Source organism: Pteronotus mesoamericanus, unplaced genomic scaffold (genome assembly GCF_021234165.1).
Source record: "Pteronotus mesoamericanus isolate MK-2021 breed Mesoamerican mustached bat unplaced genomic scaffold, CSHL_Meso_final contig_20, whole genome shotgun sequence".
NCBI lineage: Eukaryota > Metazoa > Chordata > Mammalia > Chiroptera > Mormoopidae > Pteronotus > Pteronotus mesoamericanus.
In genome coordinates this window covers 75,689,054-75,833,232 of record NW_026555085.1, presented here as the reverse complement: position 1 = coordinate 75,833,232, position 144,179 = coordinate 75,689,054, and the positions used below count along the sequence as shown (strand labels likewise).

At 39.8% G+C, this 144,179-nt stretch overlaps 2 protein-coding genes across 7 annotated transcripts; one reads left to right on the top strand and one right to left on the bottom strand.

Moving 5' to 3' along the window:
* Positions 1–43,104: 43,104 nt before the first annotated feature.
* HDDC2 (HD domain containing 2) lies at positions 43,105–61,241 on the top strand. The gene is made up of 6 exons (XM_054569920.1): positions 43,105–43,237; positions 44,452–44,573; positions 46,217–46,319; positions 51,713–51,781; positions 57,220–57,358; positions 59,619–61,241. Exons 1-6 carry the CDS (start codon positions 43,154–43,156, stop codon positions 59,714–59,716), a joined length of 615 nt encoding a protein of 204 aa, XP_054425895.1. The 5' UTR covers positions 43,105–43,153; the 3' UTR covers positions 59,717–61,241.
* A 4,407-nt stretch (positions 61,242–65,648) lies between these two features.
* TPD52L1 (TPD52 like 1) lies at positions 65,649–143,551 on the bottom strand. 6 transcript variants are annotated; one of them, XM_054569915.1, is made up of 8 exons: positions 143,299–143,551; positions 97,402–97,517; positions 89,197–89,345; positions 77,777–77,878; positions 72,705–72,743; positions 69,447–69,507; positions 68,824–68,904; positions 66,191–66,243 (listed from the first exon to the last, which is right to left on the bottom strand). In XM_054569915.1, the coding sequence occupies exons 1-7, from the start codon at positions 143,315–143,317 to the stop codon at positions 68,860–68,862; spliced, it is 531 nt and encodes a 176-aa protein (XP_054425890.1). In that variant the 5' UTR covers positions 143,318–143,551; the 3' UTR covers positions 66,191–66,243; positions 68,824–68,859. The 6 variants fall into 6 exon arrangements, with proteins under 6 accessions (XP_054425888.1, XP_054425894.1, XP_054425889.1 ...); XM_054569913.1 differs by lacking the exon at positions 68,824–68,904 and having other exon boundaries at positions 65,649–66,243; XM_054569919.1 differs by lacking the exons at positions 68,824–68,904; positions 143,299–143,551 and adding an exon at positions 117,842–117,879 and having other exon boundaries at positions 65,649–66,243.
* Positions 143,552–144,179: the final 628 nt, after the last annotated feature.

The following is a 144,179-nucleotide window of genomic DNA, read 5'->3' as shown; positions in this document are numbered from 1 at the left end:
CATAGGTTGACATACCTGAGTACTGGAGAGTTTGAGCTTTTGGTTCTCTAATTCACTTACTCCACAGGGGAAATGGGGGGCAGCAGTCTAGGTCTGGGTAAAGCACAATGGCCAGATGAACAATAACCTGTTTGATGTCCTTGGTTTAATGGGTTTGTCTGGAGTCATGGAGAAAAGGAAAGAGTGAAAGTTTAGCAGACTAAACCATGTTATTGTTATTCAGCAGCCAGTTTTTGAGGGGTAAGTGATTGGATTAAATCTGTACTAAATTATTCAAAAGAGTTATTGGAGTAAAAGCCAGTTATTTCAGTCTAAGTAGTTATCCTCTTTTAAATAATTTTTAAATTAGATTTTTTGCAAGCTGATAATTCTAAGATGAAATTGAAATTTGGTCACCACAGGAGCATGTCACTAGGGTCCAGGGAGCGTATTAGTTCCAAGTATGAGAACTAAAATAATTTCTAAAGAACTAAATATTTTGAAGAAGCATTGTGAATCTAGCAGGCATGGACCACAACCAGTAGAGATGCAGTCTGGGTGGTAACTCATTCTTTAGTGTCTTAGAAAGGCATGCAATTGATTTATCCCTAGCAGCGTTCAAAATATTCAGTGGCCATAATCTTAAAATATGTTTTAAAATAATTTGAATACCTGAATGTATGTGAAAGAGTCCAGACCCGTGTATTTGCATTGGAAAGTTTGATAAGCGACATTTTTCCCATATAGACATGCAATTGATTTAACTATAAGCTTGACCCATGGAATTCCCTTGTCAACTGACAGCCATGAGAAAACCCACTCTTGCTCTGGACTGCTCCTCCTGAAAATAGAGCAGGCGCTTCTTGCCCTTTCTCACAGTCCCTTCAGCTGCAGGGAAACAAGAATGCTCTTTGTCAAGGCATACCCAGGAGGAGCATGTTGGAGCTCAATTTTCTCATGGTGGATTCAAATAAGAAGGAATGAGGATGATTCAATTTGAAATATAGCCAAGTGTTTCTAGCATTATCCTAGAAATTGCTGTGGCATATTTCTGAAGCAAATAACATGGTAAGGAATCAAATACAGAGAAAGTCAGCTGAATGTCCACTATCCTAAAAGATGGTCCTTTATAAAGCTTGCCATCATAAAGCTCAGCATAGCTGAATCAAAGCAAAACACAAACAGAAATGGCTCCCAGTCATGTCTGTAACCTCAATGTATCTCAACATATAAAGTAGCCATTTATCAGTAGTTTGGGGCTCAACTTCCTTACAGGCAAAATGAATGAATCATGAGCCCAAAAAGTCTGAGCTAGAGAAAGGGAACCCAGTTCATCATCCACACAGACTAAGCCTGCAGGGCCCTGCACTGGAATCTGTAAAGTCAGGGTGCTGATTGCCCTGAAATCATCTCATCCAGGAGACTCAGTGGGAGGTGGTACTTCCTCAGAGTGGCCTACCAATTTATTGCTGCTCTTGGCTTGATCCAATGTGTTACTGTAGTTGGGGAGAGCACATAACTGGCACTCGGTTAAGATAAAATATTGAAGGGTATATGAAGTTTTTTCTTTCAATTAGTTTTTAATTAACTGTTCATTAGTAAATTAACTGGATAAAATCTTTTTTAGTTTTCACTATGCATTTGGATAATCAAGTCATATGCTCAACAATTAAGGTCTCTATAGCCATTATTGATTCATTGCTAATTACTGAAAACTATTCTTAAATGAACACATGAAGTGTTTTAAATTTTGCCCAATGTGATTTCCATACTATGCACATGCCAAAAAGATTAAAAGAACAACCTCTGTAGTCATACTGCCAAGAACTGAATCTTAAAGCTGCCATCTACTAGTTGTGTAATCAGGGAATGTTACTTTGCCTTATTGTACTTGCTTCTTCATATGTAATAAATGGGGATGAATATAATAGTACCTATCAACAAATAGCAGCTACTCAAACTTGATTATGTATAATAGAAAGCATCAAACGTGCACAATGAAGTCAATTGCTATACAGTGGAAAGAATTCCAACATTACAATTAAGGTCTGTGTGTGATGAGCCTTGGGCTCTGAAATCAGTCTAATTCAATCTTGTATAACCATATAGCTTTCCAGGTAAAATGTCTTTAAGTGGATTGCATGTAATTGTCTGGTAAGCCATTAACCTGCTGCAATGACATTATAGATGTGATTATAAAATGGCAAGATGGACTAAAAATATAAACTGCTATGCCAAAATTTACACATCCAAAGGACTGTTGGACCATCAAAGCTGTTCCCTTGGAAGATGTTTCTATTCATTTATTCTAATGCTACTATGACTGCTGAAAATGTTCTTGGTTCTTTAGTTTGGGGAAGACCCTGAAAAATAGTATATAAGTTGCAGGCAAAAATTAATTAAGTCCACTTTAGTTTCCTATCACATCTGATACATTGTGACTATTCCCTTAAAAAGAATTTTTTTAGCTTAGAAAGAATTAACACTAATAAAAGTTCAAAGAATGAAGAACTGGCCCTGAAAGGAATGAATAAATGTATTCCTAATTTATCCATAAATATTTATTTCAGTGCCCTACTAAAGATCCTTTTATAATATCAATCCCACTGCCTTAATTGAAATATTTTCTCAAGTAATTATTTTGATAAGAATGTGTATAAATTCCAGCATGTATTTAATTAAAGCTACTCATATTAGTTTATAGACAAACAGGAAAGGATTGGCAAAAATGCCAGCGCTAAGAATGACACAAGAAAATCATGGTAAACACACTACTTTTTAAATTGAGGTGAAGTTTTAGATGTTAGTGAAGTGGACATTATTTAAAGTGGAACCTAATCAACAAAACAAACAAATGAGCAAAATAGAGCCACAGACATGGAAATAAAGAACAAACTGACAGTGACCAGAGGGGAGGAGGGAGGGACATAATGCAGGGGGTGGGCTGTGGAGGAGAAGATGGGGAAGGGGCAAGTTAAGGAACACGAATAGAGGACTCGTGGGCATGGACAATGGGGTGGGGATTGACTGTGGGGGGCGGGGCAGAGGAGCACAACAGGGTATAAAGTTGAGACAACTGTAATTGAAAAATAAAAAATAATAAAAAGTAAAAAAATAAAAATTAAAAAATTAAAAAATAAAAATAAAATTGCAGTTACTTACCTTTTAAAAATTATTGTCACTTAGTGTTATTTTTAAGATCCCTGTCCCATTAGTTTTCTAGGGTTGCCATAAAAATATACCACAAACTGATTTAAAACTACAGCAATGTATTGTCTCACAGTTACAGAGGCTAGAAGTTCAAAATCAAGGTCTTAGTTAGAGCCATGCTCTCTCTGAAAGCTCTAAGGAAGAATCCTTCTTTGCCTCTTCCTACCTTTGAGTGGTTTCCAGCAATCTTTAGCATTTGTTACTTGTAGATACATTGCTCTAACATCTGCTTCCTTTGTCACATGGCATTTTCTCTGTATATCTGTGCCCAGTTTTCCATCTTTTTTTAATAAGACCACCAGTCATACTCAACCACCATACTCTAATATGACCTTATCTTAACTTCATCACATTTGCAAAGACTTTGTTTCCAAACAAGGTCACATTGCCAGAGGTTAGGACTTCAACATTATTTTGGGAAAATACAGTTTGACTCTTAACACCATATGTGTCAATTTTGCTAGGCAATGGTCTCTGGTTATTTAAACGCTAATATAGGCATACCTCAATATTGTGGGTTCAGTTCCACACCACTGCAATAAAGTGAGTCATAACCTTTTTGTTGATGGAGTGTCTTGCCTTCAATTTGTAAAAAGATGCAAATCTATGAAGCATGATAAAGCCAAGTGCAATAAGACAAGGTGTGTCTGTATAGATGTTGCTCTGAAGGTATTTTGCAGGTGTGAATGAAGTTTATAGTCAGTTTTCTTTATGTAAAGAAGATTATCCTAGATAATCTGAGTGGTCCTGATTCAATCAACTGAAGGAACTTAGTTGCAGAGTTTTGGTTCCCTAAGGGAAAATATTCTATTGGATTGGCCAAAACATTAATTTGGTTTTGTCCATAAGATGGTTCTGGTAGTGCTTAGTTGTCTTTACTTCATTTGAAACAATTTTGTTGGATTGTATTGTGACAGCTGTCATATGAGCATGGATTTTAAAAACATCAAAATTGGTGAATTTTTGTGTATCCATTTTTATATTGAAGATGGAAGAAAATATGGAACATTTTGTCATATTGTGCTTTATTATTTCAAGAAAGTTAAAAATGCAACTGAAACAGACAAAAAGATTTGTGCAGTGTATAGAGAAGGTGCTATGATTGACTGAGCAAGTCAAATGTGGTTTGCAAAGTTTCATGCTAGAAGTTCCTCACTGGATGATGCGCCATGGCCGGGTAGACCAGTTGAATGGATAGTGATCAAATCAAGACCTTAACTGAGGACAATCAACATTATATCACTCAGGAGATAACCAACATACTCAAAACATCCAAATCAGTAAAGTTATTGGTGAAGATGAAAAAATGTGTCTTTTATGGAAAAAGCTAAACAGACTTTTCGGCCAACCCAATTCCTAGAGACTTCAGTGTCAGCTCCTGCTGAAGGGTCTGCAGCCTGCCCTTCCTGATGGCGACCCTACAGAATTTTCTGACTTTCCCAGCCAGTCCTCACAATCACGTAAGCCAATTTCTTGCAATAAACCTCTTAACATATATAAATGCAAATTACTGATTCTTTCTCTGTTGGAACCCTAACGGCTCCAATACCTAAAGCAGTACTTATTTGTTTTATCATTTATGGAGCACCTGCACCACTATTTGCACTGCACTGTGGGAGTTAAGTGTGTGGGCTCTGGAGTTAGGCTGCTGGGCTCCACGCCTGGCTTCACGCGCTGCTGCTCTGTCACCTTTAGGGAAGTAGCGTGACTTCCCCAGCCTCGGTTTCCTTATCTGTGTAAGAATGAATAATAATAATAGTATCACTTTATAGAAATATCTTTATTTTGAAGTAATTTCTTCACAGGAATTAAAGTATATTTCAGGATAAAACGAAGATGGGGAAACGAGTCACATATTTACTGAGAAAAATCACCTTTAAAACAATGATGGAAAAATAAAATATTCTCACATTATGGATTTAATTAAGTATGATGATTTCTTGGTAGATGTTACTGAAGTGTCTTAAGGAAGGGGCTATTAATTAAGCCCAACACTTGTTAACAGTAATAATACTTATCACCACTGGTATGCTGGAGCTAACTTGTGCTGGCTCAAGAAAGCCAATTGTGATCATCTCTTCTCAATTCCATATTCACTTTCAAGAACCTTGGTAGCTTGAATCCATCACCACAAAAGCCTGCAAATACTACAATTCAAGGTTTTGTTGTTATTGTTGTTGTTGTTGTTGTTGTTGTTTTTCAAAGCTGGATTACCAGCAGTACACCGCTTATACTAGTGCCTGATACAAATTAGCCATCAGCAATAGCAGTTATTACAAGAGGTAAAGTACAATAGGAAAAAAAGGGGGGTACTGCTAACCTGTACAGTCCTTTTGCACAAAACAAAAAAAAAAGGCACCCCTTCTTCAAGACACTTCAGTGACATCTACTAAGAAATCATCATACTTAATTAAATCCATAATGTGGGAATATTTTATTTTTCTATCATTGTTTTAAAGGTGATTTTTCTCAGTAAATATGTGACTGGTTTCCCCATCTTCATTTTATCCTGAAATATACTTTAATTCCTATGAAGAAATTGCTTGAAAATAAAGATATTTTTTAAATTAAAGAAGTAAAATATTTGTTACTCCAGGACATTATGCCAAGTGCATCAGAAAGAGAACTAACAGTCACTGGAAACAGTAACGCTGAAGGGAAGAGATAAGGACTCTTATTTTTAGAATACTTTGGCTAAAGTTGGACAATACACAGGAGGACAAAACAAAACAAAACACGACAATAAGGACTCCAACATAAAGGGCTCCTGGACGGTTGCAAGAACTACTGCTCTCTTGCCAGTGACCAAATTTGCACGAAGATTTGCCCTCCAACCGGAGCGGAGCTCCAGCTGTCCCGCCTGCAAGTTTCCCTAGGCCCGCAGAGGCCATCCTTGCCAGGCACGGTGATCACACACTCCCTGGTACATTCCCGGTGCCTCCGCAGAGTCTGCGGCTTCCCAAGTCTTGAAGATGTGAAATGAAACCCCAAGGGCAGCATTACAAGGGCCAGCCGTTATGGCGAAGCATCCTGGATTCTCATGAGAAACTCTCTGGATCTAGTTCATGTACGTCACATGAGTGTGCAAACAGGAGGCCACAGAGTTTAAAAATACAGTGTCTGCTGGAGATTTCCCTGGCCATATTTAGTTCACAGAGCTCACGGTGGAAGGAAAAAACTGGAAAGAGACAAAAGGAGTTGGGGGAGTGAAAGAAGGCAAGGGCCCGCTCTCGCAGCCAGAGTGCAATACTGCGCCGCCTTCCTTCTCCCTACTCCCCGCCCCCACCCTCACCCACACCCCCCAAGGCTCGCTTAGCGCTTGTTTTCTCTCCAAGGAAGCTGCAGCCTGAGGTACTCCTCCGCCATCCCTGGACATCTGCTTGGCTTGTCTATTTTCTGCTACAGGCAGAGGACAGGAAGGAAGAGTTTGTTTCCTGTAAATAGAGGGAGAGAAAATTACAGCTATGATTGTTTTGACAACGGAAGCCCTCCCTGAAACTTGTAACACGGTTCATTCCTGACAGGCATCGGGTCTGAGTTGCCCAGCTCTCGGCAGAAATTCCTCCCGAGGGGTCCCCGGGGAAAGCTGAAAGACCTGATGGCTTTGCATTAGATGTCTAATGGCATAAAGATGTAATTCTGGGCAATCTTGATATTGGGCTGTGCAAATGGAATGCAGCCTGTGTTTTGATGAGTGTTTTGTTGCAAGCCTCTGCTACCTCAGATGAGCATGCTGGAGCTTGACCTTAAGCGCACGGGCACACACTCCAGTTTATGTGCAAACACATGCCCCCAAATTTGAAAATGCCTTGATAAGTCGAATTATTTTCATTTATTTTTATACTATCTCCTCTTGTCCCCTGCCCTTCCAAACTTCGTTTATTTTGAAGATTCCTTTGTTTTTAAAACTATATAAAGATACATACGTACTCATATTCAAAGAAAGGCTATAAAATTACTAACTATATACTGGGTATCCTATCTCCTACTTTCAACATTTGATGATGTGTCCACCTGTTTGGGGAAAATATATTTGACCATGGTCCCATGACCCTCAGACATAAATTTGTTATTTTTAGAAGTTTTAAATTTATCTTTTGCCTGATTGGTGTTTGATATCTAAAAAGAAAGGAAGAAGGAACTGACCAGGACTATTGGGTTAAGAGCCAGAGGAGTATCTACTACTATGTCCACTTACAATGAGAATGAGAAGTATTATCCAAAGGAGTGATCATCTCCTATTGGTAGGAGAAATAAACAAATTTGATAATTGAAGTAGGGTCCTTTTTTTATATCAAATATATTAAAGAAGGGTTGTTTCGATTTCTTTGTTGAACTTGCCATAGTAATAGAACACCCTAAGCTGAATTAAGGTAATGGGATCATTTTTACTCTTCTCTATTTTGTCACTATGCCCTTCGGTTGTCCCCTTTCGCTGGCTTCTTCTTTTACCATCCTTTGCTAGTCACTTGTCCTCAAATCCACCTCCACATGATGCCCCAGAGCTCAATCCCGGTCCTTCTTCATGTCCCATTGAGGACCATGGCTTTAATAATACTGACATGCTGATAGTGTTCCAGGTATCATCTGTCCCCTGAATTTCAGATTTATAAAAGCCATAACCTACCTGGCAGATTCCCTGGGCCATCTAATACACATCCCAAACTTTGTATACCAAAAGCAGAACTCGTTTCCTCAGCCCCAGACCTCCTCCTCAGCATCTGTATCTCAGTTGTCGCTACCACATTCACCTACTTGCTGTACCAGGAAATCATCCCTGAGTCTTCTTTCTCCTGTATCGCTTATATCCAATATGCCAGCAAATTCTCTTATTTTTTCCACTTCCAACTAGCATCCTCTATTTGTCTATCTTTCTCCAATCCCATGACTCCTAGTCTAGTCCAAACCACCATTCTCTTTTGCCTGGACCACTGCAGTAGCCCCCTCTGAGAGCTCCACTGAGATACTTGCAGACCTAAAACCCTTCTACACACAGCAGCCACAGTGATGTTTGTTTTTGTAAATGTCAATAGAAGCATATCATTTTATCGCTTAAAGCCACTGAGTATTTTCCTACTTTTGAGTATGTCCCACTCAAGAATAAAACCCAAGTACCTTACCCTGACTTGCACAATCCTGCCCTCAGTGATCTTTTCTGCACAATCTAATCCTCTTCCCTCTGACACTACGCCTTCCTTCTCTTCTCTAACTCTTTCCCTCCCCCACTAGAACTTCTGGTGGGAATGTTCTTCCCATAGAATGTCATACCTTTGACTTCTTGTTGACACACAGGTCTATCAGGCTTAGATGTCATATTCTCAGAGAGGCCTAATATCTCCCTCAGTCCTATTTCTATCATTGAACTTATCACTCCCTGGTGGTTTCTAGCTCATTTATTTGTGTATCATCTCTTCTTCCAACTGTATCATAAGCTTATGTGAGCTGAGACCTTGTCTTCCTGTCTAGTGATATAGCCTAAGTACCTAGAAGAGTGCCTGGCATGAAGTGACATTGATAACTGTTGAATGATCTGTTCTAGGATATCAGGAAAGATTTTCCAGAAGATGTGTTTTGTGAGCAGAATCCTAAATGATGAGTGGTAATTAACTGGCAGAATGAAGGAGAAGAGGAGAGAAGTTGGGAGAAGCACAGCACATTTGTTACACCATAAGAAAGGGCCCTGTTTAGAGAACAAAGCAAAGGGGAAAGTGGTATATGAGACTTAGAGAAGTATGCAGGACTCCTAGACCACACTGGGGGTTCCAGGCTTTACTCTGAAGGTTTGGGGAAACCATTGCACAGTTAAGCAGGCAGATAATGTCTTAAGATTTGCCTTCTACAAACATCCTTTTGGCTGCAGTGCAAAGAAGAGGCTGAGTGTGGGCAGTGTGCCTACTATCCTTCCTGAGATGAGGAGGTTGCTGCTTCATCCGGAGGAAAGATCATGGCAGCCTGGACTAAACTCGTGGGAGAGATGGAGAAATTGGGACAGACTCCAAAGTATCTAGGAGGTAAAATAAATAGGAATGTTAAATTCAATAAAGGTGGAGTGATGGAGGATAAGGAGAGATGGAGATATTAAGCTTGAAGTTCAGATTTTTGAATTGCAGGTATACAAGGATGAATGGTGGCATTAAAGGGAACATAGAAGAGAATTAGAATAAAAAATATCAAAGGCTTGGTTTTTTGTATGTTATGTCTGCCAGCCTTTAAGATATCCAAGTGGAGATGTGGAAGAACATAGCTGGATTCAAAAATAGAGAGCTCAGAGAAAAAGTATGGCGGGCAGGGGATATAAACTGGGGAACAGGGTTTACAGCCTATGAACACTTTGAGGACATGGATCACTTTATATCCTTTATCCTTGCCATAGAGTCTAACACAAATAAAAACTACCATGACCATTGCAAGGAGTAAATATGGTTTGAAGACAAATTTTACAGATTATTTTAAAGAAGCAAAATAAGTGTTTATTTTGAAAGTTTTAAAAGACATAGTTTAAAAACAGTTAATGACAAGGAAATCCTATGTTGTAAGTTTGCTATAAACAGTCACTTCTTTTTCTACCAAAATTTCAAATTGGTTAAAAATTGCCATGTCAACAACACCCCAAATGATTATTTTCTTTATGGGCAAGTTTACTGGAGTTCCAAAACTAAGTTAGTAATAGACAAATATATTCTAAATAAAGATTTGTACTATATTTCTATCACAGCAGTTATCCAAGTTGAAAAATCATAATGAAAGGGCTACCTTTTTCCTTATTTCCAAAGCAGTGTACAGAGTAGTAGGTGCCCACCTTGCAAATTTGACCGACCTCTCCTTTTATTCAAAACACAACAGCTTGACATAAATTGACTGGAGTAGGAGTGCATGAGCTTATTGGATTCAAACTTGAATTGTTTTGAGACATAACATGAGTGTGAAAATGTGCTCGATACACCAAGAAATATGGTTAAATGTGAGGGTGTCCATTTTATAGCAGTGAACAATTTCCGCTTCCTAGGATTGACATAACAAAATACCACCAACTGAAAGCTTAAAACAACAGATATTTACTGTCTCACAGTTCCTGAGGCCAAAAGTCTGAAATCAAGGTGTTTGCAGAGCCACACTCTTTCAAAACCCCTAAGGGGAGGCTCCTTTCTTGCCTCTTCCAGCCCCAGGCATTGCTTGGTTTGTGGCAGCACCACTCCGATCTCTGCCTCTGACATCACAGGGCATCTTCCACCTGCATCTGTTTGTCTCTGTGTCTTCATGTGAAATTTTCCTCCCTGTGTCTGTTTTCTCTTCCTAAGGATACCAGTCATATTGGATTAGGGCCCATTCAAATTAAGCATGATCTCATCCTAACTTATTATACCTGCAAAGACCCTATATCCAAACAAGTTCACATTCACAAGTGTTGGGAGTTAAAACTTTCACGTCTTTTTTGGAGGGAACACAATTCAACTTATAGCATGAACTATGGGAGCTAATGGAAATGCATGTCTGAATGTGTAAGAGAAGGCTCAGTATATGAGAGTGTGTGTTTGTGTGAGTGCATGCTCACATAGTAAAAAACTATAACCAAGTAACCCGTTCATTCATTGAGGTCTGTTCTGCTTCCTGGTTCCTGCCTTTAGGTTGCTTGCATAGTTTTTATGCTGTCCCTTGACTCCACTCACAATGAGTAATGGATCATTTCCAGGCCTTACTCCCTCCCCTAATGAATACCAACACTAATTAACTGTCAGTAACATGTAGCTGCTCTTGGCTGTGTGCATCTCTCACTGAGGTCATAACGGCTGTTGGTAAAGAAATTTATTACTCTATAAGGCACACTCTGGGACTCAGTGTGAAGACCATATATGCAAGTGCCAAACCAGTATAAGGCAGGTTTTTCTTGGTAAGGTAATATGTTCCATAGCTCCTGGGCCTTGGCATGATGACGCACCAAAGGCACAATGGTTCCACTGGAGTGCTGTAAAGATTTCCAACCACAGTACCATCTGCTGGGAGGGACAGAGGACTACTGTTTGAACAAGGGCTATTGCTTATATCCTGAAATCAGAAAAACTAACAGAATCCCCTAAATTATCAGAACACAATGTATTATTAGTATTATTACCCCTAGAATTGTTCTGGGAGTGACGAAATTACATCTCAGGAAGAAACAACACCATACAAGCAATATCAAGGATTTCTGATTAGGAGAGTGGCAGACACCCAAGCCCTTGTGTGCCCTGCAATGAAGTCACTTGGACAGCCTGCTCTAGGACCCAATACTGTACTCCCAATGAACTCTACTAAATTAGCTTTACCCGAGGAAGCCGTCTTGTTTCTCTAGAGGATCAAAGTAGCTGGACCCAGTCCCAATGTTCTGTAGATAACCAGGTCACAGGATACGTTTGTACACTGTTCTACTCCTAGTACACCATGCTGCGGATTCCTCTGCATTTCCCAGTTTATATCCATAGAGGGAACTTGGGTTCACATGCTTCCTTCTATTATCTGAACTAATCTGGTGACCTAAGATCATTTATGTTCCCTCCACTCTGGTTACAATGCGTCTGGAACTCTGTAACATTTTTTTGTCATGTATGGGGCTGCTGTTCCTAACAAAGTTCTTTCATCCTTCCTATAATAACCTTTGTAGTAGTAACAGCACCTCCTTGTAACACTTAAAATGCTTGTCTCACAAGGGCAGCATGACAAGGGAAAGTATGTCAAAATGATTTTTTAGATGACATCTGAATGGCGAAAAAAATCACAAGACTATCTAGCCAAAGTAATAAATAACAATGATGGTGGAAAAGAGGTATTAATATAACAAATAAAGGGTGGAAGAGAATAGCGTAAGTTAGAATGAATTTTATCAGTTCAATAGTGGGTGTTATTGGTGCCATGCTTGGGTTCATTCTCCTTTTACCGTTGTTCAGTTTGCAAACACTAAGATCACTCTCTATATACAGCTGTATAATATACAAATATGTCCTAAATATGACTAAGTTTTTGAGACTGGCTTTTCTTAAATGCCAGAACTTAAGCATTCAAAATATTATTTTCCTTAATTCTGGAAGTATGTGTTTATTCCAATGCTACTGGATTTATCTAAAAACCTATGGAATTTCTTTTTAAAAAACACCTTCACATTTAGTTTGTGAAAACTAAAAACAAAAAGCATATTCATCACTTTGTGTTTACATCCTAAATTTGTCATCAAACTGTTTAATTATCTTGAATATTCATCATATTCAGAGTTAATTTTAAGTATCATTGTCTTTAAGCCAGCCTCTTTGAATGAACATTTACTATCACATTTTAACTTTATAGATATTCTTAATAATTAAAGTAATATGTGCCAGGTGGGTACTTGAAATTCCATGGGCATCATTTTGTAAAGTATATGATGTCTAACTACTATGCTGTACACTGGAACTAATACAGGATAATATTGAATGTCAACTGTTATTGAAAATAAAATTTAAAAAACAGCAAAATAGTAATATATGCTTATCATAACAAATCAAAGTCTGTAAGAAAAAAAATCTCCATCCTCTTCTTTCCTTCTAATCTTATCCTCATAAACAGCCATGTGTACTAACCTGGAAGAATGCTCAAGATATAGTTTAAATAAAAAATAATAATATGATCCCATTGCTACTTTTAATTTTGCCTATAAACATATAGATCTATAGCATGGTGTGCCAAAGTTTATTCAAACAGTGCCCTAGAGATGGAAAGTCAAGATATTTGCAGTTTGCTGCCACTACAAGCAACGCTCCAGGAGACTTCCTTAATCATGAGCCTTTATGCACAGGCACATTTATATCTGCAGAAGACATTTCTTATGGTGGAATTTCTGGGTCAAAATGTATATATCACGTTTTTCATTATTTCTGCGGTGAGGAAAAATGCATAGAATTTCATTACTAAAACCCAGTTAATAGAAAAATTAAAAACCTAATCTGTGTTTCTTGTGCCAATGATCAGAGAAAACTAGACACATTATTGTTTAATGTTTGGTGAGAATATGTTCATATTGCACCACAAATCCATTGCAATATGGGCAGCTATACTTGTAAAGGCTGTCAAGTTAAATTACTTCTCACCACGTTTCAAAATGAAAATGACTTTGAAAAAAATACTATAGCTACACTATCAGATATAACCAAACGAAAATACCCAGGAGATAAGATGTGAATCTGATCACCCTATTTTATGACCACAGGGTATATAATAATTCAAGTCTAACATATTATTAAACATTGTAAACTCTGCCTGAAAAAGCAATAACTTCATCCATTTGTGACATTCTCTAGAGTCACTCAATAAATACCCATCATAACAATGTCCGTGTTTCATCGTTGAGTCATATTTGTAGCACTTTCACCTCCCTAATGTCATCACAGTGACTTGCCAGTACACAAGATGCACACTGATGAAAAATGCTGCTTGCCAATTTGCAAAAAATACCTTGGATGAAGACTACCAGATAATGTGTCCACCAATAGTCATTAATGTTTTCTTTCATCTGTATGTTCATCTGTATGAATAGTGTCTTCCACTATTCGAGACAAAGGGAATACTATTCATACTTTATAAAATAATAAGGAGAACCAAGTTCATTTCTGAAGAAAAGTTCTAGTTTGTCCCTAAAAATGGAAATTTTATTTCATTTGATAAACATTTATTGGCCAGGAAAAGTCATAGACATAAGAGACACAGAAATAGACAAACTGGTCACAGGCCCTAAAGAAGCAAGAGGCAAACCAGTAGCCACATTTACAGCACAGTGTAAAAGAAGCTTTGGTGGAGACAAATACAAGTTGCACTGAAAACTCATACATGGGTCACATACAGTACTACTTAAGATTGTCTAAAATATTTGTAGAGTCACCACATGTGGCAGGGAAGCACATAGAGCTGAATATTTAGTGTGCTAAGTAGTACTGAAAGCTCAGTGATTAAGTCAAGAAAATTGGGACTAAATGATATAATATCAAGTTAAAAATCTACAAGGTTATATTTAAGCTCTTCATTTTGAAAAACCTAAAGACATTCACATATATTTATACTGGAACGTTATAATGATGCTCATGTTGGGGATAGAAACAAACACAAATTTCCTAGTTTGTGAAATCAACTTACCAAATAAAATTCTTCTTTGATCCCCAGTGTACCCACATCCATGTAATAATACACCATTATATCATGAGGTTTGACTGTGTTGCTATAATCTTAATAAACAAAAGTCATTGAAAACAACAATATTATCTTTGATTTAGGATTTTTTTTTTTAATGTGGTACATTTTTTTTCCAGAGGTACATTTTTATGTGACACAGCAATTACAGTTTAATTCAGCATCAAAGATGAGCGATAAAGTAAAAGAATCCCAGGGAATTTATAAAATAAAAAAACAGGGAACTTTATAAAAATTGATGATGTGTTAGCTTTAAGAACATCTATATAATCCACTTAAAAGGAAATAGTAAATGATGTGGTGTAAAGAAGCACTTCATAAAATATTTCCACCAATGTTTACTTTTAATCTAAAAACATAATAGTCTATAAAAATCACAATTTTAACCCTTGAACTTTCTTTTTAAAAAAAATCTGGTTTTCTCAGCTCTACTCCCCACGGTGTTAGGGGTATTTGCTGATTTTGCATTTGTTTTTATAACATGAAGAGTTCTTAAGTAGTTTGCTTAATGAAAAATTGTGTACCTTTACTCAACATTTTCTTGCAAAGGAATAAAAAATAAAGTCTTACTTTTTTTTCTTAAGGCCATTTTGTGAGAATTTCAGTGTATTACCACTTAGCACTCATCTACATACCAGTAAATAACAGTTCCTTCCTTCTCTCCTTCCTCCTTCCCTGCCTTTTCTTCTTTACTCCCTTCCTTCCTCCCTCCCTCCCTCCCTTCTTTCCTTCCTTCCATCTTATGTCTCTCTCTTCCTTCAATGATATGACCAAAAATAATTATATGTTTATCATGGTGCTATCTATACATATTTCAAAAGTAGATTTAACAATTACTTCACAACTATTCCATTAAAGTGTTTCATAAAACACTGTGGTATTAGATTGCAAGTATACATGGTTAAGTTTAGAAAATCGAACACCTTTGATTCAGAAGTATTTAATAACTTCATCAGTAGAATGAGTGATTGAATATAAGCCTGGTTATCAATATCCAGGGGCCAAAACTGTTTTCCTCTGTCTTTGAGGATATGTTTTGAACTCTAAGTGATCATCATAAAGTGAAAATGTGGTCAGATGGAAAGTAAACAGAATTAATGAGAAAAAATTGCATGCTAATGTAGAAATAGAAAAATACACTATACAAATTAAAGTATTGAGGATGACTTTTTATGTAAAGGAATGACAGAAAAATATCACCCAGGCTTGGACACAAAGTGAATATAAAATGATGGTTACGGCATTCTAGAATAATGATTTTTCAGGGCAAGCAGAATAGGCTGTAAGAACCCAAAGGTTAATTCTTCTTTGACACTCACACTCAGTATTGCCAAAGTGTATTACTCAGCAAGGATACACACATTGAAAGAACCATTGAAACTTATAGAGAAGTCACAAATATGTTTGCATTTGTCATATTATGATTATTAAGTCTCTTGGAAAAGACTGCCAAGGGGTCCCAATTTGTATTCACAGCATGGCCCCAAACCACCTTTTTCCACTTCCATTGAGAATGGGCTCAAGGAACAAAGAAGTGGGGGGAAGCAAAGGGATGAAGGAAACAGACGAGAAATGAAAGTTGCCTCTCTGGTTTGAGACGATGTCAGATTCTCATCCTTCTAAAATGTTGGCAGTGCAGTCCTTCCTAGAAATAGAGAGGAACAAAAACCAAAACACTGATTTTAAACAACCTAATTAAGCAAGCAAGCAGCTTCTCAGTAACTGCAAAAGTATTATTCCATTATTTCTCTTTCGACTAGAATGTATCAGTATATATGAACTAATTACATGTAATATAGAGGCTTATAAAGTTTATGAAGGAGAACTTTGTCTTATGTATTCACATAAATACATAATCTGCCTTATAATACATAATCTGTTTCATAATCTGCCTTACATCAGAAAGGATTTTAAATAGCTTACAAGGATTCTGGGAAGATGGCAGCGATAGAAGCACATTATTTAAATGGTCTTGAATCATTTCTTAAAGAACAGGCAGAACAACTATGACATCCAATCCCCAAACCCATAGGCAACATGTACAGCAAACTAGGTGACAAGGTATTCCCTGTAAAGCCCAAAATATGAGGACTCAGAGGGCCTGCAATCACAAGTCTCGTGTGCAATTCTCCTTAGCACAGGAGGAAGCGGGGAGAAGTCAGCAGGGCATCTGGCAGCCCTGACAAATAGGAGAACCCCAACACGGTCTTAACAGAGGTCCCACAGCCACCTGAGAGAGTGGCTGAGGTTAGAGGGTTGTACCAAAGGCCCTCTCCAGGATAGAGCCCCACAATGACAAGAAATGGCTGGGCTAGAATGCAGGTTGGGCAAGCAGAGCAGCACAAAGGACAAAACAAAGTCCAGAGAAGCGTGATGAAAATAAGAGAAGAGGGAGTGCAAGAGTCACCAAAGTAGAAAAGATATCCAAAATTACCACTGCCACCCCCAAAATACTGGCAAACTCATTTCCCTTAAAAATTATCATGAGAAAAAAATATCAGCGTTGAATCCTATACAAAGTTAATAAAATGAGAGAGAGACGGAAAGACAGGAAAGCAAAATAACATCCTTACAAACAATAAAAATATGTCGAGACACAAAAAAGATTAAAAGTATAATCTAATATTCAGAAGCAACCTAAATGAAGTTGAAAACAATAGAACATATAAAGAATAAAAAATTAGAATTAGGAAAAACTAAAAAAAATGAGGTGATTGAAGAAAAGAAAAATTTGAAAAGAAGGGTGACAGCACCTATATAAGAATTAGAAAAGATGATATAATTTTAAGACTAAATAGAAGGAATGCAAGAGCAAGTAAAAGCAACAGGTAATATCTTTCAAGAATTAGATGACTCAACAAACTAGAAATAGAAGGGAATTTCCTCTATCTGATGAAAGGCATCTATGAAAAACTCACAACTAACATCACACTTAATGTTGAAAGACTGAAAGTTTTTCCCCTACAATGAGAAACAAGAGAAGCATATCTGCTTTCACTGCGTCTACTCAACATTGTACTGGAAGGTCTAACCATGGCAATTAGGCAAGAAAATGAACTGAAAGGCATCTAGGCTGTAAGTGAAGTAAAACTATCTCCACTTGCAAAGGACACGATCTTGCATACAGAAAGAAAACCCTGAGGAACCAATTTAAAAAGCATTAGCATTAATAAACAAGTACAGCAAAGTTGTATAATACAAATCAACACATAAAAATCAGTTTTATATCTATACATGTGCAATATATAGTGTAAGTGGAAATGAGATTAAGAAAACTCCATTTATAATAACATTAAAACATTATATTTAGGAATAAATTTAACAAAAGTAGTTCAAATTGTATACTATGAAAACTGCAAAACACTGATAAAAGCAATTAAAGAATATGTAAATCAAAATCCCAGCTGGCTTCTTTGCAAAAACGGACAAGCTGATTCTAACATCCATTTGGCAACTCAAGTAACTCAGAATCGGGTGGGGGAATACCTTGAAAAAGAATAAAGATGTAAGTCACACTTCCTGATTTCAAAACTTAACAGAAAGTGATAGTAATCATGACAGCATAATAATGGCATAAGAGTATCTAGAAAGTCATAATATAAATCAATAGAATAGAATAAAGAGTCCAGTAATAAACCCTTTCACTCACAGTTAATTAATTTTCAAAAAGTTACCAAGACAATTCAATGGGGGAAAGAACAGGCTTTCAACAAGTGATTCTGGGACAGCTAGATAACCAGATATCCACATTGCAAAAGAATGCAGCTGGGCCTTTTTCTCACCCAATAGACAAAAGTTAACTCAAAATTGATCAAAGAACCTTTTATAAGAGCTAAAAGTATAAAATTCTTAGAAGAAAACATAAGCATAAATGTTGAAGACCTTGGATTAGGCAATGGTTTCTTAGATATGACGCCAAAGGCACAAGCATCAAAATAAATAGATAAATTGGACTTCATTAAAACTAAAACTTTTTGTGTTTCAAATGATTCTATCAAAAAATTGAAAAGACAGCCCACAAATAAAATAAAATATTTGTGAATCACAGATCTCATAAGAAACTTGTACCCGGAATATATATAAAGAATTTCCCCAAATCAATACAGAAAGACAACCCAATCAAAAATGGGCAAAAGATCTGAATAAACATTTTTCCAAAGAAGATATACAAATGGCCAATAAACACAAGAAAAGTTACACAATATCAGTAGCCACCAGGGAAATAAAAGTCAAAACCTCAAAAGCATACCACTTCACTAAGACTGAGATCATCAAAAAGACAGATAATAACAAGTGGTAGTGAGGATGTGGAGAAACTGGAACCACATACAGTGTTGGTAGGAATGTAAAATGTTGCAGCCACTTTTGAATACAGTTAGATGGTTTCTCAAAAGGTTTTATTGATTTATCATGTGACCCAGCAATTCTATTCCTAGGCATGCATGCCAGAATAACAAAAATATACATCTACTGAAACTGCTATACAAATATTTATAGGAACATTATGCATAATAGACAAAAATGAAGTCAACTCAAATGTCAATCAATTGATGAATAAATGGATTAACAAAATGTGATATGTCCATGCAGTGGAATATTACTCAGCAACAAAAACAAATGGAGTGCTGATAGACATCAAAACATGAATGAACCTTGCAAAAATTATGCTGTGTGAAAGAAACCAAAGTCAAAAGACCACATATTTTATGATTCCATTGTTATAAAATGTCCATAATAAGCAAATCTGTAGAAACAGAGAGTAGATAGTAGTTGCCTAAGGATTGGGGGGCATAGGAAAAATGGGAAGTGATGTTTAATCAGATGACTTGGGATGATGAAATGTTTTAAAATTGATTGTGATGGTGATCACATGACTCTGTAAATATATTACAAACCTTGAATTATACACTTTCAATACATAAATTTTATGGTAAATGAATTATATTTCAATAAAGCTGGTATAAAATATATTCTTAAAAGAACTGGATTTTTAAAAGGAATTTTTGAAATTTAAAATGAAATGAAGGGATAAAGGAAAACTCAAAAGGCCCTGGCTGGTATGGCTCAGTGGATTGAGTGCCTGCCTGCGAACCACAGGGTCACCGGTTCAATTCCCAGTCAGGGCACATGCCTGAGTTGCAGACCAGGTCCCAAGTAGGGGACACTTGAGAGGCAACTACACATTGATGTTTCTCTCCCTCCTTTTCTCTCTCCTTATTCCTCTCTCTAAAAATAAATAAATAAAGTTGTTTTTTTTAAAGGTTCAAAAAGGATAGAAATGAAAGACAAGCAGGTAGGAGCCTAAAAAAGAAAAAGAAATCAAAGTAATGGCACAAGACAAATGCTAAAATTTGTAATTCAAGAAAACTTTCCTGAGAAAAAGAAATTTGAAACTATATATTGAATCACCAGCATTGATAATTACTATTGATTTAAAGAAAAATGTCTGAATCCAGGTTATCTATGGAAATAGAAGGGTAACAGTAGATGATATTTTAGAAGGAACACACAAGGGCCTCCTTGAAGGTTAATAATATTCTATTTCCAAAGTTTGGTCATGGAAATACAGATCTTTGTATTGTTGTTCATCCTTATACCCCACAAATATGATAGAAGCATTCTATTGTGTGTTCAATGTTTACTAAAAGCAATTAAGTTGAACAGTACCGTAAGGCAGCATCTAAAAAGTGCCTAATAAAGAACCTAGACAAAGTGGGGAAGAATTACTCTGTGATGAGGGTGTAATAAGGTGTTAAGTTGAGTAACATAGTAATACCTAACAAGTGTTGAGCTCTTATATACGTCAGGCACTATCTAAAGTACTTTATATTCATTAGTTAATGTGACCCTCTGGTCAACCCTTTGAGGTGGGAACTACTATCAATATGTTTCCCCATTTGATAGATGAAAAACTCAAGGTACAAGTAACTTATCTAAGGTTTGCACAGTGAGTTGGTGACAGAGCTGGAATTTTAATCCAGGCAGCCTGGCTCTAGAGTCCATGCCCTTAGTTAATAACGCTTCACCCTCTGTGGATTTGCTTAGGCAGGGTGGTGGTGGTGGTGGCGACGTAAGAAAGGTGAGAGTCAGGCCAGCTTTTCACAAGGACAATAGGGCGAAGGTCAGCCAACCTTTGGGATTAGTTGGAAGGCTGACTTGGGACCCGATTCAGAAATGCCTTGAATGCCATGCAGAAAGTGCTGGTCTTTTCCCTTTAATCAGTGGTAGGTATTGAACATTTCTGAGCAAGCAAGTAATAAGCAGAAAGTCATGTTTATAAAATGATAATAATAAACTGGGCTGGAAAATTGGGTAAAGAACTAAATGAAGGTAGAAGATCAATTTGGAGACTTTCAGGGGAATTCAATGAATTTAAAAGAGAGGACTTTGAATCAGGAGCCAGAAACTTCAGACACTTTTTTAAAAAATTACATTTATTAAGGTGACATTGATTAACAAGATTATACCGGTTTTAAGTATGCATTTCTGTCATACATGATCTGTATATTGCATTGTGATCAAATACTACTTTCGTTCACAATGTGGAGCATTTCCCAGGGGAGTTTGTGTGCAGAGGATTGGGCCCAGCAAAAGCATGTCCTTTAATATGTTGGAGTCTTGACTCCTAGTGCATGAGATCTGCTGCCTGAAGACAGATGGATTGGGTGGAGTCAGGACTAGAGTTTAACCAAAAAGTGCCAAGAAAGCTCCAAACTCTTCACCCTTCATAGCTGACCATTCTCACGGCGAGGCAAGAGCCGTGTGAGAAGGGCAGCTCAGAGAGGAGAGAGCACGCAGCTTTGAAAGCAGAAGACCCTGAAACAGTATCTCTAGAAATGGCTTTAACATATGCTTTCCTGCTACAATCCCATCCCTGGGGACCCGGTCACACCACTCCTCATGGACAGGAAGTGGGGAGAGAAGGGCTCCCAGCCGCACCTGCAGGCAGGCAGCGCTACCGCGAAGGGCAGAGCAGAGGTGATCCCAGCACACGTGGTGGTGAATGCGGGAGCAGAAGGAAGGCCTGGCATGAGATCCCGGTGACTGCTTAGGAGGTGAAGGAGAGAAACCCTCAAAAACGAGAGGTTTTGAGCCAAGATAATGAGAATAATGAGAATAATGGCACTGAGAAAACTATGGGAACTAAAAAGGAATGCTTGCCCTGTGTAGACTAATATTCCCTCCTCTTTTTAGACATCACAGTCTAGCAAAGCTCGCAAAACTTAAATGAAATTTCAAATTCCTGCAGCACTACCTTGAAAGCTTGAGTGAAGGCAATTAACTCAATATGGAACTTTCCCTACAAGTTCATGTTTCTTTCCCTTAGATTCTTTTGAAGGGAATGTACATATAACCTACTCCTATTCCTTTTTAGAAGGTATAACAAGAAATGATATGGGTTTCTTAATAAAAATAATAGTTTCTATTTCCTTAGTACTTATTTTGTCCCAAGCATTATGTTAAGCACTTCATACACTGTAAAGCAATAAATGCTCACAATAGCACAATGAAGACTATTATTGTCCTCCTTTGCTAATGATGAAATTTAGACACTGAGGAGTTAAAAGGTTAAAACTTATCCCAGGATACAGAGCTAGTAAAAGGCCAATCCGCGCTTCAAACATAGGTCTCCCTTTCACATGTCTTATCCATGGTTATTAATGCTGTTCCTACTGCCTTTGATTTCATTTTCCCAATATCTATCATTCTCCTGCTTTTACTCACAAGTTTGGCCAAGACGGTCACTACAAAATTAGCGGGTATCCTGTCAAGTAGATCTTAACCCTTGTTGCTTAACTGAATTGCTAATCAATCAGTTTAGTCAGTGTTATTAAGTCCTTTTTTCTTAAATCATGATGTCAATTAAACACCTATCATGTGCCAAGTACATTGCTCTGCTGAAGAAACTAAAAACTGGGACTTTGTTGGAGGGACAGGGTTATAAGGAGACTAAATGGTAATGGGAAAAAAATACAAGATTAAATTAAAACAAACAAACAAACAAACAACAAGGACTTTCTTTCCATGTCCATAGTTTTTCATCTGTGGAGAAGCACACCTTGAGAAATAGAGTATAACATTCCAAAATCATACAAGAACATCATTGTACACAATGCCAATTAGACCCTTATTGTAGCAAAAAAATCTATTCTGTAGTTACCATTTTGAGTCCAGATTAGAGATAAAGCTATGAAGAGTATCCAAAATGATAGCAATAACTGGGGTGATAATCTAATGTAAATTCTTTCCACTGCAAAAGATAAATAATTGATTTTTTTTCAGAATTGATCAGATAAAACAACTATATTTCATTGACTCATTCAGCTATTACCTTTCCCAAATAGTTATCTGGGCCTGAACTACTGGTATCATTGCTTCAATTATCTGCTTTGCTTTAGCAATAGAAAATTAGAACGAGGAAAACATTTCAGACTAAGTCTAAGACCTGGGTTACTTCAGGTCTTAGAACATGGAAAGAAATGTAGCAGGTCCTTGAATAATGGTTATTTTGTTCAACATCATTGTTACAATGTTGACAAGAAAAAAAAATTGATTCCTGGCTGGGGCCACTGTCCATATGGAGTTGGCACGTTCTCTCCACGTCTATGCTGGTTTTTTCCCAAGACATTTGGTTTCTCCCACATCCCAAAGACGTGTACATGAGACGAGTTAGTATGTCTCCGTTGTCCCAATCTGAGTGAGTGTGGGTGTTTGTGTGAGCACGCCCGGCAGTGGAAGGGCCTTCTGTTCAGTTTGGTTCCCACCTTGCCCGGGGAGAGGCAGGGACGGGTTCCAGTCAAAAGTGACCCTGAACTAGAATAAGAAGATTGGAAAATAGTGTTCTTACTTGTTTCTATTAACTTTTCTTAAATGTATATATAGCTCACATTTATTCCAATGTTTAATATTAGAAGTGTCTTGGATCTTGATTCAGAAGCTTGTTGATGTTTTTGTGACCAGAAATAAGCTCTAGGAACTTAACTCTTGTTTGTGTCAATTAGCCTATGGTAAAATGGGTTTTGTTTTAAGTCATTTCACATGAAGTGGCAGTTTCCAAGAACCCGTCTGCATCATTAAGTGAGGATTACCTAAAATTCAGTAAGTCCTCATGTGGAGCAGAGGTGGGTGACCACTCTGTTCCAGTCACAGGGAGCTTGGCGCAGAAAGGCAGCTGGGTCCCGGCATGCAGCGGGGTCCTGGCACGCAGCGGGGTCCCGGCTACAGCGGCTGCATAAATCCAGGCTCGAGGAGTGAACTCCTGATTCACAGTACCCAGGTCCCTTTCCAACAAATGCAATGCAAGAAAGGGTAACACTTGGTGAAGGTTGCCTCTTGTATAAAGTCTTTAAAACCCCAGGATTTAGAACAGTTTAGATTTAGAGATAACATTTCTTGGAATATTTCTCAAAGGGGGGCCCACTGTGTTCTCGGCCATGCTTTGGCCCAAAGCTGCTAGTCCCTCATGAAAATTGGCCACTATTATCTAGCCACTATTTTTTTTGCCACTATTATTCCATGCTCTGTGATCTCAAGAAGGGATTTTAGACCTAAGCACTGCTAAGCTCAAAGGAAGAGAGAGAAAAAGGAGAGTGAGTTCTTAAAATCCTCAATATTTTTCTTTCCAGCTTTATCAGCTTTATCTTACAATACACATCTTTTGTATCACATCTTACAATCATATCTTTTACTTATTTGGGATGAATGTAGAATACCATCTCATGAATGCTCAGGCCTCTAACATTAAAAAATTCAAAGTGATGAGGTAAATAACTTACTTAAGGGTGTAGTGACTTAGAAGTAAGCTCAATAGTTCACATCTGCTTAGTCTCCACTAAAATAATGTTTAAAAGATTGTCTCACATTACATCATCAAGAGAATGTATCTTGTGATAATGCCCACTTAATAGGGAATCCATCATTATTCAGATGTATCATTGAATTAAATTTACATCTCACTGTAATAAATTCCATTGCAGCCCTTAAATTACACACAGAGAAATTCACTATGAATTGAAATACAACCATTTTTTGCATGCATGGTAGAACACAGAAGCATTTTGTTTCACAAGTATAACATGATGGTTTTTATGGGGGAAGTGAAGAATAATTTATCTAGTGGGGGAGGAATATAATTAGTTTGAATACAGAGTATTGAAGGACAATAGCCAAGTTACTGGAAAAAAAAAGATTCCATTTTGAATACCAAAAATTAAAATAGTGTCCCCCAGTAAAAGTTCAAATTCTCATGGTTTTCTCTCTCTCTCTTTCTCTCTCTCAAAGCAGAAAATATGTGATGAGATACTGAAGGAATATATTCAAAAATAACATTTATCAAGCATCCACTGCATGCTGTATACACTGTGTTAAACATGTCGATCTTGACGATGCTTCTATATCAGTCTGTACAGCCAGACTCTCGCCACACCCATCAAAATGCCTTCCCAGACCCCCTCTTAGGCCTATACGTGATCCCCAGTGCTGGCATTTTCAGAAAAACAGTCCTGCGAAGGGGCCTGAGCAGATTGGAAATAGGTTTAGGACACTGAGCGGGAAAAGCAAGGGCCCCTGGTCCCTGGATGATGGGTGCAGGGGCCACAGGCTCCACGAATCGTGCCCCTTGACCCCGCATTCTCCTCAGTGCTAGGCCCGGGGGCCCCGACAGAGACTTCTAACAAGTGGAGCCAAGGCAGGTCCCCACGCACCTCTCCACCTCCTGCCTTTGTCTAAGGCGAGTGCCATCAACCTGGGTTAACTCAGCTTATGGTCTTAACTAAACAAAACAGCTTCATAGAACACCACAGGCATTGGAAAATCGCTAGCTGAATGAGTGATTGCATGGGAGACGGGGTCTGCCCTCTTAGGGTTTTATAGAAAGAGAATTGCATATTATCTATGGAACAAAATTCAAAAAATGCTGGGCTTAAGGAGCATCAGAGCTCTGAGCATCACCAATTTTCATAGCTGCGGCACTTGGTTTGACTTTCCAGGAGGAGCACTTGGGGGCTTAGCTGTCAGTAAAGGCCGTTGCTTCCCAGTGCGCAGGACCCAACGTCCTGGATTCTCCGCCACAGTTCAGGACGCGGCACTGCACACGCGACAATCCATTTCAAACAAGCCAGAGGGAGTACTTGGGTAACAGGAGAGCAATAGTCCCAGGTTATGCCCCTTAGCCCGTTGTATACTTTTAGGGGCGGATCAAGAAGAAAATAAACTGAAAGTCTAGTAAGCATCAAAATTTGTCCCTGCAGCACCTTTTGGTAACGAGTTAAGGGGTTCATCCATTTGTATTGTCCTTAAGTAACCTTTAGAGAAAGGGAGGTGGAAATTTAGAGTCTTTTTACAACAGAAGAAAAGTTTTTTTTAAATAAATTTTTTCTCTTCTGATTACAAAAAAATTGTGAATGCTCTTGGGGAATAATTTTGAAAATTCCCAGTTTCCCAATTTTGAAAATTGGGAAATGTATACTGAAAAATCAACCATATCCCACCTATCAAGACAAGGGCAATTAGTATTGTACTGCACTTTTGCAGGCTAAAATCATTACCAGTTGCTGAATTGTACCTCTTCTTTTCACCTAACACTTAAATAAGCATTCTCTCAATTTATTAAGAGTCTTTGGATACATTCATCAATTTTAATAGCTACATGGTATCCCATCATGTAGATTTACTTTGGGTTAAAAATTTATTTACCAATTAATTCTATTGTTCTCATTTGACGGGGGATGGCTTTGTTTTTTTCCTATTGTTTGTTTTTGCTTTTATATTTGCCTTGATGCATAATATTGCGTTTATTTTCTTATTTTGCTTTAATATTAAAATATTAGAATACATGCACACATAAAATATATTTTAAAAAGTAGGGCTCTGACTGGTATGGCTTGGTTGGGCATTGTCCAGCAGACTAAAAGGTCGCCAGTGGATTCCAATTGGGGCACATGCCTGGTATGAGAGGCAAGCAATCAATTTTTCTCCCTCATATCACTGTTTTTTTCCCTCTCTTTCTCTCTCCCTAAAAAAAATTTTAAAGTAAAATAAAATAAAAAGATGTAGGATAACTGGGTCAAAGGGGAAAACTGTAACTAAGGTTCTAAATCACTTTCTAAAACTGGATCTTGTTTGAAAGCCATATTCTTAGTCCACCACCATGGAGCACTACCGTGTATTTGAGAATTTGGTATCTGATATGTAAATATGGCATCTCATTATTGTTATTTATACTTATAAAGAAAGCAACTTTGAATAAATGGAATTATGCCACATTTCTCATTCTAATATAATAAAAGATCATTTTATCTGATTGTTAAGTCTTTGAGTTACTTGTTCTTAAACATTTTCTTTTACTTATTGCTATTTTCAGAATCAGAGCTGGAAATGTCCTTTGCTTGGTCCACAGAAAGGACAGACTTTTGGTTGCATATTCAAAATTTAAAATGGACTCAAAATGATTTCATTTTATACCTGCAAACCCTATTTTTATACCCTAAATTCAAATTCTTAAGAACCACAGTGGCTTCCAGTACTAGCTGGAATTATTGCCCCTTCCCTTAGAAGCTTATCTCAATTCATCCTTTTACATTTTTGACATTTCATTTTTATTACACTTTCTATTCTCTAAAGCACTGCATGCCATATGCTTGTTTTTCAAAACTCAAATCTAATATTTTGGCAGACCTCAATGAGGATGTTGCATTACCATTCAAGCTTGTACTTAAAAACAAACAAACAAAAAAAGAAAAAGAAAACAGGTATGAGGATTACCAGCGTAAAGGGAGACTCACTTGCTAGAACAACATCCACACACCAACTTCAGCAGGATGTGGGATTTTTGCCACTGACTTTTTTCCATTCATGGTCTCACTTGTGAACAGTAGAAGCAAAAGGAGCTGGTTGGTGGTCTGTGCCCGTCCAGTCAATGCTGGGAAACTGTCAGGATTATAATACCCTTTTGTTGGTTGGCTTGGCAGCGATGCCAAGAGCTGAATGGGCCACAGAGACTGAACTAGTTATGACGACTGCTGGGTCCTCTTGAACCACCAGAAGCTGTAGCTTGGCTCCCCCACCCGCCCCCCAATGCCCAGCCACCCTGGGATGAGAGCACGGAGGTGGAGATGCTCAGATTCCTCCCACCAACGTGCTGCAGTCAGTTGGCTAATGGAAAATGTTGACTTTCTGATGATCGATCTAATTCAGTAGGAATACGAATCTCACTTGAAACTTGCAAAAATAAAGCAGATAAACAAGAGAGAAAGTCAATCATGAAGGTGCTGCGGTGTAACGATGTGCTAATCTCTCTACTGAAATTACATGGCCGTTGTTGGGGGTGAGAGTAAAGAATTAAAAAATAGACTCAGAACAAAACAGAAAAAGAGGCTCCTCTATGATGACATCCATAGGGAAAATCTGATCTGAGCAATTTGGGTCAAAATGATTTTTTTATATTTGTTTTTGAGCACATCAAATCTGCCAGAACTCCAATTTTCAGATTTAGATGCAGCCCCCAATAACAGAGAGAAGGAAACTGAAGATTATGAAGCAAGTAGGATAAAAGATTACTAAACAAACATTGTGTTGTTTTCTAACAGCTTTCTTCTAACCCAGACTCCTGGTTTTATTTAAGAAGCCCATTGCCTTTGAAAACACACAGGGTCCTTTCAATAGCAAAAGATCAAATGATGTTAATCAGGCAGTGGGGTCTAATCCTTTAATGCAGCTGTCTCTTTACATCATAAACATTGCAGCTATATAAACTGGAGCGATTTTTATCTCAGCTTGTCTTTTCTTCTTCCTCTCTCTCTTTTCACCCTTCCACCCCTTTTAAAATTAACTTTTGCTAGTCAGTGCAGAATATGCCTTCTTATACCTCCTTTCTAATCCCTATCAAGAAACAATCTGTTGTGCCTTAGAAGGAAGACAAGAAAATGGGGCAGTAAGTACAGCCACCTCTCCCTCCCCTTGTCCATACTCCTCACACTTGGGGTTGATCATCGATGACTATGTCCTGGTGGAAAGATCACATCCACACGGCACGGCATGTAGCTCAGACTTCTCCCTGCTCCTCCTCAGCTACTGCTTTACGCGGATGGAATCAGTTCCACTTCCACAGACAGATATGCACTTACAGCTGCTATCAACAGGTTTTTGTGTTTTCTTTTTTTGAGCCAATCTTTTCTTCAAAAATGAAGTAACCATAATTTGAATTCTGAATTTAGGCATGTTTAGCCTAAAGAACAAATGACTGAGGTGGCTAAAGGATATATGACAGTTGTCATTAGATATTTGACCTATCATCCTGCTGAAGTCAGATTGAACTTACCTAAAAACATAGAACCATTAGAGCAGTGATTTCTAAAAGGGGGTGTGGTGGTAGGTAGCATCACTTGGTAATCTCAGGGGACAACCCCTTTCTCGCTGAGATGTTAATGTGCCTACAACAGAGTGCCACTGCTATCCAAGGGAAGGCGGCGGGGCGGGGGGGTATTTCTTAATCATGTTAGAATGGAAAAATTGAGAAGTCTATCAAATTGTACTATAGATTCCACAAGATCAACTGAGCACATATAACTTCCCAACTTTTTTATTCCTAAGGCCTAACAGGGCCTGACATGTGGCAGATGCTCAAAAATCCTTCTTTATGTATTGTTTTATTGATAAATTACAGGGAAAAAAACTTCAGGGAAGCAAATTTCATTTTAAAATAAGTAGAATGATCTAATGAGAAATACTGTCCAAGGTGGGCTGCCATGAGAAACAGTGAGCTCTCCATCCTTGGAGGAGTTCAAGCATCAGCCAGGGTCCTTCTATAAATGCTGGAGACTGCACCAGATCTATGAGGTTATCAGAGTGGCAGCCAGTTCCTTGGCTCAAAGCCCAAGGAAAAATTCCAACATTTTCTACTTCATGACCATGAAGGGATTCATTACTTGAAGGGTGTAAAAAGATGCATCTTATAATATCATCAGTTTAAAACTTGCTTTCTGGAAGTCGTGTTTTAAATTTGAACCACAGTTTATTAAATCTCAAGTTTTTTATTTCTATATATAGTACTTTGATTTTTTTTATTAAGAATAATATTTGTATCTTTGAAAATCTCCAACATCATGCTCTTCTCCTCTATCTGAATGCTGATATGTATTAGCTCAGAGCTGTGGCTTCTGGGTCCTGAAAGTCAATTTGTTTCACCTGCAAGACCAAAGTCTATGCCTACCTCTTTGTCACATTAATTTGGTGCCCAAAGAGTGGTCCATAGAGAATTCCAACATTTCTGGAAACACTGGAAATCTCTTTAGGATATTCTCCTCCTGCTCGTTTTTCCCCTTCCCCTTTTTCCTTCTCCTTTTCTTCCTCCTCCTTCTTTTAATTCTGAATGAAGTTTCTTATCCAAGGGAATGTGTACTCCAGAATCACTTCTTTGATACCCATTCATTCCACATTCATTTATACCAAACATGTGTGGCCCACGAAAGGAAGTAATAAAGTGGTAAGCCTCAGGCCCAACTAGCACGTTTGCTGTGATGATCTTTTGGCAAAGAGCGCCACCTCTCATCAGTAAACCAACCCGGTCTCTCCGCGGGCTGAGTCGGCAAGAGGAAGGGTGAATTACCCATCACTGGCATTTTTAATTTGCATAGCAATTACTTCTTCACCAGCAGGGGCAAGGTACCTAAGACTGTACATCATGCTTTTAGTGGAAGCACACAGAGGTGGGTGACTCTGGGTTCTGAAAACAAAACCCAAGTTTTCTATGTCAATATTTTTTTCACTAAGAACTTAATTTTAAAAGAGAGCAATAGAAAATTCTTAATCTTCTTCTCAGTCTGGAGCATTCTTAAAATTCTTGAATCTTCTACTGAAGAAAACATGTCTCCAAATTCATTCAGATTAAGCATTATTCTACAGCACTTTAGGGATCTTGCAGGTCTTCCGGGCTCCTCCTGTTACAGGTGAGGAGCCTGTGGTCCAGGGCGGTGCAGTGATGTCATATCCCTCCCCCTGCCCCCGTCCCGTCCTCCCTTCACTGACTCCACACCCACTGACTACTACCCTCCAGCCCTGTCCTTTGGACACTCTCCCCTGCCTTTTGCAGCATGGAGGATACTGGAAAGGTCTGGACTGTAAGAAAACCCATTGTGATATCTTAGGCTGTTATCTGAATAGAGCTTTTAGCTTTACATTTTTATTATGCTCTGTTTGTACTGATAAAACATAAATATCTCCATTCATAACATACAACAAAAAACACAGATGTTGATTCTAAATGGAGCCATAGAATTCACTGCATGTGTCTAAAATCACTCCTATAAATTTTTTTGAAAAAGTATTTTATATGAGCATTCGTCTTCTCTTGTAGGGAGTTTTAAGTGATTTAAAATGTATACCTGTAAGTATTGTTTGATGATCATACAGTTTTTCCTAAATAGCATGCTTGGTTTTTAACAGAAACTTTGGGAGATAATGTATACTGAGTGTCAAGGGAGGAAATTTTACCTTAAAATATATTATTTACTATAAAGGAGTGTTTTTATTGCAGGAGAAAGCCAAGGGGCTAAAAATGAGAACTTTGGATTCAAGTACAGTCTGCCCCTTAGTAGCTCTCTGACTTAACCAAAGTCACCAAACTCTCCTGGTGAGGAGTGTGTGTGAGAGAGACCAGGGCTGAGGGTGAGGGAGAGAGTAGTAAGAAACATGTAAACTTGCCTTTCTCATGGGATTGTTGCTAGTATCAAATCCAACAATATACCTGTAAGTTCTTTGAAACTTATAATCAAATTTAAGTTAGTACTACAATGGGCAGAGCATTTCCTCACTGACATGTAGCATGTTAAATGGACACAGTATGTTTAAAGGTTAAAAGCTGGGCTCTTTGATCTGCCAACTTGGATGAAATCCCAGCTTCACCACTTACTAGCTGTGTGTTCTCTGGAGAGTTATTGAACCTGCCTAAGCTCGGCATCCTGAGGGGATACCAATTTAGTACACATCTTATTGGGTTGTGTTACGATTAAGTACAGTAATAAATGCAAGGCACCCATTGGGACGCCCAGCCCACAGCCCACAGCACGTGCACGCACGCGCGCACACACACACACACACACTAGTTTGTCTTAGTATTATGAGATTGCTGCTGTTCATATGGTTCTGTGGGGTAAATAACCTGGAAGAGTTGGGCTTCTTAGCCCTTAAAATATTTTAATTGGCTTACCTAGTAAAAAGTTGTAGCTGAGATGTCACTTCAAAGGACATAGAACAAATTCAAGTGTCATAGAACAAAATCATTGACAGTAAGAATTCATGAGTTTGAGGGTAAACCCAAGAATATCTGGTTTTTATTCTACCCTCCTTACTCTCGTCTTCAGAACTAGAACCATACTTCTTACAGAAGAATTCTGCTCCAAGAGAAAACTGACTACTTAGTGTTCCCAATGATCTCAAAACTTTTATAAATTTTACGGACTTCTAAATAAGTCAGATATTCAAGGGCTGTCCAGAAAAAGTGCAGACATTGTTAATATAATGAGAATGGTTTGCATGACATCGATGTAACCCTGGCAACCAAGGAGAGTGGACTGGAATGTGTAACAATGACTTCATGTGCCAGTAGGTGGGGGTAGTAGACGCCATTGAGTGACCATGTGTACTGTGTGGCTGTCACATTCAAATGACTGAGTGAGTAGAGCAGTGAATCTGCATCAGATTTTGCACTGAGCTTGAACATTCCTCCACGGAAACTGTTCAGATGATTCAGAAGGCTGCAGCTATGGGCAGCTGGTGATTGGCAGCCTCATTACGACAATGCACTTACTCATGTCTCACATTGTACAGAGATTTTTGGTGAAACATCAAATCACCCAGGTGACTCAGCCCCACTACAGCCCAGGATTGATACTTCGTGACGTCTTGCTTTTCCCAAAACTAAAATCACCTTTGAAAGGGAAGAGATTTCAGACCATCAATAAGATTCAGGGAAATACGATGGGGCAGCTGATGGCGATTGGGAGAACTATGTAAGGTCTCAAGATGCCTACTTTAAAGGGGACTGAGGCATCGTTGTCCTATGTACAATGTCTCTTGTAGCAATGTCTCTATTTTTCCTATTACGTGGCTGGATACCTTCTGGACAGACCTCATATGTACTTTTCCTTTATTTACAAATAATTTGTACACTGATTCTTCCATTCTTATTCTATTTTCTCTTTTAGATTGCAACCTTCACAAAAGATAAATTTGTTGTTTTTTTCTCACAATGCCCAATATTCAAGTTCCATAAATGATCCAAAGATCATTAATGTCTTGGATTTATGTTGTGCCTCTATCTATTACCTACTTGTTGAGTATCCTTGGGGAAATTCCTTCAATTCTCTGAACCTCAGTTTCTTTGCTCGTTAAGTGAAGGCTACCTTGCGGAGTTCCCATAGGTCTTCGAAGTAATACCTGGAAAGCTCTTGACACATAATAGATATTTGTTAAAATCAGTATTTCTCTCCTTTAGGTTGTCTCATGTGATTGTTACTACCACGACGGCCATCATTTCTATGCCTATCCTTAGGCATTGGCTTAGATTCCCAGAACTAAAGGAAACACTGGCAAGAAGAAACAAAAATCCTGGGAAGCATGGGGAGAGCAGAAAGCTTTTGCTAAGCTCAAATCAGCAAACAAGTCCAGGGTCCAGAAGTGAAGGCCCAAGGCGTCATCAAGCTGATCAAAAAGAACACTGGTGAGTTGGTGCCACTTAGTGGTAGCCTCCTAGTACTACAGGCAGCGACTTTGTAAACTGTGGGGAAATAATTGCCACAGGAGCCTTCAACTCTGGTCTTTACTGAGAAGGTCGGAATGCACTGCCTGTTCCCACATCCTTCGCTCTCCCCATCCCCAGCAGGGCTGTGGACAGCACATTCGTATCTGTTCTGTACCATTTTTCTAGTTTGTTTGTTACTTCAATATGAATAGTTACCATCTCTTGGTGCTTATAACTTGGCTCATTAGCAACAAGTCAGCAATTAACTAAAATATTGACCAATCATAAAATAATAAGGGATAATGAGATTCTTCTGGATATTTGCAAGTTGAACTTTGGCCTTAATCTCCATTCAGAATCCTTTCACCTGAGAAGAGAGACAATGCTCACCTTTCATTATGAAAGTTAAGGAAGAATGTTTAACGATAGTGTACCTACTAATGAGGTTACCTTTATCACAGTGATGTTAAGTGAGGGGTCTTACAGAGCTCTAGGTTCAGTCCTGAATCCCCAGAAAGAGGAAATGAGCAGAGTTGATTATTCAAATATTACTCATTCACTCATTTATGGTAGAATCTATGAAAAAAACAAATGTTGCCAACAGGGGAATTCAGCATCCCAGTATAAAGCAGAATATCCTTCAACTCTGAGGAAATCTTATTTTAAAGATTAGAATTTGAGAATTAGAAGGGATTTTAAAAATTACATGGCCCAGCTCCTTCTTTTATAGATGACATTATATTTTCCTAACTCACCTAACTCATACTTTTGTGATCTTTGTGTTTTCACCTCGATTGCCATGTTAGCTTTTGTTATAGAATGACCTGGCTCTATTGACAAATTAGGCTGTAAAACACCTTCTACAATGTGTCATTTATTGGGAAAGAGTGGGCCTGGGAGAGAATTAGAAACAGCCGAAGACGCATCCTGGTCCGTTGCTGCTCCTGTTTGAAAGGCAGTTTAAAAGCTCAGATGAAAGGAAAAAACAGAAAGTTGGAACAGAACAGATGCTGCCACTGTGGCTCTGGTGGTCGATGGGTCCCAGCCTCAGAGACAGGCAGGATCCCCCTGGCAGTTTAACACACACGCCCCTGAACTCCCTGCAGCCCCAGCCTCTCCAGGCACGGGAGAAGGGAGGAACAGGTGTGTCCCAATCCTGAATATCTTTGCTTCACAGAAATACCATGGCCCTTGGGACAGCAGCATCTTTTCAGTAGAAGTCAGGAAACATCTTCCAAATAAACTGGTCTTGTTCACTAAATTAATTTTTTTTGAGTTCCTGATTTGTGCCACTCTTCAAACATCCTCATGGCTCACACTTCTTTGCTGTGGGTAAAGGTAGTTCTGGCCCTGAAATGGGTCTCCTTTCTACAGCTCTCTGTCCCCTCTCACCTCCATCACCATGTTCAGGGGAATGTCATTCAAGGTTCTTGGTTCTGTGCAAGGACTATGGATCAGGTACAGTGTCTACTACCAAGAATCGTTCTGTCTAGAATCACCATTATGATAAAACTGCCTGAGAAGAAGTCCATGAGCTCAGAAACATACTTCCAAAAAGTTAGAGAATGCTTCTGTAGCTTCACAGTTGGCCATTTGTTTTTTTCACCTTCTAAGGTCAAGTTCACTGTGAAAAGACAGGAGCAGCCATCAGGAGGGAAACCTAACTCAAGTGCCATTTCACTTAAGATGAACCAAAGACACACGAACAGCCTCATGAATCCCTAAAGAATACTTTATATAATAATTTATAATATATATATTCTGTATAAAGTGAGATGCACTTTATATAGAAGAAGGTTTCTGCTCAATTATTCCCTTCTAAGCTCTAAAATACGGTTCCTTGGCAACAGAACCACTTCAGATTCACTCAGTGTTTACATGGCAGCTCCACAGCCTGTTGTGGCCTCTCTAAACTGGGGTTCTGAGATTGAACTTCCAATGTGGGGGGAGGTTCCCAGCGCTGCCAACAAACAATTCTCAGCCACCAGCACAGTGTCCAAGAATTCTATTCAATTCTGACACTGTCTAGCCAGAGATCACACAAGTTTCCACAGGTTAATGGTTCAGTTCTACGAGATTCACCCCCGCCCCACCCCACGGTCCACTTCAGATTCCATTTGCAAGCTTGGGTTGTTATTCGTACTTCTGACCAGCTAGCTGTAATCAGAGGTCCCCACAAACCCCTCCCTTTTGGGTTGGATTAATTTGCTAGAGTGGCTCATAGACTTTACTAGATCATGGGCTTATTATAAAAGGATATAGCTCAGGGACAGCCGGAAGGAAGAGATGCACAGGGCAAGGTTGGGGGGGGGGGTGGGGGGAGGAAGGGTGTGGCACTTCCACGCCCTCTCCAGGACGGCCACCTTCCCCACATCCCCAGGTGTTCACGCTCAGGGTTCAGAGATGAAGTCATTGGCCACTGGCTAATGATTGACATCCAGGCCTTCTTCTCTCCCTAGAGATCAGGGAGGGAGAGGACAGAAAGGTCCGACACTGTGATCACAAGGTTGGCTCCACTGACACCACCTCCCATCTTCTGGTGCTTTCCAAAGACCATCTCATTAACATAACAAAAGATGCCTTTATCACTCTCCACACTTAAAGAAATTCCGAGGGTTTTGGGAGCTGTGAGCCAGAAACTGTGGACCAACACCAAATATGTATGAGAATGGTATTTTGGTCATGTGAATGACCAGATATATATTTCTTATAAATCCCAATATCGCACTGTCTCTACATGAAGTGCTCTTCCCACGCAGAGACCTTAATGATTGCCATGGTTCTCACAATGCCACTCAGGAAAGTCCTGAGAGGTAGTGTAACCAAGCAGACAGGGGACCGTTCATGTGGCGCCTTCGTGCATGACCCAACAATCAGTATTGGAAGGAACAGGTCTTTATTTACATTATTCCACCCTTGGGGGCTCTGGGAACACTTTAGCTTGGAGCCTTCTTTTCCCACAAGACCCAGCACTTCCCTTGTTCCCCAAAAGGCTATAAGCCAAAAGCAAACCCAATAGTTCCCCATATTCTTATCTCAAGCTGGCTGCACAAACAGTTCTCCAGTCCCTCTGGAAGGTACCAAAGTTGCCATCCTCACGCAGCAGCTCTCTCCTTCGGGATCTGGGGTACGTTGTCCTCAGCCTCCGTGTAATAGGCCAGGAAGGCATGGGCAGTGGTCCACTGGATCATATGAAGTCCAAGAAAGACATAAATCTTGGGAATCCAGATAAAGTCTGGGTTTGCAAGGCAGCAGATCTGTGTCTTCTAAGGGAGAGTCTTCAGGGTCAGCTAGAGCAGGCACGCTCAGAGCAACAATGGCTCCTTCCTTACTATACCAGGCCGCATGGCAGGATCCTGACTACCAACCACATAGTTGCTTGCTTACTTCTCTCTCTCACATGGCTCTTCTATTCCCTTTCAAGCTGCATGACCAAATCCCCACAAACTGCATAGCTGCTACTTAGCTACCAGCAACACGGCCCTTGTACTCCCTTTCAAGCCGCATGGCTGAATCCCTCATGGCTGCCCGGCCTTGGTTTTTAAATCCTGACCCTGGGCCTCCTGCGTGACCTCATCTCTGACTCCTCCCACAATGAGCTGCACTTTCCAGTCCTCCTGTATTGTTTACACTTATTCATCTGCCATCTCCAGTCGGGGCAAGAGTGGCTCAGTGATCCGGGGGAACCGCCTTCTTGGCTCCATCACAAGTCAGGATATATCCTGAAAGTCACACCTTTTCCCCCAGGGCGGTAGCACAAGCTGTTATCATAGCTATTAAACTAGCTACCAGCTCTCCATAGGTATGAAAAGTATCTTAAGCCATACTATCTGCTTCCTTCATTCCCCCAACCATGGGCTGTTATTCTCTGACCCCTTCTCTACACCCTGTAGGATAATATTGCTACTGGAAAATACATAAGCCATGGAGTTACAAAGTCTACATTCTGACACAGCAACTGAATGGGTGTACAACCTTGGGCCAATAAATTATTGACCATTTCTGAGCCCCTTTCCTCACCTGCAAAAAGCAGATGATGATATTCGGAAGGGCTGCACAAATCAGGGTAACATGGGAGAGAGCCATGTAAAGAGCCTGGCCCAAGCGAGGTGTTCTTTAAAGAAAGGCATTATGGTTGCCGTCTAATTCCCTGATGGCCTCTCACAAGCCCCTCCTCCTGCGAGATTGCCTAATGTCTTGTTTCTTGTGCAGCCAAGATCTGTAGTTTTGTCATCTGCCCTTATGTCTATTTTTTTTCCTAGTGTCCATGTCTATTGCTACCATTTGCAATATCCATCACTTGCTGCTTTTGTCATTTGCTACTCCCCTCTTTTGTTTTTTGTTTTTGTTTTCCTCTCTTCTTTTAAACTTCCTCTACAACTCCTGGCTTGAATGTTGATGTGCTTTGCCTCTCACGACTTTTATAAGACACTGAAATGGTTCTATTTCTTCTCAACATCAAACCAAGAGACCATTAATTGCCAAGTGACATCTTGGACCAAGTCCAGTCAGTGTTTTGGTTTGGTGGCTTTGATGCTGGATGCTCTGGGTCAGCACTTTTTCTTTCCTGTTGGACACACTTTAAATTTTCTTCCTCCCTTTAATTTTGTAATCCTCTGAGTTCCATACCATTCCAGATGTATAAGATCGCTGGAAAGATGGGCTCTGGGATAACTGTGGCACTCCTGCCAAACCTATGGGTTTACTCTTCAATAGCTAAGAAAGCACTGGATTAACAATAGCACTTCCTTTAGTTAGAAGTAAAGAAAAATAGCCCAAAACTAGAAGATGCTTATTATCCATATTTTTCCTAGCTCCCTTTTTAATATAACATTCCACATGTATATCACTTCACTTGGCTGCTGTTTAACAATAGAGTAACTATTTTTCCTTATTTTAAAAGAAAATGCTACCACCGACTTTGTGCCATGGTTTCATTTCTTTTTCTGTTTAAAAACTATGCTATCAGGTCTAAGGTGCCTGATGGGTGAATAGGTAGCAGCTCCCCGTGGCAGGTGCCAAGGTCCTCTGGGAAATTCACCTGCAGTCCCTGCCCCGTGCCTGATGCATGCCGCAGAGGGCGAGCCATAGCTTTGGTCACTCCAGAGAGACAAAAGCTCAAGGCCATCCCATACGATGAAGATGGATCCTAAGTAGCTAAAAATTATTGTACAATTAAGGAAATCTTTAGTACTGAAGATGGTCATCTGTGTAGAAGATTTGAGGGCTTAGCCAAAAACTGGCGGAAGGGATTACAATTAATCCTTGAAGAATACAGGGATTAGGGCACCAGCCAACCCCCTCCCCCCTGACCACCGCAGGCTCAGGTGAAAATCTAAGTTTGAATTTTTACTCCCCTAAAACTTAACTATTAACAGGCTCTTGTTTACTGGAAACCTTGTCAGCAACATAAACAGTCAATAAACCCATATTTTGTATGTTATATATAATATATACTATATTTTTACAATAAAGATAGAAAAAAGAAAGTATTAAGAAAATCATAAGATGCTTTTATTATATTTATTGAAAAAAACGAGTGTACAAGTTGACGTGTGCAATTCAAACCCATGTTGTTCAAAGGTCAACTGTATTTACTCAGATAATAATTTAAAACAAAACATAATGCTGTCTTAAAACAGGCTGATCCTTCCAGTCTGTAATCCAGCTGTGCCCAGAGGTGACTTTCCCCACCTATTAATAATGGTAATTGGCTTGGAGCCAAACTGCTGCCCTGCCTCCACTCCAGGTTACCTGGAAAGACGGCACATCTCTCTGGGCAATGTCTTTGGCATCGCCCTGAGCCAGCATAGGCTTTGTTCACTCTGCGGCTGCTCATTTCAGCAGAAAGGCCTCCCGTAGCTCTTTGGTTAATGGCTGCCTTTATGGGGAGAGTGGTGCACGCTCTGACTTTTTTGCTGCCCTAAAGTACTCTATCACACGCAAGAAAATGACAAAATAGAACAAAGCCCTGTCACTTTCCCTTGGACAAACATTCCTTTTGTAATGTTCTTTTGTCCCCAGACTTGTTATCCTACATTAACCTCATTATATAAATGATCAAAGCCCACCTCAAATTCCCCTCATCTTTCCAGAATATCCACCAGAGCCAAGCTCAGGAAACTTTCTCTTCTTTTTTTTTTAAGACTGGTTACCGTATGAAAATTGTTTTATTTCCTTTTCCTACCCCACTCATTTTAATGTAAATATAACATCATTTCTCTGCTGATTGTAATTCATCAACACTGTAAGGAATTTAATTATAAGTATTTTCTTTTTTGGACAGAGACTGGCTCACTGAACTCTGCACGAGTGATCTTTCACACCAGACGATTCTTTATCGGGGGAGGCTGTCTGGGGAATTGTACGAGTTCAGGAGCAGCCCTGGCCCCTGCCCACTAGATGCACATACGTACACACTTTGTGACAACAACAATGTCCCCAAACATTGCTAAATATTCCCTGAGAACAAAATCACCCAGAGCTTGAGAACGGCCGATGCAGACCAACTACTAACCTTTCCACCTGTGAAGATACAGCAGGCAGAAGCACGATTTCTCCCTGAGATGTCTTAAAGGGGAGGGGGGCCCTTGGATTTTAGTCAGACTTGGGCTTTCCTGTCTAGTTAGTTCCTTAAGCATATTCACGAATGTCTTCTGGGAAAATTTTCTCAGAGCAATCCATCATTTTCTATTTTCTTGCCCAATTCTTTGCATGTAACAATTTACAAAGTCTATTTCATGCAATCACTTTAATTTTACAATGATAAGAAGTAGATACTAATAGTCAATTGGCTGGGAAGCAACAGGGTGTTATAGGAAGGGAAATTAGTGTGCACACAGACCAGAGCTTCAAGCCTATGAAAAGTTAGGCCAGCTCTTCAGCTTCTGGGCAACTCTGTTTTCTCATTTAAATGTGGGGCTATTAATATTTTAGAGGAATGTTGGGAGAATTAAAATTAGCTGAGATGTATAACAATACATTTTGCCAACAGGCTCACTCAGTGTTAATTTTTTTGCTTGTTTATAATGCCAAGACCAAAGGTCTGTGAATTCTACGACAGCGGCATATTGAAGCAGCTTTCTCAACAATGGGTTTGTTTCTTTTCTGGTCAGAGACCTCTTTAAGGTTCTAGTAAACAGAAAGCTCCGCATAACTAACACAATTTGTAGGCAATTTTAGAATATTCACAGATACCCCTAAAGTATATCTTGAGCCCAGGTGAACAAGCCCTCTAATGAGAGCCTTCTCATTTCATCTTTTAATGGACTCAAGTAAGTGGTGCAAATTTTTTCCTTGTGCATGGCTTTAAACGGACACCCCCTTCTGTGGAAAGAAATTGATTCCTATTTCCCTTGATGCTAGTGGTTGGCAACCAGCTCCTTGAAATATGTCATTGATTTGGAGGAGGACAAAGGGCCTTGTCAATTTCAACTTTTCAGGGGGAAAAAAGGTGAAGAAGGGTAGTTGGTAAAAAGGGGCCACGCCAACCAATGTGTTTAGTCACTGTGTTAGTTTCCTATGGCTTCTGTAATACATTACCACAAACTTAGTGGCTTAATACAGCGCATCACACGTTTATTATCTTCCAGTTCTAGCAGTCGGGCATCCAAAATGGATCTCACTGAGCTAAACCTGAGGTGTTAGCCAGGCTGCATTTCTTTCTGGAGGATGGAGGGGAGCATCTAATGTTCCTACCTTGCTTACCTTGTGGAGACTGTCTGCGATCTTTGGCTTATGACCCCATTCCATCTTCAAAGCCATCGATGGCCATTTCAGTCTTTCTCACACGGCTTCACTCCCACACTAACTCTCCTGTCTCCCTCTTCTACCTTCAGAGAAATTTGTGATTACATTCGACTCATCTGGGTGATCCAAGATAACCCTATTTTAATTTCAAAGAGTCATCTAGCTCCCTGGATGAAGTAAGAGGAGCATCCCTCACTGACCAGCTATAAACATTTAACCTTTGATGGGTTAAACCGCTGATGTACAGAGGTTGCTTGTTACTACAACACAACATAGTCTAGACTTGGCTTTTCCTTCAGTGAGAAAATAGAAGCAATCAGAAGAGAAATCACCATACGCTCTTCCTTCCTTCTGTATTATGGCTGAATTCTCCATGTTCCTAAGGCTAATCTTTCATCTTTTACACTAGATTATGTCCTCTTCTACCTACTCAAAGCCATCATTCCAGGATTTTTCCCTTCTGTCTCTTCATCAATTCTTCCCTCTCGACTAAATCACTCTACCAATTAATAAATATACTATACTACCTTCTGTCTTAAAAAAGTCTCTCCTCTAGTAGCCCCACCCATTTTAAATGAGTCGCAATACTTATTCCCATCCTCTGTGGAACCATTTGGGGTTCTGCTTGCCCCACTTCAACTGAATCTTCTCTTGTCAAGGTCACCACAGTGAATTTGCTAGGTCAGGTAGTCAAATCTCAGTCCTTATCTGATATGACTTAGTTGCCTATAGCCCTTCCCTCTTGAAATAGTTTCTTCATTTGACTTCCAGGACACAACTATCTCTTAGTCCTCTTCCTCACTGGCTGCTTATTCTTGGTCTTCCACACTCTGAATGTTGAGTTGCCCCAGGGCTTAGGCCTTAGATATCTTTTCTTCTTCCTCCATACTTTCTCACCTACTGTTCTCATTCAGGCTCATGGTTTTACAAATCATCTTTCATTTTTTTTTCCCATTTGTTTTTGCATTCATTGGTTGATTCTTCTGTGTGCCCTGACCAGGGAGTGAACCTGCAGCCTTGGCATATGGGGATGACATTCTAACCAACTGATCTACCCAGCCAGGGCCCCATCTTACATGTTAATGACACAAAATTTTTACCTTTCTCCTGACCTCCAGATTGTATCTTTATCAGAATCTGTAATAGGCATCTCAACATGTCCTAAACTAAACATCTGGTTCCTACCCTTCCCCACCACCTACTATTCTTGCCCTTTTCTCTAGCTCAGCAAATAGCAACTCCATCCTTCCAGGTGGTCAGGCCAAAAGTAGTGGTCATCCTTGGCTCCTCTCTTTCTCTCACTCCCTATGTCCAATCTGTCACAAATCCTCTTAGTCCTACCTTTAAGTTGCATCCAAAATTCAACATCTCAGCACCCCTACCGCTATCACCCTGGACCAAACCAAAACCATCTCTCCAAAGCATTGTTTCAATAGTCTCTTGATTGGACTCTCTACTTCCTCTCTGCCCCATATAATCTATTCTCAGCATTATTCTTTCCCTGAGTCCTTCCATATGCTTGTCTACTAAATACCTTTAAAAACTGTTACCATTGATTGTTGATGGAATTAAGACAGATGGTCAAGACAGATCTTGGCCAATTTTGGGGGGTTAGGGGATTCTTCAGCACTTGAGGTGTTAAGGGAAATTGGGATTACATCCTGGAATTGTTTTCACTCTCCAGCCCATTTATGTCTTACCTCCAAAGTCCTTGGCTATGACTAACTCCCAAGTCCTACCGGTACTTTTGTCATTCCTAATTTCTCCCTTTGGAAGTACTTTCCTTGTGCCTCTGTTAAATGTTTATAGTTGGCCCATCTGTAAGCAGAGTTCTTATCTCCCCCCCAACCAGACTCTGAGTCCCTAAAAGGCAAGAGTTTAGTGCAATATGGCTTAGTCTTCTTTCTCCTCCTAGAATATGCACCTGCCCCCATCCATCCTCCCTGCCCCGAACTGTGGCAATCCTTATAAAAGTTTGACGCAGTTCCGTTAAACAGAGTTTAGCATAAGTGCAGGTATGTGCCAAGCACTGTGTCTGGCCCAGGGGGTAAGCACCAAAGACAGAAAGGTGTAAGACAGGACAAAAGGGTTTGGGGAAACCAGGTGAGGGAGTAGAGAAGGAGGAGGAAGAAAAGGAGTAGGGAGGAGAGAGGAAGAAGGGAGCGGAGGAGGAGGAGGAGAAAAAGGAGGGAGAAGGAGGAGGAGGAAGGAAGAGGAGCAGGAGGGTGGGGAAGGGCGGGGCTTCGGGCGGCAGCCTCAAGGCCCGCTTAGGCCTATCGGGACCGCGGCCACATGGCGCTGGCCTCCTCCGTGGCCGGCTCCGTCAACGGAGCCCGGAACCTGCTGCAGTTCCTGCGACTGGTGGGGCAGCTCAAGGTGAGCGGGCGCCGGCGGGCGGGCCGGGGCAGGCCGGGGCAGGCCGCACAGAGAGAGGCCGGGGCGGCCGCGAAAGACAAGGCCGCCCGCCGAGCCGGACCCTCCGACTCCCTGCGCGGGCTCGGGCAGGGCGACCTCCTCCGCTGACGCCGTGCGTGCTGACGGTAGGCGGAGGAAGCGAGCCGGCGGAGAGGGCGCCGCCAGCCTCTAGGCCGCCCCCCGGCCGGGTGGAGTGCGAACCGCGGACCTCCCGCGTCGGGAGGCGCGCCTGGGGCTCGGCTGGGGCCGGCGGGGCAGCCGCACCGCAGGTTTCAGGGGAGCGGCCGGCGCGGGGACGTGCGGGACCCTCTGCTTTGGCCCGCGTCTGCCCTGAGTACATTTGCGGCACAGTTGGGCGGGTGGGGTCAGCTTCTGAGCACCCTTCAGTCCCGCAGATTTTAAGCAGAGTGGTCAAAAATCTGACCCACAATTACTTACAAAATAAACAAGCCTTTCTGGGGTTTTTGTTTGTTTGTTTTTGTTTTTGTTTTTTAACAGAGGATTTTAGATAGTACCCACTGGAGTGACATGCGGAGTGACCCCCTCCCCGTTAGTGATGTTGCTCAATTTCTGCCAAGTTCAACCTGCCAGAATATCTTTTCCCTGCCACTATTATTATAGTTTATAAAATTCTTCAGAAATGTAGACTTCCAAGGAGGAAATGCATTCTAACAAGATCACATCATGATGTGAATAAAAGGAAGAATCTTTAGAAATGCTATTATGCCTTCTGCTTAAGAATTTGGAAGTCTATTACTTGTTCAAGTTAAGAGCTTTCACAAGGGTGTTCGAGGTGTCTGTCTAAAGGGGTTGTTGGAAGGCAAAACTTCCCAAGGCTTGTAGTTATGAAAAATAAGCTACTTTACACTTTTGATTTATGTCTAAAGGACTTGTATGTGTTCTGAAATTTATACATGAGTAACACAGAGTAACTTGACTATTACTTTTTATTGTATACTTGTGAGTTATCCCCCCGCCCCTCTGTCGTTCTCTTACTTCACTCACTGGTTTATTTGATTATAGGTGTCGGTCATTTTAGTTAAGTATTTTTTAATTTGCTCTGAAACCATTAATCTTGTTTCTGTGTCCAACTCCCTGGACTTCTCTTGAAGAGCATCGCAGGTAGGTAAAATATTTATTTTTATAAACTTATTTTTCTTCTTCATTTTCATCAGAGAGTCCCACGGACTGGCTGGGTGTACAGAAATGTCGAGAGGCCAGAGAGTGTATCAGATCACATGTACAGGATGGCAATTATGGCTCTGGTGACCAAAGATAATCACCTCAACAAAGACCGGTAAGCTGGAAATACGAGTGTTTGTCAGATCGGGTCTCTGCTCTGTGATTATGCACTGCTTTTCAGGACTGAGGTGTGTGTCAAATTCTTGTAGGTTGGTTTATATGTAAAGAAAAATTATTTGAGGCAAACCATGCAGATTCAGGATGTGAGAATGGGCAACTCTGTGTGTTGCTGCTTGAGTTGTAAATTGCACTCTTGAGTGTTCTCTTGGCAAGTGAAAGAGCCTGCCTTGGTCTCAAGGAAACATACGTGTGATATACTAGGGTGTCCGGGCCTGTGAAGTGAGTGTGTTATGTCTTACATTTTATCATTGTAGTAGTGCTACTGTGTACTTTTATCTAGCTAGCCCCTTTCAGCAAGATGACTTTTTGGAGTGGTATGTGTAAGATGTAGCCGAGAAAGAGATATTCTCTCCTGTCAGTCAAGCAATAGAGTAGAATACTTTCTTGAGCACAGGACAAAGTTCCTAGCAATATAAGACATTAAATAAACACACAGGCCCAAAGTGGTTTCAAAAATAAGTTATGTTAGAAAATTAGCACATACTCCAGAGGAGAGAGCACCTGTTCTTGGGACTCTGAGATAAGCTCTGAAAGGTTGACTAGGTGGAGGAGTAGAAGGCACAGCATGCCGAGGAACGGGCATGGAAGCGAGAGCCCCGATGGCAGAAAGGTGAAGGTATACTTTGGAAATAATAAGTAAATCAGTTTAATTGCAGTAAAGTTTCATTAGGGAATCTGAGAAGCCCTGCTACTCTGTAGATGATGTGGAACTTAGATATTTGTCAAACAGTACAAGATAAACATTGTGTCGAATGGAGATAAACCCAAGAGTAGTCTGAGATTTTAACTGATCCTGGAGAGACCACAGGTAGGGAGGGGACACCTACAAGGAGTCAGTTAGGCTTTGTACTGTCTTGGTAACAGTGGGAATTTTAACGAGACTGGCTCTCTGGGACATTCGTCTCATGACCTGCCTTCATTATTTTGGCAATGATTATCCTAATCAGTACTCATTATCATTGATAATCATAGCCATTTGTTGCATGAACATGTGCCTGGAACATAAATTATCAAATTTAATTTTCATACCAACCTTATGAACTATTTTCTCTCTTTTTCAGATGAGAAAATGAAGGCTGAGAAAACTTAGCATTTAAAGAAATTAAGTAAATTGGCAAAAGTCACACAGCTAATAAATGTCAGTTGCTAGATTTGAACCCAGATCTGTCCAACTCTTCATTTTTCTGTAAAGGGCCTCGTTTTGACATCTAACTAGTATATTGGAGAAATGATTGTTTCTCAATTTTGTATCAGTAACTAAATGCTATAACCAGATCATCTCCTGGCATTGAAATCTGAAGTTATCTTTTAAAGTGATATATGAGAAAACAGCCATTTCTAAAAAGATACAGGCTAACAATTTCCTTTGCATTCTCATGTTTTGTGTTGAATATTAACAGTTTCGATTCAGAACTGCTGAAAGTTGGCAAAGTATAATTACTTTTGGAAATACTGTATTAAAATACTCTGTGACAGTAAAGAAAGCATAATATATTATGTAACTTGAAAATAGTCTAGGGAAGGAGTTTGTAATGAATATAATCCTATGTAATTATTCACCATTTCTTGCCTGGTCAGATGTGTACGCCTAGCCCTGGTTCACGATATGGCAGAATGCATCGTTGGGGACATAGCACCAGCAGATAACATCCCCAAAGAAGAAAAACATAGGCGAGAAGAGGTCAGTGTTGACAATTGACTCCACAAGAAACCACCAGCAAAACCTGTTACTGAAGCAAAGCTAAATTTGTCAGACCTATTAGAGCAAGGGAGTGCCCCACCTTGACAGAGCCTTAGTGTTTCAGTAGCAGAAGGGGAACGTCAGGGGAGGATATTTATCGAGTTTTAGAGCCTGGGCTGGAGGATATTTAAATGGATCTTACAAGACGGGCAACTAGAGGAGACTGCGCCGAGTTTAGGACATAATAACCTTGGGTTGGTGGGGCTGATGAGGCAAAATCTTAAGACGCTCTTGAAGAGTGAGCTACTAGTGTTTACTGTATTTTGGGGTTTACAGTCTTAGCTTCCAGAAGCAAGGATTTCCCTGGAGTAAGACCCAAATGGTTTTTGCTTGTTCTCAACCTTATTTAATATAAGAACAAGAAAGTGTGCCTGTCCCCAGCCTTGTTTGACACAGGGACAGTAAACTATGTTGCTTTCAATTCTCATTAGTAGGAGGAACAATGGAAATAGATGGAACTTGAAGAAATTCTCATCTGGGTTAAGCTCTTTGGAGAAAAGTTCTATAACTTACAAGTATAATCATTTTTATAATTATTTGTTGGATTTTAAATGAGTTCGTTAATTTAGTGGTTAGAAAAATATCTGTTAGTAAGAAATGAACATCAATAAAATATGAAATCAATATCATTTTGGGCTCTAAACCCAGAGGCCAGGGCCAAAGAGGAAGACATAGTTAAAGCAGAGGCTGCAAAACCCATGAAGGCTTTTCTTATAATGCTGAATGGCTGGTTCTCAATTCAGGGATCTTTGCAAGCTATTTTTATGATAGGCTACAGATCCTCAATTGCTAAGTGGACAGGACCTTTATATTAGATGGTTGAGCAGGGCAGGTAGCCTTAAATAGCTGTTCTCAGAGCTGAGGAGAGGTGAACTTAGTAGCCAACAGCATTTTTGCCCCTCTACAGGCAAGAAAATCCACAAGGAATCCCAATTTAGGAGTTCTAACACATCCTAAATTATGGGTACAAGAAGAATAGTGTAAGGCATGTATTTTTCCTGCCAAAATATAGGTCTGGAATGTAGGCTCAGTGTTGTTACAGCCTATGGAAAGGGGGGAAGCTAAGAAATTCTTTCTCTATAGAGAGTTTAGACCATCATCATGGGTGATCACTTTGTAAGTTGTACAAATATCTAATTAATGCATTGTACACCTGAAATTAATATAATATTGTATGTGAGCTGTAACTAAGAAGTAAATTTAAAAAGTAATTTGAGAAAAAGATGAAAAGGCATTAAACAATCCCTAGGTTGATTAACAGAATTAATTTGACAAGAAACCAATTAGCTCATGATACCGAGTTACAGAAAGGAATTGACCCTGAAGCAGAGGATGTTGATTAATGACTATGACAGAGAGAAAAAGAAGGGGAAAACCTCCTTAATTATATATCTCATTTCTGGATATATGGTAGTTTTATTCAAGGGTACATCTGGACATTGTGGACGAGAAATCATATACTGAAATACCAGAGTGTAACCAAAGATTTTAAAGTGGCGCAGAGGAAGAAGAAAAGACAGGCACATAGTGAGTTGAGGCTTATTCTATAAAGGAGCAAGTCAGAACCTTCTGAAGAAGAAGCACGGTCCAGAGGAAGGATCTCCCACTACTGAACATAAGAGAGGACCTACTACCATCCTGACAAGAGCTGAGTCCTGGCCACCATGGAGGGGCATAGAGTGCACCTGGACCAGCAGAGTGTTGCTCTCTTGCTGGACTCTATCCTGGCAAGGATGAAAAATCTTTGCGGCCTCACTGAACCTCCTGCCTGCTGCCCACTCCTTCTGATTCACAGGAGAATAAATACCATAATCAGAAGGGACAAGGGAAACATCTTAGAGAACTGCAGGTCCTTGGACAAGAAAGCAAAGGCTTGGAGAGCACTGATATTCCATTGCCTCTTCCTGCTGCTGGCTAAGATTTGAGAACAGAGAGATCTGGGAGATGGACTATCCCTTATGCAGATGGTGTTTATGAATGAGTCGTGGATGTCTGAATCAAGCATTCAGATAATTAAATGAGGGCTTCTTGGCCCGAGGTAGAATGCACATAATAAGAAGCAGGGAGCGTCTTTTGCCCACAGGATATCCAATTCCATCCAGAAGGCTTTAAACCAAAGGAGGGTGGAGGAAATTCTTGATAAGCCTGGGAGGTTGGTTGTTTTGGAGGAGAGCAGATACTTGGATGAAATGAGGGTGAGGGCATAGAAGAGAACATTTGGGGGCCAAAAGCAATATTTGTAGTCTGATCCCTTCCTAAGCAGGATAGAAATACGGGGTCCAGCACAAATAACATCTCTTTTTTTATTACAAAATCATAAGCATGTGATTCTATAACAAAATATCATACTCAAGCACATCATATGACATTTTAGGTGCAGTGTTCAAATTGCTGTCCATCTCATGAGAGATAGTCATGTACCCTACCAACCACACTCAAGGAAGCCTTACTATATAATATAAAGCAGACCCTGCATGCTTTATATTATAACCCCAGTTGGTAGAGGGCTCCTGGTAGGGATCATCAAGAACTAGTGGGATGGAACTTGAGACTGGATTACAGAATGGCAGGTTATATTCCTTTGTAAAGGGAGAAACTTAAGACAGAAGAAGAGTCATGGTTATATATGTATCTGCGAAGGCTGAAGTTGCTAATGAACTGAGAAGGGTTCAAAGGAGAAGAACCAAACTTTATTATGGGAGTCAACATGGCAAAATGGAGAAAATTAGAATCGTAGTGAACATTTTATAGAGTGCTTAGTATGTGCCATAATAAACATTTTATATATAAACTCTTTAACCCACACAGCAATCCTTTCAGGCCGGTACCGTTATTAACCTCATTTCACAGTTGAGAGACTGGAAAGACAAAGAGGTTGAGCAACTTGCTCAGGTTTCCACCGCTTGTAAATGGTCAGCCGGTTTCAAACCCGACGTGAATTGATAGTCTGTAGTTAATTGCAGCACTGTTCAGCCTCATCAATGATGCGTGAACAATAAATAATGCTTTCTGGATGCTTGTCACAAAACTAACAAGATGTTTGCTGAAAGCTTCATTCAGCTCAGAACTTTAGGCAGATTCTTGACATGCTTTGCTAACACGAAGAAGCAAGTGAAATTTTCTCTAAATCTATGTGTGAACAAGGCAAAAAAAGTATGGAAGTGGGTGTGGCAGGGCTCATGGTCAGGAAGGGAAAGTCTGGCACCCTCAGCCATGTACCCCGGACTTCTGTAGAGTCAGTTTCCAGGGGTTCATTTAAAAAGGTGAGAATCATTCTGTGGCACATGCTGCTAAACAAGGAATATCAGCTACCTAAGAAGCCTCAAAATGTGATTCTGATTGTATAATAACAAATGATATCCATGAGTTTAGATCCAGAAAATTGTTACTCAACTTCAGAGAGCAACAATGTACTTATTTATCTTTTATGTTTTTTAAAGGACATGGTGATTGTAGTCAACAGGAAGCTAATTAACAAGTCAGTAATTGGATGTGATCTTCAAAAGGCCAATTCAATCCTAGGCTGCATTTATAGAAATAGAGTGTCGAGCTTGAGGAGGCTGTAATTCTTTCTGTTCCACCCTGGTCATATCACCCATCAGTAACTGCATTCAGTGGTGGGTGCGTGACCTTCAGTGGAATAAAATAATCTCTTGTCAAACCAGAGCTTTTATGTTTGTATTCTAAAAGCTTAGAATTTTATATACCTATACATATATGTTACTCAGTTTATTCTTTTCAAACAAAAGCAATAGGCAAACGTGTCTGGAATAGTGGAAAGATGAATCATTTATAAAGAGACCTTTAATTTTTGAAAATGCAAAGTATTTTTTCAAGTGTTTTGCCAAGATTTATGAAAACGAAGCAAGGGAGAATGCAGGTAGAAAATAATCTAAATTTTATACCCCTGAGGGTGGTATGATGCTACAAGCCATTCAAGATAGTTATGTTACTATGTACAAGAACAGATTGTTGATACTGGCAAATATACTTTGCTCTAGAAGAGGTTATATTCTTTAATATTTTTTCCTCCCAGTAGGAAATAAATACACACACAGATACCCGTATTTATTTTCATTGCTTTGCCCCAATTCACTTTCTGATTATATATAAGACCGTTGCCACTTTTGTACTGGTAACCATTTGCCAAAAGCGATTCTTACAACAATATTCTTTTCAAGGAGCCTAACTTCTGGTTAGAGCTGAAACAGATTGAGGTGTAGGATGAGGATGGTCAAGAAATTTGAAGCCATCCTTGCAGACCCAATGCCCCCAAAATGTGATATTTTAGAAGGACACAGGAGCAACACAGAAATGAAGGGAGTGAGGGAATGAGGCTCCTGGGACTTCAGGGACTAAAAATAAGCAATGAACACACTCTGCTCTCTCATTCTCTTACCTTCACTTTTCTTTGGGTTTTGACTCTCAGGTTTGTGGCTCCTGCTGGACAAATGCAGATGGCCCCCAACTGACTGGCTTGACTTACCTGGCCATTCCTTGGACCGGTCACTGTGGCCGCTGAAATTCTGGCCCAGCTGGGTCACCGCATGCCTGTTGGACATTGTATTTGGGAGAGTGAAGAGGGCAGGAGGAGAGGTTAAGCACAGTGGAAGGACTAGAGGGACAGTTTCAGCTGGATATAGGGAAGTACTTTCGGTCAGTGCTGCCTAAAGCCCCTTTGGGCAGTCTCTTGAGGTACTAGGTCCCCATCACCAGCCATGTTTATGGAGGGAGGACAAGTATTCATTGACACTGTTGAAGGGTTCAGGTACTTGCCATGGATGGTTTGGCCGATTACCCTTCAATATCCCTTTTCAGCCTGTGAGTCTGTTAGGCTACGAGATGCTGTCATGTAACTTCCTTTATGTTACTGACAACTGCCCATTTGTATGGTGCTTTACATTTTGCAATAAAAAGATTAGCAATAGAAAATGGACGTAATAGCGTGCAAAACATTTCGGCAAGCGTTGTAATTCATTGCTATTTTCCTGTTCTTTCCACCCGCAGGTTTGTGTTGAACTCTAGTATGCGTATGATTGAAATTTATGTGGGCATCTTGTGATTCATTCACAAGATGTAAAATCTTTGGCCTCACTTCTGATATTTCTATAATTGCCTCACACCCTCCTCGTGGTCCTTTTCTATGTGTGGTGTGCTGCAGGCCACAAAACAAGTGCTTAGTGATGCCCATGTGAATAAATACATGTTCTTATTTAATGTACATAACTGCCCTCATTGTAAGCCATAAATATTGTCCAGTTTGAGCCCAGTACTTGGCTTTTGTAGATGAGTTTACATGCGAACATGATTAAAATAATGGTTTTATATTTCAGGCAGCTATGAGGCAGTTAACCCAACTTCTCTCAAAGGATCTTGGAAAGGAGCTCTATGAACTTTGGGAAGTAAGTATATAGGACAGGTTGCTTTTTATTTATTGTGATGACTTTCTGTGCCTCAACCATGTGTTAGTTAACTTAGATTATCTTAACAAGCTGTCTCTAACTTACTACTTTCTAGTCTGTGTCTGTTTTTCACCTCTCAGCTGCTGCAGGAATTTTTCGTGGCTAATAGTTTGTATTCCTCCAATTTCCCCATTTTCCTTGTCACCATAATGCCTGGTACACATCCTGATTCACGGCCCCTGGATTTCCTGATGCATCGCTGTCGCCCCCAACCCTGCCACCCCCACCAAGCCCATACCCACCACCCATTTCTGGTCCTTGGAAACAACGTGGGCTCTGGTGGTTCAGTACTGGGTTCGACCCGCACCGCACGGCTTCCTGGCTCAGTGACCTTGGGCACATTCCCCTCCCTGTATGTTGCCTACCTACGAAACTTGGAAGGGTTGTCAGGGCTGACTGAGGTCAGATGAAGTGCTGCCATGACGCCCAGCACAGGACAGGGGCTTTGTCAGCGCTCGCTCCCTCCCAGTGCTGCTGACGGGGAGGACTGCAGAGGCAGCCTGGCTGGAGGGCCAGGGCACAGAGAGCCAGCGTGCCGCCCTTGCCCGTCATGGTGCTGCTTCTCATTTGTGAAGAGAAAACAAAACAAACCCCTGCCTGTTCAGACCCATGAGTCCAACGGCCAAATGGACAGCTCCACCTAAAGATCCGTAGGAACCTCAACTCAACATGGCCCTCCTCGCTATCTGTGGCCATTTTTATTATTTAAAAACTCTTTATTGAAAAATACAGAAAACTACACGAAAACCAACGTATAGCACAGTGAGTTATTAGAAGAATGACTTACTTCTAGCTACCATCCACATCAAGATTTGGAACTTTGTCATTTTCCCCAGATGTCCTTTTTTATACCCTGACTAAGCACAGCCCATAATTTTCATAGTGATCACTTGAATTTCTTTATGGTTTTATCACCAAAATGTTCATCATTAGATATTTTAGTTTAATATTGCCCCCCCCATTTTTTTTAAAGATTAACATCTTTTAAACATCCGTGAATATACAGTTCCCCCTGCCCCCCTTTCCTGTATCGTTGAAGAATCCAGTCCATTTGGCCTGGAGTAGACCTTCTCGTAGTCTGGGTTTTGCCAATTGCACAGTCACGATGCAAATAGTGTTCCTCTTTGTCTGCAGATTGGCAACTGCAATCCAGAGGCTGGATCGGGCTCAGGGTGGATCCTTTTGGCAAAGCTGTAGGTGCTGTGGGATTCTTTCATCGTGTGACACACATGTCTGAGTTTTCTTGGTGCTTATCTCTCAGTCCTTTGTGGTTGCAGGCTGGTACTCGGTTCCTACTTCCTTTTCATTTAGTAGCTACAATAACTCTGCTAATGGTGCTTCTCCCTCATCTACTCTCTGGTTAAGGGCATACAAGAAAGGTGTAGTAAAAACACATTGATGGCTTCCCTGATAGCAGGAACGGCAGGGTGATTCAGCCTCCTTCATATTGAACAAGCCCTGGCCAGACCACCTGTTTTCTTTGTAATTTATTTTTAAACAGGAACTGTTATTTCAAGACCACAGTATGGGCACTAAGAATGCTCATTGCTACTGAGTTGGTTTTTATTTCTGTGCTTTTTAATGGACAGAACTGGGATATATATGTATATATAAAATACCTTGTGAATTCATAGTGATATTTCAAATTCAGTTTGTACTTAGTCTCTTGCATGTTATGTTGCATGTCCTTCTACACCAGGAATCTTGGTTGTGTAGCATTTATCCTTCATTACACATGCACCCATCTCTGAATAACAGTCATGCGCACCACCACCACCAATTCTGATTGTTGAGAACAGTTTTAAAAATTGTTTGCCTTGGCTACCTCCATTCTCCCGCTAGTTTTTATAGTTGTGCAATAAATCTACATTGTCAAAACACTTTACCATTACATACTATAACCCCTCTCTTTTTAAACTCCTTTAACCTTATTTCTGTAAGTAACTGTAGTTGATGCTCGCCGCCAGTCCTTATGTCAGTCTCTTCCCCAGTCATTTTGGTTGTCTGAAACCTGTTCTCTGGCAGGTTCTTCAAGGACTCATAGGAACAATATTCTCTCAGCGTTACATGTTTCTTATAGTTCCTCTGTGTTCTTTATGTTTGAAGGTCAGTTACACTTGAAATGAAATCTTTGGCTCTCAAATTTTTCCCTTGAATATCTCAAATATATTACTTCCATTTTCTTCTGTCATAAAAAGACATTGCTGTCAAACTGATATAATTATGTTTTCCTTATATGTCAGATGCACTTGTTGCACAAGTGTTCAAAGGACTTTTTTAATCTATGGCAATTTTATTAGAATATGTCTTGGTGGTGTTGGTTATTCTGGGTTAATATCCTGAGGTAGTGTGCATTTTCAATATATGCTTTCAGATTTTTTTTATTTTTAAATTTCTTTTCAATATAATTTTTCCTTTTGCTTTTGTTTTCTTTTTTCCCCAGGACTCCTGTATATCTGTATGTTGTATTCTTCTTTGCCTGTCTTCAATAGTTATTACCTTCTTGCTATTCTCTATATCATTTTCATTTCTTTGACTTTTAAATTTAACCTCCTTTTTGACTTCTGCTTCTCTTAAGGCATTATTTACCATGTTTGATTATCCTTGTGTTCCTTATTGCTTAGTCTTTATTTCTAAGATGACTTTTTCTTTTATCTCTAATTACTTTTATGTTGCTCTTTCATGTATTATCATTTTCTTAATATCTTTAGTTCTTTTTGAAATAGTTTGTTGTATATTAGACCGTTTTTAAAAATGAGGATGTCTTTCTGATGTGAATTGTCTATATAGATGTTATTTTACTTTTCATTCTCTTTATCTTATGATAAGTTTGTATGGAATCTGACCATGCAAACTTGCCATAACATCTGCTTTTTCTTGTTAATTGTTCATTTTGATATACAATCATGACAGTTTTCCTGGACTTTTGTAGAGAAACTTAGTTCAAATAGCTTTTTTAACTTCACAGGGTTTCCTCTTCTGTTGTGTTGTTTTTTTCCTTTTTTGGGGTTGTTGTGTTTTTTCAGTGTAGTGTAAAAATGTGGTGGTTTACTTTCAGAGATTTCCTGCCTTTGTTCCCCTTCCCAACTCTTATCTGGGCTTTTTCTTGTCCTCATTTGTTATGCTTACCCCATTCAGTTTTGCCTTGACTCCCAGCTGTTTCTCCTCCTGTGGGGCCCTGACCTGGAAGGAGCCCCCGCAGGGCAGGTTGGCGAATACTGGGCTTATAAAGGCTGTGGTTGGAGTGGGCAAGATTCCTTCGGTGTTGGTCTCTGTTCTTACATTTTGATACTACTGTGAACACCTATCATCTCTTTAGAGATTCTCCTATTCTTGGGTCCAAAAGATGCCCTATTGCCCATAATCTCCTCTAATTCTTCCCGGACAGACACTGACCACATGCAGGGCTTATGGCTGGAGGTCGTCTGTCCCCACTCATGTGTATTTTGTGATTTCCTGGTAATGTTATGACCTTCAGCTTTGTTATTAATGTTATCCATGAGGTTTTTGGTTTTGCTATTCCTTTGCTCTGTAAGGTTTTGTTTTTTTTTTCCTTTCTGTATCTTCTGTTTTGCTCTCTATTTAATAGTTTCCCAAGCTAGAATCTAGCAAGGCATTTATGACTATCCCTTTCCCTTACATTCACATTTTGGTTTGCTTCTTCGTCCTTAACATTTCTCAAATCTGCCCACTTTTCCCCATCTTCATTGCCACATTCTCATAACTTCTTTGCTAGTGCTACAAAGTCTCAAGGCGTGATATTTCTGTTTTCAGCCTAGCCCTTTCCACACTGAAACTACAATGCTGTCTCTAAAACACCAATCTGATCATGACAGTCCTTGCTGGAAACCCTTCAGTGACATCCAGTAGCTGCAGGATAAACTGAGACTCCACAGCATAAGCAGCAAGGCCTTTCAGGAGCTGGCTCTTCCTCCACCTTCAGACTCTTCCTTCTCACCTTCCCCTTCAGCTCTCCATCCTGCCCTTGGGCGCTATTTGCAGTAAGTTCCCCAAAGATGCCACAGCTCCTAATTAACTCTAGGGCATTATCTGCAGAGCCCTCCTCCCAGCCCGGCCTCCCAGTTGGAAAGTGAAGTCAGAGAATGCCAGTACCATTACTTTTTGAGAGAAGACCCGGTGATTTATATTTTTAAAAGGAAAGTGTAATTTCACAAGAGTTTGTTATAAAATGTGTTATTCCCTAATGGTCTTACCATATTTTTTCTCACTTTCAACGGAGAAAAATTCTGGACTGCTATGCTTAGAGTATGCCATTTATTTTTGTTAAGTAATAAACTTAAATTTATTAACTATAAATATATAAGTATAAATATTACCAATTAAACATTTAAATTAAAAGTAATTATTTCTAAGTGGCTTTGAAATATAGCAAAATGTATTTGGTTTTATATTAAAATGACTTGCCTGTGCAATTTTAAGCTCTGTCAAAATTCAAATAGCTGTCTTTATAAGAACAAGGCATTTAATAAAAACCAAGAAACCTTCAGTGATTCACATCACATTATCCTGCCAGGAAAGCGTGACAGGTTCATTACCCGAACACATTTGGGGTGGAATTACAAAGGAAGACTTTGCAGGGAAACCAGGTGGGAACACTTGGGTTTTCATGGGAGAATGATTCTGTATGGGAGTAAGGGGAACCTGTGGTGTGTGACGTGCGTCACGCTCTAAGAAACAGACCTCCTGCAGCTTCTCGTTTCAGGTTTTCACTGAGGGGGGAGGGGCCCGCGGGAAGAGGACAGGTAAACTCCCTGTCTGTTACATTGCCACCTCCCTGCCACCAACACGTGCACACACCAGGGAATCAGGAAGCCACAGATCCTGACTGGACCCTCCCGAGTCATAACCCAGAGACTTCGGTCATCCTTAGATTCCAAGTATAAGGTGGTCACCAAAATGAAATGAGAAAGCCAGAAATTCACTTGGAAAGGAAAAGGAAACCTAACATTCAATGGAGAGGGAAATACTTTGAGAAGCATGAGATGAAATATTAGCTTGAAGTTAAAAAAGACCTAAACCACGCAGGTGGATTAAAGAGTAATGATCTTGAAATGAAGACAAGATACTTAACGGGAAGAAATTGCTTGGAAATGTCAATGAGAACAAATGAGGCGTGGAGGCCTGTGGTGGAACACGTGGCATTGCGCGCGCATTCTGCCCGCGTGGAGTGACGATGTTAGCTGTGACAGTCCGGGTAAAGCGTCTCTGGGAAGGCTTTGAGTACAGTGGAGAAATGTGGGAAATTCAGAATGTGCCTTTTAGCTGTGACTCTGATTCCAGGTGCCAGAATCAGAATTTTCCTGGATTTCCCCATCATGCAAGCCCAGTCATGGTGCTTTAATTGTCCCTTTCCTTAGGAATATGAGACCCAATCTAGTGCAGAAGCCAAATTTGTGAAGCAGCTGGACCAATGTGAGATGATCCTTCAGGCATCTGAATATGAAGACCTTGAGAACAAACCGGGGAGACTGCAGGACTTCTATGACTCCACAGCAGGTACTCAGTGCTGTTTGCAATAAGCGTCATTATAGTGCGGCTTATGCCTAGTGTAGTAAATAACACATTAGTGAATCCACTGTGGTTACCCTCTTCCACCCTTTCCATATTGGAGCATCTAAAAAGAAAAAGGTGGGATTTCCCGGGGAAGGGCGTGGGTGCAGGGGAGTGGGGCGGCCCTGGAGTCTGAGCGCCAGGCTCGCAGTCACACCTGCTAGGAGTGTGCCCCCGGGCGCCGCCCCCCCCTCTGAAAAACAAAAGTCAGTATTTACTTAAGTCATAGGTTGGCTTTGAGATTCGAGAGAGAGATTACTTGAAGTGCACTATGATCTGTAGGTACTCCATACGTGTAAGGTCAGAAGTGGAGGTGGAGGTAGAAAGAGATATTTAAAACAAGAAAATGCCACATGGCTGAAGTCACCATACCAATGTCATTATAGAGCACAGACCTGTAGTCAGACTGTCTGGTGTGAATCCTGGTTCTGTCACAAAATCTCAGTAACCTCCAGTAAATTACTTAACCTAGCTCTGGGCCTCAGTTTCCCTGTTTTGAAAATGCAGATAATTGCAGAATCTACTTTGCATGGTTGTTTGAGGATATAGTGGGTTAATTCATATGAAAGACTTAGAATAATACCTGGTAATAAGCCTTAGCCACCTTCATTTTGATAGTTTCCAGAGCGAGGAGCTAAGTACCCTGTATTAGTGATGGCTGGCGGTCCTGTCTCTCCCTGGAGTAAAACACCTCTCCTCCCTGAGGGCGGTTCAGGCCCAGCCCAGCCTCCATCTCCTCTGAGAGGAGTTAGGGATAGCCTTGCCAGGACCTCTCAGGGCCCTCAGGTGGCCCCACCAAACATAGGAAGGTCCCAGATCACAGACCAAGGTCCAAGACTTGATTTGCATAGTAACGAAGTTCATTTGATTTTCCTCCTTTCTTTTCCAGCCCCACTACCTCTGCGCTAGGCGTGGCTCTGATTATTTCTGTATTGGGCTGGTGTTATACCCTCCTACCTCAGCCTGCTGGGCTTTCCAGTTCATCCCGCGTGTCACGATGTTTTCCTCCTTTGTAGGGATAGGTATCATCACATGTTTCTTTTTAAAATTCTTGTGGCTTTCCTCTTACTAAAAAATAAAATCCTGACACTTCTGAGTGGCCTGTAAGCTCTGCAATCAAAGGCTACTCGCCTCTCTGGTTCCTTTCCTAATCCTCCCTGTCAAAATTGTGTTCCCTTCTTTTTGCTCAGTCTACATTGGTCTAGAGTTTCGCATACTGTTTCACAGCCTGACTTGCATTCTCGTTAACAATGTTCCTCCGTGGGTCTCTCCCCAAACCCCCACTTTGTTCACCCCATCCTATGATAAGCTGTTTGACGGCCAAGACCGGCCTCGTCTCATCTGTTTTTCATGTAGGTGGTGTTCAAAAAAGTTTGATTTCCGTTAAACAGAATAAAGTTGCAAACCTGGGGTCAGCCAGATTGGCCCGCATGCTTGTGTAAAGTTTACTGAATAGCCACACTCATTCTTTACGTATTGTCACTAATGCTTTTGTTCTACAACAGCAGAGTTGAGTGATTTGCAATAGAGCTACTTAAGTTCACAAAGCCTAAAATATTTACTGTTTGACTTTTTACAGAAAAGGTTTGCTAACTGTGTTTTAAGCAATAATTGGTTTCTAAGATAGTATATTTCACCAATAATGTCACTAAAATACCAGTCATGTTTATGTGGTGGTTTGCATTTTAACACGATTACCGTATCTTATATTTTGACACATTGTCAATGAAAAACAAAAAGTGAAACATGAAAATACCAGTAAAATAAAAAATATAGGTACTGGAAGGATTGTCTAGTTTAAACTCTATGTTTTTATTGAGGAAGAAACTTGAGCCTGGAAAGAGGGTGACTGCCCATAATTGAGTTGAGATTAAAAGTCACTGCGCTGAGTTTCTTCCTGTTTCCCTGTAGTTCCTTCTTTGAGAGGCTGCCTGGTAAAGTTTCTCCCAGCTCTGTCTAGTTTACAGGTCTGTGCCAGATTCTTATCCTTATGCATGCTGGCTTCAGGGGTAACAGAGAATAAGCTCCATATGGTCCCCTTTGGCCTCTCTCCAAGTCAGAAGGAAGGACTAGGAATTGTGTTCTGCGTTGCAATAAAGTATGGGTCAGGTCACAAAATGGAGCCCCGGACAAGGCCTGAGATCAAGCTGGAAATATTGATGTATTCTCTCTTGTCCTTATCTTTTTCTGTCTTCTTGCCTTGCAGGAAAATTCAGTCACCCTGAGATAGTCCAGCTTGTTTCTGAGCTTGAGGCAGAAAGAAATGCCAGCATAGCCGCCGCAGCCAGTGAGCCAGGCTCCTGAGATGCCCTCTTTGTTGCTGCACTCCCGTAACACACATCTTATTTCTCCACTGAATGCTGTTCTGCTGGCCTGTTGGTCTGTTGATTTCCCCAGACGTGAGCCTGTTTATTTTCAATTGCCTGGACTCCAGCAAGAAACGTGATACAATTGGGCCATAAAAGAAGCCACAGAACAGGATGTGGTCATGAAAACACAGGGTTGAGACTTGGGGGTGGGTGTCTTTTTATGAATTAAATACATAAATTTTAAAAACCTTAAAGTTTGGAATATTTATTGGAGATTTAAACACTACTGAATTTATATCCTGCATCCCCAAGGGCAAGATTCACTGAATAATACAAAGTTTAATTATGATTGCTTTTAAGAGCAGATTTTTCAGCTGACTTACTGGTAAGGATCCAGGACAATGAATGTAGTATCTCCTCAGATGAAATGCTGCTTTATTCATATGATCACTCTCTGAAGCCAGATTTTTAATTTCACTGTGACCTGCTTTAGGCCTTTGATCATGGACTTGTAAACCTGCTAACAGGTTCTGTGCCTTCCTCCAATTCTGTTTGTTGTTTGGAGATATAAATTGGGGCATGCAATTTCAACTGCTACTTGTTTTCATCTGTGTTTTCTTCTGCGGATTTACAAATGTTCAAACCTTGATTATAGGAATGTTTATCACCAGATGAGAAATATCTAATAACAAGGGAATTGCTGGGGTCATTAGATCTTATGTAGGGAGCACATCAGACCTGGTTTCTTCCCCTCATCTGCCCTTCATGGGATAAGTAATCTGCCCACTGGCCTTTAAATGATGCTCAACCATTGAGTGGTGAGGAAGGGGAGGCTACTGGTACAGACCTTGCTTGGTATTTTGCACTGATAGATTTTCGCGTAGAAGATGATGCCTGTCCCTTTAATGTAAATGTCAGTTTCCATTTGAAGAAAGCCTTTTAGGCTGGCATGGTGAGAATTCTAGGCAACGTTTCTTTGGAAACTCTTTGCAGTCTCCATGGATACCCAGTCTGCAGGAAGCAGAGTGCATGATCTCCAGAAGCAGTGCACACGTGTACATATAGCCAGCTTCTCTCTGTTGAAAAGAGCAATGCTGCTTTGCATCCCAATACTGCTGCATCATAGCAGTAGTATTTAAAAGGTGACAAACGGTTGGAAAATGTGGTGGTTATTAGAGATATAGTTGGTGGGAAAACAGAACTACATCTATCAGTATTTTGGAGTATTTTTCTCCTGGCATGAAAACATGCGCACAAAATAAGCCAAGATAAGGTTCAGATATTTGCAACTGAAAGATTGGCCGTGGCCCTGGAGTTTTATTTGCAATATTTTGCCTGCTGTATTTTTCATAAATTTATGGAGGTACTTTGGAACCCTTTACTGGATCAGACTTAACACTGGTCATTTAATCATTATCTAGGTTTCCATTTACCTGTGGTGGTTCCCACAGGCCCAAGCCTTCCTTACTGAGGTAATGTTTTTAAAAACAATGAAAATGTAATGGTGCTGTACCTAAAATACAAGAACAAAGTGAATATCAATAAAATAATAGCTGTTGAATTCATCAACTGTCTACAAATATTTCAGCATTACCACTTAAAAAATGTATTTTTCTTGGAAGATACATGCTATTTGCCTGGAATTGGTTTTCTGAATATCAAGCCCTATCATAATGATGCAGAATTTGTTTCACAAACGCTGCCATACATGGAAAGCAAGGCGAGACCGAAGAAGGACGCAGACCAGACTGACAGGTGACAGGTGTAATACACAGGGGAACTTGCATATGGGGCTTGTCTGGGGTGGTCACAAGATGAGTAAATCTCTGCACCTGCATGCCAGAACCTTAAGTTTATATAGAGGCCTTCTCTTTGGGTTCAATCATCATCCAGATGGTCTCAATGAGGCATTACTCTCTCAAGGCTGTGTCCTTGAAAGAGCTCCTAGTATGGGAACTGTGGGCAGAACATATATTCCAAGGACGGGTGTGGGCGAGGCGAGGAGCCTCTGATTGCCCAGGTCCGGTTTGCAAGTCAGCCAGGAATTACATCCTCTATGACCTCCTCCAACATGAACTCAGAAATACTCCTCGTTACCTCCTTGTAATGAGGAAGAGAGACTGCCCCGCTCAAAAGGAGGGCAGGGCCGCAGCGGGCACAGCTCAGGCCAGCTCTCACTGCCTGGTCCCTGGGCCTGGCTTGGGGTGGACAGTTCTTTCCCAAAATCAATTCCTTTTTTTTCCCCTTGTGGGCTAGCATTTCATTTATGTTACATAATTCTCAATGCCCTTGTATTTGAAAAGAAATGGTTCTGACAGAACCGCCAACTTGTTTATCCGAAAGTCTTGTAATATATGCTCTGGGATAAATGATTGATGAAGTGCGCTGTGAGAAAGCACCCTCTGTGCCCAGCATTTTTATTTAACTTGCTAGTCTTCATACTCAAAGTGAGATTGGGGATGATTTCTGTGGGAGGTTTATGGTAAGTTTTGGTTTGCCTTCATATGTACTCCATAGTAAGTCATGTAAAAATGTAGAATAAAGGATTACGCCATTCTTAGAGATTATCAAAAGTAACCATAAGATTTTGCCAGATAGTACAGTTTGAAATTATATTTGTACACCAGGTTTGAAGTTGCTTCACGTTTTATATTTAAATCAGTTTTTAACCTTGTCACCATCTCCCTTTATTCCATCCACCTACGCTCCAGTATGATAAGTGAGAGTGTTGCGATTGAAGTTTGCAACCTTATGCATCATTTTATAGTAAAGTTCAACAAATTTCAAGCTGACAGGTAATTCTAGAACAATAGACAGTGGCAGAAGAGCAGCTTAGATTCTGCTACCTCATGTTCACCACTGAATGGCTGGCCAATCAGTTCATTCCATAATAAAGCACATAGTTCTGTTTTCTGTGGTTTAAGAGCTGACCTATAGGAAATTGTGGGATTTAGGATAAAATACAAATTTCTTTGCTGACATGACCTACCAACAGTGATAGTCTTTATGAGATAGGAGTTTAAGGTAAAGTTGCAGCATAAATTTATGAATATTTTCCATCAGAGCAATTGTATTTAAAAAAGTGGCAAATGCTTAATTTACAGATGGCCCGCTTTTTAAAAAAACAAAAAAAGTTTATTTTGTAATCACAATTGTCATTAGAAGTTTTGATTATCGAGATACTGTAGTCCTCCCTCATGTTCCCAGACCCCCACTGGGTGTCAGAAACTGGACAGCACCCCTATATATAGTTCTTTCCTTTGCATACATCCACTTTATGGCTTCTCTGTGGCATATCCAAATTGTCAACATCATTATTCTTGATCTTTGGGGTCCTTTGGTAAAACAAGGGTTTCTTACACGCAAGCGCTGTGATACCAAGGCAGTCCATCTGATGCGGCAACTACTAAGTGACTAATGGGCGGCGAGCATATACTGTGTGGGGGTGCTAGACAAATGGATGATTCACGTCTCTGGCAGGATGAAGAGGAATGGCTCGAGATTTCGTCAGCTACTTAGAATGATGTACAATTTAAAACTTAGGAATGGTTTATTTCTGGCATTTTGCATGAAGTATTTTTGGACTGAGGTCGACTGCAAGCAACTCAAACTGCAGAAAGAGAAATGGTGGGTAAGACTAGTATACATTACTTGTATCATTTCATATACATGGTCCTGACGAGAAGTCATTTTGATTTGTTAGTAAAAGGCTGTGTCTTTTGTGTGCAAATGCCTTAGCACTTGAGGAACACTTTAATCTGCTGCATGTGAACTTGCACATGCAAAGCGAGGGAGCTCTTGAGTTATCAGCAGTGGGGAAATGAAACCTCTAGCCTAGGACTACTTAACTACCAGCAACTGATTTGATTTTTCTAATCAGTGATGTGGCTCGTTCACACACAAAATGAAAAAAAAGACTACTCATGCCATATCCATTATATCATTCCCAGATCAGGGTTATTACTGCAGGTAGTTTGCTAGATGTTAATAAAGGAAATAGAGCAAAGGGAATTAGACATTGAGCTGAATAAACTGGGGAGCATAAGCCTATTTCCTTTACCAGGAAACTACAGCTTCACATTCGAGGGATCATAGTATTGCCCTGCCAAGGGGATTAACACCTACCCCTTTGCCCGCTCTGGTACTGGATTGTTGGGGGGCTTAGAGGAAGAAGCTTGTCCGAAGAGGCCTGTCAGTCTAGCCTGGGGAAAAAGAGATTGATTGGGAGGTGGACCCATCAAAAAGCCCACAAAAGCTTGGGAAGTTCATTGGTTATTTTGAAGAAGCACCTGGTCCACCCCAAACCAAAGCTAATATAATCCCAGGGAAACTGTTTTCTCTCTCTGTGACACACTTACCCCATGCATTCACATGATTTCTCTTGCCGGGAAGCGCACAGCCATGCTGGTCTGGTACAGGGGCCCACAACAGGATGCGTGGGCTCCAAAGGACTGACCTTTAATAATGAAACAGAAACTCTAGACCTTGGCTTTTGTCTTGCCCTTGCTGAAGGCACAGTTGGACTTTTTCCGTGCTGGGATGGAAGGAGATGGGACATTGGAAACCTAGCGGGGGCAGCTTCTATTTCTACTCGAATTTTGCCACACCACAATCTCCCATGCATGGGTTCTTGGGATGCTTTCTTGCGACCCTGTGTAAGAGCCTAATTTCTATTGACAAGAGTGTGAATAATTAACAGGTGACGTGAATATAAATTTTACAAAACTGAAGAATGGTTTAAATAATTTGCAGTTCTATGGCATCAATACTTGCTTGTTTTCTTATCCAATTTTGATACTGTGTATTCAGATTGTAAGTCTGAGACCCTATGTATGGAAATCGGTTGGTGAATGAAGATACTTGTTTATAGCAACATAACTGCTTTTTCTATAATACAAAGCAGTGCAGTGTGCTGAGTGTGGTAAAAAAAAAAAAAAAAAGGTAGTGGTGAGTTTACAAAAGAAGACCTTTTCAAATGCACTAGGCAACTGGAGATTGGGTAACAGAGAGAGGAGTACTCACATGCAGCAGTGGATGAGGAACATGGAAAAAAGCCAGCTGCATGGGGTTTGGCTTCAACCAACAGACTAAAAGGATAATTCAGGGAGAATGCCAATGCTCCTACTGGCAGGGCTTCTTTGTTCACATTTATCTACTCTGGTTCAAGTTTACAGACCCATACCTGTATCTGTTAAGAGTCCAGGCCTCAGATTATGTGGCCCTGAACCAGCCTGATAATTGGGTATACAGATTGTCCTGCTCCATTAATTAGAATAGAACTTTTCAGATTGGCTTTATTTTATTTACTATGTCCACTTCTACTTAATAATAAATTTAAAAAATGAATAGTGAGCATACTATATATAGGCTATATATGTTACATGGGTTATATGTTATAAATATATATCTAAATTGTGATTTTTTTTGATAGGTCTAGTCTCTGTGCATTTTAAAAATGTATCTATAGAATGTATCTTTGTTACCCATTTAGAAGAAAAGCATATAGTATGGAAGGTAAAAGTTACTCAGAATCTGATCATATTAACACGATGCTTTTTTCATTCATGTGAGCAATTTTGCAAACTGGAAGGAATTCCAGACTTGGCCTTCTCCCATTTTCTAGCTACTATAATCCTTTTGCAAATACTCCTTACATATTTAAGCAGTTTACCTGAGTTAACTACTACTCTATGTAGATTAGAGAGATTTTAGACTTGAAGATAGTTTTAGCATCCTGAAGTAGCTGAGATTATAATTATTTACATATGCTCTCATGTTCACCAAATTAGCAATAGAAGTTGGACTTAAAATAGTGTCTGCAGAATTATAGCTACTACCTTTTAAGGTCAAAAATACCCCTGAAAACTTAAAAGAAATTAAGAACTTAAAGTCATCATTAGAATCAATTATTTTAATTGCTTAAATAACATATGTAATTGATGTAGGTGAGGGGGACCACAAGCAGTTTGATGAAATTTCCAAGGGCCATCCCATTGCTGGAGACAGACCAACTCCAGAGGACTGACTGAACTGAAGGGGTGCTCACTCAGCCTTCCAAGACATGCACGTGGTAACAGCATCCAAGCAAAAAATCAAAGCAAATAACAAATAGCTCATGTCTGGAAAATATGCTTGAATTACACAGAGAAGGGTCATGACCAAGTGTGTACCTGCTCAAATCAGGACATTTTGAAAGATACAAATATTCTGTAAATACCGAAGCGTGTGGTCAAGTGGTCCATTATAGACACAAATACAAATGGAAATCATTTTATTAAACTTTGTGGAGAGCCCATTTGAAGGTCAAGGCCTGCGTTTTCTCAGTGGGATTTTGGTCTTCATATCCAGTGTGCACGGGGGTTACGGGCCTCTGCAGGCGGGGGCAGGCTGGCAGCCCTAGCACTGCAGTTCCTCCTCCGCCCGCCGGGGGCCGCTCGCGGAGCTCTGCGCGCTGGCGTGGGCCGTGGAGCTGAGTACCTCTTCAAAGCTGCCTCCGCTGTGGTTCGTCCCGCCTACTTTCGTCTGAAAGGGGCAGAGACGCAAAAATGCAGTTAATTCTCTGTAATGTTTTTATAACATCGATTACTTTCAAGTTCAGCAATACTTTTTTTCTTTCCTTGAGAGGGTTTGTAAAGGATGTAAAGAAGTTAGTTTCGTTTAGCAGTGCGCTAGGATGTCATTCAAACTTGGGTTCTGGGATTGGAATAGAAACTTTCAGTTTGTGCAATTTTATCAACTCTCTTCTACATTAAAGATTCTCAGTTCTTTCAAGAGCATAATCAGATCTGTGGATTGCTGTCATCTACTCTCCCAGAGGAACGTTTTAATGAACAAAAACAACTGGATTTAGATATATTCCTTCAATTATACAAATGTATGGACATTTTTAAGTGACTTCAACTTAAGTTTTCTACTTGAGATTTAACGAGGCAATCTGCATTTCTGACAAATGTCTCTTGGAAAGGCAGAGTGGTTCAACTGAACATGATTTTTGGCCTCAGAGTTAAAGATGAATCTAGTCGTAATCACTGGTCACTTCACATCCTTTTAGGCAGTTGCCTTTATAGGAGGCATATCTCTTAAAATGAAAAGTTACATGCTTTCCAAGTCTCCTTTTTTTGTGTACTTGTGGGCTTAGGAAGAAATCAATTTATAATTGAGAAATATGGTGTACAGTCTTTTCTTAAAGTAAAATATTAAGTATTTTGAAAAATTCCTTATTAAAAGTTATTCAAAAGAATATTTAACCATCCAGAATACTTAATGAAAGCCTTAATAATAGTCACATTGGCCTTTCTTTAACCATTAACAATATGAAAAAACACTGTGAGGAAAAGAAAGGTATAGAACAGATTATATTGCTATTCTCAAACTGCTGTCTACACCCCACTGTCACCAGAGTGATCCATCACAAGAACACAAACCACACTGGGGAATGAATGTATCTGCCTACTGCCTGCCCTGCCCTTTTAAAATCGTAACCAGGGTTTAAAAGTTAAGTTCAGTCATTGCAAAACAAACACACTTTTCTCCAATTGTCACCAAAATCCCTCTGCACATTTTTGAATTCAATTACTAAGTTGAATTTTTCCATCTGCCAGAGGTCGAGAAATTTCTTCTGGGAGGTGACAGATAAATTTTTTAAGCCTGGGAATCACAAATACTCAAATTAGCCATTGTTGAAAAGCAGTGAAAAACAATGCATGAGTGAATGAGCACAGCTGTGTTTCAAAAAGACTATACGAACACCGAAGTGGGAATATCTTGTAATTTAATTTTCAGAAGTCACAAATACTATTTTTCTTTTTTTTTTTTTTCCAGCCATTAAAGAAGTATAAAAACCATTCTTAGCTTACAGGCCATTCAAAAGTAGATGACCAGCTAGACTGGATTCACACACCTTAGTTTACAGACCTCTGGCACAGAGCAATCAGTGTTATTTTAGCACTGGGAAGAAGGAGGTGGTTCTCAATTATGTGATTTTTTTTCACCATGCTTATTTCTTCCCTGAGAGGAACAAGATTAACCCAATGTAATTTATTAATAGTTCTCATTCTCTATTTTATTTGCATTCTTTTTTGCAATAGAAGTTATACACAGTATTGAATCACATCAATACAAATTACTGATGTTTTCTTCTGGGCTTTGTTTCATTCTTCTCTTCTAGTCAATTCCTGATTTTCTCACATCAAAAGAGAAAAATAAAGAAAGAGGGAACCGCTTTCACATAGAGCAATTTGGCAAAGAGGAGTGAGACAAAGGTGCTCCCCAACCATGTGGGGTTAGTGACTGACACTGCCATACGTTAGGCGTGGACCTGCTTAAGCAAAGATGTGAACAATAAACCCTCCTGGACCCTTCCCTTCATAATGGTTTTTCATCCAAGAATTTGCCACTCTGTCCCCCAAATTATAATTATTCTTTGCAAAAAATTTTATTTGATTAATTGGGCTTCTTGATCTCTCATAATAAAATAAGTGGTTGAAAGGACGCAAAGTAACAATACATATCTTGTCATTTTGTTTAAAAAAATCAAGCTTAAAGCAGTATGTGAGAAAGGAAATGCAGCATAAAGACCTGCAAGGAATTTCCCTCATCCTTACAGATTCTTGAGTCATTCCCTCAGAAGGAAACAGCCTCAGGGTCCACAATTGAAGAAAACCATAGGAATTTTGTAAAAGATTTAGGACACAAAGTATACTATGCAGAAAATAAGCTATATAAAGAGGGGTTAGACATTCATTATTTCATCTGGAGAAAAAGAAGAATGAGAAATTTGTAATTACTGAGGAAGTGGGAGGTTTTACACAAAGCATGATTATTTGCTATTTTCCATTGCCTGGGTGGGCAGAAAAAGAGGAACTAGGCATTGACCGTGACTTAGGAAGCAGGTGGGATGTGAGTCTTATTAAACCCATGGAGAATTATCCACTTTCAGGAGGTCTTGACACAGGCCAGTATCCCGTTGGCTGAGTTAGTTGTGTGCGTGCTTGGAGGAGCAGTCAGGCTCTATACCTTCCATCCCAGGGAGGTGAGAAAGTGAGAAGCTGAGAGTGTGGGTCAAACACTTAAATCATAAAATCATGTGAGCCGTGAGCTTACCAGTTTTCCTAAAAGCAAATGAAAATAGGTTGCTCTTTAGTCTTCTTTTGCTTCTTCATAGCTCCTTCTTCTAAAGAAAACCTAAAAAGCACAACTTCTCCTATGTCAGAACTTGTCTAAAAAGCAACAGACTCCATCCTCTTTGGAATGTCTTAGGCTGAGAATCAAATGTTGGGAAATTGACCCCTAAGATTTTTTGAGCCTTTTGTTTTGAAACTAGATATTCTAGCAAGAGAACTGTCTGAGATATTGTATGACCCTCCCTATGAAAAGTTTTCCCTACAAATGGGGGCAACGTAATGGCTTCTGGTCACGCAAGTGATGATGTTGACAAGAGAGGCATGAAACTGCACAACTAGAAACTGCTGGTAAATGAAACCAATGAAGGCACTTTAATGAACAATTCATTTCTAGTGGTTTGTATGAACAACTTTGCGAGGATACACAAACACTATTTAATCCTGGTTTGATTTATAGATTTCTTTGTGAGGACTGACTCTGTGCAAGGCTGCCTTCTTCATAGCACCCCATGTTGGCGGCCTCATCTTTGGAACTAACCGCAGCAATGACTAGGCTGTCCTGATTCAATGGTCCCAACAGCACAAAATTCACTTCATCTGTACCTTAAGACTTGTGACAGTTGTCTCAACCCTCTCCTCAAATGATTTGAAAGTAGGAGAATTCCTAAAATAACAAAAAAAGAGAGGTCAGCTCCAAAGACCTTCCTGTCTTAGTAACTATGCTATCTGATTTCTGCTCTTGTAAACATCACTTCTGCACCAGAACTAGCTGTCAGTCTGCCACCTACACCAAGCATGTTTTAACATATATTTCACTTCTGCTAGGTTAGATCCAGAAACCATGACTTGACATGGAATTTCTCTAAATAAACTAGAAACTCAATTGTAGAATAATATAGCACTTGGCACTGATATAAATGTAATAATTCCATGGTACAGGATGAACCATGATCAAAGAGTTGAAGGAGTGATAGCTTAATTTTTCATTTACTAACTGTTTCTGTCACAATACTCTTTCCCAATTCTTTTTTCTTTTTTAAGCATGCAAAGTCTATCTAAAGAATGTTATGTTTGAGTTTTCCCACTTGGAATGTTAAAGTTGTTTATTTCAGTGACTGTGCAACAAGACAGAAGTAGTTCAAGGAATAAAAGGTTTATAATTTTTTTTCTTTTCGGTGCCTTCAAAACTTGGTCAACTTCCATAAAGTAGTGTTTCTGAAAGTTCATGCTTTCATTATTATAAGTTGAAAACTACTTGTTAAAAATGGTATTACCTGCATGTGGTATTTTTCCTTCTGAAGAGGGTAGACCTATTTGTTCTCTTACCAGAGAGAACCTTCACAGTCTATTGACATTTTATTTGTGACTCATTATTGTGTTAAATAATCTCTATACCATTTGTAACTATAAGCATTAAATACTTCATCTGGTGCTTTTTGGTTTCCTACACTGGATTTGGCCATATGACATGATTTAATGACGTTACTGTTAAAATCGATATCACCAAGTCCAACTAAAGAAACATGAACTGAACTAAAAATGTGTCTTTTTAAAGCAATTAAGTTAACCATCTAATGTAAATCTTTTTTTAAGCCTTTATATCTTTATTTTTTGAGAAAGCGGAAGGGAGAGAAACATCAATGTGTGAGAGGAATATCGATCAGCTGCCTCTCATACACCCCCAACATGGAATGTCGCTTGATCTGCAACCCATGCATGTGCCCTGACCAGGAATCAAACTGGCAACCTTTCAGTTTACAGGCTAGTGCTCAATCCACTGAGCCCCACCAGCCTGGGCAAAAATGTGTCTTAAATCTTGTATCCATGTCAGCTTTCAGCAACAATGACTGTCATTGTTTTCAGATCAAATAATTCAGTTGGTAAGTCACTTAGGATTCTCTCTTGGGTGCAGAAAATATTAAATAAGAGGAACATCCTGGAGAAACTTCAGAAAGGAGAATGGCTATAAAATATAGGCTTCATCGTACAGTGTGGGATGAAGCATGGCTCTAATACTATCAATGGGAAAAGAATGTCGAGGATAGGTTTTTAAGTGAATTTGGCTTTGTTAGGAATGTCTCCCTAGACCCTAAAGCTCCAGATGATCAGTAATGTGTTTGTGTTCTGGCTACATGAATTCACAACGGTGAGATCAGAGGGCCCATGCATGGCATCACATCTTGTAATTGATTCAAACATGAGTCAAATTCCCATGAGTAATCTGACATAATATCTCTGTCTCATCAGGAAGTATTAGTGAAATTATACTTGAATGTCCCTAAAGTAGACACTTATTGGCACCTGACTTCCACCGCAAGTTCTATTTGGCCAACCTTGCTCAGATGGCTGCCGTCATCTGTTGGCTACATTAGACCACACTGGGCAGCCAGTTTGCCTAATGGTTCATGGGTATATGTTAGATGAGTAAAATCATTTTTTTAAAAGTTAGTTTCAGGCAACTTTACAGGGACGGAATTTGACCCATGAGCCACTACATGAATAACTGGTTCACAGAGCAAAATCATTTTAATTTTTTGCAAGTTCCTTAATTAAAACTTAACAAGTAAAGAGCTCAGAGCCTCAGGTTCTACTACTCAGTTTGGGAGTTTGTTTGCTAGAGGGAACGAGTCATCCAAATATAAACAAAGCAACCTTGAACCTATTCTCTGCCACCAAATTAGAGAAATCGAATACTGTGATTAAATTCCCAAAGTAACCAAATAACCCCAGTGTAGAAGAGACTTCACTGGACATAATAAAACAGACATTCCTCTAATTAAATTACAGCAGAATACATGCGAGAGAACAGGGTACTCAGACTTAATTATATCATTGCAACTAGCAACTTTTAGCACTGCAAATGACCCTTAAAAGAACTTGGCTTCAATCAAGGGGGCTTGAACCCCCTCTATCATGTATCCACACCACAATATATGATATAAAGCAGGTAGAAGTGGCACAGTTTTAACTGAAGTGGAGGAGAGTTTCAGGGGCTTGATTCCTAGTCCCCAACGCCATCACCATGGCAACCCAAGGCAATACCTTGGGAAGAGCAGTAAATCTGGTTCTAGCCCTTTTTTGTAAACATGATGAAACTCATATGGTTGAGGTGAGTTTTCTAAGGCTGCAAAGCTCACTCTTGGTACAGCTGGCTTGCAACCTGTACCCTCTGATTCCCAGTCTAACTTTCACTTACTCTAGTACTATTAGCTTGATTTTATCTGCTGTAACACAAAGTCAAGCAAACTGAAGGCAGAGAAGATCTTTCTCAGTTTTCATCTAGCCGATAAGCTTAATGACATTTTTATTGTTCAACATATACCTCACCTTAACATATACCTTAAAAAATCCTAGTGATATCCTTCCTAAAACTGTACCACTCTTAATCTCCTATCCTTTCATTTAAATTTTCTTCCAGGCTTGCATTTAATTCTGGGGATATAAAAAACATATTTCCACCTTTGAAACTGTGCTCGGAACGTTGTAGGCCCTGTACTAAGTGCTTTACAATACAGGTTACTCGGTTTACATTTCACAACAACTATATGAAGGAAGTCTTATTTCTCCCAGTAGACAGATAAGAGTCTGAAGATTGAAGTTAAATAACTTGTCTCAGGTCTCACAAATCAGGAGAGGCTGAATTTAAGGTAGTGTGTCTTGTCAAAAGCCCAAGTTCAATGTACCTTCAATACTTTTACGGAATTGTCAGCCTTTTCTCCTGAGGACTATCAGAAAAGAGAATTAAAGTAGGTCATGGCACATCCTTTCATATAAAGGAGAGAAAAGTCACAAAATATCAATATATTAACACTTCATACATATTCGGCATTAATATTATGTAAAATAATTTACACACGTTACCTCATAGCAGGCATACTTATGGAATGGCGAATGGAGTAGCTTCGGGGCAAAAGCGGATTAAAGGGAAGAAAAGAAAGAAAAAGATAGCACAATATAAGTACATAAGAAATGCCCTATTCACAGTTCTAAAACAGCAATCTCAACTATCTGAAGTATTTGCTGCCCACCCCCCCGAGATATTTGTTTTCATTGGGTAACATGGGCCACTATGGATTCCAAGGGGATAAAGGAAGAGTAGGTGGTCCATGGCTGCATATTATTTTATTTCCTGTAGGATCCCTGTAGTTCAGGGAATCTGAGGAGGATGTCTGTTTTTCTCCAGGTCACCCAGTAGCCTCTGGACATCCTCTTAAGGTCTAGCTCCTTCTCCACTTCCTCTCCTGGTCAAGAAGACAGCATAGGCTTATCCAGGAAGTAGCGCTGGGCAGGTAAAAGCTAAGCGTGTCATTGTAGAGAAACTCTCTGAAGGAATATCCGTAGTTAACACAAGACAATGAAGGAAACACATGCCAGGCAAACAAAATTCACACAGTCAGACGTGGGAGCAGGGACTCCTGCATCCATTTCATTCTATAATATTGGTACAAATATCAACACTTCTGAGAACTTTAAGACTTCAGCCCTTTCACCCTAATCCAGTAGTAGCTGACTCATTTTGCCTGTAATTAATTGCCTGATATTTCTATGTGAGTTCCAGTCAGAAATCAGGCTGGGTGGAGGAAGGAAGCAACCTGAGGTCCATTTTCCTGGGCTGGTGCTACCCTGTTATACATTCCAACACCATCCCTGCTTTCTCTCCTGCCAGGAAGCTAACTGGGAAAGGATCCAACTCATCACCCTTTCCCATCAATATCCACTGAGGTCGTTAGTATGGGTGGAGCTTTATTAAAATTCAAACAAAAAAGGACAAAGAAATTCAGGGGATTCTTATGGTCCTCCCTTGGACACCCCTTTTGGAAACTATGGGCAAAGTATTTCCTGAGAAATTACATTAAAAAAGAATGACTACAAGAAATTCATCAGCATTATCAATCTATTAATCTCTTTAAATACAAATTCAAAAAAAGTATATAATGAGATTTTAGCTCAAAATAAATAAGTAAATAAATAAAACATTTAATTTAGAGGCCTGTCCTGCCATCTGCACACTTCCTAACACGTGTGCTTCTCCAGGAACTTTTTTTCCTCTTCAACTTCAGAAGGTATAGAAAGTGGAAGACGAACCATCCTCATGAGTAACAGCAGTTACAAGAGGTTCAGAAAAGCATGACAAATAACTTTCTGTTTCTTGACCCAATTTTCTATAAGTTTTCTAAAAATACACAACTCTCAATATCTACATTCCCTTTTTTCTCCCCTCCGTTGGACGTCCTCTGTCAATATAGGAAGTAACGATGCAGAAAAAGAGATGTAAATGATTGAAAATGAGATAATCATGTGCTTAGATAAATCTGAACACATTTGGTGCCCTTCCCTCTAACTCCCTGGTCATGGACGCTTTCAGGAAAAGAGAGTGAGTGTTTTGGCTGAGGCACACCCGCCGTGGGAAGGGAAGAGCGAGCTCTGGGAAGGAAGGGACAGGGCGGCTGGGCGAGGGGGCCCTGCAGGGCCACAGAGGCGGCGCTTACCCGATGGAGTGAGACCTGCAGCCCGGCAGCAGCGGAGAGAAGGGCGGGAGCAGAGTTAGCACATCAGCTTGCACAAAAGCAACCACAGCGGCTGCTGTCCCCTTTTTCAAGAGCCCCAAAGCAAATGGTAATTCATTACACTTTGTGAGTTTACTGACGTTTTAGTGTGTCTTATTTTATCAACCCGTTATAAGCTGTGCTTCTAGCTATTATTCTCATGGCTACGTAATGATGGGGAAACTCTGTAATACAATTATGTTCCTCCTCCAAAGATTTCATCTGCACGAGATCACATGCAATTTGAACAAACTCAATGAGAAATTCCAAGAAGATGCCAATATTATAAAAATTATTCCAACAGCTTGCATTTCTTCAAAGAACTTTCATAAATGTGACCTCATTTTAACTCCACAGGGAACATTTTAGTTAAGTAGCTTTTAACAATGTTATTTCATGGATTGAAGGCTGAGCAACTCCATGACTGGGCTAAGGGGACTCACTTCATTTAAGAGCAATCAGGTTAGAAAGAGAATCTTAGCTTGGGAAATATTACTTATTTTTACAAAACATTCAACTTAAATGATAACATAGGGCTTTTCATTCAGTTAAGAAAAGAGCCAAATTCTAGGTTTTCAAAATCTATACATATTAACTTGGAATTGTTTTAAAGAAAAATTAGAGGTACTGGTTTTCTTCACAGGTATCTGAGTTTTAGTGGCAATCTTTTTGAACGAGTTCAGAAATGTGTTCTCAGAATGCACAAGTGAATTTTATCATGTAACTATAGAATAATATATTTTAAACCAAAAAGGGATACAAAATAAAATGTTTATGATACAATTTTTAAACTTCCTCACTATCAAACTAATTTGAACAAAAAAAAACATTAATTTTTCTCATTTAAGAATATTTATTAGTTAATTCAAGCAATTTTCAAGTAAGACTTTCACTTATATTACTTCTTTTAGCTTAATTTAAAACTAAAAATTCTTTGCAAAACGTGTTGCTTTCACAAGGGCTTATCCTCATTTATATAAAATGTTATATATTATATTTAGAGAATATCAAAGCTTTGAAAAAAAGGCTTACAAAGTATTACAGGACCATTTTCTGCATGTCCAGTAACACAGGCTGCATTTCCCAATACGTTCAGCCACAGTTCACAATGAAAATGTTGAGTCCTCTCTATAGGGCAATAATCAGTAAAAAGTTTAGGAACTCCTGGGAAATCGGTTATCCATTACACTAAAACAAAGCCACGCAGAAACAGGAGGAAAGGTAGTCAACACAACCTTGATATTGTACCTAGTTAGTGTATGACCACAAATATGTCAACATATTGCATATGTAAAATACAGGTACTACTTAGGAAAACAACAAGCAAAGCTTTTATGAAATACAGTGTGCGCCTGTTAATGGATTCTTCCTCATTTCTGTCATGTGGGCCCACCTGGTAACTGAGACGGTCATTTAGTAAAGATAATAACTAAAATTTATGGAGCGCTGAGTATACAATAAGCTCTTTTCTGCTTTTAAAATGACATTTCTTTTTCTGAGCTAGTTTCAGTGACATTGTTACTCTCATCCCCATTTCATATTTGACAAAACCCCCAGGTACACGTGAGCTGAGTTCCCTCTGGCTTCCTCACAACCTGACCCCTTGAAGTCCAATCACATGGGAGACCGTTACTAATGTAGATTCATTCCTAGGCTCCACCTAAGGCCTACTGAGGCACAAGCTCAGAGACGTGCAATCTGGAAATATGTATTCTAAACAAGATTCAGAGATATTTATAAGGTCCCCTAAGGATGTAGAAACACTGAGGTCTCAGTGTTCAAATGAAAGGTTTCAAGCATATGGAGAATGAATTTTATAAACATGGCTGAATCTATTTCCTTGGAAATAACAGATAATAGGGTCTTCCCTAATCAAGAAATTATTTAATTAGTTTAGATCAATGTTTTAGTGCCATTGAAATGATTGAAAATTTTATTTGCAATAAAATGAAGGTTAATTAATAATTCATAATGTTTATCCATTAATCACATGCTGCTTCTGAAGAATGTCAATGGCTTTCGTTATTGCATTATTAGTAAAAATACTCGGATTACTGTACAGGTACTTATTTAACTTAGCCTTTTGAATGCCAAATTGTTAGGATGGCGCATTAATATTGGGCACAATCTAGCAATATTTAAAGCCAAAAATAACTTAAACACAAAGATATAAATATTTGCTTCTAGGTATCAAAGCTGCAGGGTAATAAGAAATTAATAGTTTAAGAATCCAATAAAATAATACACAAAAATCCTTTTAAAAGAAGAAATTTAAAATGTATTTTGAAAGTTTTTAAAGAATAAATGTGACTTCTAGAGAAAAATGAAACTGATTTATTATCAAGAAAAAGGTTATAAGTGTAACCTTTCACTTATATTCAAAATATAATTCAAAATAAATTCAAAATAAACTATGATAGGCTAAATTCAAAATAAACTATGATAGGCATTTAAATGAGCAAAAACCATAGTAGTAACAATTCTATGTAATTCCTTAGCACATAATATAAAAAATGACGGTCAATACTACAATGTTTTTCTGGTGACTATAGCAAGGACATTTGGTTGTCAGTTCAAAACCTTGATATTCACCCTAATTTTATGTAATAGTGAAATATGAAAATAACTAAAATGTGCAAGGGGACTTATTCAGAAGTTTGGCTACAGCTATGCACTGGAAGCTAATACAGACACTAAAAATGATGATATAATAGACAGCTATGGACATATTCATAATATTGCCAAAGTGAAGAAAGAAAACTACCAGATACAGGGTCTGGCAACAATAAGGCCTGCTTGAGTGTAGGTGGTAGGATAATAATATGGGTGTAATAAGTTATAGTTTTAATTTGAACATTTCATCTAAAATGTCATATCGTGTGCTTGAGTGTGATATTGTTATGTTACAGAATTACATGCCTATCATTTTGTAATAAAAGATTTTGTAATAAAAAGATGCGTTATTTGTGCTGGACCCTGTATATAAACCATAAGGTACCTTTTTGGAATAAAATAATACTTATATTATATAAAACTGTAACCAGAGTAGTTTACCAGAGCACATTCCACTGGATGCATATTTTAACTTATTGTTTAAATTACAACAACTAAAATTCCGTGTGTAATGCACTTTGGAAATCTCCCCTCACATCCTCTGTCTTCTAGTTTTACTAGGTTGGGCCTCAGAGGAAAAGGCATCTTTGGTATGAGGTCGCTCACTAAACTGACCCTCAGTCAGAAAATATCTCAATATAAAAATTAATCTCAGTTACCAATTACTATCTACCACATAATATTTTAATCAATTAAAAAAGAATATGTTAGGAAGACCAGCCAATAGATAATGCTCCCCGTCTCTCGGAAAGCCACGGCCCTCTCCCACAATACCTCATGTCTCCAAACTTCTTGCTGATGGCTGTTCCGACATTGCTGAATGCCGCGGTGGCCTTCTGCCCTGCGTGACTCAGGGTTTCATGTGTCTTCTTGTAGCTAGAATGAAAACAGAACGATAGTTTATATATCATGATTGCCCATAAAAGAGTTATTGTCCTTCTCGCCTTACTTTGAAAATTCCCTTTCCTAAACAAATTTAGAAAGACGATGATCCACGGAAGTGATTATTTCTAGTCATTGTTTGGGAATGATGGGCTAGCTGCCACTCATCAGAGGGAAAGTCAGCCCATTAAATCTGAATTCAGGAAAAACACATGTACACAATATAGATCCAAATGTACAGATCTTTAATCACAGAGTGGAACTGTTCTGAGAGTAGATAGTCATTCCTAAAGAAGTGTATTAACTCTGTGAAGAGACGCTTGTCAATGAAAGCTCTAGCCATCAAAGGTAGCACAGAAGTTTTAAAAATGTATATTCCAAAGGAAAATTTAAGCTTTTACTATTATTGTAAGTAACATTAATCCTAAAAAGGCAAAATATAACTCATATTTAACATACTTTTTTAATACTTATATCTGAGAATAACAAAGGCACATAATTTAAGATAACATATGCCCTGGTTGGTGTGGCTCAGTGAACTGAGGGTCAGCCTGCGAACCCAAGGGTCACTGGTTCAATCCCCAGTCAAGGCACATGCCTGGGCCAGATCCCTAGTAGGGGGGTGCAAGAGAGAGGCAACCACACATTGATGTTTCTCTCCCTCTGTTCCTCTCTCCCTCCCTCTAAAAATAAATAAATAAAATCTTAAAGAAAAAAAGAGAACAGTGACTTTTTCAAAACAGTTTTAGGAATATAGTACTTCAATGAGCTACCCGTTTGTGGTCTATGTCCCCAATAGATTGGCTCCTTGAGGGCAAGGAAGCCATTGGTCTTTGTGTCCCCAGGGTCTGGAGAAACTCCGTAAATCCTGGGCGAATGAATGGGTGATCAGAAGATGCTCCTCTGTGGCTCTGACCTGGGAGCCATGGCAGTAAGGACAGAGAGGAGTCGGGGGGGTCACGGACATACAGTGCACAGACTTGACAGGAGGTTGTAAGTGACAAATAGAACAAGATGAAAAGATCAGCCTGGGGCTCTGAGCAGAGTGACAGGAAGCACAGTGCTGCATCCATAGGTCTGAGAAATTCCTAGGAGTTATTAAAGTGGGAAACAAAAGACAGCTAACCCGAGGGAATAAAAAGAAATCAGCAAAACGTCTGTACATCCCTTCACAGTATCAGTCATTGTGCCATACACTTTAAACTTACACAGTACAGTATGCCGATCATGCTCCACTGAAATGGAAAACAAAACAAAATAAGAATGTCTTGCATACACTTTTAAAAACTAATTCTTATATGCACATAACATCTTTTTCCAATATATGCCCATCTCAAGTAAGTTCCCCCAAAGCTGCCTGCTTAGTCTAGAACACTTGCATTATTTGGTACCTCTGAGAAGGCTGTACATTCTATGAAGTCAGTTGTGTAGGAATGTCCTTTATCCTGCCATCTAAGGTACTATCATACCTTAAGGAAATGCTTTAAACATGCCCCTGGGTCCTCTTCAGGACTGAAATTACTCTATTAATATGATATTCTATTACTGTTTTTTTGTTAACAGGAAGGAATGAGTTTACAATATTACAGCACCATTTGTTATTTATTTACACAATATCTGTTTTTCACGAAGTGTAAAAATCGTACTAAGACCAGCGATTTTCAACTGATGTGTTGCAAGAATTTTTAAAACATGCAATTATTTAGTCAAGGGCATTGACCCGTTTTCCTTTAGACTGTCAAATTAAAAAAACACAAAACAGAAAATAACCATCCAGTGTGAATGATGCAAAATCATACTTATTTTTTGTCATATTGGCAAAAAATATACTTTTTGGTATGCTGCAGAATTTTAGTAATTAGTTTATGTGTGCCATGAGAAGCAAGAGGTCAAAAATAGCTGATTTAGATCATAAAACCAAACCAAATTATTCATTTTTTAAGCAGACATTTCCTAGTGAGTATGGGAAGACCAAGGAAAATAAGGGCCAAAGAAGAACCTTGTGAGATGGAGGGAATTTGTGCCTGGAGAGTGCGGTGCCAGTAAAATGGGGGAAGGGGACCCCAGGGCGCTCTGGGTCATGCAGCCAATGAGATGTGAGAAAACGGAAGAAAAGAGTAGCTTTTGGGATGTCTCCTTATTTTGTTTTCTGTGAAGACACAAAAATACCTGCTTATTCAAAGTGTAATTTTATTTTTGCATTTTAATACTTGACTTTGGGTTTTAATTATAAGAAACAATTTTGATTCCATAAAACCATGGAATTTCAGGCAGTTAACATATGAAATAAAATATTAACATTTAACTTGTGATGTTAGTGATAAGGCAGTTAAAATAGTACTAAATGTTGATGATCAGAAATAAAAACATTAGTCATTATTACAAGGTTTTGGTGAAGTGTGACCTTGAAATGACATTGTCGAGAATTCTTCAGAAGAAACGGGCTACCAAGTAGGTTCCCAAAGCAGTGTCCTGAACACTTGGATTAACTGGGTTTACAAATGGCCTTTAAAAGGAGGGATTGTGCACAAAGGAAAAGGAGCTCATGGATGCAGACAGCAGAGTGGGGGTTGTGGGGGTTGGGGGGAGGCAGGTATAAGGGGCCTAAACGGTAATGGAAAAAAGTACAATAAAAATAAATAAAAAACCAAAAAAGAATGACTTGAATGTAGTGGATTAGAAATAGTCTTTAAAAGAAAGATTTAAATGTAGTGATTTCAGCCTTAAAAACAAAAGGGTTTACTTACAAATTAAGAAAGAAAAATGTGAAATTCCTACCATTATATTTTTAGGATGCTACAAAGTTTTCACAAAGCTTTCACTGGGTCATGAAATGAGATCTATAAAAAAATGCATCTAAATATGAAGTCCACACATGTTGGACGTGAGGAAAGCACCATATTCTCTGCAAATGAAACATTTTCTTGTCCCAGGGCCTGGGATTTAGAATTAGGCTCCATTCAGAACTCTTTCTACTCACAATACCATTCTGAAAAATATCAAGACAACCATTTTTTCCCTACGTAAAAGTCCACACGGGAGGCACTATCACCTTCCCCCTTTCCATTCCTTTCATACTCCCCATCCAACTCACCAAGAGACCCTGTTAGTTCAACCTTCAAAATAGGTCTAGAATCTGCCTGCTGTCTCTCCACTTGCACCGCTCTCCACCTTAGTTCAATCTTCCATCATCATTCACATCACTCTCCTCACTGATCTCCCTACCTGTCTCCTTAACTTCCCACTGACCCTTCTCGACACAGGAGCCAGAGGGACCCAGTAAAACACTGTCAGAGCACTTGGCTTCTCTATCACAACCCTGCACTGGCTCCTCATGTCACTCAGGGTAAAAGGTAAAGTCCATGCGACAGGCCTAACCAGGGGCCCACACAGTGGGTCCCCGAGAGCTGCTCGCATCTGCTCTTCCTCTTTCTCCCTGTGTTCTAGCCGCCCTGACCTTCTTCTCACTGTGCCTCAAATACCCCAGGCCTCATCCTGCCTCAGGACCTCTGCTCTAGCTATTCTGTTATGTGAGGCCATTACGTTTGGCAAGAAAAGGGTTTGGTTGTATCGCAAATGTCTGCTATGAAGAATTAAAAAGATCTAAACTTGCACCCTTAGAAAGACTATGAAAGCCACCTTTTCCTGTCCAATCAGGGCCAGAGGTCCCTGGTACCTTGGCCAAGGGGGTGTCCTCTGACTAGAGTTGGGCTCTGGGCAGAAAGGGGACATGGGGAAGAAAGGGAATTGAGGCAGGCCAAGGGAAGAAATTCTAAATGGGCACCCACCCAGCACTGAGTCTGTAGGGCCTGAAAGGTGACACAAAGGAAGAGTAAAGACATATTTTGCAATATCTGTGGTCTTTGCCTGAGGTCAGACATGAATACTAGTTAGAGAGCTGTTCCTGCATTTCTTCAGGAATTCCTTGTGATTAGAGCAAACATTGAATTTTCTTGTAAACTGCTCTATGCATCTTAACTTTATATATTTGAGACTGCTTTAAATTTTGAGATGAGGTGACTTTTGTGTAATGTTCTGAATTGGATGGCTTAATTGAAAAATAGCTACTAGAGAGAAGTGCATAGAGTAAGCAATGACTGTGGGCTACATTGTGTTTCAAACACACTTCTCTATATCAAAACATGAGATGGGTGTATGCAGGCATCTGGCCGCTTTGGTGAAGTATCAGTGACATTTATGTCCTCCTCATGATAAATGCAACTCTGTATCTATGTGAAACTTCCAAGTTACAAGTCAACCATATGCAGTTCAGTGGAGTCTTAAAAGATTTTTCAGGACTTCTCTTTACTTCTGAGAATTGTATGTTAAATTTGAAAGGCACTGGAGCCCAATCCCTTCAGAGTGGAGATGCTGAACTGAGGCCGAAGAGAGTTATGTGATTCTTTAACAACGGCTGGGGCAAGAACCCAGTCCAGTGTCCTTGCCTTGCAAACAGACTGTCCTGTTGCTTTGGAGATGGCCGGCAGTTGAAGGCCAGTTAGGTCAGCTTTCTATAGTGCCAGTGTTTGTAGAGAGAAATAATACTGTATTTCATGAATTCTAAGACATATATTTTTTCCCACATTTTTTCACCTTTCTCCTGGGCTAGCCGTTGAATTTCTTGACAACAATTAGTAGTCAAAAATTGACAACAATTTTACATATGTTATTTAGAGACCAATAATTGGGGGGAAAGAGATTTTAAGTCAGTAAGCAACGAGAGAGGATTATATGTGAGGAAGTGATTTCCAAATCAGCAGGGACCCCATGAAAAATAGGCCATTGGGCACAGATAACTTTAAAGCTCCAAGGCACTCCACTCCCATCACCAACTGAAGAGTCTTGGTGCAGATGTGTACCAGAGCCTATAACCCTCTGTTGTATCCTAATTGGCTTGATCTTAAAATTGAGTAAGTAATACACATCCCTGTCTAGAGTCCAGGAGCTTGCATCTTGATAAAAGACCTTCCTGTCAGGCCACTGATAAACCCTAAGGAAGCTGGTATATTTGCATTTTATTCTTGTGGAATTTGGTGCACAGTTTGTGCTACTAATACTTAAAACTATTTTCAACTCTATCATAAAAATTATGTTCAATAATATTCAAATAATGAAAAAAACTTAAATACCAACCTTCTGATTGACAACCTTTGTAGTTTAAATGGAAATGGTATTTAGCATTTTAGATTACTAGTGTCTCTTATTTTAAGCTAAATATATGTTACACCATTGCTAATTTACATAACTGATAAAGTAGGGGACAAATATATTTTCTTTAAATAAAAGTCAAAATGTTAAGGTATCACCAGTTTGCTGCCAATCGTGCACCGAGAGGCAGAAAACTGGGGAGTTTATGCTTCAAGAGGACTGTGTTCTGTGCCTCTCTGTGTTCCTATCATCCCCTTTGCTCAGCTCTTTCTGAACATTTTTCCACTCTGTTGCAATTACAGTTCTCAAATCTGTCTCCATGACCTGTTTAAACTTCCTGAGGGCAGAGGCCAAATCTTGCTCATCGTCACTGTCTCCTCAGTGCTGGAATAAACCAGAGCAAGAGCCACATGAGGATAAAGGAAGGAAAGAGTCCAGTCTGATTCCCAGATTTCAGCTATGAGCGCAGAGTAAGGGCCTTCCAAGGAAGCATCTCCCTCTGAAGGACGGATTCCAGCAAACAGCAGCTTTGCAGGGGCCCACGCCCAGCAAGGCTTGAGTCTCATCTAGCCCTGAGCTTTTCCTGGGCAAGGGTTAAACTGTCACAGCCAATAGCAGCTCACATTTATCGAACACTTTATATGACCTAACTCCCTGAAGAGTGCTCCCTGGGGAATATTTTTTGTCTGAAGTACAGGAAACTTCTTATTTATCAATGAAAGTCAATAGGAAAATAGGCTTTACTTTTCAGACAGTTTGGCTGGAATGGATAGCTTTTGTTCCTGATTTTTTGAGGTAAATAATATTGTAAGATATTTAAAGTGTACATCGTGATGATTAGATATACATATACATTGTGAAAGGATTCTACCCATCTAGTTAATTATCACGTCCCTCACTATATACACACACACACACACACACACACATTGTTTGTATATATACAGTGTGCATATATAATAGTGAGGGATATGACAATGTGTGTGCATATATATAATATATACACACATGAAACATAAAATTTAAGTTCTGTCAACAAATTTCAATCATACAATAGTGTTATCAACTATAGTCACCATATTATACGTTAAATCCTCAGACTAAATTCACCTTTTAACACAAAGGTTGTATTCTTTTACCAACCTCTTCACCCCTAGCCCCAGCAACCACCTCTTCCACTCTTTTACCAAGAGCCTGAGAGTTATTTTAGATTCCACATATAAACAATACCATGCAGTATCTGTCTTTCTCTCTGACTTGTCTCACTTAGCATAATGCCTTCAAGGTTTATCTATGTTGCCACAAATGGCAGGATTTCCTTCTTATGGCTGAATAATGCTTCATTGTGCGATGTACACCTTCTTCAAGCAATGAATAGCATTTAATGGCCAGAGCAGCTTAGCTGTTTGGCCAGCACACTGACAAGGGGATCTTTGGTATGGGAGGTAAGGGTCTCTGCAGGCCAAATAAAAGGTATCTTACTGTTTTTTCATGCAGATTCCTCTTGTCATGTCTTACTAATTTGAAAGTCAGTGTTATAAAATATAATCAAAAGGGGAAAGCATGTCTTTTTTTAAAACGTTTTGCCTTAAAGCATTTTTCTGCACACAAATGAAGGAAAAATAAAAATTCAGTAATCTTTTTGCAAGAAGGTATTTTATAGCCTAAATATATTTTGTTTTATGGAATTTAAAAGAGAGCATTACTTTAATGGTTGCATCTGTATTTTTCACCAAAAATACAAAAATATTGAGGCTTATTTTTTTCCAAAGATTCTCTAAATGTGTTATTAAAACATAGAGTTGCATTTTGAATCTGGAAAAACAGAATCTATTTCCTGCTTTGCACAATAAGATGAAAGCCAAAAGGTAAGAAGAACGAACAACTGTGAGAGACAGGCTACGTGCGTCTTTTAAAATTAGGTCTTTGATCTTTGCTGGCACTTCTGAACTCAATGGTGCTCCAACAGGCTCCCCATAAAAAGATAATAATCGTTACTGACAATGGCATGGAAGTCTTGGAAGTACAAAATCAAAGTCAAAAGCTGGACTTTAATTTTCAAGCACCGTGCAATTTTTTAAATGCTCAATGTTAGAGTTTTGTTCTTCTTTATAACTTTCCAAAAAGATGGCATGGAATGAATTCCATTCCAAAACCTTCCCCTTTTTGCAGACCTCTCATTTGGTCTGTGGTACAACTCAGAGGGGTTTATCAATAGAAGAATGCCATGGGTCAGCAAAGGTGGAACACTAACTAAAATGAAGTATTATCAGATTAAATGGCTCACCACAATGCTGCATTTCTGAATCCTTACTCCTTCTACCTACAGAGAGATTCAATATCTTCTCCAGTGGTTTCCCCAGAGCTAGGCCCCAAAGCTTCCCCTATGCCTCCTTGGAAGCCTAAAGACAACATAAAAAAAGCAGCAGAGATCATTAAAAAAAAAAAAAAAAAAGGACAGGGAAATACTTTATGCCTTCTCTTGGATTCTCTCAAATTAAGGACTGTAAAAAACTATGACAAAAACAACAGCAACAGCACACTCTGGACACAGGTGATCTCTTAGGACCTGCTGTTGTATGGCTCTTTCTAGAAGGTAAATAATTTCAGTCTACTGTGCAATTATTCCTACTCATCCAGTCCTATTCTAATTTGAATCCTATCAAAGACTAAAATATGCTAAGATCTTTCATTAACCTACCACAAATTTTTTTTTTCATTATAAATCAAACTAAATACTTCGTGATTGCCTAATCAGTATGCAAAGGATTGCCTCTAGGAATCGCTGGCAATTCTCTGATAGCTAATATTCTTTTTAGTGCTTTAAAATCGAATTCTACCCAACCTAGTCCCATTCCAATTCTCTCACACCAAAACTTTCATTGTATGAGGTGAAAAGCTTGTCCCGGAATGGGTATCATGGACACTAACAGCAGGAACTTAGTTAATTAATGGAGAAAATAGATTTGGTTATCCCCCCACCCCACCTCCACATGTGATTAAGACTTTTCCCCTTCCTTCAGCAGACAAGAAAAAAAGTGTGGGAGGAAAATGCTCTCCCCAAAATTATGTTGTTGATAAGCAAATGTCTCCCTCTTAAGAAAGGGATTGATTCTTTCCTGCAAATGAAAGTTCACATCATCCCTCAAGGTTAGTGAATCCATACCTACCTGTATTTATTAAATAATCTCTGAGGAAATCTTATATAGTCCTATAGCTTTCAAGATATTAGGATGCATATGACTCTCGAATATCCACCTCTGTCCTTGACTTTTCCTCTGAGTTGCCCTCTCAATATATAAACTTGTTTGTCTACTGGACATTTCAGACTTTATACAGCCAAAACAATTCCTGGGTCTCCCCACCAGATCTGTCACAGTCTTTCCTAGAACAGTGAACACGCCTGGAAAGTGTCACACATGGTCCAACATGCTGCATAAATATTAACTCATTGAATCCTCACTTCCTATGAAATAGGTACTAATATGACCTCTTTCCACAGGTGCAGGGAGACCTAGATTTCAACCCAAGCTACTGGAGTCCACAGCCCATGGGCTTAACCACAATGCTATACTCCCACTGTGGGAAACAGTGCCCATATTCACCCAGTAGCCCAAGTGAAAGACCTGAGTCACAGTTGATGCTTCTACTTCCTCCATTCCCCACCTCCCAACCATTGGGAAGTGCCATTGGCCTGACCCCCACATCCCTTCCCAGTCCGCAACTCGCCCTCACCATTGTCACCACCAGGACGACTGTGGTAGTCTCAGAAATGATTTTCCCGTTTCCACTTCTGCCTCTCCACAGTCTGTATTTCAGAAAGAGTGACCTTTCTGAAAGATGAGTCAGAACAGGTCCCTTCCTGCTTCAAACTCCCCAATAGGACCTGAGCCCTTGGAGGAAAAGCCGCACTCGTCCCCATGGCCTGGGAGGCCCGAGGGGCTCTGACCTCCTCTGCTCTCTGTGCACTCCAGACACAGCAATTTCTCTGGGCTCCTGAAACCAGTAAAGCTTGTTCTGGCCTTGGGGCCTTTACAGAAACTCTTGCCTCTGCCTGAAAGCTCTTACTCAGATATCACAAGAGGTTCTTCCTCCTCATTCAGGTCTCAGCACAAAGTAACCTCCCAGGACAGGATTTCCCTGACTCGAGGCCAATCACAGCAGCTTCTCCCCTCTCCTCCAAGTCATCACCCTATGCTATTTACATCATAGCACTTCCTGGTACTGTATTTCCTTGTTTCCTTTCAACACACAAAGAGTAGGAACTTTGTCCATCTCGTTGAAGCCTATATCCTGTGGGTTTAGATGAGCCTCTGGGTAATAATGCCTGAGAGTAGACCCTCATTAAGGTTGGATAAATGAACTGTCATGACCCTTTTAATGGCTTTTGATTGCCTGTGGATAAAGAATAACTCTATTAACAGGTGCCGCAAGGCCACTTCTCCCTGTCACCTCCCCAACACCAAGTAACTGGACCACTTTCCCTTGTGAGGAGCCTCCTCTCCTGTGGGCCTTCCCCAGGCCGGGCCTCCCCGAGGAGGCCACTCCTGGCCCCGTGGCCTGAAAATTCCGAGTCCTCCTTCAGAGTTCTGCCAAGATGTCTCTTGCTCGGCAAGTCGTCGCTAGGAGCCCAGCAAGGTTCACTCTGCTTTCTGGCCCGACGATACCCTGTAGTTCACACTCAACTTTTAATGGTAGTTTGTAATAACTTATAAGATAAAACAAGAACAAAAACAAAATTCTGTTTTCGTGACTAGACTATAAAACTCCATACACCAGAGAGTAAGTTTATTCTATTCATTCAACAAAAACTTGATACTAAGTAGGATGCCTGATTATAAAACCAATTTGTTTTTCAAACATGGGAAAAATACAAACTACATATTCTCCTCTATGTGAAGAGGATAAAAGCCTCCCTGGAACTTGCCTGCTTCAATTCCAGATCCTACGAGGACTGACCCTCTCCCCTCACTGCCCCACCGCCCACCCTGCCCCATCGCACCTAGAGCCAGCTTGCGACACCTCTGCCCATCTCCCTGCTCCCTCCCGCCCCGCCTTGAGTAACAGGATTAGCCAGGATTGCCGGGCTCTCAGTTAGATTAGCTTATCCCAGCAGCGTGGTTAGGGAGGCCAGGCAGAAAGATCCAGCCTGGTTCTCACAGCCAGAAGGAAGTTCAGGTCAGTGTGACATGAAGCCTCCAGGCCTGGACTAAATACAGAGGTGGCCAGGCCCAAGGAACTGGAGGCTGTCCCACCTCATGCTGTCAGGGCCGTTCATTGGTAGGCCACCTTTGTACAGAGACATAGGCCAAACCACTGACAGATCAGCTCAATTTAACTGAATGCCTAAAATCCAGCTATGATTTTTTAGGAGATTGTTCTTATGGGGTTGCAATATGTATTTGAAATGTATAAACATCAATGCGTGGTGTCTTATCTGCTTCTATAACTGTCCTCATCTGGTTGGGGAAGGTTGGCTATTAGCCTCTGCAGATAATAAACAGCCGGCTTCCTGGCTCCACCCTGTCCCACTCTGGGCTGTGCCCCGAGCCTGTCTGCATGAGCCTTGGGGTGCACAGGCATAGCCGCCCATAGGATGGCTATGAACTAAGCTGTTCTGGGGGAGAGAACATTCTCCTTTCAGATGGAAACTTAATGAACCACAGTGGGGAAACAGCTAACTCCTTTTAGCACCTTCACCCAGGAACAAAAGGTCAGAGACCTTAGTTCTCAGGAGCGAGGAGGCAAAGATGGCCCCTAGCAAAACTGAAATAATTGCTATCCACTGCGGTTCCTCTTCCTACTACCAGGCCTCTCTTTGTCCATTTACAATTTTTGAAAAAACATAAAACATACAAATTAAGCAAATGCTTTAAAATATATAGTAAAGAGAAAAAAGTTTTAACATACAACTCCATAAAGGTGGTCTGAGTGAAAATACGATTTTAGTGAACAAAGTTTAATTTTATTAAGTTACTTTATAGAGTCTGCTTCACATGCAACATATTTAATGATTATGGGGGGAGGGGTGTTTCCTCACTTTTAGAGAAAGCATTTTTTTTTTCAGCCATAGTACCAAGTCAGCCTTGGAGAAAAAAAAAAATAGAAGAATGGAGAGTCAGCAGGTTCATAATAATTTGTTAATATTCTGCTAATATACTTACGCAGTAGTAGTCTGCATGTCATGCCAGCTTTTGCTGAAGTTCTGTTTTAATTCGTTCATCAGGTTCATGCCGAGTTTTTGTTTTATCTCAACCAGATGCCTTTCTTTTGCTGATAAAACTTGTCGTAATGTTGTAATTTCATCTTCTAGCTACAAATAGGAAGGAGAATGGTGGGGAAAGACGTCAGAGCAGCTGAAACATACCCAGCAAAATACTCTGAAGCAGCCTTTGCACCCTTTAGTTTACATAACCCACTCTGGGCTATGGTAGACATCCTGTAGCAATGACAGTTTAATAGTCAGAAATAGATTTTTCAATTTTAATGATTATAAAAACAATCACTTCTTCTTGTGGGACATTCATTTGTAGAGCAAAATATAAACAAGAAGAATAAAATCACCTGTAATATACTGGGAAATAGCCATCACTTACTTTTTTAGTTTCTAACTTTCCAAACATTTTTTTAGAAGTTGTACATACAGTTTTTGAACAAAATATTGACTTTGTACTCTAGGCCTTATTTTATAACCAACTTTTTTCAAGTTTCACTAGTCGGTGTTGCTTGTTGTTGTTTTGTCTCATGGCACACAGCTGCATTAGTGCAGACACCGAGATTTTGCCAAGCTAGTATGTTAGGCCGGGAGGAACAGGGAGGAGACGATGCATGCAAGGGAGAGGTTTGTGTTGCTTTTGCTTCTTAACAATTTTATTGACATACGACAAGCTGCACACATTTAAAGTGTACAAAACGTAGGTTTTGACATATGTATACTCCTGCAAAGTCATCACAGTCAAGACAGTGAACACAATCAATTCATCACCTTCAAAAGTTTCCTAGCGCACCTCTGTCATTCCTCCCTCCTTCTCCCCCTTCACCCAGCAGCCACTGATCTCTCTTTCACTAGAGTTTATTAAGCATTTTCTACAATTTTATATAAATTGAATCACACAGTATATACTCATGCTTGCCTGGCTTTTTTCATTCAACCTAATTACTTGACGTTATTTGAGATCCATCCATGATGCTGCATTATCAGTGGTTGTTCTCTTTTTATGGCAGAATAGTATTCCATTACATTGATGTACCACTTTTTTTTTTTAAATCTGTTCACCTACTGCAGGACACTTAAGTTTGGCTAATGCAAATAGAGCTGCTATGAATATTAATGAACAAGGCTTTGTATGGACATGTTTCCTTTTTCAGTATTATAAAATTGCTTTTGCAATTTAATTTCTAACAAAGAGTTCTATGAAACACCCAGATTTTAGAGAGTGTTGCTATATCCCATGAAAATAAATTTGAACCTTCACAAAGTATTTGATTCTAACTGGTTGTTGTACTCGTATGTTATAATGTACCACCCTGGTAGTATTGCTTAAATTTACATCTTTGGTTTCTGAAAAGTATAAATACTTGTGACCTTCTTTGTGAAACCAGAAGAGTATCCGCATGCATAGAGGTAATAAAAGCCTAACATTTTACTGTTTTTCTTACTTAAAAAAATGGAGCAGCCGTGTCCCATTTACATTCAAACTATCACCCTACTTCTGACCACAAAGTGCAACACTAACCCCATCAGTCATCTTGCAAACATGTTCCTTAGGTCACCAGAGACACAGCTGCTAGAAAAGCCACTTGAGAAAGACATCTAACTTTGCAAAAATTCATCTTTTTATAAGTGCAAGAAAGATTTTGCCCCAATGGGGAACAGAAAGGAGTAGTGTTGTGAACATTCATATACACAAATAATATCTTAAGCAAAACAGGCAGAAATACTGAATCAGAAGCATCTTAAATACTACAGTAGAAAACAACAGGATCTTGGGGTCTTAATATCAACAAAATGACTGGATAATTTAACATCCATTTTTTTACATTTATTTTTATGCTCATGGAAATCTTTTTAAAATGAATTACACTTTCCATAAACATGTTATGAGCAACAGAACTCTGTCTTTTCTTGTTGAAGTGGAGTCTTCAGTATGCAAATGTATACTCATTACTGTGAAAGGATTATACTCAGAGACCAGAAAGGGGATAATGCTTTTAGTGTTTCCATTGAATGAAAACACACTGTTATTTTAAAAATTAAACCCTTTTCTTCTTTTGCTATCATGCTATACTCTCCCTTTTCATCTATTTCAGTGTGTCTTCTTGCATTTAATCTGTCTACTAATTCTCCAGGTTGATTCTCTAGCTTTTAACAAAGAAAATGCTCTGACTACCTGTCAGCCTTTATTCTGTACTAGAAAGGCTTTTTCTGCTTTCTTCTGGAAAAATAATATGTTTCAAGTGCCTGATATCACTGAGAATCTGGATTTTTTTGTTGTTGTTGTTGCTGTTACATTAGGCTTTACAATAGTTTCCACCCTGTAATAAAAATGGGAACATTTTTAATTTGCAGAAAGAAATTGCAGATGTAGAGAAAGAGAAGGAGGTTTAACCACCTTGATTTTCTCAGCCTCATAACTATGGAATCCCAGAAATGTATTCAAAATTTGGGGGTAGTAGAATATTTATTAGTTATTTGGGAGGGGTGAGTAAAGGATTCATAGTTTTCTAGTGAAATCCTCGATCCCAAAATATTGACAAACATTGAGGTGACCAATTTACCAAATATCATCCTAAAAAAAGAAACAAAATGTCTCACATTTAATAATTTTTTAAAAATCAAAGCACATGTTAAAAGGCATTTGTTGGAAAGAGGCTCCTAATGCTGGAAAGCCACACCTGGTTCTTCAGCTGGGTCTGTTTTCAGGTTCTATAATAAAATTCTCTCCATTTCAATAAAATGTAAGACTCACACTTCATAAAGCTTTCAGTATACTTATTAGTGATCTCAATATATGCCAAAAATCTATTAAGCAGATCCTGGAAGTGAAAAACATATAATCTTAAATTGCATTAACTTGTGAGATTGAAAATAGCCAACCGCATCTCTTTCTACAAAGCAGAGGGTCAGTCCTGCCATGGCAGGAAGGCTTTCCATGGCGATCCTTGTGACGAAGGAGATTTTTTTGGTCTGGTTGACTCAATGGTTCTCAACTTCAGTTTACATAAAAGTCACTCAGAGAGCATACTGAAAATGCAGGTTCTAGATGTATGCCCTTTTTAAAGCCCTGAGATTCTGATGTCTTGAATGTGTTGGGGTCAGATGACATACAATATTTAACAAGCATCCCAGATATTCTGATGTAAGTAGAACTGAAATGCTATATTTTAAGTATCTTGTATGATACACACACACACACACACACACACATAAATATAAATCCTTTTTTTAGAATGAGGTGGAGTGTAGGTAAATCATTAAAGCATGTAATATATTCTTTTCCCTCTAATTTTAAGTTAATTGTGTCTTCATTAAAAAACTAATAGTCTGGTTCTTTGGTTTCTTGACTCCATAGAAGATCATAGGATAAATATTTATGTGCAAGGTTAGATATTTAAATTTGATTATTTAAATATGAATTAACAGGAACATAATTATTGGCCAAGATGAGGAAAAACCGGAACACTTGTGCAGTGTTGGTGGGAATGTAAAATGGTTCAGCCAACTGTGGAAAACATCTGGAAGTTTCTCAAAAAGTTAAACATAGAATTATCATATGACCTATTAGAATATTATTCAGCCATAAAAAGGAAGTATTGAGACATACTACAACATAGATGAACCTCAAAAGACATTAGTGAAAAAAGCCAGACACAAAAGGTCACAAAATGATTCAACTTATATGAAATATTCCAAATAGGTAAATTTCTAGAGACAGAATGCAGATTGGTGGTTGCAGGGAAGAAGGGGAAATGGGGAGCAACCGCTCAATGGGAATGGGGTTTCCTTTTGGGGTGATGAAAATATTTTGGTTCTAGATAGAGGTGGCCATTGCACAACATTGTAAGTGTACTAAATGCCATTGAAGTGTTCAGCTTAAAATTGTTAATTTTCTGTTATATCAATTTACTTCAATGAAAATGTAAACAAACATAAATTAACTAATCCAAATTAATGATTACCTCCAACATGAAATTTATGAGTAGAAGTCTGAAATTTTACTTTTCTACGTTATTTTCTAGATTACAAAAAATATCTACTAAAACCCAAGAAAGAAACATTTTAATAATCTATTAATGAAGAGTATCTGGTCGCTCGCACACAGTGCTTCAAGGTCTGCCTCTCCACCTGGCTACGCCTGGCTTTAGCTAACAGTTCGGAAGAACTAAGGTTAAAATGCAGATACCATGCAGGAGGGTTCAATGCTTCATTTTGTCTCAACTTGACTGAGGCATGGGGGTATCCAGACACTTGGCCAAACATCATTCCAGTGTGTCTGTGAGGGTGTTCCTGCATGAGATTAACATTTGAATTGGCAGAATGAGTCAAGCAGATGGCCCTCTGGACATGGGTGGGCCTCATCCAACCAGTTGTAGGACTAAATAGAGCTAAAAAGGTGACCCTTCCTCAAGTGAGGGAACTCTTCCTGCCTGAAGCCTGACTGCATTGGAGCCAGGGCATTGTGGTGCGTTTTTTTGATTTTTGTTTTTTGCTCTTATACTCAAATGGAAACATCAGCTCTCCCTGGGCCTTGAGCCTGCCAGCCTTCTGAAGGGAGCTGCGCCATTGGTTCCCCTGGGTCTCCAGTTTGCTGACTGTAAATCTTGGAACCTGCTGGCCTCCATCATCACAGCGGCCAGTTCCTTATAATAAATCTATTTCCATTGACATCTTATTGCTTCTGTTTCTCTGGAGAATCCTGACTGATACAGAAGAATGTTACAATAAGACATCGGTTATGAACACTAGCTTAGGGCAGAAAGAAGAAAGGTCTTGAAGGAAGGAATGGAGTCTGTAAGTCTAAGAGATGGGAGCTTGAGGGCACTGTGTGTTCTTCCTGGAGAACCACGCAGCCAAGGAAGAGAGAAGAGCCAAGAAAGGATACAAAGAGAGCTTGAGAGTGGGTTCTGCTTAATTCATAATGCTGTCTGGTATTTTTCCTAATCCTATTAATGCCCATTTTTCTTGAGTCATTTTATCAAGGGGACATTGGCAGTCTTCAGTTGTTACATAACACAAATTTATGGTACTAATGCCAACACTTCACATCCGTTTCAAAAGCCAAGTCACACTATGGAATACAAAGCATAAAATAGCGCTTAGTGAAATGAAAGTGGGAGTAGGATGTTCGAAGCACGGAAATATTGAGAAAGTTTGTTTAAAAAGGGAAACAGAGGAAAAAACCCACAGAATAGACGTGCAAAGTCCTCAGAGATGTCAGGAGCAACTGGTAATATGATGAATGAGAACAAAACTCTGACATAAAATAGTATTTGTAATATATTGGTAAGATTATAAAAAAGCATAATCTACTTCTGGTATTTACATATATGAATATTCATTGAAGCTCTAGAATAATTCGAGTTAATTATAAATCCTACTGTGCATCTGCTATCATTGCATCAGATCAGAGGTGATGTTGGCCTCACATTGAAGGAAATTTTACAAACACTCACATCACGTGGCCACAATCATAAACTAATGACTTAATTGTGTTCACAACAGACTCCTCTTTTAAAATGCAGATTTTGTCTAAGATGTAGCCTTTGGGACATTATTGGCTTGTTTTATGCTTCCCACCATGAGGACAGGTCTCCCTATCGCCAGCACTTCATAAGCACACAATAGGTTGGTGGTGTGGGTGAATGAAATGAGGAGTTTTCCAGAAGTCTAGAGGGATCCTCAGAGCAATATAAACAAAGAACAGTGAGGATAAGGCAGTGGGAGGGAGCCAGCAGAGCCAGAAGACAGCAGGAGAACCTCAGGAAACTAGGGAGAGGAGTGAATTAAGAGGAGACTGGCTCACTGCAAGATCCCTTTTAAGCAAAGCACCCAGAGATAAGAAGTCCTTGTACACAGAGGTCTGGCTTTAGATCACAGCCACAACCAAATGGCTGACTCAAAGGCAATCTAATAGGTAGGCTCGTGAAGTGTTCTGTTACCCTAGTGGCTAACGAACCAAGCAGGATCTTCCCTCAGACACAGAGAGAGGTTGCTTGAGACCAGGGGCCCAGGAGAAATATCTGGAGAGTGGAAGCAGAGAAGCTGCACGTTTAAAAGGTCTCTCAGTTCCTCAGCGGGCCAGCTGTGCGACTGTTGAGGTGGTTTTCTGCATGTCCTCGTTATAATTAAATCTTAGCACCTGAATGCATGTATGTTCTGAAAGAACCTGATTTTTTCTTGTATATGTGTATGTGTGCACATGTGCTTGTCAGTATTTGTAGAAGGGCCCAGAGAAAAGACTGAAGAAAAGAATGAGCAAAACTGAAGTGGCCTGAGGAGGTGGGAGACAACATGAAACGTGAAGAGGGAGAACAGCAAAGACGTACTTCTTTCGCTTTCCACTGTCCTGGGGCATACAGCTGTGCCCATGGGGGTCACAATGCTACTTTGGCAAGTCGCAATACTCCCTCATCTCTGAGGAATTCAGAAATAAGAGACAGCAGGAATGGAGGCTAGCGCATTCTGAAGGATGGAAACATAAATCCTGGTACCATGAACAAGTAACAGGTGTTATTTTCAGAAGTCAGGCTCAAAAACTGCTAGGAATGAGGTACACTGGAAGCTTATGAATGTGGCCAAAGAAGATAGTAATTTCTGAGAGCATGGCTGGTTACTTATACTCACAGGGTCTCCAGTTAGAAACCAGGCTTACTTTTTCTTGATTACAAAGGTAATACACGCTCACTGTTGAACATTTAGAAAATATGGAATTCACAAAAACACATTGATATACATATATATTTATGCATAACCCAGTAATCTCAGAACCCAGAAGAATTAACTCATTTTATAAAAGCTGGTCAGAGGTTATATTTGAATTTAAGCTGGACTATTATACAAAGGAGTTAAATTTTAGCATAGAATCAGTTTACTTACACTGGTCTACAGAATATAACTTTTGGACAGCACAATTGACATGAACAGGTCATGAACCAGAATTCCAAGCTTTAAGAAAATGTGGAGCTGGCATAGTCTCAGTTGAAGGCTGACCTTGGTTGGTGCACTCTGGAATGTGTGGCCAAACTGAAGTAAACTGAGTAGTTCTGGATCAGTGGCCATAGACAAACCCAGCTAAAGAAAAATGCTATTTGATTTGAGGTATTGTACTTACTAAAATAATTTCTGCTGTACTGGAGGAACAAGCTACTCTTTTACTTTATAATTAAGTTATTTTAGGGTGTGTCTTGTGAAAGCCCCTGAAAAATCTTTAATATTATTATGTACTGTCATGAATACACAGGATCAGAATATTAGAACTTGAGGAGTCTGGAGTGGACAAAGGGTGAGGGTCAGGTGGATCTCAGAGCTCTGTCCCTAGCCTGCAGCAGAGGCCAGAGCAAGGGGGCAAAGCCTTCCTTCCAGGGGCCTCCTGCCCTCTGAGCCAGGGATTCAGAATGGGAAGAGGATACTGGCTTCATCCCTCTTGCCCTGCTGCTTATTCTACTCGGGAAACTCCCTGTGTCCAGCCCTTTCCTCCTGTAATATAACCAACCACTCCTTAGCAAAGGACTTAAGCGTTTTGCAAAGAAAAAGCTTGCACAAAGGCTCATATTCACGATGAGCCAGGCATCCACCTCGCCTCTAAGTCCAGGTGCCCCAACAACTACCTGAGAGCTAATGAAGCCTACATTCATCACAGCTTTCCTCTCTATCCCCAGAGCTTTATTCTTTTCTTCTGCAAAAGAGCACATGACTCAATAAAATTCTGCTGCTTTATGATTGACTTTTCCATTAAAAATCAAATCATTTCAAAGTATTTGTTGAGCTAAGTTGCTGACCTAAAACAAGAATTATTCTTAAAAAGCAGTTCGTATTTGCACCTAGGTCTTGAAGGAATTCCACAGGTTTGTGAGTGATTTATCTTTCCCATAGTATTGTGATACTAAAAAGAATGAGAGATGCCTATTTACCACTAATTGTCATTATTGCTTAAGCAGTATAACCATTCATGTTCATACTGTTACCAAAAAATAATGGACAATTAGCACTACAAAATGCCCACCCCCCAAAATAAATCATCTTGCAACACATAATTTATTAAATTTTACTGAATGAAATCTAACCATTGTAATATGGGACTTATATCTAAGTAATGGTCACTCTCAAGATCCAGAGATAGACATAACAACAATACAATTACTAAACATACCTGAACTAATTCTGCCTTTAACTCTTGCTTTTCCTCCTCAGAGAGCATGCTAGAGAAGTCAGCACTGGCTACTGCATCTTCATCTCTTCCTTGCAATGGTTCCGCCTCCAACAAACCTTTAGGCAAGATCAGTAAAATATAATGTGATTTTTAAAATGAATGAACAAGCAAAACAAAACAAAAGTAGACTCATAGAAACAGAGACCAAAGAGATGGTTGCCAGGGGGACGGGAGGGTGGGTGAAAAAGCTGAAGGGGAATATAGTCCGTAATATTATAGATAGTTTGCTGGTGTGATCACGTTGTAAGGTATGAAAATGTCCAATCACTATATTGTACACCTAAAACTAACAAAAGTAATATTGTATATCAACTATACTTAAATAAAAAATTTGAAAGTACAGCATAGGGAATGTAGTCAATAATATTGTAATAACTGCATAGTGCCAGGTAGGTACTAGGATGATCTATCAGAGGACCGCTTTGTCAATTATGTAACTGTCTAATCACTATGCTGTACACCTGAAACTAATATCTCAACTGCAATTGAAAAAGGTATAAAATTAAAATATTTTTATATTTTAAAAATTTATAAAATGGATTTAGCCAACTTGTAGTTCCATAGTTTGAAGGACTAGATACACTGACCCTCCTCCTAAAAAAATAAACATTTCCAAATAAAATCTTTCTAAATGTGTTTCCAAGAAGGTAAACATGAGCTTCCAAGAAGGAAAACAATACTAAAAAGCCAAAAAGCTAAGTGAAAGTGGGAAGCCAGAGATGTAGACAAAGTAAGTTTGCATTAGTTCTCCATTTGCCACCAAGATGAATTCCAGCTTTAGCTTTCACTGTCTCATGGGGTCCAGAGGGTAGAGAATAAAGTCCAGGCCCACCTAAGGAGAGGAGTTTAAGGTGAGACCCCTATGTAAATCTGCCTCCCAGTGCTGCACCTGAAAAGTAAGGTGAACAGGAAATACATACTTTCGGTCCACACAGGGACCTGCAGGGCAGACTCCCTGCCTTGATTCACAGCACTTACTGGACAGACCAAAAGATCATCCCCTGAGGATCATAACCCTGAATGGGGCTGTGTGTACACTAGCAACTTCAACGCTCCTACCTGGGTGGTCCAAAGCAACCTTGTGATAAGAATTCAGGGCACGAAGCCCTTTCTGCACTCTGGATGTGGTAAAGTGCAGACGTGGAATCTGGAGCAGCTGCAGCTGTGAGGAACTATTACAGACATATGAATTCTGGCAAAAGGAAGATGGGACGTGCCTGGGTTCTTTACGATATCATTAGGTCACGGACTAACCCCGCATAGTTCAACGTCTAACTTGGTATGTGAAAGAAAGCCTCATTATTAAAAAATAAAGAAGTTTCCTAGTGGAGTCCCTCAGCATCTGGCCAACTCAAATGCATGTGTTCCTGGGGGGACCCAGGGAACAGACCCACTCATACGTGGAAGCTCCATTTACGATATGAGTTATGACACGGCTGGCACCTGAACATCTCTGTGGAAAGGAAGGTTTTGTAATAAGCTGTCTTGAAACAGTTATCCATAGAGAAGTAATACTGAACATCCTTACCACTCAGAAAAATCAAACTTTACAGAAGACAACATAGAAATTTACATTTATGAACCTCTAGGTGGGAAGGGATTTCTTAAACAAGACACAGAAAAAGGCAACTATGAAAGAAAAGATGAATAAAGATTAAGTGTCTCTTCATCAAACACACTTGGAAGATGAAAAGACAATCCACTAATTGGAAGGAGGTATCTTTCACAGGTACAACTATCAAAAAATTAGTTCCCAGAAAATAAAGAATCCCTACAAAACAATTTTTAAAATGTTAATAACCCAATAGAAAAACAATCCAAAGGACCCAACAGATTCTTTATAGGCAGAAATCACAAATGGTTAATAAACCCAAGAAAACAAGCTCGACTTCATTGATGTTCAGGGAAATGCACATGAAACCATTTCACACCCACTCGATTAGCAATACGGTAAAAGTCTGACTTTACTGAAAGTTGGTGACTCTGTGAAGGAAGCAAAGCCTCAAAACTGTTGGCAAGAATATAAATAGAAAGAAATGGAAAATAATTAACATTATGTAAGAAAGTTGAACATTTAAACACCCTACAATCTAGCAATTCCACACCCATGTATTGATATATACCTGAGACACTTACACATGAATATCAGAGGTCATTAATAAGAACTTTCATGGTAGCAAAAAAACACAAATCATGCAAAAGTCCATAAACAGAAGAACTCATAAATACACCGTGGTTCATTACACAAGGCTGGGCAATAATGAAATGACTGAACCGCAGACACACACTCTACACGGGAGAAACTTGGGAATGAGACACTGAGTGAAAGCTGCAGAAGCGCACAAAGTACGGTTCCACGTATATGAAGTCTCCAAACCACGCAAAACTAAGTAAAATATTGTTTACGAATAGACTTATGAAGGAAAGCAAGGCAAAGATAAAACAGTCAGGGCCATGGTTTGCTCTGGGGTGGGGGTGGGAGAGGAAGAAGATGGGAATGGGGGAACCCCCAGGACTCTCTACAGGGTTAATGGCAGGGCTCCATTTCTGGGGCACTGAATTTCTGTGCATGGGTATCTTCTGTACATTGAAAGGTAGGTAAGGTAAATAATTATCCAACAAAATCAGAGCATTCTGGTTAAAGAGAGTAAAAATATGGCCCAATCTGCAAAGTTCTTCTAAAGCTGGCCTCGCTCCTGAATCCACTGTACCCACATCTTTCTGTCTGAATCAACAGTGTACCATCAGCACCTTGCATTGTTGCTGATGCCCTAACTCTTGCCGGGGAACACGGCATCCTGCTGACCCAAGTGCATCAGACCCGTGTCCACTCTGTGTGCTCCAGAGGACAGCTGCAGGGCTCGGGAATGTTCTTTTGGAGGAGTAATACTTGTTTATTGCAGAAGACAGGAAAATAAAATTATCCATTTCTAATTAATATCACTATTATTCACACTATCCAGAAATAATTATCCTTTTGGTTCATACTTGGTAATATTTCTTCTATGCATATGTACATACTTTTCATATATCTTGTATGTATTTACTGTTGCGAACTTGATTTATTCATTCAATAAGATATCATGAAAATCCTTCATGTTTAAAACTACATATGTACTTGCCTATATTTCTGATGGTTGTATTTTGTCTCATGCATGAATGATAATTCATCCTGCTTATTGGGAAGCTGCAGTGAATATCTCCCAGACAGATCATTAGGCAAAATCTTGATGATTTAGTATACACTGTGCTACTGAGTCAAAAGGCATGGACTTGAAACCCACTGTCTCATTCCGCAGAGAGGCTGTATCTATTTCACATAAGCCTCAGCAACCTAGGAGAGTAACTCTAGACTCTCAGTACAACAATGTAAATAGCTCACTTAACAAGGAAAAAACATGGTCATTTTTTCCTGCTAGTAAATATTTATGTTTACATGTGGCCAATGTATTTTTAGCCAGTGTTCTAGGATAAATGTCTAAATCAGGAATCAGCAGCAATTCCAAACACAGGTTTAAGAGGTGGGCCAGGAAGGTAAGCTGCCCCCCTGCACTGGAGGTTAGGAAACTGTATGGTAGGAACCTATAAGGCACTCTGGTTTTCTCCCAACTCAGCCAGGCCCTGGGACTTAGGGGTATTGCTCAAATTTAGCTAGAACCCAAATTCTCAAACTTCTCCTCTCTTGACAACGTGAGAGGACATCAGCCAGGCAAAAGAATAGACAATAGTTCCCGGTACTTAGACTTTTCAAGACATCAAATGTCTTTACTATCTTCATATATTCTAGGAAGAAAATGTGAAATCCATCTTCACTGATAAAACATGAATTGGGAAACTTCTAGGGAATTTAGGGAAAGATAGACACCCACAGGCAGCAGGAAGCTTCTATTCAATACTTTTCATGGGCCAGGTGCATACGTTTTATAAAGTGAGATACTCCGCATGGCCTTCAGCTCTGAGCTGTCACATTCCCCACTCCTCAAGGACATCACAAATTTTTCAGTCTCGCTCCCAGAAAACAGCCATTCAGGAAATCTGCCTGGAGGCCAGGTTGCTAGTTGGTTCACGTCTAATTAGACCCCTTACTTTGTTCATTCTCATCTTTGAAATTAAATGATAGTTCCCCATCTTCTTTTTCTACTTATGTATTTATTTCCCTGCTACATCCTTTTCCAGTGGGTGTTCTCTGAGTTCCACAGTTCAGGGCTGGGAGCCGTGTGCACACAGACAAAAGGAAATCAAGGTCTGCTGTTTTCGCGGGAATATGCTCCCCTCATTGGGCTAGCAAAGCGGCCATCAAATCATGAAGTCAAATGAGAAGCCCAGAATCAGAATAGGTGAAAAGAAGAGTTGGTTAAAAAAGTGATAAACCACCAGGAAACGAAATCAGAACAAGATGAACCAAAAGCACATGGCAAAAGGTACCAAGTGGCAGATGCTAATGAGAGAAGAACAGTAAAATGAGGATAAAATGACCTAGTTGCTAGGGAGGCAGATATTAGAAGAGATTAAAAACATATTTTTAATAAAAATAACAGGCAAAACTGCTCAGGAAGCACAATATTTATCAGGTACTGTACATTATGAGGCAACTTCATTGATTTGGTTCTCTTTCCCAAATGGTCAGACCATGTCCCCTTTGTCTGGCAGAGTAAAAAGCCCTGCAATGGATGGCGGGAGGTCAGGCATTCCGCCTGTGGGTCTGCTGCTCCCTGGCAGAGTGCACTTGACCTCAATGACCTCATCCATAAAGTGGATACTTTACAGGGTTTTAAGTTTAAATGACATTTAAGCAGATATGTGAAAATGGTTTTAGCATTTTAATTTCCATACAAACTATAGCAGCATATGGCTGAAGCCAAGGGTAATAGTTTTTAGGAATATTAATTAGCAATATTCTCTTTTGCCTCCCCAATAACGTCTTTTTTCCCCAGCTGATGTAAAGTACCCATCTGTCTGAAGAGGGCCGGCAAGCAAAAGAAACACGAAGAAAAAAATTAATATTCAGATTTTTGGCATTTGAAATTGGATTTGCCAGAAAGACAAACAGCCTTCCAAAATAAGCAGTTTTCTCAGAAGGGGCTGTTCTCCAATTTTTATTTTTCTCTTTGTACATCACAAGCCAACCCAAGACATCCAGTCAAGGAAGTTCCGCTTCGGTACACAGTGCACCAGGACTGACCAAGAACGGATGTGCCTCCTATTCTCTCCCTGGGAGGCAGTGGGAAGAGGGAAGGAAGGAAGGAGAGAGAAGCTGGGAGATGTGTGTGTCCAGTCTTCCTCTTTGGCCTGGACCTGAAAAGATTTGTAGAGGAACCCGCAAGAGATTGTTTGCTCCTGCAGACCCACCCTCTACATGCCCCCACCCTGCTTTGTGCCCTGGGAGACAGAGGTAAGGATTGCAATGATTCCTTGAGGCTTCTGCTTCCTGGCCAATGAGAAGCCCCAGTGTGACATAAGGGAGCAGAAGAGAGAGGTGAGCAATGTTCACAGCACACTGCCTCCCTCCTTGCGAGGCTGCGCCTGCATGGCTCAGCTTCCCACTACCAAAGGCCACAGTAACTATTCGAAAGCCCTGTTCTACAGCTCCGCTCTTGTCAAGTTCAAGAACCCCACCCCCTCCTCCGGCCTAAGGACTGTATTGATTTCCTGCTGCTGTGGTTCTGAGGAGCTTCGACATCCTGTTGGTTCCCTCTAAGTCTTCCCCTCCTTGTAACAGTACCTTCATTAAACTTGAGTCAGACAGCACCTTTGGAAAATGCCATCCACCTGTTTCTTTCCTGGTCCCTGACTGGTGCAGGAAGGCTGCACCAATTTCCCTTTTGAACTCTAGAGAGAGATAACTTTCAGGCTATCCCACATCACCAACCCAGAGCACAGACAGCCCGCATGCCTGTAAGCAGGGCAGGTGCTGGGTGGTTGCAAAGGTCAGTCCTTGGTGTTTAAACGGTCACTTCTGCAGTCAGTTAGCCATACATGGGATCCTGAACTCCCCACAGTACTTAGGAAGAACCTCACCACCTTGGCAAGGGGTTGGTGCCCCTGCAGCCGACACTGGAGTTACAGGCCCTGGCCAGACGGGTGAATGGGAGAGGTGGAGAAAACCTCCCAGAGAGAGCCAGGGTGAGGCTGAATCAGCTTGGGAGGGCTACTGGGCCCAAACTCAGCAGAAGAAGACAAGCTTAAGAGTAATATAGGCAGAAATGTTAGCCTCAGAAGTTATCATGGTCCCAGCTGCCCAATATGCAAGAAGCCAGCAGAATATACAAGAAGATCCAGTGCATATACAAGGCACTACATGGGCCCTTCGGGCTTCCACATACCAGATACTGTCTTAGCCCAGGCAAGGCAAAGGGGGAGCTGGCAAAAAAGAAATCTGAGCTAAGGGGCACTTTTACTGAGAAAATGGGTATTGTTTAAAGGGGTTTTAAAAAATTATTGTACTGAACGGACTAAACACATTATACCCAGATCAGGTACCGGTTTTAAAAACATGGAACACATGTATGAACATCAAGATGTAATGTAAATAAATGTTGTGATCCTGCCATAGGAGTATTCTGCACTTAAAGAAAGCCATTTTACATTAATTTACATGCAGTAAAATATATAGACTTGCTTTAATAACAGAAACAAATATTCACTGGTCTGACTCTAATGCAGGAATTGTGCTTCTCCATTAACCAGGTGATGTCTTTCGGAAACATGTCTGCCTTGGAGGACTTGTCAAACGTCCCATGTTCCTGGGTTTACTCTACATACAATTGGCCACTGATGACTCACTGAGGTCCCACATGTAGAGCTAAATGACACAACAAACCAAATGAGAGCCAACTGAGAAGTCACTGTGGTGTCCCTGCCTTGCTGAGGAGGACCCTCACTCCCGGGGCCTGGGTTCAGGGTCTGGCTCAGTCACAAGATGCTGGGCTCTCATCTAGGCCAGTCTGATTCCCGAGCTGACACTCTTTCCTGTCTTACAACCATTTGAATAATAGTAAACAAAATGTTGAAAAGCACAAATTGAAAGGTGAGTTTTAGATTAAAGTGCCTCCTTCAACTTTGAAACAAAATCATCCATCGGCACCAATACACTTTTATTGCACCTTGTCAAGCACTTCAATGGATTAGGTCATGGTTTCATGCACATGATTGAAACAGTACAAGCAGCTGTATGTAAGTTAAAATGATTACAAACTATGATTTCAGATGAGTGGCCATATTCTGCACTGTTAAAAAATATATAAAAGTTCTAGAATTTCTTTTTGGGGGTTATTTTTTATCTTAATTTTTGTTTCTTTAATTTGAAAAATATTTACTTTTTAAAAAGAATATACTACCTCTCTACTTTTCATTTCATTTTATTTTTTATTAAATTTATTAGAGTGGTGTTGGTTAATAAGATCATATAGGTTTCAAGAGTACATTTCTATGCTACATTATCAGAAATTCTGTTAAATAGCAAAATAACCTTGCCTGTATGTATATGAGAACCATATTAAAGAATTAACAAATAAATCCATCTATATAACTAAGCAAAGGAAGAAAAACATCTTTCAAAAAGAATGCAGAATTAACCCAGAACTTCATTTAAAAACGATGAAATAAAGTAGCTTAAGTGAAAATTTACCATGTTTTAAATAATAAATTTAAGACTTAAATATTTATTGCTTAATTAGATTTTATTCATGATGTTTGGTAAAAATAACCTTGGGCAACCATAAAATTTCAAAACATCTCCATTTATTCCTCAAGGGAAAAACTATTGAGCGAATCTCATTAATGTGGGATTTATGATTATCTTTAAGTGCACAAAAATTTTATACATGTTAATTCTAGGAGGGTGAAAATTAAAGATATAAAAAAAATTATTAGGATCTTTTTCTACAGGATTTATTAACTAAACCTACCACAAAAGCTTAAGTATTATTTCTTATGGACCTCCATTATTGAACTGCTTTTCATTCATTTACCAGTACCTTGTATCTAGGCTATTATTGAATATGTGTATAATAGGAATTTTAATGTGTTTTCCCGTTGTCCTGGCATTTTGGCAGAGGCAACAACTGCTAAGAACAATACAGAGGGAGCTTAACCACTTCAACATCTTTGAGCCAAGGCTTGAACCCTAATACATGACACATTAAAAGATTTGAAAACAGATTCTGCCGGGGCGTAGGGTAACCTACCTTTAGACTTTGAGACTGGGTGAAGAGTGCAGCCGGAAGAGAGCAGCAGCAATGTAAGAAACGTGCATATTCAAATAAGCAATAATGAAAGACAAACCGTCATCCCACCTCCCAGAGGTCACCAGCATAAAACCTTCGTGTTCATCTCTCCAAATCTTTTCCAATGTACTGCACACATTTTTTTCACTTTACATTTCTGAAATCAGTATGCCTCTTATAATCAGTGTTGTCTTACAATTAATTGGTACCATGTATTTCTATCTTAGTAGTATATGAAACAATGGGTATTTTAAAATCTTTGGTATCTTAGCTTTTAAAAATCTGCTATACATATACATGTATTTAAAATCTATATAAATAACATACACATATTTAGATATAGTCATATATCTATGAATAAAATCATAATTTGATCTTTTTTTTCCAGACAACTTTCTCCTCTCATCTTTTCTCATTTCATCAGAAATAAGACCATGTCAAAGGTCCCCAATTCAACCCATGATGTATCCTCTCCAGAAACACATTAGGTAGGTGGCATCAAGATAAAGGATTTTAGATTTTACTCAGTTTGTGAGCTAACAAGCTAGACTGCCACCGGTTCATGGACCTAAGACTTAGGTCTGCAGACCTAAGACTCCTGGATCAGACACTCATGGCACAGCTAGTAGTGTGAACATCACATTCAGGTTTGTTTCCTTCACCACCAAGTTCCAGAGCTGGGTGACAAGGAGGGACCTAGACTGAAAATGCTCACACAGTATGTTTGCATCATAATGGAAGAACCTCAAGCTTAAGGAATCTGAATGCATTTAACAGGTAGCAAGCAAACCTGCCTTTTACCCTCGAGGGTGACATCATCTTTATTCTACTGGACAGTAAGTCAACCTGACTTCTGCTCTAGAGATAGACACCATCTCTATCTTCCAAGGCTGTTCCCTGTAAACACCCATGAAAGGATAGTCCAGAAAAGAAGGCTGTTAATGTATTTTCTTGGAAAATGGACACAAATGCAGGAAGTCTACTTAGAATCATCCTTTTACAAATGAAGAAATGATGGCTCAAAATGTTAAATAACTTGCCCAACCTTACATGGTTGGTGAATGTTAGCCTTCAGCATTGACTTCAAGGCTACCAGGTTACAGAGTTCATGTGTTTTCAACTTGATCACAGTATTTCATGTAAAGATGGAACAGGAACTAAAATGTCTCCTTATCCCTCCTCAGAAAACCTTCTGCTCAGCAAGACACGCTTATTGGAGGTCAAGGTCTATAACTTTAACATCTGAAGCTTCCCCACTACTGAGTATTGCGAAGAGTACAGGGTGGGCATACGTCTCCTAAACCCTCTCAAATAGCAATTGCTTAACTAATGTTTGCTGAGTTAATTCCCTAGGATAGAAAATGAAACCATCAAGTCTTCTCGATGCTCTTTCCATATCTTTTTGTTATCTCTCATATTTGTCTACACCTTTTAAATTTAATTGCTATGATAGTGATTCAGGCTTTATTCCTACACCCTCAGACTACTGAAATCTTAGCAATCTCCCCACGACCCAGCTTACACAACACACAAATCAATATTTTGAATACATTACTATCATCATGTCAAAACTCAGTTCAGAAAACATTCAGTGGATGGAATTGCTTCCAGCCTAAATTTGAAAGTTGTTACACTAGCACTCAAGTGATGATTCCAATTAGCCTGCCTATGGATTCCCCACCAAGCCTTGAAGCCAGCCAGGTTACCATATGCAGTGTTCCCCAGGCGGGCTCTGTTCAATCCCATGCTTTTGTGCCTCTTCGTCACTCTCAAAAGCCTCTTTCCTCTTCCTCCTCACTCTCTCTTCTAAAAATTCTACCAAGTCGGCAATAACACTAGAATAACAAGTAACATGGTACGTGCTTTAAATTGATCTTGTGTTGACTTTTTTGTTTTCTATCTGTCTTACAATAGACATTACTATATATTATATGTAGTATGAGCTACTAAATATTATATGTAGTATGAGTTACATTACAACTTGCTTTATAAATTGAATTAAGACATATAATATATATTACTATGATTATAAACAACTTTATGAAAATTTATTTCAGATACTGCCCTGTAGAAGTTAATTGTTCTTAAAATATAGACACATGTGTCACCACTATTAATAGCATTGTTTACTAAAGCTTTGGTTCATTTAATAATGTAGCTTAAAAAAGAAGTCATATCTGTACCACTCAGCTTGAGTGTGTACTAATTAGGTGAATAAAGAAAGATTTTATGCTTTTTACTAAGTATTTAGTCAGAGCATGCTTCTAAGATTGTAGTATGTTACATTAAATTCTTTTAACCCATCTTTCAGCTTTTTTAAAAAAAACATGGTGCTTAGGTGACAATCCAAATAGATGCTGAACAAAACCTATTCTAATGTCTACAGAAGAACTTGTGACTGGCCAAAACCAAATTTTGGCTAAAGACAGAAGTAACATGCTATGAGGTAAAGAGCAACAAATACATGGAAATATGCCCTTCTCTTTCTCATTTATCCATATGTACAAGGAGACTGTCTTCTGACTCCAAGAAGAAACATAACTTCGATATAAAACCCTCAGGTTAACTTTGTATTGTTGAAATCACCAATATTGAATACAATACTAAAGGTAACAGAAAATATACAGTACCCAATAGTTATACCTGTACCATGTGACTCTCAAGGGTGAGCAAACTCCAAGGAGGTCAAATCAATTAGGGATGCACAAAAACCTAAATTATAATTTTTTTGGCTAAGATCTTACCAAAAGATCACTCCTATTGATCTCCAGGAATAATAATCCCAGAGAGCCTAAACAGGCCCCAGTACCCAAGGCCTCCCTGGTCTCATGCAAACCCATGGCTTTAGGGTGCTCCTAAAGACATTGAGCATGGTAGGAATTTAGGATGATTGATAGGCCCAGCTCACCCGAAGGCTACAGTGGCATTGCCCGAGGCCAAGGGAGGAGCTTGTTTTATGACATCATTTTACTGGGCTAACTACAGAAGCTAACATTGCATTAATATACAGCTTTGATTACTGTGTAAGACCAGCTAGCCATTCAGGCTGGCACCCCAGGTTGGCTGCATATTGGAGAAATATATTCCAAGATATCGTATACAAAGCTCAAGTTCATATCATTCTCTGTAGTTTGTAAGGTCCAAAAATTTCATTTCACCAGTTCACACTGCAATGATGAGCCTCTTAGATGACAGTTTTTACTACAAATCTCTTGGAGGCTGATTTGCCAAGAAAACCAAATACATTATGGCAAATTCTGTAATCTTTACATCCTCAGGAAAAAAAATCAACTTAAGAAACCGAGTGAACAGCAAAAAATTATTGGTAAGCACTGGAGGAACTAAAGGGAGTTGGGTGACTTCAAGATATTGTAGTCCTTATAATGAATTTTAACTGCATTTGTTGTCTTTCTCCTTTAGATTATAAGGTACTTTATTCACTGTTAACACCAGTTGCTCAACAAATAATTGTGGAATAATTTAATTAGCTATCATGACCTTACATATGTAATATTTATATGCTTATAAATTAAATCTGATATAGTCAAGGGAGCATCTCTCTTTTTGTAGCGTTGAAGATAAAAAAAGACTTACAACCCATACCAGAGCCATTAAAAAAAAAGAGCAAATGCTATGTAACAGAGAATGAACAACCACACACATAGTGCATCAGCTGTACTAGTAGCAACACTCCATTATTGTTACTGCATGTAGTTCCTTCAAAAGCTACATTAAGCCAGAGGCTAGCTTTCATCCTGTTGATATTCTGTCTGAGTTTATACCTTTATGTTTCTAGATGAAACAAATGCTAAGCCTCTGTTTCCCTGAAAGGCTACAAGTTAAGTAAAATAAAAAAGATTAAGATGAATTAGGATCTTCATGACAGGGAGGGTAACCCTAGAATGTTAATTGCTTTTGGTAATAAAAAAAACACCTACAGCAAGATTTCATGCAACATCCTGATAGATTGGAAACTAACATAAACCTGGGACTATTTGTGGTAGAAAGGTGTCGCTTCATGTCACCAGGACATAGCTGTGCTCTACTTTCCAACTTCCATGTTAGTTCACGTTGTTTAGAATATAACAATAAAAGAAAACTTTAGCTAATTGTCAATACTGTAGAAAAATTTTTAAAAATTGTTTTATAAATAGGTCAAGGGAACAAGTACAGAAAGCACATGTTTTTTGAAATGAAAACCAGAAATATAGAAGCTTAAGTTCCTTACAGATGTGTTCTTCCAGGGGCTGCTTCTGAACTTCACTCCAGTGGGACCGACTTCAACCACAACCATAGAGGGAGCCGCTCAGACCTGCCTTTTATTCCTCATGCGAGGTCACGTGACCTCATCTACACCAATGGCTTCTCCTGGTTATGAGCATTTCAGTGACTACACTCAAAACCATGGAGGTCAATTTTCAATTAAAAGATGTACAATATTTATGACAAATCTCCTCAGTTTCAGGTATAAGATTTAGGCATTTGGGATATTCTTCCCATTCCAAATCACTACTTATGACTCTCGAAAGGCACAGTTTGACACACACGCAAAATAGATGCACTCTGTATAACATGGCAACTCAGACCAAAATAATCCAAGAACAAAGACATAAAAACAGAGCAGCCACAAATCTGTGAATAAAGAAAACCAAACAAACAGTTATGGAAAGCCAAAAATAGCTCATGTTCCTGGTAGGCAGACTCTAGGAACTTCCTTTTTTGAATAAACACCTACATTGCAAGGGAAAAAAATAAAAATATTACAGGAATGTGTACAGACATACCATGTACTTGTAGACCACTGTAACCTTTAAGTCACCCTTTTTTCTGCACCCCCATCCCCTCCCACACCAACACCCACACATATATTCAAATTTACCTCTCTTAGAACTTGGGAAACCAAATCAAATATGACAAAAGACAAACCTCAAAATTTAACACCCAGACTTAGATTTTTGCCTTCAGCACGGAAGGGAGACAGTCTCATATTATTACTAGGAAAACTCCAGGGTAATAAATTATTCTAAATTCAAATTCATTAACAAAAAATAACACTCATTTAAAGAAAGAGAAATCTCTTCTGTTTCTCCATCTCCTCCTTCCGTCCTCCTCCTTCTTATACTGTAAAATACAGACTTTAGAACTGGATTTTCCATTCATTCATGTGGAATGTTGTCCCTGAGATACCCAAGCCACAGCCCAGAGCTCTGCAACCAGTGTCTACCTCCTCCAAGCCCTGAGGGAGTGAGACAGACATAGCTGTGTCTGGACAGGTCAGCTGCACTGGACAGGCTACATTCCCACCCTCTTCATTCCTTGAATGCTCACGGGGCATCATAAAGTGCTGGGCCATCCTTTAGGGCAAGTTCATGAAAATAGTAAAATCATTCCTTTTGCAATAGGAGACCTGAACTATGAACATGAAGCAGGACAAAATATTACTCCCTCCCTCCAAGGCATATTTAAAGAATGAGGTAGATAGTACAAAAAACCTCTTCAGACAGGCCCAAACATGTTGAAGTTCTCCGGCCCTGACACAACATCAAGGCTATCGTAAGGGTGATGTCATGAGGGCAACGCGGGAAGCCGGGATCCATGGCTTTTGGGACTGTGGCCAGGCTCAGAGGCCTGATTGTTTAAAGAGCATTGATCAGAGGTATAAACCATCTTCCCCTTTCTTTAAGCCATCAGTTCAATAACATTCACATTCCTCCCGTTTTGCTTACCAAATCTTTCACATTTCAAATAACTGTTATTGATGACGTCCAGGAGGAAAATCTGTTTTTCTCTTAAAATCTGGATAGAAAAATAAATGCTAAAAGAGATGAAAATATGTTCCTGAACCATTAAATATTTAGCAAAAATAAAATATGCAAGAATTAGAGAAGTTTAAGGTAAGTCATACACAAGAAAAGGCAACAGCCAGATAAAATATGAAAAGGCAACCTTACTAATAATAAAGGAAATGCAAATTAGAATCACAAACATATACCATTTTTTCATCCAAGAGAGCAGCAGAAACACAAAGGTTGGACAACAGCCTGTGTTGGCAATGTTGTGGAGAAATGGGTCCGTTAATATATCACTTGCTTCTGGACTAGGACAGCTAATTGAGAGACTTTGACCCTGCCATCCCATTCTTGAGAATCAATCTAATAGAAAAAGAAGACTGATTAAGAAGATAGGTTTTTAGATATTTAGTACGGCATTATTGGCAGTTGTAGAAAATTATAAAAACTTGGATGCCCATCCGTAGCGGAATAAATGAAACAAGTATAGTGCACCCACTATACTATTTTTGAGCTATTAGAAATAATGACCAGAGAGAACGTTCACTGTATTTTGTCGAACATGAAAAGCAAGTTGCTGAGCCATGTTTGCACATATCCATTTAGGGAGAGGAATAAAAATGGCTGGGAGAGTTAGTCGCGTGCATGTAGCCTTTTGGACCCTCACTTCAACAAATAAGAACTGGCCTTGGGCCTTTGACACTTCCTACCAGAGATACAGAGTCCATATCACCTTCAACCAGTTTATCACCTTGTGAGGGAGTATCTTTCCTCATCTAGGGTTCAGTATGTGCTCTCTTGTTCTCCTTAAGCGTGGAGTGTCAGTGACCTCCATACCCCCTGGCTTTCAGTATTTCAGACTCCACAGGGGAGCAGGAGGTGTTGGAGTCTTTCCTCCATTGCTGATAGTGGTAGAAAGGAGAGGGGTGTACATAGATTAATTGCCGAATCAGCTGCTAGGGATACAGGGGGGACCTGCTAGCCACGAGGGACTGATGCATACTATTCAAGCCAAGCTTGTTCTGTTTCTTCTCTATGTAAGTAAGGGGTTGTTCCAGCCAGTGCTTGACTGTTTTCCTTAACAACTCCAACACCAAGATGCAACAGACAGCAGTGTTTGGATTCCTCCCCTGGCACTGGTACACAGTGTTCTGCTATCTTGGGATTAATAACCAGTACACAGTACTCTGCTTAACAAAAATATCTTATATGTATATGGGAATGTCCATGTTTGTATGAGCTTTGAGAAAGGTGAGTAAAGATACATACCAAATTGTATGCTGATTACTGCAAAAGGGTGAGATTGAATAAGGAAAAGAAGATTGATTCTCCTTTACATACCTCTGTAACACTTGGCTGGTTACAGTAAACATGTGCAATGGACTGAATGAATCTTTGTGTCCCCCCAGATACATAGGTTGAAATCATGTGATGCTTAATGTGATGCTATTAGGAGGTGGGGCCTTGGGAGGTGATTAGGTCATAAGGGTGTAGCCCTCATGAATGGGATTGGTGCACTTATAAAAGAGGCCCCAGAGGACTCTTTGGCCCCTTCCACCTGTGAGGACACAGTAAAAAGATGGCCATCCATAAACCTGGCATCAGAAGTCAGCAGCAGCTGCTGAAGTGTCCCACACTTGCAGTCACACAGCCTTTGCTTGCTCTGGAGATAAATGACTACTGAAGAACATTGAGAAACTAGGTCACGTTGAAAAAAAATTATGTCATTTGAATTATTGAGAAACCATGGACATCTTTGTCTCTATTTTCTAAAAACATTGCTGATATTTTAGATGGAAGTTTTTTTCAAAAAAAAATATGTACTTCAATCTGTGGCTAGTCAGTTTTCAACATATTTTTAACAAATGATTGGAATCTTTTAGAACTATTTTTAAAAAATAGAAGCTCAGAGTACCTTAAGAATTTAACAACGGAATTTATGCCATGCTAAACATATTGTAGAAGCAGGACGGGGCCCAAGTCCTCTTTTAAAGTTCTTCTTAATTGGCAAACAAAACTAAAAAATGAGAGTCTGCAAAGGAGAAGACTGAAAGAAGGGTTTCAAGAATAAGCACTGGTTCTAAAGATGTGTGTTCCTCTTAAAGAGGAGACAGAGGTGGACTAGCAACAGCAGAACAGGCAGTGACTGCTGGCTCTTTTCTATGCCCCAGGGGGCTGGCCCAGGCAGGTACTGAGGAGACTTCACCTCACAAGGCAACAATGTGGAAAGGCAATGAGAGTGGAGCTTTCAAAACTGCCCTATGACCCCAAAGTGTTTTTATGCATTAGGTCATTTAAAAAATTTTATCAACATCTGATTTCCACTATTTTGTGATATAAGAATTTACTTCTTTTAAAAGAAAGATAAACAAATATATTTTTTTTCCTTTAGAGTTTCATTTGACTTGAAATAATACTTGATATGCAGAATTTAACAAGTGACCTTTTCATGGTGTCATGCAAATATCAGCAATTATTTAATAAATCATACAAATCTATCAAAAAATTTCAGGCTGTATTATTGGTAAAACTTAAAATCAATAAAATCCAGCATTATATCCTATAATCCATAGTGCAATAAACTAGTCAAGTAATTAGTGTTGTTTATTTAAATTTTAAAAAATCATTTACTTTCTTTTTAGAATCAAGGAAAAATTCTCTTTCATCAGAATTGAATTTAGCTTCAGAGCAGGGTCTAGATTCTACAGTTCTCTCTGTCTCTTTTGGTGCCAGATGAAGTCAATAATGGTAGTATACTAACAGTATTTTAACACAGTCTTTGTTCTTTTACCTAAGGATGAAGAAAAATCAGCCTTGTCCCTTTTTGCTATGACTGTTTAGCTGGAGGGGTTTCTGAGCCTGAGCACTATTGACATTTTGGGTAGGAGAATTCTGTTTTGTCCTGGGCTCTGTAGGATGTTTAAGTAGTATACATGGCTCTAACAGCCGATACCATCAATACCTTTCCCTCTAGCAGTGACTATTAAAAATGTCTCCAGATACTATCCAATATCCCCTGTAGGACAAAATGACACCCTGTTGAGAACCATTGAGGAAGCTCTGCTTCCTCACAGAGACAGCTCCACATCCACAGTTAGGCTCCGGGCATGAGCTGACTCTTGTGTTCACAATGTGTCAGGCATTAGGCCAGGAGTTTTATGCACATGAATTCATAACGATAGGTATCGTTATCCCTAATTTATAGATCAGAAAGTTGATGTTCACAGAGAAAAAGTGGTCAAGCTGGGTTCTCCTGCTTTTTCTATATTCAGGTGACCTATCACCTCAGCGTATCCCTGGACTTCCCAGCTTTGGAATTTAGTCACGTGTTTGTAAACAGATTCCCCTTACCTCTTGCATCCAAGCATGTGTGTGCAAGACCAGAACTGGAGCAGTCCTTGCAAGTGAACAGAGGTGGAAAATAAAGGAGGGGAACTTCACAGTTTTTCCATCTCCAGTTAATAGGTGAAAAATCATTTAACCCTGCCACTATAGGTTTTAAATACTCCACAAGACAACTGGGAAGACAGTAGGCACAGAAGACTCTAATTGCTGTATAGGGTTTAAAGCACTGTAAGAGCCTCCCAGTGGCTAAGAGCCTTCTCAGTTGCCCCTGCTCTTACCAGGAACGACTGGAACTAAGCCACAGATCTTCTGTCTCTGGAGACAGACAGACTTTGGGCTCCTCCTCTCAGAGAGCCAAACAGAGTTAAGGATCACATTCATATTAGTCAGACAGCTAGGGTATTGGCTTGAAGCCCAGGGTATATTCCTAGTTCCTGGTAGGACTTTCACAGGGTTGACCTTCTCAGATCCTAGCCTCTGCTTACTTAATCGGAGCCCCGGGCTCACTTGGAGGTCCCAGGCTAACTGATCGCCCTGACCAGAGGCATTTGCCCAGCCACACACATGTGGACTCCAGAAATGAGCTGCTGTTCGCCACACCCTGCTGTGACATCCCCTGCATCCTCTTTTTATTTCCCTGTATCTAGAATCACTAGCGGCTCTGCTGTTTCCAGTGTGGACATCCAAATGCCTTTTTCAGACTCTGAAAATAGGTGATGCAAGCCCTCACCTCTGAACTGTAATGAGCTTCAATTCCCTTTGGATTCTTCCACTTCCAATATGTACACTTTCACTTGCTTGGTTCCTGCCGCTCATCTGAATCCTCAGCACTAACATGAAAGAAAAATCAAGCCATGTGGCAAGCAGTTCTACTCTTTTAAGGTATATTATATCTGAGAGACACTCTTGTTTCTGAAGGGTCACCTAACTTTATTTTATTTTAGAAATAGCATGTTTTCATACTTGATTAAGTCTTTAATTATATTCTACTTTGGGTAGAAAGTAGACTTTGCTTTTTAAAAAATACTTTCAACTCTTCTGCCTTTTAAGAATTCTGAACCTTAGACTTACACTAAACAGTCTCTTTTGGAGCCTGGTAGGGAGGAAGAGGGGAGTGTCCCCAACTCTGAGGGACCAATATTTCTCTAAAATTCTCCCTGGTAGAAAAAGAACTCAAAACAGACATGCAAACGAGTTGCAGGAAAACAAAGGAGGTTACAGTTCTCGTATTTCTGAGCCCGTGAACTTGATTCATACCCTCTCTAGACTGAAAGGGACTGATTGGTGAACATGTGTGGTTTAGAACTATTTAATTAGAGATCACAAAGGGAGCAGATCTCCTAAGATGAAAAACTAAAATGATTCCTGGGTTTGGAAGGTCAAAGTGGTAACATGTTAAAAACAGGTTAATTTTAGAAAAGGGACATCTCCAGAGACTTTACATCAGGAGGGTGTGTTAAAAGGACAAGCGTGCCAGCTCTTCTCTCAGCAAGCAGGAAGAAGGATGAAACATTTCAGGAAGCTACATTTTGAGTGTGGTTTAGGAAATATTTTCAGATGGTAAATTTAATGTAGATCTTCATGGTCTAGAAAAAAGTGTGAAGTCATTTCTGGAGATCCCCAGTGGGAGAGCCGCCACATGATTATTCTAATTAAAAGCACAGACTTGGCCAGGTATCACTGAGGACTAATTTTAAGGTTCCTGGGTTTTGTTTTCTTATTTAATGATTTAGAAATATGACTACACCTTTGACATCAGGGGGGATGAATTCTAACGCTGAGTCTGAACCAACAAGGTAAGTGGCTCTCAGCAGGATTCTTAGTCACTCTCATCTCTGTGCCTCACACATAGAGTAAGGGAGGCAGCATGTCACGCTTAGAAATCTGTTTAGATACCATGGTGCTCATCAAGAAGGTGATGAATTTAGAATAAAATCTGATGTCAAATACACAAATATGGGGAAAAAGGTAAGTTCCATTTTCATGGAAATCTGTTGTACAATTTAAGTGGAATCAGATAAATACCAAAGGCACATTATGGATAAAATAAGCATTTATTTCAAGTTATTCACTATCATGTACTTTACATAAACTAACAGAAAAATAACCATTTAATATGTAGCACATTTCTTTTTTTGTAGTATGCATCTTAAACATAATTTGGTGATTGCTGGTTGTGCATTGAAACAGAAGCCTGGCTGATAATTGTTTACATTTCCTTATTTGCATGGCAACATACCAAAACGTGTTTATACATTCAAACTGTAATTAAGCTCTTACACAACTGAAACTGTAATTAAAACTTGGAACTGTCGCAGACGTTCCTGTGGCTAGTCTAAGTTCATGTTTGATCTTCTCATTATGTCCTGTGGACAGTCACAAGGGTTAAGGATATGAGATGAGGATTTAAAATAGAGTATAGAAAGTCAGTCTTAAAAACAAGGACAACTTTGGAAGCTATGGAAAGCTTATCTCTCCTTGTTTTCCTGAGCCTTTGCTGATTCATAGAGCGAAGTTTAAGAGTATCATTCCAGGCCAACTGAGTTGGAATCTTTGAGGTCAACCTTGCACATCTGTGTTTTTCCAAGCCCCACAGGTGAACGGATGGATAGCTAACGTTGAAACCACTGAGTTTAAATAATACGTGATGTAAATGGCATCCTTGTCAGCCATTTACATTATATTTCATATCACCATTATCAGTCATTTACATTACATTTTATATATGTATGAAATTGCATATATTCCACTTTATTTTTATAAATCAGGAAGCAGATACAAGGCACATCGCAGGATGGGAAGCAGCCCAATGCTTTCTTCCTGGTAACACGTAAGACAATGGTGGCCAGAGGCAGGGATACCAGTGTGACCAGGTGTAAGCCTAATGGCACAGAAGTACAAGAAGAGCTCCACGCCATCGTAACCAGTCTTTCCAAGGAAGATCAGCAATCCCCCAGCGACACCTGCTTCTTCTGTACCGTGCCTGATATTGCAAGAGGCAGACTTGTGCTACTGTCTCACCTGGTGGGACAGCCTCTGGGAATGGCCTGGAGTGACACAGGTACCCTTGTTACAGCCTCACCAGATATCAGCAGTGCCTTCTACTGGGAACCAGCTATTGGAGGACTTGTTATAGGTCCTGAAAATACAATGATTCATTGAACAGACAGAGCCTCTGCTCTCACGAAGCTTAAGAGACATGCTGAACAGACAAGCAAAAACTTACCAGGTTGTGGTGGTGTTATGGTACAAAACATGGCACTGCGACAGAGTGACCCGAGAAACAGCTTCAATAGTTCGATTCAAAGACAGGCCCTCTCAGAGTTGTGCTGCCCCCAAGAAGGAGCTGCCTGTCAAACTCCAAAAGAAGTTTCCAAGGAGAGGAAACAGCTAGTTCAAAGGTCCTATGTTAAAACCTGTCTCGTACATCAAAGGGTCAAACGATGCACGAGTTACCTAGGGCAACCCCAGGTGATAATGCTGCTTTGTCCAGTATCATCAGGGAATTCCACACAAGAGCCTTTCCCACAGACCTAAAGTCTACTTAAACTATTTAAAAATGACACATTTTATACAAACCCTTCCTCTCATTGAAGGGTGATACAAAAATGCAGGACATACTTCTGAATCTCAAAGAACAGAGTAGAGGTCCTCAATGTACCCAGGCAACTACAAATCAAGGAAGAATGTATTAAACACTTTACTCAAGGTCTAAACCATGTACTAGTAGCACAGAGAAGGGAGGTTTAATTCCAATAATGAATCCCGAAGGCCTTTATAGAGATGACATTTTTTATTTTGGGCTTACAAAGCAAGAAATTTTTAACAGGCATGGACAGGGAGGGAGAAGAGTACTGGCAAAGTATCAGAACCAAGGAAGTTCAGGAACAGGTAAAGGTAGGAAAAGCTGCTGGATTATGTGGGGTTAGTCTTTTAGAGAAGGGCTTGAATCGGAAAGGTGACTGGAAGGGCAAGGAGGTAGTAGAGAAGCACAGAAGGCTTTTGAGCAGAGGAATGATAGGATAAGAGAGGTTCTTAAGGAAGAAAACACTACTCTTCTGACACTACAGTGTATTTCATGGATGACTGTAGGGGTTTTAAACAGCTTTAAAAAAAAGCTCACAAACTCTGAGAACGGAGAGTTGGTGTTTCTTCCAGATCTTTCCCTGCTGTCAACTGCCATTTCTAATTGACTGTAAACAAGAAGTTGCCAAAGAAAACTAACAAGTCACAGTTAATCCTATAATGTAATTGAGTAAATAAGCTTGAAATCCAAAGGTGTCCCAATCAGCTTTTAGGGACAAAAAGGCATGGGGCCTTGTATTAGCTGTTTATTTGTTTTGTTTACTTTTCCGAAAACTTTTTCACAGAATTCTCTGACTGTATAAACCATGACAATCTAAGAAAATCGATCGATAATTTGAATACTCTGTGTTATCCTCTAGGAAAACAAAAGCTCTTTGGGTTCCTTGTTCCTTGTGGGCTCCTTGAAGGCCTGGCACAGCGTTTACCCCCACCCATCCCCCAGCGCACTCCGCAAGGCTCAAGGACGAGTCATTGCGCGGTGAACACACAACAGCTTTGCACTCGCCCTAATGCTGATGCTGGAACCTGGAGGGGGGACATCTGCACCGAGTCTATTCTCATGTAAGTATTAATATATGTTTTTCATGTATATGTGTTTTGCCAGACATGTTTTCCATGGATATATGCATTTATATATGTTTCCTATTTTTTTATACATAGGTTCTTCCTATAGATAGCTGTTTTGCATCCTTCCTTAGCCGTCCTCCACTGTGCATGCCACCTGAAAATATGCCACCAAAGAGAAAACTCCACACACAGGAAGTCATGGAAAATTTGCTTTAGGATTTGTCAGCCCTCTGTCAGCCCACTGGTTCTCGGCTCTTTTTCTATCACAGGACTCCTGAGGGCTATGGAACACCCCCTCCAAATGAGTGACTCAGTGTGGCCGTGACCCTCAGAGGCTGGGACTGGCACTCCCCCCTACCCCCGCCCCAGCTAGGCAAGCAAGCAAATCCCACAGAGTAGGGGAAAGGAGGGGAGGAGGAAACTGGAAGAGGGGAATAGAAATATGGCAGTTGAAAAAAAATCCCTAAGCCCCTCTTCCACACTCACTTCCACCCCCTCGCCCTGCCGTAAACTGAAAATCGTAGTGTAACTTGAGAATACGGCCTTTGGGGTAAGATGGACCAAGTCTAGTGGTAGCAACACAATTATTAACCGAATAATCCTCGCCATCTCATTTAGCTTCTCTATAGAGAAACACTTACTACGGAGGGCGCAGATGCTAATAAAGTCTTCCAAGAAATCAGGTGGGACATTGCTGTAGACCCGCGTCCCACTGCGGTAGCCACACGCGGGCAAGTTTCATCAGTACGGCCTGGGCGGTAGTCGGGTGCAGAGCAGGGGCGGGGGGCCGGCGGGGGTGCTGAGTCAGCGCAGACGCAGGCCCCCCAGCCAAAGTAGACCGCAGCAAAGTGCTTGGCTGGTGTTTGCCACCACTGCTAATATGCTCTTTTCTCTCTGGGCTCTTTATTAACACTCAGAAAAGTGGATGCAGCAGGCAAAAGAAGTGGGGAAATCAACGCTTATTTCCTTGGAAAGGATGCTGGGCAGCCGGATTCTCTGTAAGGTGCTGCTACACAAAATCCCAGGCCTTTCTTTGTTCCCCAGAAGGTGCTACTAGATGAAACAGGAGCTCTCTGGCAACAGCACGTCCCCTGATGACTAGGTAATGTCACAGCAGGTTTTTTTCCATTAAAGGGACAAAGTCTGAATGAAGTCACATCACATCTACATGTTCGTTTCTCCTGGTTAACTTTTCAAGTTGCCAGCAAGTAAATTTTGGGTGCAGAGACACTTTTTGGTCTCTACAGATGAAGCCAAAAGAACTTCATGTAACTAGGATCAGCTGGGTTTGAAACCTTTGGCATGAAGGGAGAATGACAATATGAATCGGTGACAGTCATATGTCCAGAGCTAAATGGCTGGTGTTCTGAGAGCTACTCAAGTTCATCAGGAAAACAAAAATTCCCACTTGGAATCAAAGCCACTCTCTGCTCCTCCCACTCTTCCTGAGGGAACAATGATGGCAGGACACAGTTTTCTCTGCCAACTACACATTACGGAAGTCATCGGGAAGGCTGGGGGCTGTGTAGGATCCATATTGGGTCCTTCACAGATAACGTTCAAATCTTTTATGATTTTACTTTGATTCTGCCTTAGAAGTGTAGGTTCCATGGTATCACATCATGTATATATTGGTTCTTTTTAATTTTTCTTGAACTTGTTTAAAAAATATTAGTTCATCATGACAAGGTATGGTTTTGTCCAATGAAGAGGATAAGGGAGCAAAAACAAAGGTATCTGAAAGCCACTGAGACTGGGAGACATCCCAGCTGTTAATTTCTTTCTTTGCTCAGAGTTCTTGTTCCTCAGAGGGTAGGGAGAGAGACACTCAGGGTATGTTTGTTCTCATACTCAGAACATGTGCACCCTGTTTCCCTGTTTTGCCAAACAATGTGTGAGAACAGCCAACCAAATGGAAAAACACTGCTCTCCTCGGCATCTATCTAAAATGCCGCAGCATGAGATCTAAAGAGGGTAGCCTCCTGCACACCGTTCCAGGTAGGAACTAATATACTTTTCCCAATTTTAAAGGCGTTATGTCTTTTCCTTTTGAAATTAAGGAAAAAAGAATTAAATCCATATTTTCATGGAACCTAGAAGAGGACATTTGGTCTCTGTCTTCTTCACTCAGAAGATAAAGTATGGAAAAGCTGCTGCCTGTGTTCACAAAAACACATCATGCAAGTCGACATTGGGGGAGAAGTAAGTGTCTAAGGACAATTTATTCCTCTGCGAAACTGTCCACTAGAAAATAAGGCTAGAAATATCATTGAAGTGAAAAAATGGAGAAGATACCATTTGAACAGGTAACCAAACACACACACGCACAACCCCCATACACCAAGAACAAAATAAAACCCCAAGGTCAGCAAAGAATTATTTAATTTAAAAGAAAATGTCAGTTATACTTTGGAACATGGCTGAATTAAGATTCCATATAACATCATATGCTATGTAATACAGATGTAGAGTGGAGACAAAAAGGATGGATGATTCCATCGTATTTCCTTTGTATAGCAAAAGAGAATATATTGAGTACTTCTTAAAAACTCTAAAGCATGCTGATGTAATGATGATGGTCCTTAGTCTTACTGATTTCCTGTCATCAGTTTGGCTGTTGCAGTGACTCCCACATGCCACCTACTTCAGTACTATTTTCAGAGAGAACGGAAGACCTAGGACTTATTCTGAAAATGGAGCACCAGAGCCTGTAGTCTGCTTCATTTGGGACTGGTCACAAGTTTGGTGTCTTATTTTTTGACAGTCCTACAAACCAAGAAAGGCATATTACTTCTTGCCAGTCACAAAGTCACAGCTGATAGAAATAGTCTAAATTATGGCCACTCTAGTTCATAAAGACTACTTCCAACTGGCACTTTCAGTTACTTTGAGGTTAATTGTCCTAAGCTACAGAAAGAAGGGGCAAAGTCTTAGGAGCAGAAAGCTCCACGTATACTTCCTATCCTAACTCCCAGTACTGTAATGTTGGCAGAGAATTCCAGCAAGGGAAGGAAAATGGAAAGGGGCATTTTTAGAGTGCCTTTAATTTGACTTTCTGCATCTCAGCATAGCCTTTTTGTTAGGTATTTTGTCAATTGTGGTTATTGTTACTATTGCTTTTTACTTTACATTCTTTTTTCTGTGCTGCTTATTAAATACCTTGAAAAAAGTCTCCATTTCTTTCAAATATTCATGTAGTAAGGAAATAAAATAAGGTTCCTACAAGATCAGATTTGGAACTACTTCAGGTTAAAAAGGAAATAAACAATCAGGTTGTTGAAAAGAGTCTTATGGAAAAATACCAAGAAAAGAGAAGTTGCCAATCCTCCTCCTCTGCTCTTCCCCCCATGTGACAAACTATCTTTTAACAACACCCACAACATCAAAGCCATCGATGCTAATCACCAGGGAAAAAGGTTAGACTGAAAATAAAGTTAATGGCAGGATATAACAGCCTTTCTTTCCTAATGAATATTTTTAAATGTTTTTAATACACATCTTAAATTAGGTACAGTATAAAGAATACCACAGGCAGAGTCCATATTCCGTCTCGTTTTTGAAAATCTTTGCTCCCAAATTCAGTTAGATATAACACACATCATTTTCCTTTGTGGTCAAACTACAGGTCAGGTGTTCAAACATTTCCACTTTAAAAGCCTACACATCAGCCACCTCTGCATTTATGGCCCACACAAATCCTGTATTGGAACAGAATGCACAACTGATCTTACTGGTCTATTTTTTAAAAAAAGATTTTATGTATTTATTTTTAGAGAGAGCAGAAGAAAGAAAAAGAGGGAGAGAGACAACGATGTGATCGGTTGCCTCTTGTATGCGCCCCGACCAAGGACCGAAGCCACAACTCAGGCCGGTGCTCTGACCGGGAATCAAAGCAGTGACCTTCGGCTTTGCAGACAGTGCCCAACCAACTGACCTACACCTGTCGGGGCTGACCTTATGGGTCTTAAGGAGAATTAATTTAGCACTTTGCCCAACTGGGGTGATTATTATATAAGAATATACTTAATTTTTCTTTAGTTGGGTATGAAAATTCTTTTTTCCAGCTTGAGAATACAATTTTCAAGTCTAAGTGGGAAAGATAATCCAAGAATGCTTGAGGCAGAGGTGAAATCAACTGAGATGCCTTCTATTTATACCAAGGTGACCAGATTTCTCATGACAGTCCCAAATGTTGGAGAAAAATTGTTACCTAAGACATCAACCACAGCAGTAAAAAAGTTTTTGTCTCCATTTTAAGCTAATTTTCTAAAAGTATCACAGTGTTTCACCTAAGACTTAAAACTACCTTGAGGAACCTACTGACAGGATATCTTCCATATAAGCCGGTCTTATTGGCATGGACTAAATGAAACAAAACATACCTAGGTCTGGATTTGACCTTCCTGAGTAACTCCTTGTCAGCCAATAGAAATCTTCTGACTGCAAAATGCATGCACGTAGTTTTGACAGGACTCTCTTGATGCAGTGTTTTTTTAAACTGCTGGTCACTACCCCATTGCATGGGTCATTAAGTCAACTTAATGGGCTGTGATGAGCATTTTTTTAAAGGAAATAAAATAAAGTAGGCTAAAATAGAGTAGAAATTTTTAGAAATGCACATAGTATGGGCAAGCAATGTTTCATGAATTTTTGTTTCCGCTACAGTCATCATTTTATATATATACAGGGCGAAGCCACTTTTAGCTGCACTTGAAACATAGCTGTGGGGAGATGAATCAACAGCACACAAAGGCAGATCCACTAAGGAATATAAATGTGCCTTTCTACTTCGATAACAAGTTGAAGAAGCAGACATTTTAACAGAAGAGAGAGGAAAAGTTTCCACTTAGGTCATTAGCTTTCTCAGCTATGATAACTTGCTCTGAAAGCTAACCAGCTGTGAAAGCCTTGGTAAAAGGTACAATATGCTTGGACAACTGTGGGAAATCTCACCCAATAGGTGATGCCATAAAACCTTCTCAACAGCAACCTCCAAAACAAGGTCCCCAATTATCTTAAATGTGAAATGTCCCCCTTACTCCTCCCTCTAACCTCCAGCTAAAACCCTGTGTTCTTCAACACCATAAGAAACCTCAGTAGACAAGGAAGTATAAAAATAAAAGTGCATTTGACAGTTTCTGGATGTACAATAACACAAGACTTTGTTTATTTTTTTGGCAATGTGTGTGTGTGCATTTACATATGTAATTATATATACACATGCTCTTTTTGCCACTCTTTCACAAAAATGGCATATTTATATACTCTGTATCTTGCTGCTCTTACTTCAGAATTCATACTAAATATATGTGCCAAATGGTACAGTTGTAGCTCATTCTTTAAATGACTGCTGAATATTTCATGGTGTAAATACTGCGTGTATTCAAACACTGATGGACAGATACCTACTATAATTAGTGTTGCAGTGAAAATCTTGGTGCATGTATCATTACATAAAATACTTTGAGTTCTAAAACATTCCAAGAGAATTTCAGTTTTAATAGATGTGCCCAATTGTTTCCCAAAAAGACAAATAATTCACAGTTCCACAAGAAACGTGAAAGTTTTCTTTTTCCTTCCTTTTCAGCAATTAGAGTCAACATACTTTTAACTTTTTGCCTGTCCAAGGTATAGAATACAGTATCATGTTGCTATTGAAATCTGCCTTTTTCTAAAATAATTAAGAATCTTTTCATTTGCTGTTGGCCAGTTAGATTTACTCTTCTGCAAACTATCCATTCAAAATATTTGTCTATTTTCTTGGTATAACAAATTATTAGGTTTTTTATATTTTATTGCTATTAATCCATTACCTGCTATATGTGATGGGGGAAAATTTTCTCCCATCTATTGTTTGTCTATTGAATCTTACAATACATTTGGCCATGCAAATATTTTAAAATTTCATATAGGATAAAATGTCTGTTGTGTTTCTTTTGTACCTTCTGTGTTTCCCCTCTTGGCTGAATCAGTCCCCCAGTTATTACATTGTACATAGTCATCTCATTTTTTAAAAATATTTGCACTTAATATTATTGTAAAGATTTTAATCTATATAAAATTGACTTTGTAAGGCACAAACTAATAATTAAATTTTATTTTATTCAGATAGTCAAATGTAATAGCACTTGTGCCTAAATAAAGCATATTTCTCATTGAATTGCAAATATTAAATTTTGGAATATTTTAAGATCCAGTCTAGACTCCATTTTGTTGTACTTATGTCAATATCATGTTGTTTTGATGAAAGTGAATTATGGTCAACATTCACAAAGCAACTCCTTCCCCCACCCAGTTGTCTTTGTCTTAGTACCTTGTCTAATCTCACACATTTAGTCTTCTGTAGGTACTCTAAATGCATTTTATCCAATTCCAAAATATTTTTATAGGGACTTTAAGTGGAATAACATTAAATGTAGTTATTAATTTATCTACTGAAGTTTTATATTCTCCTTGGATCAATTTTCATAGTTCATATTTTGCTATATTTTCTCTGGCTCAGGGATCAGAAAACCTGACCTACTGACCAAATTTGGCCCCATCTACTTTTGAAAATAAAGTTGTATTGGATCGTACATATGCCCATTGGTTTTTATGGTTTCCATGGGTCTTCTGGGCTACGGTGACAGAACAGAGTGTGACAGAGACTGACCCGCAAAGCCTCAAATATTTACTGTGTGGTCATTCATAAAGAAAGCAGGCACATATCCCTGCTCTGTTTAAAATTTATTTTCCAAAAAGTTATACATGATATAACTTTTGGAAATTTTGGATGCAGCCTCCAAAATTTCTTCAATATTTTAGTTGTATTTACTTTTTCATTTCTAACTTTGCTCTCTTTTTTTTCTGGAAATAGGTTCACAAAGGGTTTGTATCTTTTCAAAAGTTAGCATTTGAATTTATTTATCCTTTCTGTTACTTTTGTTGTGGTTGTTTATAAATTTCTGCTTCCCTCTTTTAAAATTCTGGTTTCTTAGTGTCCTTTTTGTCTAGTTTCTTAATACTAACTTGTACTACTTGCAGGCGCTCTGTGTCTCAGATATTGGACTCTTTAATTATTTTCAGATATTTCAAAATTTCATTTTGATTTTATCTTTGGTGCAAACATGTTTCTAAATTTCTAAGCTGTTCAATATTTTGAGTTATATTTTAATATTTATTTCTAATATCATTGCAGAATAGTGAAAGAATGAGGTCTATAAAAGCTCTTCTGATGTTTTAAGGTATTCTTTGGGCCAAGTAGTTCACTAGTTCTTCTAAGTGTTTCATGGCAGCAAGGGTGTTAGGGAAAGAATATGAAGTTCTACATGAAGTTCTATAATATATTCTATTATTTCAATTTAATCGGATCATTCAAGGCCCCTCCACCTTTACCTATTATCTACTGTTTACTCATTAAAATACATCAGTATAAAATTGAATTATTGAACAGTTCTTCCTGGAATTGTGGTAGCTTTTGATTCTTGATTTCCAGCTAAGTGCCAATTGGGCACAGAATTTTATGATTTCACAAATTGTGGCTCTTTCTACTGTCTTGCACTTTCTTACTAATTTAATTATTGTTCTTCATGTCTGATTACATTTAATCTTTGCCTTGAATATTTTTGCCTATCTCTGTCTTCCCTCAACCTTTAAAAAATATTGATTAAATATATTTCTTATGGAAACTCTCACTTTTGTTTTTATTTTTATGCCAGCAGTCTCTCCTTTTAGGTAGTGGTATTTATACCTTTTATATTTTAATGTAACAACAGTATACTCGATTTTTAAATTTTATGTTTACAGTTTACTTTGTTGTTTCCTCCTCTTTTTCTCTACTATTTTGCTGGCTTGGTAAAGCTGCTGTTCATTCCTTTTTTTCTCTTTTTAATTTAAAATTTCCACCACTCTCTTCAATTCTGTAAGTTGTTGCCTTCCCTTCACAAACACTTGTATTAAAATCTTCTGAAAATAAAACGCCTAATGTTAGTTATCAGACAGAAGTCAAATGTCTGCTACCTTATACAAACAAGATACCAGCGATTTCTTCCTTCCAGATATGGTACTCCTACATCGCCTCCCCCTTGGCCCTGTAAGGCAAGAGCTTGAATTCTCTGTGTGTGGATATGCCTGCTTTCACTGCAAAGCCACAGAAGCTGTTCTCCTCGGGGCCCGGCAGCTGTCATGTGACTCCAGTCAGAAGCCTTCGCAGGAGATTTGCGAGAGCAGAGCTAGAGGTTGCACTTCAGCCACCTTTGCTGTTCTGTCAGCCAAGCACAGCCTTGAAGCCATTGGCTTTCTGTGGGAGAGGTCCCCATGCGCCCCCCAGCTTCATGGTGTGACTCATTTATTTAGCTGCTGCAAACATATGCAGGTGTAGCACAGATCTTCAGCCAATGGCAGGAGCAGCTGTTTGGTGACAAGGCAGGTCCCAATGGCAGTGGTTTCTTGATCCCATATGCTTCTTAATAGTAGCCATGGTAGCAGCTAAGCCGGGGGCCCAGGTCTGGGGAAGTTGTTCCTAAAAGCTTAGTCTAGAGTCCACCACTCCAGCCATACAATGATTTTGTATAGCCATTTAACATGGCTCTGCAACAAATTCTTCCTGTTTAAAATAGGTGTGTGGATTCTGTCCTCTGCAATTCCTTTCTCCCCTTAAAACTCACAGATTTTACTAAGATGATAATTTAGTACTTTTGGTTTCAGACAAAGTGTCCCTTTCAATATGTCTTTTCTAAATCAAAAATCTTTATGTAGCTCTTATATTACACATTCCCAATTATCATCGCTTATTCACACTTAACCAACATTGGAGTGTCAACCAAGTTGCTAGAGATGGACTTTACAGGAAAAAAGATGGCTAAAGCTGGATCCTTGTCTTATTGTTCTATAGTCACTCTCATAGATTTTATAAATGTTTTGCATTTTTATTCTCATATAATCCAGTGATGCTTTGTTCACCATTATTAAAAGTACTTCCCTTAAGATCTTCCAGTGGAGCTACCTAGAGAGCGATCGGTGACGTCAACACGTGCTTCTAATCAAAGCCCTTCACTAGGCACTCTCCATCTACCCGTGTTTCTTTCCTGTCGTTTACATCCTATAATTTCTAACTACAAAACCTGGCCCCAAGCTCACTCCTCCAAGAGGTTCTCCTCCAGTTCTGACCCAAGCTGACCCTGAACCTTCTGGATGCTTCATTGCTCTATTATGTGCCTTTAGTGCTGCTTTCTAAATTTTCCTTTCATTCCTCTTCTTCATTCCTAGTTTTTATTGTATAAGGACTGATTCTATTGGAAATTCCTCAGAAAGGGGCAATTTGTCTTTTTGGTTATCCTCATAGTCTATAACACAGAGATTGGCATAAAGTCTCAAAAACAACATTCCTTACATTCTAAATTCCCGCTGTGTGTGTGTCTGTCTGTGTGTGTGTGTTTATGTGTGGGATGTAAACATACATACATACACACAGTAATTTTTCAGTACTTGGTGCACATGTTTCTTAAATTACCTAGACCTCCAACTACTCGCCTGTGAGATGGAGACATTGTCACCTGCCACATGGCTGTGTTTTGGAGAAGCTAACCTGGGACCCTGAATGGCAACGCTTAGCAGTTGTCCAGGGTCTCGAGTATGGACGTTGTGGGAATAATGGCATCTGACAGCCAAGCCAGTGCTTGACATCCTGACTCCCCCAGCTACAAGCCAAAGTAATTCAATGTTCTCTAAATGCACTCCAAAAGCCAGAGTACTTTAAGATACTGTACCCAAGGCCTGGAATGTCATCAACATCCAGATGGCAGGTTCCCTTCCTTTCTACTTTCAACCAACTCTCAGAATCCACCCCCTCAACAATCGTCTCCTGACTATTACAGAGGGAACCGCTTCTCTCTACCTCTCTCTCTCCAAAAATGCAACTCCTACAGCACTTTGCTCACGACTTCATCTCACGACTCCTGAAAAAGGTGGCTTGTGCTTATATATGGTCAAAAGTGACATAACACTGTGCAGCAGTTCAGGGTTCACTCACTTCCCTTGGGCCACTATGTGCCTTTGCTGTTTGTGCATTTGTCTTAGAGAAGGCACAGTGCTGTTTACATTGCGACACTGTTTTGTACAATGCCCAGCCACCTAACATTTTGGCAAATACTGATTCAATAAAGGCACCAGGCAGTGACTTGGCATCTATGCTAACTTGCCTTCCCAGGGCCTCATGGTCACTATGTTTAACTGGTTTCTACCAAGTACAGCTGCAAAGGAGCATAGTAGTGCCTTTCAAATGCCCATAGTGTCCCAGGGGCAGCTCTGCCCCAAAGACTGTCCGGAAAGGGTGATTTAGACAGAAGCTACCAGGACAGAGGCAGTCCAAAGCCAACTTTCCAAATGAAACTCGACTGTCCAGGAATCTCCTTAATGTCTCAGAGACTCCTTAGACCCTACAATCAGTGCACCGTCTAATTCTGACTCCCTCCAAGTCTCCTGGAAAATCCTGCCTCTGACAACCTGAGAAAAGAGAGGAACTGCCCGAAGACCTATGGTTCACACCATCCAAGATAAACTGAGAAGGCCTGAAAGTTCATAGTTGCCTGTGCTGACACATTTTAGCACGTGTTCTAGTTCATCATTGTAGCCCCAGAATCTATACACTGCCCAGCACGCAGAAGAGTTTGCCAAATGTTTGTCAGTAAATAAATATTGTCATAAAATGACAAATGCTTCTATCTAGTTCAGTCTTCAGTGCTAGTATGAAACATCCAAATTCTTAGCTATTCATCATCTGATATTTAAATCCCATAATGCTGGTCAAGTCTCAGTGTGGTTTCTTCTCTTTCTTTATTCTATAGAAAACAGACAGCATGTACATAGTAAGGTAATACAGCCATTTTGCCTCGACACTACCACTGAAACGTTTCTTGAGTCTCCTAGACAGGTCTGTTATTTAATTCTTTTGGTTGTCCCTCAGTCCCCCAGAAGACATATCTTACTATTCTGACCTCTTAATCTTCCTGAATTTTGGTCCTGGTACTGTTATTTGTGCTAATCATATAGATCACATATTATCACATTTGCTAATTAATTACTACAAATTAATTACTACCAGGTATAAATAAATAAATTATGAAATCACATTTACTACTTGGTTCACTGACATCAGATTCTTTACTTTTCTGGATCTTAAAGAGAAAACAAACTGTAGCCTTGAACCCAATGTCTAAGATTACTTTAAACCATCACTTCCCCTCTTTTCTGGTTCCAGCTTTGTAATCTGCACAGGAGCAAGACCAGCCTCCACCAGAAAGTACTGTGAATACTCATGATTAGATGTATGGAAAAGTACTCATCAAATATAAAGGGTTATGGTAACAGCAAGTCATTTGGCTGTGATTCTGTGGGTCTCAGAGAAGGAAGCTGGTGTGATCCTCTTTCTTTATTTAATAGACTTTGAGAAAGTAAATAGAAAATGTTCTTGATCCCTGAATGTATCATTAGAAGGACCAGGAATCTTTTATATTGATGTTAAATATTCCCACTCATGTTTTCAGTTGTAAGTTGAATTCTCCAGAATGAAGTTAAGGGGTACTAGTAAACACCCTCCACTCTCCTTGGTGGTCTCTGATCAAGATACAGATACACACACACACCCCCCCAATATAGACATATATTTATATATTTTAAATGTATGTACCACTTTTAATTTGCAAACTCTAATATGTAATTTAGTAATTTAGTAATTTCGGGACCTTCAAGGTTAATGTAAGCTTTTGCTCAATTAAAAAATGTAATAAACCATGCTTGGCCCTAACTGTGTCCAATCAACCACAATAGGTGCTTCATAATTCTGGGAAACTACACACTTTCAAAATACATCTGTCTTTCAAAGTGTAATAGTACAAGCTTGTCTTTCTTTTCCTTCTTTCTCTCCCTTCTACCTTTCTTGTATAAAGTTGAATTGGCTCACAACATTATATATGAACTTATAATTACATAAAAATAAAGGCTTGTGCAGCAGTTATTTTAAAGGACAGAGGGAAACTGAGACGTGATGATTCCCAAAGACTCTGAGTATAACAATTACCCACATGACAGCACAAACTGAGGAGCAGCAATAACCAGAGCTATGGGCTCAAGGTGATGAACGCGTGGTGTCAGGATGGGATCAGAATTCAGTCTGGTGGCAGACTCAGGTGAGCTCAGACTACAGGGACAAAGTGACTTTCCTTGTTGAAACAGCTTTCAAACACCCTCCCTTAACCATACGTCCTGTCTGATGCTGTTCCCCAGGGCAACACAGAATTGCCAAAACCGTCTCCAAATTTTTCACAGAATGCTCAGGCAATGGTCTCATATATGAGAGAGAAAAGACTCACTTTAAAGAAGAGCTGCCTTCTTGGCATTTTGGTGCCCAAAAAGATCACTGATATTCCAAGTAAGAAAAATAAAGGAATAAGGAAAAAAAAATGAGTTAGTATCACAGAGTGAAAAGAAAGAACTGAAAGATCATCCCACTCCATTGAAGCTATCCTGTGAAAAAGAACCGGTGCATTAAATATATACCAGGTACAACATTGTGAACACAAAACAGTAATGCAACTCACATTATTGTAAATCCTACATAGAAAGGGAAGAGAATGTTCTGCTTGTGAAATGCTTTAAGCGATTTTTAAAGTAAACATTCAGCTACTAATACTAAAGAAAACTAGTGTTCGTAAGTATTTGTATGGTGATTCCTAGTTTACAAAGTGCTTTTACAACTCCTATTCACACTTGAGAGATCCACTCTCTGGGCAGTTGCCTACAGTAAGGAGCCTGTGGGGGATGACCCTAGTCTTTGGGCTGCACTCATTCTCCCACCTTAGACAACGTGTACTGAGGGTGTACTTGCATTACCAACCCGTAGTGCTCTGCACTGCACAGTGAAAAAAGAGAAACAAAACAGAGCTAAGGCATAGTGTTTTTCTCCTTAAATTTCACTGTCTCCTGGAGAGTTAAAATGGATCAGGAAAGTGACCAGGGAACTTGTGTCCAAACTGCAGGACAAAACCATTAGGGATGCCTGGAATTCAGTCAGCTATGTCTGTTAAAATTGAGTGGTCTGAAGAATATGAAGGAATTCAGGGTTCCCTCAAAGGTCTTTGCAGTTGGTTGGAAAGTATGCTTATATTTTGTAAGAGCCAAAGAAATACAAAATTGAATCAAGTGATGTGGGGGTTGCAGGTTTCCCTTTAGAAGTCATGGAGTGGCGGGCATGGCCATTATAAGTTCAAAGTATTCATCAGCATCACCAGTGGGAATCTAGTCCCAAACTAAATCTCTGGTACTTGTGTAGCCTTGAGTGTACTCAGAAAGCCACCCCTGTCCTCTGGAAAGTAACTTATCAGTTGACTCTGCACAGAGTATCGATCCCAGAGAGACACAGGACCCCCTACAACCACTCCACCCACCCACACATTTCACAGACCCCTTCTTCAATATATTGTTCTCCTTAGCATTCACCAATATCTAATATACTATGTTATTTATTCAATATATGTTATTTACTCTGCCTCTTCCCTAGAATATGAACTTCCTGAGGGAAGAAATTTTCATTTTAGTTGCTTGTGTTTTTGTGGGACCTAGAATAGTGCCTGGCACAAAGATATTTTAGATAATTATTGAATTAAGAATTGAATGAAGACTTCCAGCCAAGATGGAGGCTTAGATAGATACACTTTGTTTCCTCGCACAACCAAAAGAAGGACAACAAATTAAAAAACAAAAAACCAGAACTGCCAGAAAATTGAACTGCATGGAAGTCCGACAATCAAGGAGATAAAGAAGAAACATTCACTCAGACCAGTAGGAGGGGTGGAGACGGGGAGCCTGGGTGGAGAGGATTCATGGCAAGGCAGCAGCTGGCAGACCAGTCGGTCCCATATTTACCTGTGATAAACTGAGAGGAACAGGTGGGGAACAAGACAGACTGTGCAACCCAGGGTTCCAGTGCGGGAAAAGAAAGTCTCTAAACCTCTGGCTGTAAAAATCGGTGGGGGGTGCGGAGGCAGGAGAAACTCTCAGCTTCACAGGAGAGTTCAATGGAGAGACCCACAGGGTCCTAGGATGTATATAAACCCACCCACCAGGGAAACAGCACCAGAAGGGCCCAACTCTCTTGAGGTCAGCGGAGGAAGTGACTGGAAGCCTGATGAGAGCCGAGCAAGTGACATTGTTCCCTCTCTGACCCCTCCCCCAACAGACAGCATCACAACATAGCGACCTGGGTTGCCCTTCCCTTGCAAATGCTGAAGGCTCCACCCACTCCAACCCAACAGGCACACTGAGACAAAGAAATATGGCCCAAACAAAGAACAGCTCAAAGCCCCCAAAATAGAACTAAGCGATGAAGAGATAGCTAACCTATCAGATGCACAGTTCAAAACACTGGTAATCAGGATACTTACAGAAATGGTTGAGTAGGGTTACAAAATGGAGGAAAAAGTGAAAGCTATGCAAAGTAAAATAAAGAAAAATATACAGGGAACCAACAGTAAAGGGAAGGAAACCGGGACTCAAATCAAGCAGAATGAAGAGATAAACATTAACCAGAACAGAATGTAGAAATAAGAATTCAAAAAAAAAAAAATGAGGAGAAGCTTAGGAACCTCTGGGACAACTGTAAATGTTACAACATCCGAATCATAGGGGTACCAGAAACGGAAGAGGAAGAGCCAGAAATTGAAAACTTACTTGAAAAAATAATGAAGGAGAACTTCCCCTATCTGATGAAGGAAATAGACTTCCAGGAGATCCAGGAAGCTCAGAGAATCACAAAGAAGTTGGACCCAAGGAAGCATACACCGAGGCACATCATAATTACATTACCCAAGGTTAAAGATAGGGATAGAATCTTAAAAGCAGCAAGAGAAAAGGAGACAGTTACCTACAAAGGAGTTCCCATAAGACTATCAGCTGATTTCTCAAAAGAAATCTTGCAGTCAAGAAGGGTCTGGAAAAAAGTATTCAAAGACATGAAAGGCAAGAACATACATCCAAGATTACTCTATCATGCAAAGCTATCATTTAGATTGGAAGGGCAGATTAAATGCTTCCCAGGTAAGGTCAAGTTAAAGGAGTTCATCATCACCAAGCCCTTATTATATGAAAGCTTAAAGGGACTTTTCTAAGAAAAAGAAGAAGATCAAAAACTATGAACAGTAAAATGACAACAAACTCACAACTATCAACAGCTGAACCCAAAAAACAAAAACAAACTAAGCAAACAACTAGAACGGGAACAGAATCACAGAAATGGAAATCAGGAGAGGGGAAAGGGGGAGAATGGGGAAATGGTACAGGGAATAAGAAGCATAGATAGTGGGTACGAAATAGACAGGGAGAGATTAAGAATAGCATAGGAAATGGAGAAGCCAAAGAATTTGTATGTACAACCCATGGACATGAACTAAGGTGGCGGAGGCAGGAATGCTGGTGGGACAGGGGGTTCAGTGAAGAGGGGAATAAAGGGAAGAAAAATATTGGGACCCCTGTAATAGCTAAACCGATAAAAAATAAAAAAAGAATTGAATGAAAAAATTAACAAAACCAAAGCTATAAAACTAGTATATCCATGGGAAGGCATTTGAATATGTAGTATTTTATATTATGTTTGAGAGAATTTGATCTATTGAGAGACTATCACGTTTATAATTACAATTTTAAATGTTTACTTTGGTAATTGATTTAAATGTGATTTTTAAGGGGAAATCCCATTAAATTTGCAAGAATATTACAACATTTAAGAGAATTTTAGATTTATTGTATTTACAAATTTAATTTTTAGATTTAAGTTCTTGGGAAAGTTAGTCAATTAGAAAACTGAAGTGCCTAAATATGAAATTGAGTATATCAGCTAAAATGTGTCAATTGATATCCTACTGTTTAAATATTACACTATTCCAAGTTCCTTTAGAAGAAATTATTAACATTTGCTAATTTTATAAATAGAATAAGATTTGCAGGCTGAACTTTAAACTGCGACTTTCTAAATCTAGCTTTAATGAATCAAATGTTAACTTTGAAATCACAAATAAACCTCCAAATGGTCCTCTCAGCAGGACGAGGTCCAAATTACCACCAGGTGTTGAAGGTGAGGGCGGCTTGGTGCAGAGAAAGGAGCACAGGGCTGAACGGCGGAAAACCACCGTCCTGTCCAGTGCCCCGTGTCCAAGAAACTAACCCACGCGAATTCCCTGCTGTTTGGAGTGCTTTCCTCTGCAAAATGAGGAGATTGTATGAGATCATTAATTAAGTCCTTCCCAATTCTAAATTATAATGCTACTTCTTAAGGACAATAAAAGAGATTCAAAACGTTGTGGGAGTTGAGAAGCGAGGAGGATTACTTCCAGTGGGAAAATCAGGAGCTCATGAGTGGGATCTGACAAGTCGAAATGAGGGGAAACAGCATTTGAGGTGAATGAAACGACCTGGGAAGCAGGGGAAAAAAGCGGGTTTGGAAAATGGGGAGTCAGAGAAAATGTCCAGTGGCTGGCCAGCCATCAGGCGTGGCCAAGAGAGCACTTCACCACCATGTTGATGAATATATGTCACAGCTCAAAAAACTAATGTCTTAGCAGCAGCCTTTACCATGTCTGTTCGGATGTCAGAGATCGTTTCATAGCACAATGATAGTATTTACTTAGGATCTAAACAAACAATTGATGATCAAAATTGTTATATCTATTGATAATAAGATTACATTTTACAAGAAGAGTAAGTATGTTTTAAAATTACACAGTAAACTCTTGGATGTTTACTTAAAAATAAGGTTATGCTACCTTCTTAGTATAAGGCTAATGATGACTCAAATATCATGTTACAGAATCCATCTTGAGTTTCATGAAACTGAAAGAATACCCATGTAATCTGATATTTTTGTAAAAGATTTCCTCTGCCCTAAAGTCTCAACAAAGCCAAAAATACTCTCCATTGAAAGGTCAGTGAAATATGGAGATGAATGGATTCTTCTTCATCAATATTTCAAACCCTAGCAGGCTACCAGTGAGAGCTTGGGGAAAGAAGCACATTCAGGGAAAGAAATAAGGGCTTTTTCAGGTTTAATTCAACAACTACATGCAACATACAGAAAAATGGTTTTAAGCAACACAAAAAAAGGACATACTTTCTCATAAATGTCAGTAAACTAGCTATGAGGGAAGGCAACATGAATATGACAGAAGAAAATGCCACCAAATGATTGTAGTTTTTATTTCTATAAGTGAGACTTTCATCTGTCCAGTTCAAATAATTTAACAGGTGTCACCGACCCAAGGTTTTCAACGGCCTGCGAGCGAGCTGACCAGACAAAGGATCCCCGTGGCAGTGGGCTGCCGCTCTCCCCGCCTTATCCTTCTCTGCCACGTTGGAACCTCCGCACCTATACAGCAGGCACAGTTATTTGCACATCTTGCACTGACAGTCTGAGTGTTTGCTCAATATTTGCTTAGTGGAGATGGAGAGAAATTAAATACCTATTTCTTTGTTTGTAAAAAACACATCAGCTTTCCAGTCACCACTTTTCTTTTGAGCTGTCCCACATCCACTCTACTCACATAAAAATTTTGAATATGCATTGCAGGATTTATTAAAGATGTTATGAGGAAACTAGAAGTCATTTATAGCATTCCTTGGGAAAACATCATTAGAAACATCTCTTGTCCTAAGTTTCTCTCCTCAGCCTCTTGGCATCTTGTTCTTTTTTCCACTCTATTTTTTGTCTCTCCAGTACTTAGTCTCTGTGGGCCCTTTCCTCCCCTTCCCAAATTTCCCCCTTCCCTTCTCCATATCCCCTCACTCTCAGTTTCTTGAGGAAAAAAAAAACTTAGCTCTATCTTGATGCTGACATACCCCTACTCCATGGTCATCTATGATATTACTTACTCAGTACTATTCATTTTGTCATTCATCATTTTCTCCATAAGTACTTACAGATTGCTCTCTGTGAACCACTCATTTCTAGACCCTGGGGATACAGCAAGGAAGAAAACAGTCAAAGTCCCTGCCCTCACGGAGCTTAAACGCTCCCTGGGAGAAAAAAGAACAAACAAAAGGGGACTGATGGTGAGGCGGTCACATCTCTATGCAATGTATATATACACGTACATACTGATAGTTTTTATTTGTGTCTTCTTTTTTTAAAAATATCTAAAACAGCAAGCTCCGAAATCTGTACTTGTCATTAGAAGTTTTTCAGAATCCTCAGAAATCTTAAGCATGCTGCTCAGCAACTGACACCAGGATCTTCAAAGGCCTGCCATGCAGAGCACACACCGCGCTCCACCACCGGCTCTGCATTCCTTCAGCGTGGCTGCATGGCCGTCACCTGCATCCCAGCCGCAGGAGACCAGCATGAGGTCCGCTCGGCTCGCGCAGCCTGTCTAAGCTGTGTGAGTTGGAGGAAAGTCGTGTCACTACTCTGTCCTTCAGTTTCCTCATCTGTAAGATGAGAATAACTTTACCTTCCTAGTGACTTTGTTGTAGTTACTAAGTAACATGACTTTTTAAGTACATTGCATGGTATCTGGCATTTTAGAAAAACAATAAACATTAAAATATTATTGTTATTATCACCCTCAGTATGAATTAGTTCTAATTAGCACTTTAGTACTCTGAAAATTCCACTGGGATAGAAATAGTTCATCTTCTCAGCTCTATGTGCCATGACCCACAAGGGCGACTCCTCTTTGCTGCCCTCCCCTAGAAGATGACCCAAGTCAAATTCGTCTTTGTTTCCCGTTGGCGCACGTTGCCCTGTGCCGACTGAGGGACAGTATCGGATGGTGGTGGAGATCATACTCTGGACTTAGATGAACCTAGCATTGAATCCTGCCTTCCTCACTTAATTTTTCTGACCTTCCGTTTCCCTGTTAATTATTGAGTTAAAAGTAGTGGTATCTATCCCATGGTGTTAATATAAGGATTCAATAAAATAATGCATGTGAAGTTCTTGTCATATGCTACTAAAAGTAACAGCAAACGTTTATACAGTACTTACCATGTGCCAGACACTGTTTTAAGAACACCATTTGTATTTTCTTGTTAAATCCTCATTACAATCCCCTGACCTAGGCGCTATTATTACCCTCACTTTTCATATTGAAAAGGCTCAGAGAAATGAAGTAACCTGCTCAGGGTCATATTAATGGTGACACTCGCAGAATTAAAATCCAGGCAGTCTGCCTTGAATCTGCAAGTGTAACCATTATCCCCTGTTGTCTCTCAATATCAAGCGCTTGTCAAATATTTGCTATTCCTATAATAATAAATAAATAGTTTTGAAATATTTATTTGACAAGTCAATACTTGTATACTTATTTATTATTTACAATAGCTCATTAAGTGCCAAATCTTATCATAGGCCACAAAAGTGGACCCTTTTGCTGATAAGTTTTATAAAGCAACTTCTCAGATTCTGCCTACCAAGAGTATCAAGAAAACAAGATGTATATTAGGGATGGCAATTCAAAATAGGTTCCCACAGACCAGCAATTTTCAACATGGGTGTGCCACAAGAATTTTTAAAACAGGCAATACCTAGCTATTTATTTCCCCTAGATTGTCAAATTTAAAAAATGACAATAGCCAACACAACAATAGCTGTCCATTGTGAAGAAATAAAATTGCTGCCATATACAATAATATCTATCATTTGCATTATTGGATTTTATAAGAATTTTAATTGCAATGATGGTATATGATGTGTTGCAAATGATTGACCTCATCTTGTGTATACATCGCTACCTACTTTGAAACTTCTATTTAGAGAAAATTAAAACAATAGGACATAGCTCTGAGGACAGTAAGAGTGCTCTTAATAACACTTTTACAAATCATAATTCAAAATGTAGAACATCTAGCTCCCAATATTTGAGGTTTATACTTAACTGACTGAAATTTGCAAAAGAAAATTTTTCATTGGGTGATCTGATCCCTACAATATAAGAGATTTGGCCTTTTGCTATTTGGCAGGGGGAGGCAGGCTTATTTTATTGTTTGTGAACATACTTTGTTCACAAAGCAAGAATTTGTTTTCCATGCAATATTAATAAAAAGGATATAACTGTATTTATTTTTCTAGAGCTTCATTTTCTGTTCTTATCCCTGTTTACTTTATTTCTTCTATTTCTAGTTTACATTATCTTGCTGTGTTTCATATATCTCCATAAATTGCTCTAAGTTCTTCTTGGAAAAAGGTGTGAGTGAATAAATATCCTGTGAATAAAGTACAATGTAAGGTATGCAGGACATTTTCACTTTACTGAAATTTGCCATCAGGCAGGATTAATATAACATGTATTACTTTATGCCATTTATGGACTTCTGAGAACCCTCGGACTAGAATATCGGAATATAAAAAACAGTCAGTGTAATAGGCCCCCAAGCATATCAAGGCTCTTCTGTACATGTGATTAAGTTAAGAATCTTGAGATGGAGAGATGACCTGGGATTATCCGGGTGGTCTCTAAATGAAATCGCAAGTGTTCTTAGACAAGGGAGGCAGAGGAAAATCTGAAACAGCAGAGATGGCACTGGGACCAGGGGACAGAGATGGGAGCGACGCAGCCAATGAATGCGGCCCACCGCCACCAGACGCCGCAAGAGACGAGAAACAAATTCTTTCTCAGCACATCCACAGGAAGAGAAACCCTGATGATACCCTGATTTTGGTCCAGTGGTAGCAACTTTTGATTTCTAGCTCTAGAATGGGGAGAGATTAGATTTCTGTTGTTTTAAGCCACCAACTTTGTAGTAATTTGTTACAGCAGTCGTAGGAAACTCAAACAACTATTATTCTGAATATTATACAACCAGTAAATGGAAAGAAAATTTTTCTTCCAACATTAAAGACAAAAACAAAGTTATTTCCTAGAAAAATAAAATCTTGTAAGGCAGTTTAAAAAGATCAGGAACTTTTTATTTTAAAGGATTACCACGTTTCAGGAAAATGCTACATCCCTGACCACATTCCTCTCTAACATACCATTGTATCACAGCAACCTCTCTAGTGCCAGGAAGGCAACTGGGACCCCTGGAGTTGGGCAGCCCCCATGCCATCCTCGTCTCTAGCCCCCCCTCACTGGGTCGCTTGCCTCCTAATTCCACTTCTGAATTTGTTTTGCTCTACTGACTTCCCAGGATGTGTCCTTGTTTTGCTGAACATAATCTTTTCTTTTACGAAGTCAAAGGACACATTTGCAGAATTTCACTTACGGAAAAGTTCCTAGGGCTGGCTGCTTGTTCACTATACGAGTCCGTGCAAATAGTGTCCACAGCACCTGGCTGGTGCCTGGAAAATCCAGGGGACAGAGCAGCAGCTGCCTAGTTAAGCTAACTCATCTCTGTCCTCTCTACATCAACAGTAAGGAAGATAAGCCATTACCACTCTAGATAGTTCTAAAATAAGTTGTGCTGATGATACAAACTTGCACAAGACTCTCTTAGAATTTAAGAGTCAACTTCATTTAGCCACAAAAATATGCCAAGTGGAAAGCTTTCATCTTTAATATAAACATTTTGTGAATAGTTTTATTGAAAAACTTAAATAACAAAAAAGGGTCTTAAAATGAAAAACTTAAAGTATTGAGAAAATAAAAGATTTAAGAGGTAAATATCATCCATCTGGTTGTAAAAGTGTCAAGTTGGGATCCCCCTCCTTCATTTCCAATCACAGTGATTTTGATTTTCGTCCTGTTTTTAAAACCTGTTCGCTGTTCTCCTCATGGCTGACCATTGCCCTAATCCAGGTCTCCCTAGCCCTATTTCAGTTGCCTTTTAATTTACCCTCCCAACCGCTCAGGTTCCACCCATTTATGAGGGAAGGAGAAGAGTGGCAGAGAGCGCAGGGGAAGGTAGGTAGAGACTTAGGTTTTCTCTTTCCTCGGAAAGTGGTAGGCTTTGCGCAGTAACGGGGCACCCAAGCATCAACTCTGCTACTCATGACCTACTTTATTTACAAGAAATTTCTTTACATCCTGTGCCTACTCTCCCTCCATAAAATGGGAATGGGAACACTACCTACCTCATGGGACTATTGGGAAGAAGAAATGAGTCAACAAGTGCAAAGCACAAAGAACAGAAGCAGGTGCACAGTAAACAAACCTCACTATTTTGATTATCACCTACCAGGCTAACATTTTTCAGGCGTTCCCTGCACTGTGTGGACCTCTTTTCATTCCATAAACAGGGCTGAAATTTCGCATTTAACAAATAGCTTTCAAATTAATTGCCTGTCTCTTCCTCTACTGTAAAGTTCAGGAAGCAGAAATCATATCTGTGTTTGTGTCTCCTAGCACAGTGCTTGGCAAAGAAAAGCACTAGACTGTTAGGTAAATCTCTCAAGTAAGGCAAACCAATGACACCGGAGTTTCCAATCTGCAGTTTCAGATGTCTTCGGAATTAGTTTTTCTCCAACTCACTAAGTAAAAGAATGACCTGGAAAGCTTTCAAACATACCCATGCCCAGACCCCAGAGATGCCAGTTTGATTGGTCTGGGATTAGCCACAGCCAGTATTGAAAACTCTCCAAATAATTCTAATTTGCAAGTCTGGTTGGAAAACCCCAGTGCTGTTCCCATCTGCTTCAATTCAGGAGGGGAGGCCTCCTAGCCGACCGCTTCTTTGAATTCGACCAACCTCAAGGGAGTTGAATTCTTTCTTATTTATACAATGGGCAGGATCTTGGCTGATGGAACAAACAAGTATGGTTCACGTTGTTCAGACCGTTGTAATCCTGGCAGCAAACCTGTTGGATGGCCACAGGCCCCCGCACCGCCCCCCCCGCCCCCGCCCCCGCCCCAAATTGCTCTAATTCAGGGCGCTTCTGCCCGGAGAGAGCTAGCGCGCAGGAACCTCCTGTTCTTTTATTTACCTTAAAAGTCACCACAGAATTCCCTACCCTGTATAAGAAACGCGTGATGGTGGTTTTACAGGCTGAATAAAGCAGAACTCATCCCATCCCTTGCCGGCGTTGCTCCCAAGAGAGATCCCAAAATCAGCTTTCTTCCTTCACATCCTCCCATCTCTGCTCCTCTCCACAGTCCGTTTACTCCTGTTCCTGCAAGATTCCATCGGGCTTCCCTAACCCTCGTCCGCATGTGATCCAGATATGAGGATGCCCATCGTGAAGCCACCGCGGGCTCCTCCAGCTGGCGGCCCCAGGAGTGGGGAGCGGGGAGAACGGACCGCGGCAGGGACCCCGTGTGCCTGGGGAGGCAGAGGGTGCTCCCGGAGCTCGGGAAAGAGGGACACAACGTGTTGGTCTGCTGCTGATCAGCGGGCGGGCAGAGCTCTCCTCGCCGGGGAAGGCCGGTCCCCGCCCGGCCAGCCTCTAGCGTATCTGGGAGACCGCGGTCTCCGCGGAGCCACCACCACCGCGCGCCCCGCGCACAGCCCGGAATTTAGGGGCTGCAGAACGCAAACCCACCGCTCAGGGCGACGGAAGCCGCCCTCCCTCCCCCACCCATCGCGGGAAAAGAAACGAAATGCGGATTCCTAACCCTGCACAACAGGTCCTTTGGGCACTTGCAAGGTTCAGGAAGCGGGGGCGACTACTTGGGAAAAAGAGGGGGCAGTATTCCGTGGGGGTATTTCCCCCGCAGGAACCTCTCCACTTAACGTCTCCTTTGCTGGTCCCCAACCCCACAGCAAACCCTGAGGTTGGGGAGCAGGAATCAGCCCGCGGGTTCGGGTAGGAGCAGAGTTGCGGACCTGTGAAGATGGCACCGGTCCGCTCTGTCCGAGAAGTTGAATGATGCAAGAAAAGCGCCTTGATGCGTGCGGGGGAGCTGACCCTTAGGGCGATCGCGACCACTCACCTTGTGCCTGCGCCTCCATGGTGGCCGACTTCGGGCTGAGGGCGGCGGGAGCGTGCTCGCAGAGATTCAGACAGCTGTGCCCGAGTTCAGAACGCAGCTGGCCCTGCCGCTGGCTCCCTCTCTCTGCACGCGCTTCGCGAGCTCTGCGTGCAGTGGAAGAGGAGCCTCCGGCAGCCACCACTGGCCGCTTCTGGTTACCTCGGCTCCTTCCAGCCCACCTGGCCTAGACCGCCCTGCGGGCGGGGGTGGCGGGGGTGTGGGGGAAGCCCACCGGTGGGCGCCACCTGCCGACCACTCTGCGCATTGGGAGGAGCGCGCCCCCTCCTGGCTCAGGCCCAGAACTCAGGCCAAATAAATGCCTCAGCGAGCTCAAGAACGCCCTGAACTCGGTTGTAGGGGGCAAATACCATGGGAGAGAGGAAAGAGGGAGGATTTACAATACTGAACGATTATTGCTCCTGGTGGAAATACTGTTTGACTTTTGTTACCCTCTGGACTCAACATTTTTTTAACTGACCAATATATAATCTTGTTTTCTGTGAGTTTCAGTTTAAAGGTACCTCAACATATATTGTTGGTTAACTCATTACCCTTTTCAATGTACGTATTTTGTCCCTAGGGCACTAGGGCTATTTTAAATAGCACCCCCCCACCCCCTATGCCCCTAAAAATGGTTTAATTGGAGTCTGTGAAAAGGGTACTTATTTACAGTATGAGAGCTGAAATAAGAAGGTAGAGCTTAGCCTTGTTTGACCTCAGCTGGGAAGGTATGCATCTGTTGGCCCAAATTTTTCAGGGCTCTACCAATGTCTGGGAATGGCCATGAAAATGCTACATTGATTTTGGTGTCATAAATAAATTTTAGTGATGAGGCAAGTTCA

Bases quoted from the DNA above. Each gene is read 5' to 3' on its own strand.
- TPD52L1 (XM_054569913.1), bottom strand. The intron at 77,879-89,196 runs GTAAGTATATTA...TTTTCATTCTAG, and splicing joins GACATGCAGACTACTACTGC to CTACAAGAAGACACATGAAA. The intron at 72,744-77,776 runs GTATTGTGGGAG...TTTGCCCCGAAG, and splicing joins AAGAAGTTTGGAGACATGAG to CTACTCCATTCGCCATTCCA.
- HDDC2 (XM_054569920.1), top strand. From the start codon at position 43,154: ATGGCGCTGGCCTCCTCCGTGGCCGGCTCCGTCAACGGAGCCCGGAAC. The intron at 44,574-46,216 runs GTAAGCTGGAAA...TTGCCTGGTCAG, and splicing joins AATCACCTCAACAAAGACCG to ATGTGTACGCCTAGCCCTGG. The intron at 57,359-59,618 runs GTACTCAGTGCT...CTTGCCTTGCAG, and splicing joins CTTCTATGACTCCACAGCAG to GAAAATTCAGTCACCCTGAG.